This window comes from Oncorhynchus tshawytscha, linkage group LG22, assembly GCF_018296145.1.
Source record: "Oncorhynchus tshawytscha isolate Ot180627B linkage group LG22, Otsh_v2.0, whole genome shotgun sequence".
Taxonomy (NCBI): domain Eukaryota; kingdom Metazoa; phylum Chordata; class Actinopteri; order Salmoniformes; family Salmonidae; genus Oncorhynchus; species Oncorhynchus tshawytscha.
In genome coordinates, this window is record NC_056450.1 from 39756698 (window position 1) to 39878803 (window position 122106).

At 41.5% G+C, this 122106-nt stretch overlaps 5 protein-coding genes and 1 non-coding gene across 14 annotated transcripts in view; 4 read left to right on the forward strand and 2 right to left on the reverse strand.

Moving 5' to 3' along the window:
- Positions 1-16806, forward strand: part of LOC112221356 (zinc finger protein 335) — a 23532-nt gene extending 6726 nt beyond the window's left edge. Inside the window, exons 9-30 of the mRNA XM_042303587.1 lie at positions 1-137; positions 442-603; positions 818-1073; positions 1306-1480; positions 1700-1812; positions 2069-2087; positions 2354-2473; positions 2600-2676; positions 2907-3067; positions 5407-5627; positions 5813-5912; positions 6295-6383; positions 6538-6624; positions 7440-7618; positions 7846-7972; positions 8591-8800; positions 9263-9405; positions 9570-9715; positions 9909-10081; positions 11562-11705; positions 11901-12006; positions 16154-16806. The exon at positions 1-137 is cut by the window's left edge and continues 7 nt beyond it. Coding sequence (XP_042159521.1) covers positions 1-137; positions 442-603; positions 818-1073; positions 1306-1480; positions 1700-1812; positions 2069-2087; positions 2354-2473; positions 2600-2676; positions 2907-3067; positions 5407-5627; positions 5813-5912; positions 6295-6383; positions 6538-6624; positions 7440-7618; positions 7846-7972; positions 8591-8800; positions 9263-9405; positions 9570-9715; positions 9909-10081; positions 11562-11705; positions 11901-12006; positions 16154-16281 — 3073 coding nt within the window. The 3' untranslated portion in view covers positions 16282-16806. The remainder of the gene's footprint in view (positions 138-441; positions 604-817; positions 1074-1305; positions 1481-1699; positions 1813-2068; positions 2088-2353; positions 2474-2599; positions 2677-2906; positions 3068-5406; positions 5628-5812; positions 5913-6294; positions 6384-6537; positions 6625-7439; positions 7619-7845; positions 7973-8590; positions 8801-9262; positions 9406-9569; positions 9716-9908; positions 10082-11561; positions 11706-11900; positions 12007-16153) is intronic.
- Positions 16807-18050: 1244 nt separating this feature from the next.
- LOC112222404 lies at positions 18051-21061 on the forward strand. Of its 6 annotated transcripts, none has more exons than XR_002949143.2 (6): positions 18051-18853; positions 18975-19289; positions 19592-19696; positions 19812-19921; positions 20101-20147; positions 20400-21061. XR_002949143.2 is itself a non-coding variant. In XM_024385199.2 (6 exons), exons 1-6 carry the CDS (start codon positions 18793-18795, stop codon positions 20583-20585), a joined length of 828 nt encoding a protein of 275 aa, XP_024240967.1. In that variant the 5' UTR covers positions 18051-18792; the 3' UTR covers positions 20586-21061. The 6 variants fall into 6 exon arrangements, 4 of the variants coding, with proteins under 4 accessions (XP_024240967.1, XP_024240968.1, XP_024240969.1 ...); XR_002949144.2 differs by having other exon boundaries at positions 18975-19181; XM_024385199.2 differs by having other exon boundaries at positions 19588-19696.
- Positions 21062-21671: 610 nt separating this feature from the next.
- LOC112221357 (pepsin A-like) lies at positions 21672-30831 on the reverse strand. The gene is made up of 9 exons (XM_042304239.1): positions 30701-30831; positions 30415-30559; positions 26823-26940; positions 26295-26413; positions 25714-25910; positions 25375-25491; positions 24029-24173; positions 23644-23742; positions 21672-22346 (listed from the first exon to the last, which is right to left on the reverse strand). The coding sequence occupies exons 1-9, from the start codon at positions 30757-30759 to the stop codon at positions 22209-22211; spliced, it is 1137 nt and encodes a 378-aa protein (XP_042160173.1). The 5' UTR covers positions 30760-30831; the 3' UTR covers positions 21672-22208.
- A 23996-nt stretch (positions 30832-54827) lies between these two features.
- On the forward strand, positions 54828-64530 carry LOC112222408 (ragulator complex protein LAMTOR5). 2 transcript variants are annotated; one of them, XM_024385205.1, is made up of 5 exons: positions 54828-54889; positions 56278-56476; positions 56568-56629; positions 57431-57548; positions 64111-64530. In XM_024385205.1, the coding sequence occupies exons 2-5, from the start codon at positions 56403-56405 to the stop codon at positions 64169-64171; spliced, it is 315 nt and encodes a 104-aa protein (XP_024240973.1). In that variant the 5' UTR covers positions 54828-54889; positions 56278-56402; the 3' UTR covers positions 64172-64530. The 2 variants fall into 2 exon arrangements, with proteins under 2 accessions (XP_024240973.1, XP_024240972.1); XM_024385204.2 differs by lacking the exon at positions 54828-54889 and having other exon boundaries at positions 56147-56476.
- Positions 64531-64669: 139 nt separating this feature from the next.
- Positions 64670-110312, forward strand: LOC112222406 (solute carrier family 16 member 4). 3 transcript variants are annotated; one of them, XM_042304224.1, is made up of 11 exons: positions 64670-66456; positions 67062-67155; positions 69960-70099; positions 78658-78808; positions 79144-79276; positions 79747-79890; positions 81724-81885; positions 82030-82725; positions 97511-97722; positions 105259-105352; positions 109543-110312. In XM_042304224.1, the coding sequence occupies exons 3-11, from the start codon at positions 70077-70079 to the stop codon at positions 109767-109769; spliced, it is 1842 nt and encodes a 613-aa protein (XP_042160158.1). In that variant the 5' UTR covers positions 64670-66456; positions 67062-67155; positions 69960-70076; the 3' UTR covers positions 109770-110312. The 3 variants fall into 3 exon arrangements, with proteins under 3 accessions (XP_042160158.1, XP_042160159.1, XP_042160157.1); XM_042304225.1 differs by lacking the exon at positions 67062-67155 and having other exon boundaries at positions 64670-66468; XM_042304223.1 differs by lacking the exon at positions 67062-67155.
- LOC121840509 lies at positions 91035-91089 on the reverse strand. Its single transcript, XR_006079682.1, has one exon. It is a non-coding gene; the product is annotated as a U7 small nuclear RNA (small nuclear RNA).
- Positions 110313-122106: the final 11794 nt, after the last annotated feature.

Genomic DNA, 122106 nt, shown 5'->3' on the forward strand with positions numbered 1-122106 from the left:
CCCTCCTAAGAAGCGTGGTCGGCCCAGGCGTAGTGATACGTTGGCCCGTCAGCAGGCTGAGGTGAAACCAGAGCCACAGCCTGAGGAGCCAGAGGACGAAGACATCGTAGACGCTGGGGCCATCCATGACTCTGAAGGTACGTTGAGATCCATGTCAAGTTTTTTTTTTATATAAGCACTTGTCACATGAAGCCTATAGCCGGTCAGCCAGCCAGTTGGTCGGTCAGTTAGCCCATTAGCCGGTCGGTTAGCCGGTCAATCGGCCGGTCAGCTGGACGGTTAGCCGGTCGATCAGTTGGTCGGTCAGTTAGCCCATTAGCCGGTCGGTTAGCCGGTCAATCGGCCGGTCAGCTGGTCAGTCAGTCGGTTGGTTACTTGGGTGTAGCGGCTAGTGGTCGATTTGGGATTCACACACTCACTCTCTCCCTCTTTTCTCTCCAGAGGACAGTGACTATAACCCAGCAGATGTGGATTGTAGGGACAGACAGCCTCCCCTGCTGAGACAACCTGCCCCTCCTCCCTGCTCCTCCACAGACCGCCCCCGACGCAGGGTGGGTCGCCCCAGGAAGTTCACCTACACAGAGGACAGCTACAACTGCAAGGGTGGGTACTACTGTAGGAACAATACACTCACCATGCTCACATTCACTGAACAAATACACTCGGCTGTTTCTGCACATCTTCTCAATTTTTAAGTGAAGGCCTTTTTCAAAGATCACCGCAAGAAGACAATTGTGTGCTGATTTCATTCACTAAGCTGTTATTGAATAGGTTTCTTATCCCTGCTCTGCATTTTCCTTGTTTCGGCTGAGTGCAGAAGCTGAGGGTGCATTCAAGCAGCGTATCGAGAGTGTGGACCCTCAAGGCTCCGAGGAAGCCAGTTCCTCAGGCCTGGGAAACGGACCAGATTCCTTGGCCAATGGAAAAGCAGTGGAAGCCGGCATCAGCCAGTCAGACTCTGAGAACAAAGACCCGTCACCCAATGGGAGGCCGGAGGAGGCAGAGTTTTTCCCTAGGAAACGAGGTCGACCCTCCAAGAGGTTTCTCCGCAAGAAATGCAAGAAGTACATGAAGTAAGACTCATTGTTACTGACACCTGAAACGAACTACTGTATCTCTGAATACCTGTATCGTCCTGTCCTGGGATAGCCTGGATTTTAACATTTTACATTGTCCCTTCCAGCAACTATGGTGATTGCGTACGGCACAGATCTGTACTGTTGGAAAGGATATTACATGATGTAGCCGCATACCGCGATCTTCTAACTAAATACCTTCACTCCCCCTACCGGTGTGTATCGCCAGATATTACACGTCTCTGAAGCCCCTCCTGAGGCCTCACAACTGTTGGATTTGTGGCTCTCGCTTCCTGTCCCAGGATGACTTGAGGTTCCATGTAGACTCTCACCAAGGAAACGACCCAGAGTGCTTCAAGTGCCTGCAGTGTAACTACCGTTGCAAACGCTGGTCCTCGCTCAAGGTGAGTGGGGCCCAGGGCATACAGTCCGATCAGTCAGTCAAATGTATGTAGCCTTCATTACAGCATCATCTTTATTGCAAATGAATTACACTGCTTTTTTTAATCATTGAATCAGTCTTCAGTTTTTCTCTTGTATCTCAGGCCTGGTCTGTTCCCTGTACTGTCTGTAATAACCACAGTGGAATGGTAAGTGCCTGTTTTCTCTGCTGTGTTAAACAGGAACACATGTTTAACCACCAGGGGAACAAGCCCTTTAAGTGTGAGGAGTGTGACTACAGCAGTGTGTATAAGAAGGACGTCATTAGACACTCTGCAATACACAACAAGGACAAGTATGTACACACACACACACACAGGACGTTATCATACACTCAGCAGTATGTAACCAGGAGCAGTATGTTCTCTCTGACACCATGCGTGGGACATTCACATGTGAGCGTCATACAACTCACATCACCAGACCAAAATGGCACATTAACCTTTATTGTTTGGGTTTGTTTTAAGCTGGAGACCGATCGAAGCCTAATCGATTTTTAATTAATCAATCAAATCATTCGATCCAGTAACTTATTTTTCATCCTTTCACAGGAAAACAAAGTCCGAGTCTGTAAGTATTTTCACCTTTTTAAATCTATAAAATGTTGAGTTACTATAGTTGGCCACCCTAGATAGACTTTTTCTATCCAGGTCATCCCATGTAAAAACATGTTATAAACCTAGTGCCATATCTTGTTTTTATGCCACAGCAGGTTTATGAAATATGTATTGAAGGTTTTAAACCCAGTAAGATATCTTGGTTTTTTTATCCCATAGAAGTCGTATGGTCTGTCTGTACAAGCCAGATGTGTTTGCACAGGTCTGTCTGACTCTCAGCAGGTATCTAAGGTGTTGTCGTTCCCGTGTCCAGTGTGCCATAGAGTCTACCCCATGCAGAAGAGACTCACTCAGCACATGAAGACACACAGTGCTGAGAAACCACACATGTGTGACAAGGTAACACATCATCTGACCTTGATTAAAAATTCCAATAATCCACTCAAATCAATCAGGGTTCAAGTTTTAATCTCCTGATTTTCTTTGAAATCTTTATAAATATCTGTTTGTGTTTTGACTTCCCAGTGTGGGAAGTCCTTCAAGAAGAGATATACGTTCAAGATGCATCTCCTCACACACATCCAGAGTGTTGACAACAGCAGGTCAGTACAGGAAGTAGCGCAATTTTCATTGGGCCTCTCAGCAGAACATAGCATCTCAGCAGAACATACACATAGTCAGTCCTGTGAAACCAGGGTGGTATTCATTACACACTGTAGCAATTTGCACTGTGAAGTTCAGTTAGTACCTCCCTGTTTCAAAATGTTTTCCCCTTATCATACACTACACAGTGTTAATATCCTCTAACTTGTCTAATGTGTCTGTCTACCAGGTTCAAGTGTGAGTTCTGTGACTATGACTGTGAGAACAAGAAGCTCCTGCTCAACCACCAGCTGTCCCACGCCAACGACCGGCCCTTTAAATGTGACTACTGTAAATACTCAACCTCTAAAGAGGACTTCCTGGTCTCTCACCTGGCCATCAAACACACAGGTGAGTTCTACACCTAATCCCGACTCTTAAAACCCTGTCAATCCCAAGACCCCAAGTCATTTATGACTTCCATTGATCTGCATGTCCAGCCCTTATATTTATCCTCACAATGATGTGTTTTACCATGTTCTGTTCAGGACAACCAGAGCTAGCTACAAAACAATTTGACATAAACAGTAGGGCTGACCCCAATTAGTCCACTGGTCGATTGTTTGATCGATAAGTTGTTTTGTCTGTCTTTTATCGTTCTCATTGTCAGAGATGACACGTTTTTCACAGAGCCCACAACTTCTGCGACACTTGTTGAGTAAGGACGCACACCTGATTACGCATAGGTTAGCCTATAGGCCTACTGCTAGCCTGCGTGCAAAGCTTGGCATATAAATGTGCCCTGATAGTATTTCTGATTGGTCTAACGTATCTCCACTAATGAGCTGTGGAGCTTCTCAAAAGTAATGTTTTCTTCATTTTTAAACACCAAGCAAACAAAGTCTGTTTTTACATCCATTGAGAATGACAATAGTTCCTCAAATGTATTCAAAAAATCTCTCCAGCTCTCTCTCCCCCTGTCGATAACCACTCGGCGTGAAAGGGGAACATGTTGTGCTCTGATCCAGTCGATACGTCATAAAATAGACCTACCTGATTACTTCTTATCTTTTGCTCAAATAGCCTACAGCTGTGTCTGTCCTGAGCTCAATAGCACAGGAAATGCTTAAGGCCCAGAATATTTTATACAATGTTGTAAGTTTGCTAGTGAGAGCTTTGAGCCAGACCCTAAGAGTTGATACAATGTTTTAAGTTCATTGCAGACAGGCCATGCGCAGCCAATGTGATTTATAGGATATTTATTTTCATCAGGGTGTTTTCTACCTGCAGGCTGCACTGTTTTACATTATATATTTTTTGGGGGCTTTATAAGGCTATTTTTTTACATAGTTGGCAATGCAATAAAAGTTACTTTTCTAGGTTCATCATTTTCATTTAGATTTGGATATATATTTTGATTGACCACCCAACAATGATTTTCAGATACGAAGATGTTATTATAAATGACATGAAACTGTTCCAGGAAAATGTGCGTATGAAAACCATAAATGGTCATTCCACATGAAAGGTTGCAGACTCCTCATGTAGCCTATTACCTGCAACTTCAGGAGAGAGTAACGGCAGAATCTGCCAAAGCCAGTAGGAGCAGGAGGGTGACAACCGGGTCAGGTTAAATTGTTTTTCTTCTGATTATCTAGATGTCTGGCTCCCTCTTGAGTCATGTGTCTTATTTCATCGAACAGTGTGCTTAAAGCATCAGACAAGCTCAATGCATACATGGTTTATTTTCTTAACACATAGACATACCCTATGTATGGAAAAATACACGTTTTCAATTTCTACCAGTCGGTTGGCTCGAAAGAACAGACTACTTTGGATCGACCAAGTCATTTTTAGTCATGGACAGCCCTAATAAACAGTTGCATTCAAATGTCAATTTATTTATTTTTTTAAATGCTAAATGGAAAAACCTATTTATATGAATGCTGTAAGTACAGAAATTGTTTGCTCAGTAGGATATTAAATCTTAACTAGTCAGTGACAACAACTGTGTGGAGTTTGTGACAGCAACTATGTGAGTTTATTATAGACACTATGTCCATGAGATTTCTTATGATCTTCTATGTAGAAGAACCCCTTTACCGTCTAACAGCTCGGTAGCTTGTGAGCGTCATGTTACATGTGCGTGTTTGACTCTCGGCCATTTTTGTTTAAAAAAAAACACGGCGCCGGGCCCCTTCGGGTTCTGCCCTTGGGTCTCACAAACACCTCTCTAGCTCATCCTCTGTTTAAATCGCACAGATTAATGGTACAAACGGATGTGGAAGCCACACTGTTTAAAAGGGGTTAGAAGTCCAAATTACACCTGCGTTGCAGTGGGACTCATTTGGGTTAAACCCTTTTAAATGTGAGTACTGTAAATACTCCACTTCTAAAGAGGACTTCCAGGTCTCTCACCTGGCCTTCAAACACATACGTGAGTTACTGTAATGTCACTATGATCTTCTCCATCCCAATCAGTTTAGTTCACTAGCTATTGCAAGTGTTTACCACTCAACCCCTGGAGACAAACACACCCTTGAGGGGTTGGTAGCATAAGGCCAGGTTCACTCTCCACCAGTCCCCCCCCCCCCAAAAAAAAAACCTGGGATTTGAACCAGTGACCCTTCGGTCAATGGCTCTCTTCTCTAACCTCTCTAGGATATCTGCCGCCCCTATTCAGCTCATCAAGGTGTTGAGTAACTAGGAGCAGAAGCATTTAGGAACACTGCTTTCCTTTCACCCTCTAGGAGAAAAGCCGTTCTCCTGTGAGATGTGCCACTTCATGACGAAGCACCGTAAGAACCTGGGTCTGCACGTCCAGTGTCGCCACCCGGAGGCGTTTGAGGAGTGGAGCGCTACGCACCCTGAGGAGCCCGTCAGGCGGAGGAGGAGACCCTTCTTCACCCAGAAACAGATAGAGGAACTCAAACAGCAACACGACGACACAGCGGGCCTACAGAACACTATAGTACGCCTGGGGAAGAGATATATTGTACTTTAAATATCTATATGCCTCTAAATACAGAGATGAACAGGAGTTTGTGTGGGTCTTCTAAGGGAAGAAGAGTAGAAGCAAGTACCTTGGAATGAATAATATCTAATGGATAGTTTTTGGATAGAGAATGTTTGACTGTTTTTCCCCCCACGTGATAGGTAGCAGTGGATTCTGACACACTACAAGCCATGCAGACAATGCAGAACGCCTCAGTCTCCCAAGATGCAATGGGAAACACCACCATCACTTACGAACAGGGTCAGTTATTTTTCGTCTTCACTCCTCCAATATTCTTTCTTCCTTCTTCAGTAACCAACTGCCCCACCAAGGACAGATTAACAGACTCTTTCGTATGGCCTAAGAGCTCTACCAAGCCCAATGGTAACGTTTTATAATGCATTGAGAAGCATGACACAAGCATGCTCACATTGTATATAGACTTGTTTATACTGTATTATTGACTGTATGTTTGTTTTACTCCATGTGTAACTCTGTGTCGTTGTATCTGTCAAACTGCTTTGCTTTATCTTGGCCAGGTCGCAATTGTAAATGAGAACTTGTTCTCAACTTGCCTACCTGGTTAAATAAAGGTAAAATAAATAAAAAACAATAATGTCTTCATCTCTTTCCATCTTCACAGCCGGGAATTCGGACCTGTCAGCCCAGAATGCTCTGGATCTGCTGTTGAATATGAGCAACGCCAGACAGTTGGTGGAAAACTCACTACAGGTACTGGCTGGTTCACACATTGGCTCATTGAGTAGACCTCTGGTGTTTTACTGACCTATGTAATGATTCCTACAGGACTGCTACACAGCTCTGCGTGATTGGGACAGACTAGGTTGTGTATTGGATGAGCAGTCTGTCTGTGTGTACTCCTCAGGTACAGATGTTGAAATCATCGGACTCCGAGGTTCTAAAAGCGGGCTCCTGGACAGCGGTTACCTCGGCGACCGGGGGAGCCCAAAAGGTTTATTTGATTTTTATTTATTTGAGGCTGGTGTAGTGTAATGTTTCTTTTTAAAGGATAATTTTTGGCAATCTGTATGTAAATTGCATGTTATAGAAGGGTCCAGACACAATTTCGTACGCACACTTAGGAGATTAGTACTGTATATATGTGCTTTAGGAAGCGTCATTACCCGGTAGATCAGAATTTCTTAATCCTGGTCCTGGGTAACCAAAGGGATGCAAGTTTTAGTCGTTGCCTTAGCACTCACACACCTGATTGGAATCAAAGGCTTGGTGATGAGTTGATTATTTGAATCAAGTGTCTGAGTAGAAGGGCAAAAGCAAAAAAGTTGACCCCTTTGGATCTCCAGGGTTAAAGGAGAAATGTGTTTCTTTTTTTTCTCTTTTTTTAAACCAAATTACACTTTGCATTTGAAGGCTCCAGACACTTATTTTTTTTGTGCGATTTCAATTGTTTTTTTTAATCAATTTACCCCAGCCAGCGATTTAATTTCCTCATCCTTGTTGTGCAGTATGGGGTCTCTGAAAAAACACTATCGAGAGCTTTTCCTTTTCTAAAAAGGATGTGTTTCAGAGTCTCCCCCCGTACTGCACAACGAGGATAATAACGCACATACAGTACCAACCCCTAGTGTGAGCACTAATCCCAATCACACCACTGTCCTGCATTTCTTTTTCTCTCCGTCTCCCCGCTTATTTTTAATAATATCCCTGGCTAAATTAAAATGTAAGAGTACCCCCCCACCCCCATTTTTTTTCTTTTTTTTAAAGTAAAAAGTATAGTCCTTTTTAATTTCTGCTGTGGTCCTTTAGGTTGTGACGTTCCACATGTCTGAGAATGGGGAGACCCTGGTGCAAGAGGTCCAGGAGGTCTATGAGGCTGGGACCAATGAGAATGGAGAGATTACTCAGATAGCCATCCAGGCCTATGAGGGGGCAGAGGGCTTCAGTGTGGTGGAACAGATGGAACAAAGCACTGGCCCTGGATACAGGTACTGTAGAACCTGGCCTCACCTGGCCAACACGGCACTGGCCATTAGCTAATGAGCGACATTTCTGTCTGATCTGCTATACAATTTGCATTTCTTGATGATATTTTAACATGATTTTTGAAGTGCTGAAATAAGCTTCTCCCATTACAAAAAAATATCAAACATTTTTGGAGATAAATCAACTTAGTTGACTTCCACTTCAGTGTTCCAATGTGTTGTGTTTTCAGTAGTGACGTGGGCAGTCCCCAGCCCATGGAGGAAGAGCAGGAGGGAACAAAAACACTCAAAGAGAACAGAGACACCCAGTACTACCTGACCTCTGGTGTGGGGGATGGAGTTCTACAGCAGGTAGAGGTAAACCAGCCACAGGAATACCAAATACAGTAGCAGGGGGTGTTGGAGAACAGTTTCTACAGGAATACCACATACTGTAGCAGGGGGTGTTGGAGAACAGTTTCTACAGGAATACCACATACTGTAGCAGGGGGTGTTGGAGAACAGTTTCTACAGGAATACCACATACAGTAGCAGGGGGTGTTACAGAACAGTTTCTACAGGAATACCACATACAGTAGCAGGGGTGTTACAGAACAGTTTCTACAGGAATACCACATACTGTAGCAGGGGGTGTTACAGAACAGTTTCTACAGGAATACCACATACTGTAGCAGGGGTGTTACAGAACAGTTTCTACAGGAATACCACATACTGTATCAGGGGTGTTACAGAACAGTTTCTACAGGAATACCACATACTGTAGCAGGGGGTGTTGGAGAACAGTTTCTACAGGAATACCACATACTGTAGCAGGGGGTGTTGGAGAACAGTTTCCACAGGAATACAATTCCTGTATCTAAGATGATGTTAATGCTCTGAAACTCTCGGGAAACTCATCCCTGTTCTGTTGAACTGTAGATGTCTGAGAAGGTAATCTGCTGTCTCTTCCTCCATCTCTCTCTCTCCCTCTTTCAGCTAAGCAGTGAGGTCCCTGGTTCCCCCTCCATGGTGGCATCCCCCCAGGACCAGAACCAGCTCAACCCAAAGAGGTTCTCCTGTCGTATCTGCTTAGAGTCGTTCCAGGGCCGCAGTGACATGGAGAACCACAAGAGGGCCCATATTGACCCCTCCACCTTCAAGTGTCCTGACTGTGACTTCACTGCCTCCTCCTGGCCAGACGTCAAGGTGGGTCTTTTATCATTTCTCAGTCAGGTTGTAAATCCCAAAACAATATTTCCTTGATTCTTTGTGCCCTCTCTAGAGGAGGGCGGCTTTGGAAGCGTAGAGGACCTTCCCCTCAGATCTCTGGTCTTCTATACCTGCATTGCTTGCTGTTTGGGGTTTTAGGCTGGGTTTCTGTACAGCCCTTTGCAACATCAGCTGATGTAAGAAGGACTTTATAAATCAATTTGATTGATTTGATTCTCTACCGTCTGATGTTTTCAGAAGGTGGTGAGGAGAGCACACCCAATAAATTGAGGAAAGAGTTTGAGATGAACACTTTTAATAAATATGAAGGGACTTTTTTCTTTGCCCCCAAAAAATGTTTTGGTATTGAAAGGCAGCATTGACCCCTAGTAGCGAATTACAGTTTCTCTATCTAAAGCATGCTATCATTTGGTTATCACTGTACCATTCCTTTCCCAGACCCACATGGGCATGCATACCTATCTGCGGCCTCACAAGTGCCCCAGCTGCAGCTTTGCCTCGAAAAACAGGAAGGACCTGAGGAGACACATGATGACGCATACCAACGAGAAGCCCTTCACCTGCAAGATCTGTGGACAGAGGTAATTCAACCAATTGGGGCATCTTGAGGCTGTGAGAATAAACTTTGTTATGAAGTGTTGGATTGGTGACGCCAGATTAGAAGGTTTTTTGTTTGTTTTTTTGTTGTACAGAATATGTTTTGAATGCACCTTAGGTAACCATTCTGGTCTGTCCCACCCACCAGGTTTAATCGTAACGGCCACCTCAAGTTCCATTTGGAGCGACTCCACAGCCAGGACCCTCCGACAAAGAAGATCCAATCTGGAGGAGGCTCCCAGCAGCAGGCCTTTATAGTCAGCAATGACGAGGAGGCTCTCGCCATGCTACAGTGTAAGGAACACACACACGTTTACACCAACTTGTAGGTTATTTCACTTGGGTGAATAAATCACTGATGTCCTCTATTTCCATCCATACCATTTGGAGGACATTTTTGTTTCAGCTACAGTTTGTTTGAAATGTTAACCACTTGTGTTGTTATTGGCCATTGTCTGTTATACTGTTGTTTCTCTCTTTGTTACAGCCCTGCAGGCAGGACAAACCATCAGTCCGGAGCAGCTACAGAAGGCCCTGGGTCAGGACCACATTATAGTGTCCCAGGAACAGGGCCTGGAAGACGAGGAGGAGGCCACGTACATCCAGCAGATCACCACAGCGGACGGACAGACGTTACAGTACATAACAGGAGACAACCAGGTGACGTTACAGAAGATAACCAGGTTACTGAGATACATGACCGGGGACAACCAGGCGACGTTGCGGTACATGACAGGAGACAACCAGGTGACGTTACAGAAGATAACCAGGTTACGGTACACGACGAGACAACCAGGCGACTGAGATACATGACAGGAGACAACCAGGTGACGTTACAGAAGATAACCAGGTGACTGAGGTACATGACCGGGGACAACCAGGCGACGTTGCGGTACATGACAGGAGACAACCAGGCGACTGAGGTACATGACAGGGGACAACCAGGTGACTGAGGTACATGACAGGAGACAACCAGGTGACGTTACAGAAGATAACCAGGTGACTGAGGTACATGACCGGGGACAACCAGGCGACGTTGCGGTACATGACAGGAGACAACCAGGCGACTGAGGTACATGACAGGGGACAACCAGGTGACTGAGGTACATGACAGGAGACAACCAGGCGACGTTGCGGTACATGACAGGAGACAACCAGACTGAGGACATGACAGGAGACAACCAGGCGACGTTGCGGTACATGACAGGAGACAACCAGGCACTGAGGTACATGACAGGGGACAACCAGGTGACTGAGGTACATGACAGGAGACAACCAGGCGACTGAGGTACATGACAGGAGACAACCAGGCGACGTTGCGGTACATGACAGGAGACAACCAGGCGACTGAGGTACATGACAGGAGACAACCAGGTGACTGAGGTACATGACCGGGGACAACCAGGCGACTGAGGTACATGACAGGAGACAACCAGGCGACGTTGCGGTACATGACAGGGGACAACCAGGTGACTGAGGTACATGACAGGGGACAACCAGGTGACTGAGGTACATGACAGGGGACAACCAGGCGGCGTTGCGGTACATGACAGGAGACAACCAGGCGACTGAGGTACATGACAGGGACAACCAGGTGACTGAGGTACATGACAGGAGACAACCAGGCGACGTTGCGGTACATGACAGGAGACAACCAGGCGACTGAGGTACATGACAGGGGACAACCAGGTGACTGAGGTACACGGGGAGCCAGAGATGTACAGATACTTATAGACTTTTAATATGGATACATGTAGGTAAACAATGAAGATCTCATCCCCGTCCTCTAACCCCCGTCAATCCCCCTCACATTTCCAATTAGCAACATAAAGATACTTATAGATAAAAAAATCTACTTGAAAGTAATTTTATTTTTATAAAAATTTAAATAAGTTTTACTTTGACTATAAAGAAGCGGGACAGACAGTGAAGATATTGTGGTAATTCTCATCCTTCACCCTCCCGGGGTCTAATTCTCCTCCTTCACCCTCCCGGGGTCTAATTCTCATCCTTCACCCTCCCGGGGTCTAATTCTCCTCCTTCACCCTCCCGGGGTCTAATTCTCATCCTTCACCCTCCCGGGGTCTAATTCTCCTCCTTCACCCTCCTGGGGTCTAATTCTCCTCCTTCGCCCTCCCAGGTCCAGTATGTCATCTCTCAGGATGGAGTCCAACACTTCCTACCCCAGGAGTACGTGGTGCTAGCAGACGGGAACCACATCCAGATGTCAGATGGACAGATCATCCAATATGAGAATGATGGGGCCTTCCTACAGGAGCAACAGGTGAGCGAGAGGATCCCCAAAACACTCCCATCACAAAACAATCAAGCTCCAAAAGAATCACTCCTAGAAATATTCAACCCCCAAAACAGTCAAACCAGAATACTGCTGTGTTTTGGGATAAGGAATTTAAATGTTCCCTGTGACACAGAGTAAGATGGAAGGTTAAGTGTTTAACTTCCTTGGCTCTCTTTTCAGATTTCCCTGAGTCATGACAGCCAGATCCATTATCTTCCCGTCAGTTCAGAACAACAGATAGTCAGACCTGAAGACTTGGAGGTTGCTGAACACTCTGCTGTCACCGGTATGATAACACACCGTCTGCTTCAGTCGAGGGCCTGGAGGACAGTAGCATAAAGTATTCCCTGGGAGGTTTCTTTCTGCTTCATACATTACAGCAGTGTTTCCCAAAGCTCTACTCTACTGTCTTCAACCATTCCACTTACACTATGTGATCTATGACAGTGGTAGGACACCTGGCTCACCTTATCAGGGGACTGCAGATGGAAATTAGCTGTTACATTAAACCAGATTTAGCTATCATTTCTCAATTGTACTGAGACTTGTTTTTGTTGTACACCGAGTATACAAAACATTATGAACACCTTCTCTTTCCATGACATAGACTGACCAGGTGAATCCAGATGAAAGCTATAATCCCTTATTGATGTCACTTGTTATATCCACTTCAGTCAGTGTAGATGAAGGGGAGGAGACAGGTAAAATAAGGATGTTTTTTAAAGCCTTGAAACAATTGAGACATGAATTGTGTATGTGTGCTATTCAGAGGGTGAATGGGCAAGACAAATGATTTTAAGTGGCTTTGAACGGGGTATGGTAGTAGGTGACCGGCGTACCGGTTTAAGTGTGTCAAGAACTGCAAAGCTGCTGGGTTTTTCACGCTCAACCGTTTCCTGTGTGTATTAAGAATGGTCCACCACCCAAAGGACATCCAGCTAACTTGACACAACTGTGGGAAGCATTGGAGTCAACATGGGCCAGCATCCCTGTGGAACACTTTCAACACCTTATAAACAATGTTCCCTCAATTGTTTTTTAGTCACTGAGCAAATTTCAAGTCTGCTGTGCGCTAACTTGAATGGTGTGAAAATTCTGTGCAACTTCCAGTATGCGTTTACTTTGAACACTGAGGCTGTACCCGCTTTACATTAGTAAAGTAGGCTAATGTGGCTATTTGATCATAATGTAGGCCTACCAGAGTGGCCTACCATCAAAAACAATGGAGAAAATGCATCCCATAATATTTTAACATAGAACAGCTATTTCTATCATTCAGCCTACAGTAGCAGCCAATGTGTGGTGTTCAATGTAGGCCTACATTCCATGAGACTTTTGAAATAAACATGCAGGGCTTGACATTAACCTGTCGATCCACTTGTCCTCCAGACAAGGAAGTGACTGAAAATGTTGTTGTTTGACGTAAGAAACCACTTTACAAAATAAAATGCATTGTTATTCCCATACCATAATTACAGAGAATCAGATAAAGGATGCTACCCTCTGCCTATTGGCTACTTGGCTTATTCAAGCCTGGGAATTAACGGAAATATATGCATATTAAAACCATTTAAATGTAGACGCTTTTTGCATTGGATATATTTACCATATCATATGGAGACAGAAACATAAACCTTCTCATAAGTAGACATAATTGATTAAATCCTTCCAATAGAAAAAATAAAATTAGTTACATTTGTAACTTTAATTAAATGATTTGACTCTTCACATGGGATGATTTCACTAAACAACAAAAGAAAGGGAATATTTAATGATCCCAATGAACCAATCTCCCAAAAACATTTTCAAAATGCATCTGTAAAATGATAGTCTAGAAATTAAAGCTTTGGTTGTCTTCCTCTCAGGCTTCCATGTCTTCTCCCTGGACCTCCTCAATGTCCACCTCTTGAATATCAGACTCTGAGGCCCCATCTTCACTGTCACTTTCCAACCTTGTTGAGGATGGCTCGTTGTCAGGCTCAAAAATACCCAATTTTTTCAACTTTCCTATTGCATAGCCTGTTGTGTGTGTGTGTGTGTGTGTGTGTGTGTGTGTGTGTTCCCAAACAAGGACCAATTGCACTCTGAGGCGGCTGATGTTGGTGGGATTTGGCAACAGAGGAAAGAGCCTCAGATCCACAAAGTCCCTTCCACCAGGTGGCTGATGAGATATTTTGGCACGACTGCCATATTGCATCTCCATCCCAAGGCACTTGCTTGGAAGTGTACTTCGCCAGACAGCCAATAACCTTGCCCTGATCCAGGCCAATGTGGCGAGACATGGTAGTGATAACACCATAGGCCTTGTTGATATCTGCACCAGACAGGATGCTCTTGCCAGCATACTGGGGGTCCAACATGTACGCTGCAGCGTGTATGGGCTTCAGGCAGAAGTCTTCACACTTTCTGATATATTTCAGAACTGCAGTTACCTCTGCCTTGAGCAACAGTGAAGTGGGCAGGGCAGTACGGATTTCTTATCTTACATCTGCAAGCAGAGTGAACATCAGACAGGATGGCATTGTCTCCCTCAATCCGTGCAATGGCTACTGCTATAGGCTTCAGGAGTTTCAGGCTGGTTACCACTCTCTCCCAAAATGCATCACCCAGGAACATCCTCTTGATGGGGCTGTCCATATTGGCAGACTGTGATAAGACCATTTCTTGGAGAGACTCCTTCCCCTCCAGGAGACTGTCAAACATGATGACAACACCAACCCAATGGGTGTTGCTGGGCAGCTTCAATGTAGTGTTCTTATTCTTCTCACTTTGCTTGGTGAGGTAGATCGCTACTATAACTTGATGACCCTTCACATACCTAACCATTTCCTTGGCTCTCTTGTAGAGTGTATCCATTGTTTTCAGTGCCATGATGTCCTTGAGAAGCAGATTCCATGCATTAGCAGCACAGACAATGGGTGTATTGTGAGGGTAGGAGGACTCCGCTTTGGACCAAGCAACCTTCATGTTCACAGCATTGTCTGTCACTAGTGCAAATACCTTCTGTGGTCTAAGGTCAATGATGACTGCCTTCAGCTCGTCTGCAATGTAGAGACCGGTGTCTCTGTTGTCCCTTGTGTCTGTCCTCTTGTAGAATACTGGTTGAGGGGTGGAGATGTAGTTAATTATTCCTTGCCCAGGAACATTCGACCATCCATCAGAGATGATTGCAATGCAGTCTGCTTTCTCTATGATTTGCTTGACCTTCAATTGAACTCTGTTGAACTCTGCATCCAGCAAATGAGTAGATAAAGCATCTCTTGTTGGATGTGAGCATCAGAGGTGAACCAGTTGCATACACAGCTCGAGCAAGACATTCATCAGCATTTCTCTGACTACGTTCCTCCATTGAGTCAAAAAAAACTTCTGATTCCAGAAGGGCCATGAGCTGTTGGTATCGATAAGGTGTCTGATTCATCTTTTCACCTTGAATAGAAGTAGAGGTACTTTGGTCAGAGGTTGCTTGTTGTAAGCGCTGAGGGAACTTTATGCACTTGGCCAGATGATTCTGCATCTTTGTTGCATTCTTCACATATGATTTTTGGCACAGTATTTTCAAAAGTACACAGCTTTTCCTTCTACATTAGCTGCAGTGAAATGTCTCCATACGTCAGATGGTACCTGTGGCATTTTCTTGTAAAGATTTGAGAAAAATGAGTAAAAAACAAAACAAATACAATTCCATGTACAAGATAAATAGTTAAGCAGTTAAATTAAACAACTTCTTTGTAAGATAATTGTTTTAAAATGAAATGTATGGAAACAGGTGAATTAACACTCCTCCATTAGCAGGCTCAAACAAGATCAAACCCACATTGTAGCAAAAACTAACTAGCAGAAATTAAGTTAGAAATGATTTAAACACATTTTGCTATAGGCTACTATTTACCAACAAAAAAATCATGTATGTCACATAAAATATATTCACCCCACACAGTATTGTAATCAAAACTTCCCAGAAAGCATGTAGTCCTTTGCTCAGACAGTGTAGTAGTGTGGGTTCAATAGCATCTCATTAGTGTCAGAGGGTTGCAATTCCATTGAATTGGGGATAGTTTAACCAAAATATGCCACAAGACCTAGAATTACCTTGTGTATCCCAAAAAAAAGTTTGCTGTTAAAAGCTAACTTTTTTTAATTATTTTTTTATTATGATTTTAAGCAAAATTCCCACAATTCCCAGGCTTAACGCCCCATGGAATATTTCCAGAAATTTACCGGAATGTTTGCAACCCTAGTTGCAGTTCCAAATGAGAACTTGTTCTCAACTTTAACTTTCTAAAATTAAGATCATGATTAGGTGATTATTGGAGTCAGGTGTGTTTTCTGGGGCAAAACTGTGACACCAATCAGGCCCTCGAGGACAGGAGTTGTCCACTCCTGGACTAGATGATAAGTTGAATCAGTACTTACTCTCTCTATCTGTGTTCTAGTCATAGCAGATGCCGCCATGCAGCAGACACAGACCGTCTACACTGAGGCCACACAAGAACAGCTGGAGCTGCTACAACAGCAGGGCATCCAGTATGATGTCGTCACCTTCACCGACGAGCAGAGATGACATCTTCACCTTCAGACACTGATGTTGGATGTGATGTCACTGCTTTAAAGGACAGAGAGATGGGCCTGCAGTGCAGGACCCAGTGTGATAGAACCATATGAGCTGACAGTGGGGCCAGTGACATGCATTGTTTTTTTTATTTGATTGATTTAACCTTTAACTAGGCAAGTCAGTTAAGAACAAATTCTTATTTACGATGTTGACCTAGGAACAGTGGGTTAACTGCTTTTTTTTACCCCTTATCAGCCTTTGGATTCGATCCAGCAACCTTTCGGGTTACTGGCCCAACGCTCTAACAACTAGGCTACCTGCTGCCCCCCCCTAGTAGCCATCGTTTAGGAAGCAAGGCTCTGCACCCAAGCTACAAATCATCTTGTATCCCAAACAACTACATTACATGATCAGGATTAGCAATTCTGGGCAGTGCCTTGCTCAACTGATCCCCCCCAAACACGGTGCTCTACTCTGATGTCTGTGATACTTTTGTGTATATATATAGTGTATGTGGCCACCCCTTCGAATTAGTGGATTCGGCTATTTCAGCCACACCCGTTGCTGACAGGTGTATAAAATCAAGCACACCGCCATGCAATCTCCATAGACAAACATTGGCAGTAGAATGGCCTTACTAAAGAGCTCAGTGACTTTCAACGTGGCACCATCACAGGATGCCACCTTTCCAACAAGTCAGTTCGTCAAATTTCTGCCCTGCTGGAGCTGCCCCAGTCAACTGTAAGTGGTGTTATTGTGAAGTGGAAATGTCTAGAAGCAACAACAGCTAAGCTGCGAAGTGGTAGGCTACTTAAGCTCACAGAACGGGACCGCCGAGTTCTGAAGTGCGTAAAAGTCGTCTGTCCTCAGTTGCAACACTCACTACCGAGTTCCAAACTGCCTCTGGAAGCAACATCAGCACAAGAACTGTTCGTTGGGAGCTTCATGAAAGGGGTTTTCATGGCTGTGCAGCCGCACACAAGCCTAACATCCAGCGTAGGCTGGAGTGGTGTAAAACTTGCGCTGCAGCATACAATTACATTCTAGATGATTCTGTTCTTCCAACTTTGTGAAAACTGTTTGGGGGAAGGCCCTTTCCTGTTTCAGCATGACTGTGCCCAGAGCGAGGTCGATACAGAAATGGTTTGGGGAGAGAGAGAGAGACCCATGATTTTTGGAATGAGATGTTTGACTAGCAGGTGTCCACATACTTTTTTGTCATGTGGTGTATCTTCAGATATGAGTTGATAGGAACTGTAGTAGGGAGGATTTAAGTGGCTGCTAGCTATCTCATCTTTTCAGTGTTCAAATAGATGAACTCTCACTGTTAAATACATTAAATACATACAAAAAGCTTCTGTAAATTCTAAAATGTTGCAATTTCTAAGTTGATCATAGGGGCTGCTGTACATTTTAAGGAACAAAGTTACATGAGAGGTTGGTTGGTCTAGGGTGAGTCCCAAATGACACCCTATTCCCCACATAGGGCACTACTTTTGACCAGAGCCCTGGTCAAAAGTAGTGCCCTAAATCAGTTATTGGTTGGCATTTGGTACGTAACCCCACTCTGTAATTATTTAAAATGATCTTTCTGCGTGTGCCTCAATACCTGCTTTGACTTGCAAGACGAAGAAGAGGGAATTAAATGGCTGATTTATATTTAAGCAATAAGGCCCGAGGAGGTGTGGTATTATGGCCAATATACAAAGGCTAAGGGCTGTTCTTAGGCACGACACAACACGCTAAGCCGTGGTATATTGGCCATACATCACAAACCCCTGAGGTGCATTATTGCTAATATAAATTGGTTACCAATGTAATTAGAGCACAAAAAATACATGTTTTGTCATACGAGTGGTATACGGTCTGATATACCACGGCTGTCAGCCAATCAGAATTCAGGGGGCTCAACCCACCTAGTTTATAATTCAGAATAGAGCACAGCATCCAATCGATGCCTATGGAGGATCGGATGACTGACTGTGTGACTACAGGGATTGATTGCGATTTGTGGATAAAGAGTGGTTAATCATTTGGTTATTTGTACATATATTTTTGCATATAAAGCATTTTGTCCCATGATCAAGGATATGCTTGAATGAAAATGTCTGAATAACTAAAAGCTGATACCAAATAAATCACTGATATATTGTGTAAGATCTTTCACTTCTCATTTTGTGATTTAGTTTTTTAATGTTTTTATTTTGGTCCAGATCATTTGTTTTTCTATGAACAAAACAGAGGTATTGTGATACTACTTGGACCCATGATGGCCGAGCTGGTACCGTGACAACCTGTCATCTTCATACTCTAAGCCGATAATGAGCGTGTCCTAAAACCTGTAAAAATCACATTTTATTTGTCACATACACATGGTTAGCAGATGTTAAAGCGAGTATAGCGAAATGCTTGTAATTGCAAGTTAGAGAGATCCCCTCCCCCAAATGAAGGAAGTTAATCACAAGGCTGGTGTCAGAACAGTGCAGTCAAACCGCTATCAACTTGGGGGGGGTGAGTAAGATGTATGGGGACAGCTGCCCAGCGATGAAAATGACTATCTTTCTCTTGCTTCTTCTATTAGGTGAGATTTTATCCAGGTTTGTCTGAGATAAAATAAAATTAAAATGTAGCAAGAGATTTCTTTGTGCCATATTTGGTCATTTCTAAGTGTGTGTGTGTGTGTCCGCTTGTTCGTTTGACAGATGACCCTGAGATAGAAGCACAACAGTGGACGGAGGTGAATGGACAAGTATACGGACACGTTCTGCTGAGATTTATCTTTCCTCCCTTCTACAATGGTTATGAGAAGTTATGTTCTAAACTATATCCTGGGCCATTTCCTGTTGTGAATACCAGAGGATATGTCAACAACTTCTACAAGGGACGAATATCGAGAACGGAATACAACGGTGAGATGTACGTTATGATATGGAATTTAAAACCTGTGGACGCTGGCGACTACAGGTGTGTTGTCAGCAGTGTGAATCATATCTACTCTGACTTTCACCTCCAGATTGGTAAGAACCCTCGTAGATAAATCAAACCATCTTTTTAAAATGAAGTAAAGAATATTTTTGTTCTATTCTAGGAACTGATATTAGAAACTGGAATGCATACTGTAGGTAAACCAATGTGTTGAGGCCAAGGAAATCTGTAAGCATGTACAGTAGGAGGAAGATAACATGTATTTAGTTTATTTAACAAGTCAGTTAAGAACAAATTCTTATTTACAATGACGGCCTACACTAAGTCAACTTGTAATATAACAGATCGCTGTGTTGAAATGAGTGCTTATTAAATTCGGTCTCTGTTTAGATAGTGGTCGACGTAGAGGTCCTGTACCCCCTCGACCTCGTGTCAGATCAACCATCAGACCCTCCATCTCCTCATCATCATCAGACACCTCTGTGCCTTTTTTCCCCAGGTGCAATCTCTCTCTCACACACACACGCACGGGTTAATTATTCCTTCTAGTTGATAATAGTTGTGGGAGTGGTGTAAATGCTTATGTCAATCTTTTGTCAATTTTAACCTGTTAGTATTTCCCGGAGTGTTGGTGTACCACTGGCTGCAGGTCTCTGCATCTCAATGGGGATCGTTATCTGTTCAATCATAGTTGCTGTGGTTCATCGCAAAGTCAGGGCAAAAAGTAAGAGGACCCGCTTTCAGTTACAGCTTTCAGTGTTTCATACATGACTTGGCTGTTCGTGTTAAATCGTCTTTCAAATACACAGGCTGCGACCTTTAGCCAGTAGACGTTCAATGATTTCTGACATTGTTGCACAGTGTCCTTTCTTTAAGTGGATGTCATTTTCACGTTCTTCACAGAGAAATGTGGAGCAACTTCCAGTGACTCAGCAGCCCACGTCCTCTCAGTAAGAGCTAAACTTGGACGTTGTCTCCGTGACTCAGTGTCAAATGTCCTGTTTTGTCCCAGAAACAACAAAGAGTAATACTAGTGTTTGAGTTTGACGTCCCTGTGATGTCTGTCGATATGTCTTCTGCAGTGGGCCCCGTAATAAACAGTTTATAAAAAAACATATACATGTGTATAAATACAAATTCTAATAGTTATATACCTTAATAAAGTGTTACCAAATAATATTTAATATGTATGTCTCCTGCAGCACGTCCCTCAAAAGGAGAGCAGTATTGTCTACGCCACAGTGGACTTCAAACCTCAGGAGAACCATACCACAGAGCTGTATGCTAACCTACAGACACTCAGCAGCCCCAGAGGTCATGACCCTGACACACACAGAGAGCCTGCTGGGACGGTGGTGTACTCCACGCTGGCTAGCAACCAACGCTGAACCAGAATGTTACGTATCTGTATCTTTCTTAGCCTGGTGGTCACAGATCTGTTTGTGCTGTCTTGATATGCTATCATGACCAGGCTATCTGTATAATCCTTAGTTGCTACATATTTTTTTTAAATTAATGATATATACTTAGAAATGCCTCATGAGCTTAGTTCATCTGTCGTACCCCCATCAGAACCCAAAATATAAGCTTGTTTTACTCCAATGTTTATAAACAAAGTAAATGTAATCAAACACATTATAGCCTCAACACATGGTTAAAACTATAGTGTTGATATCATGGATGGTCAGTTCTTTTATCCATAGCTCTGTCTAGGATTTAGACACGCCCATCCTTCCGCTTCTTACCAAAACAGAGGCGGGGTGCCACTTTGTTTCAACTTTGGTTTCTAGCTTTAAGATGATTGATTTGTTTATATTCTTTTGACTTATGAACTATACAAATAAAATAACTACCCATTCATATACGAGATTGTTGTCTCTGGGCCTACCTGCCTCCACCATGTTTGGGTCTATGTCTCTGGGTTCTACCTGCCTCCACCATGTTTGGGTCTATGTCTCTGGGCCTAACTGCCTCCACCATGTTTGGGTCTATGTCTCTGGGTTCTACCTGCCTCCACTATGTTCGGGTCTATGTCTCTGGGTTCTACCTGCCTCCACTATGTTTGAGTCTATGTCTCTGGGCCTACCTGCCTCCACCATGTTTGGGTCTATGTCTCTGGGTTCTACCTGCCTCCACCATGTTTGGGTCTATGTCTCTGGGCCTACCTGCCTCCTATGTTTGGGTCTATGTCTCTGGGCCTACCTGCCTCCACCATGTTTGGGTCTATGTCTCTGGGCCTACCTGCCTCCACTATGTTTGGGTCCACCATGTTTGGGTCTATGTCTCTGGGTTCTACTATGTCTCTGGGCCTGCCTCCACCATGTTTGGGTCTATGTCTCTGGGTTCTACCTGCCTCCACCATGTTTGGGTCTATGTCTCTGGGCCTCCACCACCTGCCAGCCTCCACCATGTTTGGGTCTGGGCCTACCAGCCTCCATGTCTCTGGGCCTCCACCATGTTTACCTGTCCTCCACCATGTTTGGGTCTATGTCTCTGGGCCTACCAGCCTCCACCATGTTTGGGTCTATGTCTCTGGGCCTACCTGCCTCCACTATGTTTGGGTCTATGTCTCTGGGCCTACCTGCCTCCTATGTTCTGGTCAATATTCTATCCCTATTCTTTTCTTACATGAAGAGGCTCCACAAGAGGATAGTTTCACTTCAGGGAAGAAAAGCTACTGACAACGAAACAACGGCTTTATTTGCAATGCTAAAATACATTAGAACTTGGATTACATTTAACTTTAATCTGCAACATTTCCCCAACCAGTTAAGAGCGTAAATCACATATACAACATATTAGTCATTACCTGGAAAACTAGGGTCTCGATTCAATCCAGACTGTGGAAAACCTATAAATTTAAAAGGTGATGTTCCCACATTGGCCAGAGACTTCATTCATGGTATACGCTGCATTTGTCGGCTCAATCGCACTATTACGCAGATTTTCCCGCTGTCAGGATTTCAAGGATCTTTTAATATCTCTGGGAGAAGTGGACCTCTGTGGATCTCTTACACAGCATTAGCCAGACCAACCCTGTTGTTGTCCCTGTCGAAGATTGCATAGTACTGCCTGATGAAGACATCTCCAAGAATCCAAAGCTGCTGATATCCACCGTTACTAAAACCAGTCCTGCAGCCGTAAGAGTCCTAGAGAGAGAGAAGAGGGGGGGGGGAGTACTTTTGGGTGTCAGGGAAAATGTATGGAGTAAAAAGTACATTATTTTCTTTAGGAACATAGTGAAGTCAAAGTTGCCATGAATATAAATAGTAAAGTAGTCTCTGATGTGATCTTCCTGTCCGGGTTGGTGCCCCCCTCGGGTTCGTGCCGTGGGGGAGATCTTCGTGGGCTATACTCGGCCTTGTCTCAGGGTAGTAAGTTGGTGGTTGAAGATATCACTCTAGTTGTGTGGGGGCTTTGGCAAAGTGGATGGGGTTATATCCTGCCTGGTTGGCCCTGTCCAGGGGTATAGTCGGACGGGGCCACAGTGTCTCCCAACCCCTCCTGTCTCAGCCTACAGTATTTATGCTGCAATAGTTTGTCAGGGGGCTAGGGTCAGTCTGTTATATCTGGAGTATTTATCCTGTCTTATCCAGTGTCCTGTGTGAATTTAAGTATGCTTCATCTAATTCTCTTTCTTTCTTTCATTCTTTCTCTCGGAGGACCTGAGCCCTAGGACCATGCCCCAGGACTACCTGGCCTCATGACTCCTTGCTCTCCCCAGTCCACCTGGTCGTGCTGCTGCTCCAGTTTCAACTGTTCTGCCTGCGGCTATGGAACCCTGACCTGTTCACCGGACGTGCTACCTTGTCCCGGACCTGCTGTTTTCAACTCTCTCCTCTCTACCGCACCTGCTGTCTCTAACTCTGAATGATCGGCTATGAAAAGCCAACTGACATTTACTCCTGAGGTGCTGACCTGTTGCACCCTCTACAAACCACTGTGACTTTTATTATTTGACCCTGCAGGTCATCTATGAACGTTTGAACATCTTGGTCATGTTCTGTTATAATCTCCGGCCGGCACAGCCAGAAGAGGACTGGCCACCCCACATAGCCTGGTTTCTCTCTAGGTTTCTTTCTAGGTTTTGGCCTTTCTAGGGAGTTTTGCCTAGCCACTGTGCATCTATATCTGCATTGCTTGGGGTTTTAGGCTGGGTTTCTGTATAGCACTTTGTGACATCGGCTGATGTAAAAAGGGCTTTATAAATACATTTGATTGATGTAGCAACATGTCTTTCAGTAGACTCTACCTGAGAGGTGATAGGTTGTCTGTAACATGTCTTTCAGTAGACTCTACCTGGGATGTAATAGATTGTATGTAACAACATGTCTTTCAGTAGACTCTACCTGAGAGGTGATAGGTTGTCTGTAACATGTCTTTCAGTAGACTCTACCTGGGATGTAATAGATTGTATGTAACAACATGTCTTTCAGTAGACTCTACCTGGATGGTATAGGCAGAGGCAGGGATGGTGAAGGTGTTTCCGTTGAGGGTGAAGGTCACCTTGGGCATGTTGGGGATGTTGTTGCAGTTCACGGTGGTCTAGGAGAGAAATAATAACGTTACCCTTTATTCTGTGGTTAATGAAAGGGGAGCCAGTGATTTGAGCAAAACAACAACACTTTTACCATGCCGGCTCCAACCTAAATATGCTTGCGCAGATATTTTCTGTTCACACTTGTTCAACACGTTCCAACAACACAGTTAGTTCCAACAGTTAACAAGGCCAGGCAGTTTGGCTCGGCTTGGCTTGGCTCAGTAGTTTGAAAAGCCCTATAATTGGACTCACATCTCTGTACCGGTCGGTGTGTGCGTGCGTGTCACTCACATATCCGTACTGGTTGATGGTGGCTCCGGCCCAGTAGTTCATGTTTTTGATGTCATCGGTTGGACCGACGATCATGGAGGTGCCAGTATCTATGATAGCCTGACAACCACCATTGCAAGCCACGGTGTTGCCGTTGATGGTAACACTGGAAGGACAAATATTAGCTGGATTTAACTGTTGTTGTATGCATTTCTTGCTGTTATTGTGTTTTTTAAATGAGCAAATAAACTTGAACTTGGTAAGTAAGATTCAGTCATAGGCTCCAGACTGGAAGTACCTAGAGACACTCCATTTAGTATGATATGTTACGTTTCGTATCGTATGATATGTTACGAATTACAATTTGTATGATATGTTACGAATTACAATTTGTATTATATGTTACGAATTTGCCGTTTGTACCATATGTAAAAATAAAAAAAATTGCTAAACATACTACATGTTACAAATTTGCAAACGTATTATATGTTATGAATTCTAGCTAGGTGGCTAATGTTAGCTAGGTGGCTAATGTTAGCTAGGTGGCTAATGTTAGCTAGGTGGCTAATGTTAGCTAGGTGGCTAATGTTAGCTAGGTGGCTAATGTTAGCTAGGTGGCTAATGTTAGCTAGGTGGCTAATGTTAGCTAGGTGGCTAACGTTAGCTAGGCTAGGGGTTAGGGGTTAAGGTTAAGTTTACGAGTTAGGTCAAATGGTTGAGGTTAGGGAAAGGGTTAGCTAACATGCTAAGTAGTAGCGAAGTAGTAAGTAGTTGAAAAGTTAATAATTAGCTAAAATGATAAAGTTGTCCATGATGAGATTCCAACTCATTATACGCCAACCCACCCACCCCAACCAACCATTCTAATTTTTTTTTTTTTTCATTAAGTAACCATCTGTCTTATGTACCATATACTAATTTTATTGTCCTGGATTTATATCTAGTTTATGAGACCAGGCTGGTCTGTAGGAATGTTCATTTTATGTACTGCTACATACAATGTGTATGTGGTTAAAGATTCTATGGCAAGCGTCCAACTCATTCCACGGAGGGGCCGAGTGTCTGCGGGTTTTCGATCTTCCCTTGTACTTGATTGATGAACTAAGGTCACTAATTAGTAAAGAACTCCCCTCACTCTGGTTGTCTAGGTCGTAATTGAAAGGGGGAAAAAAAATTAAAAATACCCGCAGACACTAGGCCCTCCATGGAATGAGTTTGACACCCCTGGTCTATAGGTTATGGGAGGTGGCATGAAGGGATGATCCAAAAGTTGATAACATGTTGAACTGGGACTTAATGCTCTGTGTAGAGACTAAAGGCGATATATAGGACAGGGATATAGGCTCTGTGTGGACTAGTGTACCTACCTGTCCATGGTGATCTGCCAGAAGGTCATAACGGACAGGGGGATCCAGGTGATCTGTCCAGTGTAGTAGGAAGGCTCGATGACACCGAAGGACACCACGCTACCCTCTGCGGAGTTTCTATTGGTCGAGGAGAAATGGTCAAAAAAGTTTGTTTAATCATCAACACATTTTTTAAATGGAGGCCACCTCTCCTTCAAAGGCATTAAAGTAATTGTTTAATTGTATTTACTATCAATGCACTGGTACTTAGATATTTATATCACAACTAAGACAAAATGCCACTCTCGCCATCCAAATGCCACCTCCCGTCCAGTTGTATTTGTACAGTAACTATGTTACCTGCTCAGGTAGACAGAGAAGAGGGACTGGGACAGGAGACCCTGGGTCATCATGCTGTCAAAGATGGGTGTGGCCCCAGAGGCCGCCAGGTTGGGGAAAGCCAGGCCCAGGATACCGTCGGCAACCATGTAGGACATGAAGGGAGACTCGGTCTCACTGGCACCAAAGATCTGATGGGTGACAGAGATACCTCCCACCTGGAAACACACAACAACAGCACCGTAGAAATAGAATTACAGAGAAGAAGGACTATGTTATCATTAACATTTTAGTCATTTAGCAGACACTCTTATCCAAAGTGACTTGCAGTTTGTGCATTCAGCTTCAGATAGCTAAATGGAACAACCACTTCTCATTCAAGGGAAGTCATTTTTTCCTCAATAAAGTACCTATCAGCAAAGTCAGTGCTAGTACGGGGGGTGCGATTATAAAAAAATAATATTAATATTAAATATTCAATATTCAAAAAATAATATTCAATATTAAATATTGAATCAGGACAAATCTGAGAGGGCACGTGCCCCCTATGGGCATGACGTTTCTGACAATAATAGGTAGCTAGCTTCATTCACAATACTTACCGAAATAGTGTCGTATGCCAGCTTTCCAGTCATGCTGCCAGATCCATACTGAATGGAAACAGTCTTGCTACCCAACTTGAAGGTGCTGGACAATCCAGGATTGAATTTGTCATGATTCTCTATTCAAATTATGAACATGTTTATTACAGATCAAGCACATACCATACCATTGCAAAACTGAACAGTCATTAATTGATTCATTGGTATTTCAAACATTGAGTTATTCTCTGCAATACACACTATAAAAGGGGAAAAAAATGTAAATACCTTTGTCCAATTTCATGTTTTATTGTGTCGAGCCAACCCCCTTATGCAGTAAACCTCAAGGTACTCCCCTCAGACACAAACCTCAACCCATAACCAAGTCTCCCATTCTCTGGCTAGGTACTTAAATATGAAACTGTTTGTGCAACACTGTCACAAGAGATGACTCAGAGAGAGAACTCAGAGACTACACTGTGAGACTACCTAGAGAGACTATCCAGAGAGACTACCCAGAGACTACTCAGACCCCTGGAGTATACTCACGGCAGGCCTGACTGGAGCAGTAGACAGAGGGAACCCACAGGTTGGAGGAGCCAGTGTCAAAGATGACCTTGAAGGACTGGGGAGGTGTTCCAATGGAAATCACTCCATAGTAGGACAACTGCAGGGAGACGGTGAAACAGAGATGTACTGTAAATCAGAGTACTGCAGTATGAACTGAACAGTCGTTTGTCTGGTATGTTGATATACTGAACAGTCTTCTATACACATGTGAGCCGATGTGAACAAGACGTTTACAGGTCAACATTCACAAGGCCGCGGGGCGGATTACCAGGATGGGTACTCAGACACGGGGTGACCAACTGGCAAGTGTCTTCACTGACATTTTCAACCTCTCCCTGACCGAGTCTGTAATACATACATGTTTCAATCAGACCCCCCTCCCTCTGTTTTTACACTGCTGCTGCTCGCTGTTTATTATCTATGCAGTCACTTTACCCCTACCTACATGTGTCAAGGCTCAGGGGAAGACCCACATGCAGACAGTTTCAATGTAACAAAAGTTTATTGCAAAAAAAATGGGAGGCAAACAACAGGTCAAAGGCAAGCAGAGGTCAGTAGTCCAGAGCAGAGTCCTAAAGATACAGAACGAAAGGCAGGCTCGGGGTCAAGGCAGGCGGAATGGTCGAAAACCAGGAAAGCTAGAACACAGGAACTAGAGAGAGACAGGAGCACGGGGGGAAAACGCTGGTAGGCTTGACGAAACAAAATGAACTGGCAACAGGGGGGTGGAGACGAGCACAAAGACAGGTGAAACAGATCAGGATGTGACAACATGTACAAATTACCTCGACGAACCTGTACCCCCACACATTCACTTGGTACCGGTACCCACTGTATATTGCATCGTTATTGTTATTTCATTGTTACTTTTTAAAATGTTCTATATTTATTTTATTTTGACAATATTTTCTCAACTCTATTTTCTTTAAACTGCATTGTTGGTTAAGGGCTTGTAAGTGAGCACTTCACAGAAAGGTCTACACCTGTTGTATTCGGTGCATGTGACAAATTACATTTGATTTGAAAATATAAACGCAATGTAAAGAGTTGGTCCCATGTTTTATGAGCTGAAATAACAGATCCCTGAAATGTTGTTTCATGAGCTGAAATAACAGATCCCTGAAATGTTCCAAACGCATAAAAAAGCTTATTTCTCTCACATTCTGGGCACAAATTGGTTTACATCCCTGTTAGTGAGCGTTTCTCTTTTGCCAAGATAATCCATCCATCTGACAGGTGTGACATATCAAGAAGCTGATTAAACAGCATGGTCATTACACAGGTTCACCTTGTGCTGGGGACAATAAAGGCCACTCTAACATGTGCAGTTTTGTCACACAACACAATGCCACAGATATCTCAAGTTGAGGGAGCATCAAATCATATGAAATGTTATTTGTCATATGCACCAAATACAACAGGTAGACCTTACAGTGAAATGTTTACTTATATCCCCTTAACCAACAATACAGTTTTAAGAAAACACCTAAAAAAGTCAGAAATAAGAATAACAAATCATTAAAGAGCAGCAGTAAATAACAATAACGGGGCTATATACAGGGTGTACCGGTACAGAGTCAATGTGGAGGCTATATACAGGGTGTACCGGTACAGAGTCAATGTGGAGGCTATATACAGGGGGTACCGGTACAGAGTCAATGTGTGGGGGGCATCGGTGTTGAGGTAATTATGTACATGTAGGTAGAGTTATTAAAGTGGCTATGCATAGATAATAACAGAGTAGTAGCAGCAGCATGGGGGTTGGGCAATGCAACGGTCTGGGTAGCCATTTGATTAGCTGTTCAGGAGTCTTATGGCTTGGGGGTAGAAGCTGTTGAGAAACCTCTTGGACCTAGACTTGGCGTTCCGGTACCGTTTGCCGTGCGGTAGCAGAGAGGACAGTCTATGCCTCGGGTGGCTAGAGTCTTTGACCATTTTTAGGGCCTTCCTCTGGCCCGGTGATGTACTGGGCCGTACACAATACCCTCTGTAGCGCCTTGCGGTCGGAGACCGAGCAGTTGTCATACCAGGCAGTGGTGCAACCCGTCAGGATGCCCTCGATGGTGCAGCTGTAAAACCTTTTGAGGATCTGAGGACCCATGCCAAATCTTTTCATTCTCCTGAGGGGGAATAGGTTTTGTTGTGCCCTCTTCACAACTGTCTTGATGTGCTTGGACCATGTTAGTTTGTTGGTGAAGTGGACACCAAGGAACTTGAAGCTCTCAACCTGCTCCACTACAGCCCCGTCGATGAGAATGGGGGCGTGCTCGGTCCTCCTTTTCCTGTATTCCACAATCATCTCCTTTGTCTTTATCACGTTGAGGGAGAGGTTGTTGTCCTTGCACCACACTGTCAGGTCTCTGACCTCCTCCCTGTAGGCTCTCATAATTTTCGGTGATCAGGCCTACCACTGTTGTGTCATCAGCAAACTTAATGGTGGTGTTGGAGTTGTACCTGGCTGTGCAGTCATGAGTGAACAGGGAGTACATGAGGGGACTGAGCAGGCACCCCTGAGGGGCCACCTTGTTGTGGATCAGCATGCATTTGGCATGCTGATTGCAGGAATGTCAACCAGAGCTGTTGCAAGAGAATTTAATGTTAATTTCTCTACCAAATGTCTCCTTCAACATCGTTTTAGAGAATTTGGCAGTACATCCAACCGGCCTCACAACTATAGACCACCTGTATTGCGTCATATGAGTGAGCGGTTTACTGATGCCAACGTTGTGAACAGACTGCCCCATGGTGGAAGTGGAGCTATGGTATGGGCAGGCATAAGCTACGAACAACGAACACAATTGCATTTTATGGATGGCAATTTGAATGCACAGAGATACCGTGAAGAGATTCTAAGGCCCATTGTTGTGCCATTCATCCGCCGCCATCACCTCATGTTTCAGCATGATAATGCACAGCCCCATGTCACAAGGATCTGTACACAATTCCTGGAAGCTGAAAAATGTCCCTGTTCTTCAATGGCCTGCATACTCACCGAACATGTCACCAATTGAGCATGTTTGGGATGCTCTGGATCGATGTGTACGACAGCGCATTCCAGTTCCCATCAATATCCAGCAACTTCACACAGCCAATGAATAGGAGTGGGACAACAACCTTCCACAGGCCACAATCAACAGCCTGATCATCTCTATGCAAAGGAGATGAGTCGCGCTGCATTAGGAAAATGGTGGTCACACCAGATACTGACTGGTTCCCTGATACACGCACATACCTTTAAAAAAAAAGATATCTGTGACTAACAGACGCTTATCTGTATTCCCAGTCATGTGAAATTCATAGATTAAAGCCTAATGCATTTATTTCAATTGACAGATTTCCTTATATGAACTGTAACTCAGTAAAATCTTTGAAGTTGTTGCATGACGCATTTACATTTTTGTTCAGTATAAATCAGAAGAATCCTACAATATAGCCTTTGTGACTAGCCTGGTACCACATCTGTTTGTATATAATGGTATATAACTCCCATGGTCGTTGGCTATATAGCACAAACAGATCAGTCACCAGGCTAATGCAGAATATGACCATACTGCTCCTGACTCTGCCTTACATCAGCATCGTTAGTCATTGCCTCATCTGCACCAGTCTGGATGAACTTCGCCATAGGGTTGTAGGGGTACTTCTGCCTAGTCTCCTCCCATATACCTTTCTCCATCAGGGTCTCTCTGGCAGTCTTCCCCTTGATCAGAGAAATCCTGAAAACACACAATCAAAATCTGAATCACTGTTATTCTACAGTTACATGTACTAGGAATTTGACCTGGACTTACCTGGTATGACACTCGGAGAGGAACAGGACTTACTTGGTATGACACTCGGAAAGGAAAAGGACTTACCTGGTATGACACTCTGAGAGGGCCACTATGGCACACAGGACGATAGCCCACTTCATCATGGGTGCTTCTAGTTCTTCTTGGATTCAGGGAGCGAAGTTAGAGTAGGAGAACCAAGGCCTTATATACAGTTATCCTGTACACCAGGACCCAATCCACTGCCAGTAAAGACTCAAATCCACAGCCAATTGACCATGCCATTACTTCCCTTAGCAAACAATATCACGCAATGGATACGTTCCAAAATGGCACACTATCACCAACTTACTCCACTACTTTTTGAACAGGACCCATATGCCTCTGGTCAAAAGTTGTGCACTATATAGGGAATAGGGTGCCATAGGACTCTGGTCTAAAGTAGTGCACTATATACTCCTGCATTGCTTGCTGTTTGGGGTTTTAGGCTGGGTTTCTGTACAGCACTTTGAGATATCAGCTGATGTACGAAGGCCTATATAAATACATTTGATTTGATATAGGGAATAGGGTGCCATAGGGCTATGGTCTAAAGGGGTGCACTGTATAGGGAATAGGGTGCCATTTGGAACACAGAGGATAACAGAACTTCAGATAAGAAAAGTGTGCAATGGTTACAAACATAAAACACCTTAGTAGCAAAAAGTAAATATGCTTTGGAACAATGTTAATGAACAATGTTAATGAACAGTCATTGTCATTGTCTAATCTTGGGAAATAGCTGATACAAGTCTGAGTCACCATCACCCTTGTTTCGTAATTGAACAAAAAGTAACATTTGTATATCATCAAATAGTCTTAGGGACAAATGAACAAAAACATAAACAGTGGAATAATATTCCAAAGTGTGTTCCATGTTTGGTTTTTTTTCACATGTAAATATAACTTCATTTTCTATACATACTGTATATGTAGGGGAGAGTAAGGTAAGTTGTGCCAATGGGTTAACAAGTCACAGAATACGTTTCATGGATTCACTCTGTGTGCAATAATAGTGGTTAACATGATTTGTGAATGACTACTCCATCTCTGTACCACACATACGGTAAGGTCCATCAGTCGAGGTCTGTAAGGACCTCAGTCGAGTGATAAATTTCAAGCACAGTCAAAGACCAGAGAGGTTTCTCAATGCCTCACGAAGAAGGGCACCTATTGGTAGATGGGTAAAACAAAAGAAGCAGATACTGAATATCCCTTTGAGCATGGTGAAGTTATTAATTACACATTGGATGGTAAATCAATACACCCAGTTACTACAAAGATACAGGCGTCCTTCCTAACTCAGTTGCCGGAGAGGAAGGAAACCACTTAAGAATTTCACCATGGAGCCAATGATGATTTTAAAACAGTTAGAGTTTAATGGCTGTGATGGGAAAAAACTGAGGATGGATCAACAACATTGTAGTTACTCCACAATGCTAACCTGCATGACAGTGTGAAATAAGGAAGCCTGTACAGAATAAACATATTACAAAACATGTATCCTGTTTGCAATTAGGCACTAAAGTAATGCAGAAAATGTGGCAAAGAAATGCATGTTCTGTCCTGAATACAAAGTGGTATGTTTGGGGCAAATCCAACAGAACACATCACTGAGAACTCTTCAAATTTTCAAGCATGATGGTGGCTGCATCATGTTATGGGTATGCTTGTCATTGGCAAGGACTAGGACGTTTTTTAGGATAAAAAGGAAAATAGAGCTAAGCACAGGCAAAATCCTAGAGGAAAACCTGGTTCAGCTTTCCAACAGACACTGGGAGAGGAATTCACCTTTCAGCAGGACAACAACCTAAAACACGAGGCCAAATATACACTGGCGTTACTTACCAAGAAGACATTGAATGTTCCTGAGTGGCCTAGTTACCGTTTCGACTTAAATCAGCTTGAAAATAGATGGCAAGACTTGAAAATGGCTGTCTAGCAATGATCAACAATCAACTTGACAGAGCTTGAAGTATTTTAAAAATAATAATGGGCAAATATTGTACAATCCAGTTGTGCAAAGCTCTTAGAGACTTACCCAGAAAGACTCACAGCTGTCATCGCTGCCAAAGGTGATTCTAACATGTATTGACTCAGGGGGTTGAATCTTGTCAAGATAGTGTTTTAATTTCCATACAAAAACATAAAAATATTTTCTCAGACTTTGACATTATAGATTATTTTGTGTAGATCTTTGACAAAAAAAATGATAATTAAATACATTTTAATCCCACTTTGTAACACAACAAAATGTGGAAAAAGTCAACAGGTGTGAATACTTTATGAAGGCATTGTAGTTTCAAGATTGTTTTATACATCAGTTAGGGTCTCTATAAGATACAATATGAGGTCCTAAACCTAGCATGAAAGTGCATCCTTGTAGCTGTTTGGCAAGTTGAGCCAATGGCTAATCAATATACCGCATACAAATGATGATCACATTTTGACAATTTTATATATAATATGCATACTATTTTGAAGACACCTCCCATTCGTGTGATTAGCCAGGTTCAAATTATGAAAAGCCAAGTGTTTTCTTCCAGGCGTAATGCAAGGCATTTTTCGCTGGGATATGAGGTAACAACAGGGCCTGAGATGATGTTGTGTTTTAAAAAAGTACTAAGTGTTAGAAATGTGGCCCTATGCTCATTGATGCTGAATGTTAAGAATAGCTCAACATACCCTAGCCTAGTACTCAACGAATGACATCGCTTGTCAGAGCAACACGTTATTATAAAGGTGGACCGTTTGCATTATCTTATCAAAATGTCCCATGTTTCCATTTGGAAAGTATGTAGACTAGCTTGCCAATCGCCAACATTATTTCATAACAGCATTCCACAAGAACATGGCAATCAACATATGAAAAAAAAAAGTTAGGGCTCTATTCAGTCAGATCCGCTGTAGCGGATAGCGTTTGTGTCGGTGGTGTCGGAGGTGGAACTGCATTAGAGCCGTCAAATCCACAAGAGGCTCCTGACACTATACCTAAAGCGGACATTGCCATTGGCTGCACGGAACATTAAGCTAAACCCCCTTGCAGAATGTGAGATGTAACCTGCACCTTGATTAGGCTGACAGAAATCTTCATTGTTTTGTTTAATGATTTTCAATCTTAGTGTCAATATTTCTATAGGTCTAAAGCCCTCAAATTCAATTCTGGACATTGAAGTCAGTTCCACTGCTTTTTTTTCATTGTTCTCCTCTAATCAGGGAATGATTCAGACCTAGAACACCAGGTGTATGCAAAGCAGGTAGAACAAAAAAACAGCATAGTAAGAGTTGTATACCCCTGGCCTGTAGCCCACACTTGCTCATTCTAAACTTATGTGAGTTGGACGGGTGTGGCTTCCTAACAATGATCAAGCACAGCTGCTTAACGATTTGACAGATCCAAGCAGATACACCTCCAAAACATTAGCTACGTGAACTGAGGTCAAATTTGTTTTATATTGGATATTCAGTTCTCTTGTCAATAGCTATTGAAACCAGCCAGACTTGACTCTGAAAATGCTATATTCTGAATCAGGGGAGGATGGACAAAAATCCTCTTAATTTGTTAAAATGTCTTTTTATTAAAATTTTAAAAAGCTTTCATTCTTCAATAGCTCTTACACAAAGCGTGCCATAACTATGAAAATGATATATTCGGAATCAGGGGAGGATGTTGACATTTAGATTATTTATTTTAGGGTGGTTTTCCCTCTTCAAAAGCTCCTACACTTAAGCATGCTGTCTATGAAAATGATACATTTTATAAAAATAAGTGGATTTTGTCCAGCCTTATCCTTCATTTTCATAGCCATGGCAAGATTATAAGATTGTATGCCGAAAAAATGTTGTTTTTGATATAAAAGTGGATTTCTGTCATTTTCATAGTCATGGCACACTTGTCAAAGAGCTATTGAAGAATGAATATGCAGAAATGCTATTATGTGTTATGGTTTTGTTATGTGTGTGTTTCAGGATGGATTCCTGAAATTCCCTCAAGCAGCTGATTGCTAATTGGAGCTGACCCCCGCACTCTCCTCAATGGATACAGCTGTCTGTAATTACAGACTCATTCAGAAGCTAGAAAAGCCAGTATTCCTTTGTTAGGAGAGAGCTGAGGCATTGGTTGTTTCTCAGATAGAGCTGAGGATGATAGCCTGTGTTGGTTGTTTCTCAGAAAGAGATTTGGTATGTACTATGCTGGTTATTGCTGAGAAGAGCTGATGGTTATGTTCTTTGTTAGTTTGCTGCTCAGTCAGAGCTTATTTCATGACCTGTGTTGTTTCTCAGAGTTTTTTTGTTAAATTGTTTGGAAAATTCTGTTTCATTTGTTCCTGGGCGTGAAGGCACCTAGGGAGTGCTTAGGGAAGAGGCCCGCGGGCATACATAACCTGTAGTAGTCACTGTCTATGCACACTAGGTAAGACCTGGGCAAACCACCCCCTGTATTTTGGTTAGCGCACCAGGTGGTGCTAAGTTAGGTAAGTAGTGGGTAGGCAGGTAAAGTAGGAGAGGGGGCTTTGATATTTATTTTCTTTGCTTGTTCCGTTCAGCCCCCTTCCCCCAAATTTACCATGTGCTGGAATAAATTCCCAGTAAACGGTAATTCTCTGCTTTTGTCATCCTTACTCTCACCTACAATCCCACACCTCTTTCACTCCACGGGGAGTTGAGTTGTAGCAGGGTGTTGCGTTCCCTCTTCCTAGAGGCGTACGTAACAAGTATATTGACCAATCAAATATAACACAAAGTTATCTACAAGTCATTAATGAACAATTGGTCTGTAATCAGGCGTTGGTTATCAGTTCATTAAACAAATAGGCTGGCAGTGTAGAGGTAGTCCCTGACAATATGTTTTAAAGATACCATTTTAAAGATGAAAATGCCCCCCCCCCAATAACATAGATGACCTGCAGGACACAATTTGAACTATTGAAAGGAGATCTACTGCTTCAGTATGTCACCCTCCGCAATATAAATAAAATGCTATTATAACTGGGAATCATTTTTTTATCTCAATTAGAAAATGAGTGTATATATATTATTTCTAAATAGAGTTTACAGTGCTATATAATTAAATTATTTTTAAGTATGTTGTGTCTTTGGCATCATTAAAGTGAAGGCTGTTATTTTATCAAATCAATTCTCTGTAATTCATATTACGTCATTAAACTAAACACGTAAATGTAATTAACTAGGAAGTCGAGGCACCAAGGAAAATCTTCAGATTAAAGTTATAATTTTCGTAATATAACTATTCAGATATTTTAATATCTGATCAATTATTCTTATTAATGAATTATTCTTTACCTCTCGTTAGTCTCATTCCAAACGTTGTAAATTGTTGGTTATCTGCACGAACCCAGCCTTTACTATGAATCATTCATACATCAATTGTGTTAATAATTTATTTACTAACTAAATAATCACAGAAATGCATAAACAAACAGTAGATATGGTTACAAGGAAATGATAGGGGAGGTTCCCTAGTGGGCTAAGCCGATAGGACGACTTGGTTGACAAAGGTAAGTGGGTGTGGACTGAAAAGGCAGGAAAGAACAGAAGGAGTCACTACACAGTTGATAATTCTATTAATTGAAATGCTAATCCTTTGCACATGAACACTCACTAATTTGAGTATAATTGCAATCAATATATATATATTTATGCCCAGTGTGTCGTCATGATCTCTGTTGGAGAGTCAGTTCATGGTCTCTCTCTCTGCCTCCCTGAAGATCAAAAGTATTTCCGTGGTTAGAATGGATACTTCAGAGTACCATTCAGAAATGTTCTCATAGTATAGATGTTTCGGCGGTTGTCGGTCTTCGCATCCCAGGTTGACATCATTTCTAGCTGCAGACTTTTAATTAGTATCTAAGATTTGCTCTTATTCTGTCGGGATTGATAGTCTCAGACTTGAACCATTTCCACCTGTGTAGCCAATGTTCCACGTGGTATGGTTAGGAATTCAACTACCATTGTAACCTTAGCGGACATTGATTTTTTTGTGGTCTGAACTCAACCTGCGCCCCATCGGTGTCCATCGAGGTGCGCGTGGTTTAAACTCAACCTGTTCCCCCTCGGTGTCCATCGAGGTACGCGTGGTCTGAAGAGGATTTCTTCGGGAGGGTTTTTTATTAGTAACAGTAGAAAAGGCTTGTTCCATGACGCCAGATCATGTCTGTTGCTCACGGGGGCGGGCCAATGACTAGGTTCAACTTTAAAGGGAATACAATTCTCTTTCATCAAAGGTTTAACATCGCCTTACATCATTTCACAAATAGTTTCATCATTACTCATTCATTTTATACAAGAATTAGATGCAAACCTCATAACGGAGGCACCTGTATAAACAGAGTTATGGTAATGTGGCTGTATTGTCTTTCATGAGGTCACAAACATGAAACAAAATGGACCGGGTCGTAGCTGGCTTCTCCACCGACCGTTTACATATTCTCCAAAACATGGATATTGTTCAGTTCTCAAGTTCTGTGATGTAGAAGAAGTTCCTTTGTTCTACTGTGAAACTCTCTCTCTCTATACTGCATGGCCAGGAGGAGAGGGTCTCCTCCAGGAATTTACGACCTGAGATAACAGAACCTGGGTGTAGGAGAGAGAGAAGGGGATGCCACCATCTATACCCAGAAAGGGCCACGTCATGACAGTTGGTATACACTGTATTGTAATCCGTCACAAAATCCTCTTCCCTATTGCAGGAGACTGACAGGTTTTGAGTTTCATTATATTAGTGGCAGTGGCGGTCAGTGCCGTTTATGATGAGGGAGGACAACAACAAAAAAATTCACATGCATGGCCTTATTTCTATTACAGCATATTGGACGGCTGTCATTCATATTCCATTCACCCAGTTCAATGTAACATTGATAGGTTTAGGCTACTACATGATACTCATACTCATGTAGTAGTATTTTCCCAATACCAATCATGAGGTTGCTTCAACCTAGCCTATGAATAAAAGTTTACAACGTACACACAAGTCAAGAGAAAAATTTGAGATTACAGACAGTGACACATGGACAGAAAGTGACACATTCAATACCGCCTTGCACACTCTTGCCTGCATCTAGCTGATTTGTGTGTAATCATTAATCCAACAAACGAGAGTTTCTATTAGACAAATTCCGGTATTTTTTTAATCCCCGTTTCATTTGCTTCTGTTTAAGAAATGTTTTTCAACAGAATTGGTGAAATGACCCCTGATCACGTGTAAACACATTTCACTTTCTTAGCAGCCACGTTGTATTCCTTCTCTCACCTTTTCACTCCGTCGCTTGTGGGCTTCAATGCACAATATCAGCTGTATGTGACCAGGAGAAAGAAACCTGCTTCGTTGTCACCATATTAGCTAAAGTAACGTCCTAGTCAACATAGCTAATAGAACTAATGTGTTAGTAAACCCGCTACAATCATGCAGCAATGTTACAGTGTATAGTCAGTAAGCAGTTTAACATTTACACCACTGGTCCCCGGTGGCAATAAATTAATAAAACCAAAAGTACTGCATCTTTATGTAATACATGTATCACTAGCCACTTTAAACTATGCCACTTTGTTTACATACCCTACATTACTCATCTCATATGTATATACTGTACTCGATACCATCTACTGCATCTTGCCTATGCCGTTCTGTACCATCACTCATTCATATATCTTTATGTACATATTCTTTATCCCCTTACACTTGTGTCTATAAGGTAGTAGTTTTGGAATTGTTAGGTTAGATTACTTGTTGGTTATTACTGCATTGTCGGAACTGGAAGCACAAGCATTTCACTACACTCGCACTAACATCTGCTAACCATGTATGTGACAAATAAAATGTGATTTGATTTGAGTGATTGCTTCCCCCATAAGAGCACAAAACGTGTACATTTCTCAACATCTTTGGAAAGCGAAGAGCTTTTTTTTGTCTTAAAGGGGCGTTGTTGTATTTTCAGACAGGCTTGCATAAGCTAAGTAGCCAATAGGCAGAGGGTAGCATCATTTGTCTGATTCTTTGTTATATTGGTATGGGAATCATAATGCATTTTATTTTGTAGTAGTTTTTTGCATCAAACAACACAATATTTAAAGCCTTCTCCTTGTCTGAAGGACACATGGATAAACAGATGAATGCCAAGCCCTGCATGTTTTTTTCAGACGTCTCATGGAATGTAGGCCTACATTGAACACCACACATTGGCTGCTACTGTAGGCTGAATGATAGAACAGCTATTTCCATGTTAAAATGTTATGGGATGCATTTTCTCCAATGTTTTTGATGGTGTGCCACTCTGGTAAGCCTACATTATGACCAAATGGCCACAGTAGCCTACTTGGCCACTGTTAAAACTGTAACTTAAAGCGGGTACAGCCTCAGTGTTCACAGTAAAACTGTAACTTAGAGCAGGTACAGCCTCAGTATTCACAGTAAAACTGTAACTTAAAGCAGGTACAGCCTCAGTGTTCACAGTAAACGTGCGCTGGAAGTTGCACAGAATTTTCACAACATTCAAGTTTGACATTTGATAAGTGCTGAAAATAAGGAGGGGGAACTTCACTTGTAACTGCGTATGCATGTCGCACGTGGCTAGTCGAACGCCAAACTTTTCATTGAGACAATGCTGAAACATCAATCCCTGGGTAAGTCAGTGCCACATTTTCATTGATAGGAGAAATCAAAATGAAAGAAAAGTTATCTGGCTAGTTCAGCAGGCTTTATTTGACGACTTATCGTTAATTCAGTCTCTGGTATGCTTGTCAAAGCATGAGCACCTTTCACCCCCCCCCCTCTCGTCATTTTAAAATAATTTTATCATAATAATTGTATTTGTCATACAAATGTTTTACTGTGCATGAAGTTTCAAATGTATTCTGTCATTAAATAATGTAATAGGTATGTTAACATTATACAATTTTTTAACACACAAAAAAAACATTTGATTAATACAAATTGTAAAGTCCCAATGGAGTCAAAAACCAAATTTGCCTGTGTTTTATATATACTGAGTGTACAAATCATTAGAAACACCTGCTCTTTCCATGACATAGCTTTCATCTGGATTCAGCTGGTCAGTCTATGATCCCTTATTGATGTCACTTGTTAAATCCACTTCAATCAGTGTAGATGAAGGGGAGAAGACAGGTTAAAGAAGGATTTTTAAGACTTGAGACAATTGAAACATGCATTGTGTATGTGTGCCATTCAGAGGGTGAATGGGCAAGACAAAATCTGTAAGTGCCTTTGAATGGGGTAGGGTAGTAGGTGCCAGGCGCACCGGTTTGAGTGTGTCAGGAACTGCAACGCTGCTGGGTTTTTCACACGATGGTTTCCTGTGTGTATCAACAATGGTCCATAAAGCCAACTTGATACAACTGTGGGAAGCATTGGAGTCAACATGGGCCAGCATCCCTGTGGAATGCTTTCAACTCCTTGTATTTATTTAACCTTTACCTAATTAGGCAAGTCAGTTATGAACAAATTCTTATTTACAATGACGGCCTACCATGCCCCGACGAAACTGAGGCTGTTCTGAGGCCAAAAGGGGGTGTAACTGAATATTAGGACGGTGTTCCTAATGTTTTGTACACTCAATGAATATTTCCACTACGAGGATGGAATAATCCTGTGATATTGTGAAAATAATGACTATGATAATGGCCTTTTTAGTGTATGCTGTTCGAGAAGACGGCTGAAATTACAGTCTGTTGTGGTGGGATGGAGTTTTGGCCTGCCTGGTGACATCACCAGGTGGTAAATTGTTTAATAGACAAAAAATAAAAAGTTCCAAACCTCTCTGCCAACAGCTAGTTTTCAGTTTTTCCCTCCCTACTCAGACAGTTCTTGTTTGAGAAATTGTTCTTTGCTAAGAAGATATGTTTCTTTTGACCATTTTAATTGAAAACAATCAACAGCAAAGTACTTAACCTTTCATGGCTGCAATCCCGATACCAGGATCGATATGACAACTGCCAGTGAAAATAGAGGGCGCCAAATTCAAACCACAGAAATCGCATAATTACAATTCCTAAAACGTACATGTGTCTCATATCATTTTAAAGCTATTCTCGTTGTTAATCCCACCAAAGTGTCCGATTTCAAATAGGCTTTTCAGCGAAAGCACTACAACGATTATGTTAGGTCTCCACCAAATCACAATAAGCACAGCCATTTTCCAGCAAAATGTAGCATTCACAAAAACCAGAAATAAAGATGAAAATGTATCCCTAACCTTAAATTATCTTCATCAGATGACACTCATAGGACTTCACCACAGCCGCAAAGATGGCGTCAACATAAACAAGAAATTACATGATAAATATTCCCTTACCTTTGATGATCTACATCAGAAAGCACTCCAGGAATCACAGGTCCACAATAAATGTTTGTTTTGTTTGAAAATTTCCGCTATTTATGTCCAAATACCTTCTTTTGTTAGCGCGTTTGGTATACATATCCAAACGCTAACTCTGGTCAGCGTTATATCGGACAAAAACTTCAAAAAGTTATATTACAGGTCGAAGAAACATTTCAAACTAAGTACAGAATCAATCATTAGGATGTTTTTAACATATAGCTTCAATAAAGTTCCAACCAGAGTATTCCTTCTTGTCTTCGTGAGCCATGAGGAAAAAGTGCAATCACAAAATGGCTGCTTGATGTATATCTGATATATTCTGCTCTCATTCACTCCCACAACAACATAGAAGCCTCATTATAATTTCTATTGATGGTTGACCCCTAGGCAGTGCAACATCATTCATATCTCAAGGGGATTTCATTGGTGACTCTGGTGAATACATACAAGCTCAGATTTCTGACTTCCTGTTTTGATTTCAACTCAGGATTTTGCCTGCCAATATCAAATCAAATCAAATTTATTTATATAGCCCTTCGTACATCAGCTGATATCTCAAAGTGCTATACAGAAACCCTACAGAAATATGAAATATGAGTTCTGTTATACTCACAGACATAATTCAAACAGTTTTAGAAACGTCAGAGTGTTTTCTATCAAATACTACTAATATTATGCAAATATTAGCAACTATGACTGAGGAGCAGGCCGTTTGATATGGGCACCTTTCATCCAAGCTACTCAATACTGCCCCTGCAGCCATAAAAAGTTAATCAAAACTGATTCGTAGGAGACCCCTCTGACTTCTAGGTAAAAGGATACTCTCTGTCTATCTTTAGGAAAAACGCAGCACTAACAGAAATCATCCAGAGACGTGAACCCTGTCGTCCTGGTTACTGGGTAAAGGTAAACACGTGCAATATGAGCAGAGGTCGAATAACACGAAGGATAGGGATCACCATAACAAATCATTGCCTAAAGGCTAATGGCTACCTCAATAGCAAAAACACAGTGATATGATTAGACAAAAACAAAATGTTTACACACTGAGTCATGAGGCATAGACTGCTGTAGGCTATACACCAGTGGCGGTTGGTGCCATTTAAGATGAGGGAGGAAGATGTTACTGACATTTGTTTTTTAAATTATGACCCTGGCTTTATTTCTATTACAACATATTGGATGACTGTAATTCATATTCCATTCACCCAGTTCAATGTAACAACAATAGATTTAGGCTACTACATGACACTCAAGCCTACGAATGAAAGTCTACAACATACAGTAGGTGCACAGGTCGAGAGAAAATGGAGTAATCAAGGTGCCTGTGCATGTATTGAATTTGATCTTGGTTGTAATCATTAGTCCAACTGTTGCAAACTACAGTTTCTATTGGACAAATGCAGGTATGTTTATCAAATCTAATTTTATTTGTCACGTGCGCCGAATACAACAGGTGTAGGTAGACCTTACCATGAAATGCTTACTAACAAGCTCTGAACCAACAATGCAGTTTTAAGAAAACAACAATAATGAGGGAGTCAATGTGCAGTGGTAAATGTTAGTCGAGGTAATTTGTATATGTAGGTAGGGGTAAAGTGACTTTGCATAGATAATAAACAGCGAGTGACAACAGTGTAAAAACAAAGGGGCTGGGGGTGTTAGATGAATTTATTTCTTATGTGTTCATTAAACAATTCAATTAAAACACTGTCTGTTTCTAAGAATTTGTAAGGTTCTTATTTGCATAAAATGGACAGAGACCAGCCACCAAAAATTTGCCGTGCGGTAGAAGAGAGAACAGTCTATGAGATGGGTGACTGGAGTCTGACATTTTTTGGGGCCTTCCTCGGACACCACCTAGTTTAAAGGTCCTGGATGGCAGGAAGCTTGGCCCCAGTGATATACTGGGCCATATGCACTACCCTCTGTAGTGCCTTACGGTCGGATGCCGAGCAGTTGCCATACCCAGGGGGTGATGCAACTGGTCAATATGCTCTCAATGGTGCAGCTGTAAAACTTGGGGACCCATGCCAAATTTTTTCAGTCTCCTGAGGGGGTAAAGGCATTGTTGTGTCCTCTTCACAACTTTCTTGGTGTGTTTGGACCATGATAGTTTGTGAGTGATGACGACACCAAGAAAATTGAAACTCTCGACCTGCTCCACTACAGCCCAGTCGATGTGAATGGGGGGTGTGTTCAGCCCTCCTTTTCCTGTAGTCCACAATCATCTCCTTTGTCTTGCTCACATTGAGGGAAAAATTGTTGTCCTGGCACCACACTGCCAGGTCTCTCACCTCCCTATAGGCTACCTCATCGTTGTCGGTGATCAGGCCTACCATCGTTGTGCCATCAGCAAACTTAATGATGATGGAGTTGTGCTTGGCCGTGCAGTCGTGGGTGAATAGGGAGTACAGGAGGGGACTAAGCACGCACCACTGAGGGGCCCCCGTGTTGAGGATCAGTGAGGCAGATGTGTAGTTCAGAATTCAGTTGCAGAGGGAGGTGTTTAGTCCCAGGGTCCGTAGCTTAATAATGAGCATTGTGGGCATTATGTTGTTGAACACTATGCTGTCGTCAATGAACAGCATTCTCACATAGGTGTTTCTTTTGTTCAGGTGGGAAAGGGCAGTGTGGAGTGTGATTGAGATGGCATCATCTGTGGATCTGTTGGGTCAGTATGCAAATTGGAGTGGGTGTAGGGTTTCTGGGATGATGGTGTTGATGTGAACCATGACCAGCCTTTCAAAGCACTTCATGGCTACCGACATGAGTGCTACAGGGCAGTAGACATTTAGGCAGGTTACCAGACTGGCACAGCAGTCTAAGGCACTGCATCCCAGTGCTAGAGGTGTCACTACAGACCCTGGTTCGGTTCCAGGCTGTATCACACCCGGCCGTGATTGGGAGTACCATAGGGCAGCGCACAATTGGCCCAGCGTCGTCTGGGTTAGGGTTTGGCTGGGGTAGGCCGTCATTGTAAATAGGAATTTGTTCTTAACTGGCCTGCTTAGTTAAATAAAGGTTAAATAATTTAAAAAAAAAAACTTTGCTTTCTTGGCCACATGGACAATGGTGGTCTGCTTGAAACATGTAGGTATTACAGATTTCCTCGGGGAGAGGTTCAACATGTCAGTGAAGACACTTGCCAGTTGGTGTGCGCATGCACTGACTACATGTCCTGGTAATCTATCTGGCCCCGCAGCCTTGTGAATGTTGACCTGTTTAAAGGTCTTGCTCATATCAGCTAACGGAGAGTGTGATCACAGTTACACCAGCTCTGTCAAGAAGACTGGGACAAAAATTCCCCCAATTTATTGTGGGAAGCTTGTGGAAGGCTACCCAAAACGTTTGACCCAAGTTAAACAATTTAAAGGCAATGCTACCAAATACTAATTGAGTTTATGTAAACTTGTGACCCACTGGGAATGTGATGAAAGCAATAAAATATGAAATAAATCATTCTCTCTACAATTATTCTGACATTTCACATTCTTAAAATAAAGTGGTGATCCTAACTGACTTAAGACAGGGAATTTTTACTCTGATTAAATGTCAGGAATTGTGAAAAACTGAGTTTAAATGTATTTGGCTAAGGTGTATGTAAATTACCGACTTCAACTGTATATATACAGTAATGCAAAATATAGCTAGTTCTCCCTCTCACCCTCTCTTCTCCTTAATTTTGGAAGAAATGAATTTGTTATAAACTGTGCGACTAATTGTCATTCTCTCTCTCTCGAGTCAACTACTCACCACATTTTAATTACTACAGTAGGATGTAATTTTAAATAAGAATTTGATCTTAACTGACTTGCCTAGTTAAATAAAAAAATAAAAAAATAAAAATGTAAAAAATACATGTATGCACTGCTAGCTTGCCGTAGCTTATGCTTTCAGTACTAGATTCATTCTCTGATCCTTTGATTGGGTGGACAACATGTCAGTTCATGCTGCAAGAGCTCTGATAGGTTGGAGGACTTCCTCCAACCTATCATAACTACTATGGAAGTCTATGGAAGGGGATGAGAACCATGAGCCTCCTAGGTTTTGTACAGAAGTCAATATACCCAGAGGAGGACAGAAGCTAGCTGTCCTCCAGCTACACAATGGTGCTACCCTACAGACTGCTGTTGAAGCTCCTGTAGAACCTTCATTGCAAAACAGTGTGTTTTAATACATTATTTGGTGATGTGTAAATATTAAGCATAGTTTTATCTAAAAAAGGATAACTTTAATGTTTCACTATTTTTATTTTTATGAAATTCACAGAGGTGGATGGTCCTCCCCCTCTTCCTCTGAAGAGCCTCCACTGCTATTCACTATAGACTGCTCTAGCCTACACAGTATAGACTGCTCTAGGCTATACACTATAGACTGCTGTAGGCTATACACTATAGGCCAAACACATGCATTTGGGAGATAGGGAATAGTTAGATAAAACTTGTAGATAGGAAAATGTTCACCATTGTTATGAGACTTTATGTGCGGAGTCGGGATATACTCCAGTGACTGTTATGACATGTTATAAGTGTTTTAGCTTCAAGTCCTACATTTTCTTTCAATCTTGAGTGGATGGACACACCAGCTATCTGACCATCCAACATAACTGATATCTGATGGGGGAGCGTGTGACATATCTGCTGGAGGTCAAAGTGTATTTTCATGTGTTGTATTTTTTTCAATCACCATTCACTCCAGCCGCTAATCATCAGTCTCTGTTTCCCTGCACGTTGACATCTGTCTGCCTGAAAGCATCTGGTTCAACTTGGGTAACGGTGACTTTTCACAGAATGTGTCTACGTGACATAATGAGTGATCTCTAACAAACAAGGTGAAGAACCAACCAACCAACCAATGGATAGGCATGCATGAACAAAGACTTGGTGATGAATTTATTATTTTCAAAGATGAGGCTTCTATGGGTTAATGTTTAGTAATACTCTCACAGGAAACAGGAGAAAAATATATTATCATTGCTTATTAAAGTTATACATCAATCGGAAGGAGATATATAAGATATATACGGGTCAACTCAATGAAATGACACATTAAATCACATGTTATGTGTCACATGAGCCGAATACAACGAGTGTAGACGTTAAGGTAAAATGCTTGCTTACGATCCCTACCCAATGATACAGAGTTTAAAAAATTATAATAAAAAGAAAAAGGGTGAATACAAGAGGAATAAAATGAAATACACACAAATGGAGCTATGTACACAGAGTACCAGTTCCAGGTATTTGTTATTTTTATTTAACTAGGCAAGTCAGTTAAGAACAAATTCTTATTTTCAATGATGGCCTAGGAACAGTCGGTTCAGGGGTAGAACAACAGATTTGTACCTTGTCAGCTCAGGGGTTTGAACTTGCAACCTTCCTGTCCAACGCCCTAGTCCAAGGCTCTAACCACTAGGCTACCCTGCTACCCCATTAGGTATTAGGTAATTGAGGTAGATATGTAAATGAAGACATGTTAAAGTGACTAGGTATCAGGATACAGTGCCTTCAGAAAGTTTTCACACCCCTTTACTTTTTCCACATTTTGTTGTTGTTACAGCCTGAATTTAAAATGGATTAAATGTATATTTTGTGTCACTGACCTACACACAATACCCCATGATGTCAAAGTGGAATTATGTTTTTTAAATGTTTTGAAATTAATTCAAAATGAAAAGCTGAAATGTCTTGTGTCAATACGCTTTCAACCCCTTTGTTATGGCAAGTCTAAATAAGAATTTTAAACACAGATCCAACTACAAGGACCATGGAGGTTTTTCAATGTCTCGCAAAGAAGGGCACCTATTGGTAGATGTATAATAAAAATAATACAGACATTGAATATCCCTTTGAGCACGGTGAAGTTATTAATTACACTTTGGATGGAGAACTCTATGTCCTCAATACAAAGCTTTATGTTTGGGGCAAATCTAACATAACACATTACTTAGTACCACTCTTCATATTTTCAAGCATGATGTGGCTGCTTCATGTTGTGGGTATGCTTGCCAACGATAAGGAGTTTTTTGTTGTTGTAAAAAATCATCTGAATAGAGCTAAGCACATGCAAAATCCTAGAGGAGAACCAGGTTCAGTATGCTTTCAAACAGATACTGGGAGACAAATTCACCTTTCAGCAGGACAATAACCTAAATCACAAGGCCAAATATACACTGGAGATGCTTACCAAGATGACATTCAAATGTTCCTGAGGGGCCTAGTTACAGTTTTGACTCAAATCTGCTTGAAAATCAATGGAAAGACATGAAAATGGCTGTGTAGCAATGATCAACATCTAACTTGACAGCGTTCTAAAAATAAATCAAATCAAATGTATTTATATAGCCCTTCGTACATCAGCTGATATCTCAAAGTGCTGTACAGAAACCCAGCCTAAAACCCCAAACAGCAAGCAATGCAGGTGTAGAAGCACGGTGGCTAGGAAAAACTCCCTAGAAAGGCCAAAACCTAGGAAGAAACCTAGAGAGGAACCAGGCTATGTGGGGTGGCCAGTCCTCTTCTGGCTGTGCCGGGTGGAGATTATAACAGAACATGGCCAAGATGTTCAAATGTTCATAAATGACCAGCATGGTCGAATAATAATAAGGCAGAACAGTTGAAACTGGAGCAGCAGCACAGTCAGGTGGAAGTTGAAACTGGAGCAGCAGCATGGCCAGGTGGACTGGGGACAGCAAGGAGTCATCATGTCAGGTAGTCCTGGGGCATGGTCCTAGGGCTCAGGTCAGTTGAAACTGGAACAGCAGCATGGCCAGGTGGACTGGGGACAGCAAGGAGTCATCATGTCAGGTAGTCCTGGAGCTCAGGTCCTAGGGCTCAGGTCCTCCGAGAGAGAGAAAGAAAGAGAGAAGGAGAGAATTAGAGAACGCACACTTAGATTCACACAGGACACCGAATAGGACAGGAGAAGTACTCCAGATATAACAAACTGACCCCAGCCCCCCGACACATAAACTACTGCAGCATAAATACTGGAGGCTGAGACAGGAGGGGTCAGGAGACACTGTGGCCCCATCCGAGGTCACCCCCGGACAGGGCCAAACAGGAAGGATATAACCCCACCCACTTTGCCAAAGCATAGCCCCCACACCACTAAAAATAATAATAGATCAAATATTTTACAATACAGGTGTGCAAAGAGCTTAGTGACTTACCCAAAAACACAGCTGTAAACGCTGCCAAAGATGATTAATGTATCACATGTATTAACTCAGGAGGTTAAATATGTAATCAATATATATTAGTGTTTATTTTTGTAAAACTTTTTTTTTTACAAATGTTATTTTTCTTACATTTTGACAGAGCATTTTGTATATTGTTTACAGAAAATGACAATTAAATACATTTTACTCCCACCTTTTTACACATCAAAATGTGGTCAAAGTCAAGTGGTGTGAAAACTTCTGAAGGCACTGTAAATATATACAGTGGGGCAAAAAAGTATTTAGTCAGCCACCAATTGTGCAAGTTCTCCCACTTAAAAATATAAGAGAGGCCTGTAATTTTCATCATAGGTACACTTCAACTATGACAGACAAAAAAATTTAAAAATCCAGAAAATCACATTGTACGATTTTTTATGAATTTATTTGCAAATTATGGGGGAAAATAAGTATTTGGTCACCTACAAACAAGCAAGATTTCTGCCTCTCACAGACCTGTAACTTCTTCTTTAAGAGGCTCCTCTGTCCTCCACTCGTTACCTGTATTAATGGCACCTGTTTGAACTTGTTATCAGTATAAAAGACACCTGTCCACAACCTCAAACAGTCACACTCCAAACTCCACTGTGGCCAAAACCAAAGAGCTGTCAAAGGACACCAGAAACAAAATTGTAGACCTGCACCAGGCTGGGAAGACTGAATCTGCAATAGGTAAGCAGCTTGGTTTGAAGAAATCAACTGTGGGAGCAATTATTAGGAAATGGAAGACATACAAGACCACTGATAATCTCCCTCGATCTGGGGCTCCACGCAAGACCTCACCCCATGGGGTCAAAATGATCACAAGAATGGTGAGAAAAAATCCCAGAACCACACGGGGGGACCTAGTGAATGACCTGCAGAGAGCTGGGACCAAAGTAACAAAGTCTACCATAAGTAACACACTACGCCGCCAGGGACTCAAATCCTGCAGTGCCAGACGTGTCCCCCTGCTTAAGCCAGTACATGTCCAGGCCCGTCTGAAGTTTGCTAGAGAGCATTTGGATGATCCAGAAGAAGATTGGGAGAATGTCATATGGTCAGATGAAACCAAAATAGAACTTTTTGGTAAAAACTCAACTCGTTGTGTTTGGAGGATAAAGAATGCTGAGTTGCATCCAAAGAACACCATACCTACTGTGAAGCATGGGGGTGGAAACGTCATGCTTTGTGGCTGTTTTTCTGCAAAGGGACCAGGACGACTGATCCGTGTAAAGGAAAGAATGAATGGGGCCATGTATTGTGAGATTTTGAGTGAAAACCTCCTTCCATCAGCAAGGGCATTGAAGATGAAACGTGGCTGGGTCTTTCAGCATGACAATGATCCCAAACACACCGCCCAGGCAACGAAGGAGTGGCTTCGTAAGAAGCATTTCAAGGTCCTGGAGTGGCCTAGCCAGTCTCCAGATCTCAACCCCATAGAAAATCTTTGGAGGGAGTTGAAAGTCCGTGTTGCCCAGCAACAGCCCCAAAACATCACTGCTCTAGAGGAGATCTGCATGGAGGAATGTGCCAAAATACCAGCAACAGTGTGTGAAAACCTTGTGAAGACTTACAGAAAACGTTTGACCTCTGTCATTGCCAACAAAGGGTATATAACAAAGTATTGAGAAACTTTTGTTATTGACCAAATACTTATTTTCCACCATAATTTGCAAATAAATTCATTAAAAATCGTACAATATGATTTTCTGAATTTTTTTTCTCATTTTGTCTGTCATAGTTGAAGTGTACCTATGACTAAAATTACAGGCCTCTCTCATCTTTTTAAGTGGGAGAACTTGCACAATTGGTGGCTGACTAAATACTTTTTTGCCCCACTGTATGATGAGTGTAAAAGTGTGTGTGTGTGTGTGTGTGTTTGTTTTGTATGTGTGTGCAAATGTAGTGTTTTGTGTGAGAGTGTAGTGTGTGTGTGAGTGACTGTGAATGTAGTGTTTATATATAGTCTTGTGAGTGTGCATAGAGTCTTTGCAAAGATAGGATCAGTGCAGATAGTCCGGTTAATCATTTAATTAACTATTTAGCAGTCGTATTGCTATTTAGAAGTCTTATTGCTTGGTGGCAGAAGCTGTCTCGGAGCCTGTTGGTCCGAGAGCCGATGCTCCGGTATCATTTGCCCGACTGTAGCAGAGTGAACAGTCTATGGTTTGGGTGGCTGGAGTCTTTGTCAATTTTTCAGCACGCGTGATATAAAGGTCCTGGCTGGCAGCGAGGTCGGCCCCAGTGATGTACTGGGCTGCCACATCACCCTCTAACTCTTTGTGGTCGAGGGTGGTGCCTTTTCCATACCAAGCGGTGATGCAGCCAGTCAAGATGCTCTCGATGGTGCAGCTGTATAATTGTGTTTTTTTTGGGGGGTGAATCCAAGGACCCATGCCAAATCACTAAAGCCCTGTCTATGTGGATGGGGGCGTGCTATCCCCTCTTTCTCCTGTAGTCCACAATCAGCTCCTTGATCTTGCTGACATTGAGGGAGAGGTTGTTGTCCTGGCACCACACTACTAAGTCTATGCTTTCCTCTCTGTAGGCTGTCTCATCATTGTCGGAGATCAAGCCTACCACAGTTGTGGTGTCAGCAAACTAGATGATGTGCGTGGCCACACAGTCGTGGCTGAACAGGTAGTATAGGAGTGGACTGAAAATACATTCGATGGGCCCTCGTGTTAATATTGCAGCTTTTCAATTCTTTCAATTCAATTCTGTCTGATAGATGAGATTTGTTCAAAAGTCTCCTATCTTTCTGGACAACTTTCTGTAAAAAGTAAAGATAAACATGAAAAAAAAGTAACTAACTAGCCCAAGCTTGGTTGAAATGTTGCTCTTCTCCGTCAACGCAATCTTTACAGGAAGAATGATTTGATTTGAAACCCTGCATAGCAGTACTGTTGCGTATTTATAGGCTACTCATGAATGCATGAATCAATTTGCAAAGCCTATATGGATATTGACTTCATAAATAGCAATATATTTATATTATTTCATGTAGATCCCATTATCTGAGGGAGGCTGAATCCTGAATCCTGAGATGAGAGTTCTTCAGTGTGAGCTTATTTATACTGTAAGTGAACACAAAGAGAGAGACATTGTTGACGTAGCAGGCTGTGTCACAGCAGTTGGCTAGCTTGGCCAGCCGGCTTTGTCCAGATTGCAGATAAGAATCAACATCCCTTTTCAAATATTTACCAGACACTTCTGTTGAGTTGAATAGAATATGTGTTTTTATAGCACCATGATAAGGACAGAGATTGGTGGTGGCTCAGATATGATCCTATCATAGAAGATAACTGCCAAAATAAAGGAAACACCGACATAAAGTGTCTTAATTAACTCAGGAACAACACCCGTGTGGAAGCATCTACTTTTAATATACTTTGTATTCCTCATTTACTCAAGTGTTTCCATTATTTTGGGAGTTACCTGTACCTAAAAGCCCTGTCGAGCATCAGTTGAAGATAATTCCTCCCTCACCAAACATAGATGATATTTTTCCTCCCTCGCCTATCATAGGTGATATTTTTCCTCCCTCACCAAACACAGGTGATATTTTTCCTCCCTCACCAAACACAGGTGATATTTTTACACCCTCACCAAACATAGGCTAAATAATTATGCACATGTCATGTTGAAAGATTGATTTGTTGAGAGAAGACTTTAAAACATTAAATAAGTGTAAATTAAATATGTTATGTCGGGGAGAGTGGGGTAAGTTGAACCAAAGGCATATGTTGAGCCACCCTTGTTTGATTTGACCAAATATTTAGGAAGAGGCCATCATTTCATGGAGTCTGTGAAGGAAGAAAACACATGGAAAAAGTGGTAAGCAAGTTAAGTCCCCAAAAAGTATTTTCGCCAAGTCAAATGTATTTGTGTTCGAGGTTTCATGATTGCATCTAAACCAAAGTAGATATTTTTAAGATTGTTCTATACATCAGTTGGGGTCTCTATAAGCTTCATTATAAGGTCATAAACCTAGCATGAAAGTGCATCCTTGTAGCTGTGTGGGCTAATATAGTAAAAATGTTTGCCTTGGGGTAAGTTGAGCCAATGGTTGAGCCAATGGTTGAGCAAACGGCAAGTTGAGCAAATGTAAGTGTTTTCTTCCCAGGCGTAATGCAATGCATTATTGCTGGGATATGGGTTAGCAATAGGGCCTATGTTAAACATATTTTTTTAAGTACAAAGTGTTTGTTAGGTGTTATACAATGGGTGGGTCTAGTCCTGAATGCTGATTGGTTAAAACCGCATTCCAGCCGTTGTCTATTCCACAAGTTACCACCGACTAAATCTATTACGTTAAAATACCTATTTGCTCTGTTCCATTTGACTGCGCAATACACTGTCTCATCAGCTGCAATTTATAAACTTGATCTCCACTATAAAAACATTTGGACAGTATCTCATATTTATTTTAGACTAACATTTCATTTTCAACAGCAGAGATTTGTATAAACCTTGCTGTCTGTTGCTCCAACATTTGCAACATTGTTTAAATTTTCAAATTCGATCTCTAGCTGTCCCATAGTAACGAGCGTGTCGGGAGTCTGGACGAGACAGACAGGCAGGCAGCTTTTCTCAGCCGGTTGAAATCATGAATCAGCAGGCATCATTTTTATGGATACATACAAAGAAATGTCTATTGGAAAAAAGGTCAAATGAAACGAAGTGCAGATAGTTTGCAGTCTTTCCAGCTTCAGTTTGAAGTGATTGTGTTTTCTGTGTTGTTTGCATCCAAATAAATGTCACTAGAAAACAGCTTAAACAAATGAAGCTACTGTTGTTATTGTCTGCACTGTTTGATGTGACTGTAAGCTAGCTGTAATTGGCTAGCAAGCAAGGGATAAGAATGTTGCCTGCCAGTATGGCAATGGAACATTTTGTCCATAGATACGGAACAAAAAGACTTAGCGACTGGGTCACGTCTCTGGCAACCAAACCGATAGAACGAACAGCCAGCCGGCTTGGGTAGCAAACCTAGATTTGTGTCGGGATTATATATTGTGTAAATGTAGCCGATGTGAAATGGCTAGCTAGTTAGCGCGAGTGGCGTTTCAATCGGTGACGTCACTTGCTCTGAGACCTTGAAGTAGTGGTTCCCCTTGCTCTGCACGGGCCGCGGCTTTTGTGGAGCGATGGGTAACGATGCTTCGAGGGTGACTGTCGACGTGTGCAGAGCGTCCCTGGTTCGCGCCCAGGTCAGGGCGAGGGAACGGACGTAAAGTGTATACTGTTACATAAGAATAAAATAGCATGAATATATTAATCAAAATTCAAAATAACATTTTTAATGAAGATATGTCAATCATTATTTGAATATGTTGGTAACCCATTGTATAAAAGTGATAATGCCCTTGAAGCCGGTGTTTGGAGTATATATTGACACAGTTTGCCGACCCTCGACTTCGTCTCTGGCCCAATAACACCCGTGCCAATATATCCTACAAACACCGGCTTCTCGGGCGTTATCACCTAATTAAACCCGTGTTAAAAGATGCTTACGATGATTAACAGTTTTTAAAAAGCCATTGTTATTGTGTTGAATTGTGTTTGGGAAATAAAGATAAACATGGTTTCAAAAACGTAGTGGTAATATTCCCTTCTGTGCAGAAAATTGTAGTTGGCATAACTTACCCTGTAAGGAAAGCAGAGGAGAGGAGAGGAGAACAGAACAGAACAGACAATAGGAGAACAGAGGAGAGGAGAGGAGAAGAGAAGAGAAGAGAAGAGAAGAGAAGAGAAGAGAAGAGAAGAGAAGAGAAGAGAAGAGAGGAGAGGAGAAATGGGGTAAGTTTTTGCTTACGATGATTAACAGTTTTTAAAAAGCCATTGTTATTGTGTTGAATTGTGTTTGGGAAATAAAGATAAACATGGTTTTAAAAACGTAGTGGTAATATTCCCTTCTGTGCAGAAAATTGTAGTTGGCATAACTTACCCTGTCCCATGGCTCAACTTACCCCATTTCCCCATAAGTTGTGCCAAGAGACAACTTTTTTTGGACAAGCTATATTTTCGAAACTGTAATGTTTACATGAATTCTCATTATTTCCCGGGATACACAACATCCTGAAATATTTATAGATATATATTTTTTGAGAGAATACTATATTTCCCATGATGGTGTGATGCTGAAAATTTTGCTCATCTTACCCCACTCTCCCCTAGGCTAAAGTCGATACATCAGGGTGGCTGATGGCACTGCAGTTCCAGAGTGCTCTTCTCGTTTTGCTTACTGTAGCTAAATGCACAGTGTCAACGAGGCTGTAACTCAGCGTGGGATATACACAGTATGCTTATCTATTTTTATAAAAAGGGTCAAATTTGAGTTTGGAATCATTTTCACTCGGTGAATCACTCTGGGATGTATGCAAATTTTGTTTATTTATCAATCACTTATGGCCTAGTTGGTAAAGGATATCAATCTTCACTGGTTCTCAAACCTCTCCTCCGGGAGCCTCAGACTTTTCACAATTTTGTTGTAGCCCTGAACAAGCTCAGTAGATTCACCAATTCAAGGGCTTGATGATTAGGTAACAAGTTGAATCAGGTGTGCTAGCTCTGGAATAGATCAAATACATGGAACGGCTGGGGGATCCTGACTGAGGAGAGTGAGATTGAAAAAGATGACAGAAGTGGATGTTGATGTGGAGCGTGAATATAATGGTGGGGTAATCAAGGAGAATTGGAATATTGTCCAAAAGAATAGAAAACTGAGCAATTAGCATACAGTGATGAGAATGTCCCGTAGGAATCCATTTTCTTAATGAGGAGCAGCTGATTGGATTACCAATTTTGAAGAATCTATTTTGATATACCCAAACTGGTGGAGAGAGTTTTGGGTAAAGTGAAGGCTGTGAGGATCACGAGAGGCAGGCTTGTTTAGATTTTTTTTTGTTCATCTGAGGAGCAGAAGATGCTTGTGTTGCGTCTCACCAGATTTGAAAAGTTTGATGTCCTGTGCGTCTCTTCGGAACAGGGCACGTCTACAGGGGGTAATATCTGGCGTCTTTTGGGAAGTCGACGTTACAGAGATGGAAAATATTCCTGGAGTGATTTGATGTTTGTCAGATGAATCGTATGGTCAATGAGGAGAAAGTGAAGAGTATCTGTTCTTCTGTTTTTTTTATTTAAATGGAGTCTCCCTACTCAAGTGCAGTTTGGCTATATAAACTACAGAGTCAGAGCATGTATCCCAAGGCCAATGCAGTGTGATCACTGTAAAGCTTTTGGACATGTTTTAAGTGTTTGCAGAAGGGAGAGCCAAGCTGTGGAAAAGATAATATCCTGTGTTTTAAAAGTAATGAAAATGTGACATGTTGCCACTGTGGCGGGAACCATGAAGCCACATCTTTGGAATGACCAAGTGTGAAAGAGAATGAGATGGCCAAAGACAGGGCTGTCCAGAGCATTTCATATGCAGCGGCTGTTAAAAGGGTTGAGGTTTTGAATGGTGCTCCTGAAGAATCCATGATGGCGGACAGACCTTCACTGAAGGCTGCAGGTGTTGTCATTCAGCAGCAGGACCCAGATATGTTCAAGGTTAAGTAGATGGCCTTTTATAGCTATGGGGATTAATGGCACTGCCATGGTGGCGAGGGAGTTCAGGAAAATGCATATCATTGTGGATGCGACGGAACGGTTCCAAGGACTGAAAGAACTTCTCAGTGGAGGAGTTGCATGGAGTATTGTCACAAGCCGTACCACCTTGTCAGGTCATAGAGCCTGAAAAGGGAGATAAGTGGGGGTTTTGTTAATGTGTTTTATTTTATTTTGGGTGGATTAAGTTTTCCCTATCACGTATGGGTTTTATTTTTTGCCTTGGTTTTCTCAACCCTGTCCAGTTGGTGGCGCTAACGCACCTTTTTGGGTTGTAGTCTGCCATAAAAACTACAGAAGAAGGGTCCTGAGGAGAGGTTTGAGAACCACTAATGTAAAGTGGGGGTAGCTTACCAACAAGAGTATATTGTTGTATGTCTATTGCTTTTGGGAGAGAAGCAACTGTTCTTATTTTGTAAAGTTGTGTTCTTTCTCCACCCTCCTTTCCATTCCAGAAAAAAAATCAAATGGAATCGCCTTTGGTGTAATTTAGCCTTCGATGGTTTCCGTAGGAATGCGCATCAGCTGACTGACTCGAGAAAAGTCAGAAAGGAGACAATCACAAACAAATTATCGGCAGATGTCCCAGTTATTAATTGCAGCTAACGCTATCATAACCATGGAGTCGACTCTCGAGCAACATCTGGATGATACGTAAGTGATTATTTGATCGAAACTTATTTGATTTTACCAAATCGTTAAATTATGATGAAAATATTCCTCAAATGCTGTTTTGATGTGATAGCATGAAGAATCCAGCCATTGTCGGAGTTCTCTGCACGGACCAACAAGGACATATTCTAGGCTGTAAGTAAAGTCCTCATTTCTTGTTGCTGTCTTTTTATGTATCTGATTATTCAGCAGACAAAATGTTTAACTGACGACCACACGCAGTCGTCGTCAAATCAATAACATTTATTTCACAATGCCCTGTATCAGCAGTTGTCACTGTACTTATACAGATCCCTAGAGAACCATAGCGACTATGGACAAACTCGCTATTAAGGCAGGAACCTAGGAAGCAACCTAGAGGAACCAGGCCCCGAGGAGTGGCCAATCGTTTTCAGGCTATGGCGATAGAGTATATGGCCATTAAGGCCAGATCGTTCTTCAAGATGTTCATTGGTGACCAGCAGGATCAAATAATAAACCGTGGTTATAGAGGCTGCGACACATCAGCACCTCGGGAGTAACTGTCAGTCGGCTTCCAGGACAAGGTACTAGGTAGCACATCCGGTGAACAGGTCAGGGTTCCATAGCTAGTAGTCCATCATTCGTCAATGGGGGGCGAATGCTGCTAGCTAGCTAAACTGTTTTGCAGCCTATGTCTGGTAACTGCCTCCAACATTTAACACTTCAACAAAAGACTGAGTGTTTGAAAACTATGAAAATATATCCTTGAAATGGCAACAGTAACAAATATTAGACAATGTAATACATCAAATAATAGTAGCCTAGCTAGAGCTAAATCATGTTATCTATGGTGATGCCTAGCAAATGTATCAGGTCCACTTCTGAGACTAGGTAACTTATCACAAGATCAGCCTACATTTTGACATTCCATATGACTGAATCGGAGTCTACTTTGTCTCCTTGTGTTTATTTCAGGTCGTGGCTCTCTGTCTGATGAGCATGGGGGAGTGGTATCTGTACTGGCCAGACAGGCAGCCTCTCTCACCAGAGACCCTACAGACAGTCCCACAGTGTGCCTGGAGTCAGATTCAGGGTGAGGAATCACATCCAGTTAATATTAGGGTGAGTTTGTTTTGCATCGCTTGGTGTCCCGGGTGGGTGGGATTTCACTTTAGGAACAATGAAAGGGTTTAAAATGTGCAAACCCAGGACACCCGGCATTGCAAAACACTCTCCTTCGGATAGTTATATGACCAGTTACTATTTACAAATAAGGTTTGTAGCCCCTGTTTCTTTGGCAGAGGATCTGAAAGCATTGAATAGATAATAGTGCAGTCTTCCCAGCCTGTCAGAGGGCAATGCCAAGCTATTATAATGTTGCTAATACCTTTGCAAGTTTTTCACATCTACATGACAGGCATAGGCAGGATCTAGGGGTGGATTTGGGACTCGACTGGGAGCTTATCTGCAAAGTGCATGTCTTGTGAAACTGAAATCCGTTTTACCCAATGTTTACCAGCATCTCACCCGTGCACCTTTACTCCACACACAGTAATGCATACAAAGCTTTCCTTGCCCTCCCTTCGGCAAATCTATCCTCCTGCTTACAAGCAAAAACTCCAAAACAGGAAGTACCAGTGACTCTCTCAATATGGAAGTGGTCGGATGAAGCGGATGCTAGCACAGATCAATATGTTCCGGGATTCATCCGATAACATTGAAGAGTTTACCACATCAATCACCAGCTTCATTAATAAGTGCATTGACGACGTCGTCCCCACAGTGACCATGCGTACATATACCAACCAGAAGTCATGGATTACAGGCAACATCCGCACTGAGCTAAAGGTTAGCGCTGCAGCTTTCAAAGAGCGGGACACTAATCCGGATGCTTATAGATAAGAAAACAATGTGCGTGCTGCAATGGGGCAGAAGTTAGCCTGTTGTGATTCTGGATGGCCATATTGCTAGCAATAATGACTTGAAACTGCCATGTGGGGAATCGTAAGTGGCTCATTTCAGCTTATATCATCTTGTTGATACCATGTTTTGATTGATTTCATGTTAATGCTAATATGGCTCAAATTCGCTAGCTAACCAACAACTGTAACAATGTATTTGAGAGACAAGGTGTAAATGCATGTTTTCAATAAACCTTGGAGACTAAATATAGCTTACATGTTGCCAACAATCTAAGCCAACCTATGGTTTGCCTCATGGTTGTGTCGTTTTTGTTGCTAAAGCACCAATCAGTCTAAGAAATCCTGCTACGACATCCGACAAACCACCAGCGTCAATACAGGACTAAGATCGAATCCTACTATTCCGGCTCTGACGCTTATCGATTGTGGTGGGGCTTGCAAACTGTCACGGATTACAAACGGAAACCCAGCCTGCCATCTGCCCAGTGACGCAAGCCTACCAGAGGAGTTAAATCACTTCTATACTCGCTTCGAGGCTTGCAACACTGAACCATGCATGAAAGCACCAGCTGTTCCGGACAACTGATCTTGCGCTCCGTAGCCAATGTGAGAAGCTCTTTAAACGGGACACGTACTTAGAGCATGCGCTGATCAACCTCTCGCTGACCTTGTCTATAATACCTACAGTACCAGTCAAAAGTTTGGACACACCTACTCATTCAAGGGTTTTTCTTTTCTTTTTTACCACTTTCTACATTGTAGAATAATAGTGAAGACATCAACACTATGAAATAACACATGGAATCATGTAGTAACCAAAAGTGTTAAATATATATATATTTTTTTATATTCTTCAAAGTAGCCACCCTTTGCCTTGACAGCTTTGCACACTTGGCATTCTCTCAACCAGCTTCACCTGGAATGATTTTCCAACTGTCTTGAATGAGTTCCCACATATGCTCAACACTTGTTGGCTGCTTTTCCTTCAATCTGCGGCCCAACTCATCCCAAACCATCTCAATTGGGTTGAGGTCGGGTGACTGTGGAGGCCAGGTCATCTGATGCAGCACTCCTTCACTCTCCTCCTTGGTCAAATAGCCCTTACACAGCCTGGAGGTGTGTTGGGTCATTCTATTAAAAGATAAATGATAGTCCCACTAAGCGCAAACCAGATGGGATGGCGTATCTCTGCAGAATGCTTTGGTAGCCATGCTGGTTAAGTGTGCTTTGAATTATAAATAAATCACTGACAGTGTCACCAGAAAACCACCACCTCCATGCTTCACGGTGGGAACCACACATGCAGAAATCATCCATTCACCTGCTCTGCATCTGACAAAGACACGGCGGATGGAACCAAAAATCTGAAATACATATTTCCACTGATCTAATGTCCAATGCTCGTGTTTCTTGGCACAAGCCAGTCTCTTTTTGGTGTCCTCTAGTAGTGGTGTCTTTGCAGCAATTTGAACATGAAGGCCTGATTCACACGGTCTCCTCTGAACAGTTGATTTGTCTGTTACTTGAGGTGCTATTAACTCTAATGAACTTATCCTCTGCAGCAGAGGTAACTGTGGGTCTTCCTTTCCTGTGGCGGCCCTCATGAGAGCTAGCTTCATCATAGCGCTTGATGGTTTTGCAACTGCACTTGAAGAAACTTTCAAAGTTCTTGACGTTTTCCGCATTGGCTGACCATGTCTTAAAGTAATGGACTGTCGTTTCTCTGCTTATTTGAGCTGTTCTTGCCCTGATATGGACTTGATCTTTTACCAAATAGCCCTGTCTTCTGTATACCAACCCTACCTTGTCACAATGGATTGACTCAAACGCATTAAGGAAATAAATTCCACAAATGAACTTTTACAAGGCGCACCTGTTAATTGAAATGCATTCCAGGTGACTACCTCATGAAGCTGGATGAGAGAATGCCTAGTGTGCAAAGATGTCAAAGGCAAAGGGTGGCTACTTTGAAGAATCTCAAATATAAGATATGTTGATTTTTAACTTTTTTTTTTTTGGTTATATGATTTCATAGTTTTGATGTTTTCACTATTCTACAATGTAGAAAATAGTAAAACATAAAGAAGAACCCTTGAATGAGTAGGCGTGTCCAAACCTTTTGACTGGTACTGTACATGTTTCAAGTAGGGCTGGGAATTGCCAGGGACCTGACAATACAATATTATCAAGATGCTTAGGTGCCATTATGAAATGTACTGAGCCCCACCGTGGATGTCATAATACCCATAACCTAGCGGTCAAACAGGGAAATGTTTCCAATTGTTTTGCCTCATTCATTTTTCCCATGGAGGACTTTAAAAACACTTCAAATAAGGGCTGTGTTTTGTGTAGGCTTACCCTGGCGTGATGTTTTGATCACCAAAATCCCAGACAAGATGACCTTCATCAATATTCAGCTCTATTTACACTCCGATTAGAAAAAGCTAATTAGCGTCAAAGTAGACATCATGCAACGCTGCAAGCTCCTGCCCATCTTTTAACTAATAGGTATTGTGTCAATTTTAAACTTCCCCAAGACCGTTCACAGCATTGTCAATTTAAGGTAATGTTGCCAATTTATTCATTACTAAATTTAGTCAGTTAATCCAGAGATTCTTACCTTTGCCTCGATTTTCAGATTGCATCTCATCCAGATCATTTATTTTATTTTACCTTTATTTTACTAGGCAAGTCAGTTAAGAACAAATTCTTATTTTCAATGATGGCCTAGGAACAGTGGGTTAACTGCCTGTTCAGGGGCAGAATGACAGATTTGTACCTTGTCAGCTCAGGGATTTGAACTGGGATTGATTTAAAAACTAATAGTTTTGAATTAAGATTCTTCTAACAGGCAGCCAGTCCAGAGACCTTAAAACCGGTGTACTGTGTGCTCTCCGTCCGGTCTTTGTCAGTACCCGTGCTGCAGCATTCTGTGTTTTGCAGTTGACCAATTGCTTTCTTTGGTAGACCAGACAGGAGAGCATTACAGTAGTTTAATGCTGCACCTTGGCAATGTTAAAAGCTATTTTGGTCACATTCCTAATGTGGTGTTTGAAATTTGAGTTCAGGATATAAAATGACACCTAGGTTTTTTTTAGCTGGTGTTTTATCTTTATTGCCTGTGAATGTACGGCCAGATTCTCTGTGCTTTGGCTCAGACTTTTTTATTTTATATATATATATATTTTTTTTTTGCTGTGGTGGTTACGAGAAACAAACTGTTTGAAACAATTTCTCCAGAATTTTTTGCTAAATAGTGGAAGGTTGGAGATTGGCCGACCAATTGCTAAGAGCTGAAGAACAATACTTGCGCTTCTTCTGATATGCAAATAAAAACTGTTTTGAATATGGTGGTGGGGATAGTATAGAGAAGGCAGTTGAAGGCTTAAGTTGTGATATAACTTTCGTGAGCATGTCTGTGTCAACCAGGGGGGAAGAATCCATAGTGCCCTTGCGTGGTAGGCTAGGACACATCATTAAACCTCTCAAAAGGTCTTGTTTGACTGATACCCAGCCTAATGTTTGTTGTCTTATTAGTTTGCGGTGGTAGGATTTTATCTGGCTATCCATGGTCGAGAAGCACACTCTCAAATTATTGTGATTATTAGTGATCAAGTTCGATATGCCAGACAGGCTGATCTTTCTAATTGACTTGTTATATATGCCAAGTTGCTCACTCAGAATATCATAATGGACCTGCACATTTTACTTTCTCCACTTCCGCTCTGCCTTTCTACAATTTCCCTCTTAATTTATTTGTTTCCTCACTCATCCAAGGGCCTCTCTGTTTGGATGTGGACTTGTTCAACCTTACTGGAGCTATGCCATTAATGGTTGCCTTTCATTTGCTATTAAAAGTTATCAAATAAATCATCACAAGAGGAAAGTAGAATGGGTGATGGAGTATTGTTCATACTCAAGTCTGTAGCAACTTCAGAGGTAAGCTGCCGTTTCTTAACGTGTTCAGTATTACCCTGTGCTATTGGCAAACAAGGTAGTAAAAAAAATCCACAATGGTGATCAGATAAAGCAACATCAACAATAGAAGCTATGTCAATAGAAAGCCCCTTGGTAGGGTGGGCCCAGTAACATGTTGGATAAATCTATAGAGCTGAAAATATTCATAAACTCAATGTCCTTGGGAGTCCGTCTCTTTGTCAAAATGAATATTAAGGGGCAGCAGGTTGCCTAGTTGTTAGAGCGTTGAGACAGTAACCGAAAGGTTGCAAGATACATACACTTGTTTGCAAAGCATGTGACAAATAAAATGTAGATTTGTCTAGTTCATTGACTGTGCTGCCACCTTGTGGATATCAGAAGTATGTGCACCGCTTCATATTAATTTAACTAGGCAAGTCAGTTAACAAATTATTTACAATGGCGGCTTAGGAAAAGTGGGTTTTCCCTGTAAAACATTTTAAAAATCGGACATGATTGGTAGATGAACAAGATGTTTATTTTTTTTTTAAATTCTCTGTGCCACCTTTTCAGCTGAATGGGGGGGGTGGAGTTCCCCTCGGATCGCCTTGCCATAACAGGTTATTGAGAACAAATGATTATTTACAATGGCGGCTTAGGAAAAGTGGGTTAACTGCCTTGTCAGGGGGGGGCCTCGCCCAAATGTATACCCCCATTGGAAAATATAAATGTACTGTTTGAAAATGTGAAGAAAGAAAATATGACATTGCACGTACCCCCAGTTTGGGAATACCTGCTCAACATGTAAAGAATTTATGGAAATATATTCATAGTGTAATCATTGTTAATATTCTTGACTGTTCTACATTCTTCTAATAAGAGAGCTGTTGAAACCAATCAGTGTTCAGCATCTTTTAAGGTCTTTGTTTATAATCAGTCATTTGTACCCCCCCTAGCATTTTGTCTAGTTCTTGTATGTATACTTTGTTTTCTGCAATTAAAAAAAGAGCTAAAAACAAAGGAATCTAGTGGAAACCAGACGCGAGGCAAAGGAAAACCAAGTGAAGCAGTTTTTGGTGACAGTCAGGTTTGAAATCAGCGTATTATATGCGCTATGGTTTGCATATTATCACAAAGTATTACTAGGTAGTGACTTCAACTGTAAGCTAGCAAGGAAAGTTAGCCTACAATTTTAAAGCTGGAAGCTTAGCTACCGGTATTGTCTTGCATTTATATGAGTGTTCTAGCCTGTCTGTTTTTGCGAACAGTTTCAACATTTCATGTTGCTTTATTCGTTTGTGTTCGATGCTGTGAAGCAGGAGTAGACTGGAGAGCTAATGCAGCGCCGACAACTCTAGCAATAAATTAGTACTTGGAGCAGGCACTTTGCTCTTCACGCTATAAAGAGGCTGAGAGACATTTGACAGCAATACCGACCGTAAAACAAATTCCAGTTTTTAAAGTACCTACGTTTCGGTATACCGTGCAACACTAATGGACAGGTGGGAGCTGCTATTCTACTTTAAGACTCTTCATTAATATGGGCCCTGGTCTTTCAATACCATAGGCAGGTCACATGACAAGTTTGCTGTGGCAACTGTTTCCTCATCTCTAAAACAATGCGAACAGTAGTAATACTATACAGCTTTTAATAGTGATGTTTATTTGCATACTGTTGAGTATTTTTGTTGGTTAGTGATTTTGAATATTGCGTTATTTTATTTAGGCATGTCTTGATTTGAAATGCAATTGATTGGCCATAGGCTTTTTACTATGGTAAACCTTTTTCATTGATCGTTTATCCCCCCCCCCCAGGAATATTCTAGTGAGAACACATGGAGCCATCACCGTAGCTGTTCACAAGATGGCGTCATGAGGTCACCTAATGAAGATAGATGAGGCTGTTTTGTAAATCTGTTTGTTCACTAATGCTAAATAATCATACCCAATATAAAGTCTGGATCTGGGAGGTCACATTGAAGTTGCAGAAGATTGTTTTTTTGTTTTTTTCACTGTGTTTGGCCAAGAGTCATATTTAAAAGTCAAGTACATGCATACTATTTGAGTTGTGTTTTGTATATGTTTTAATAGGGTCTGATCTGTTTTTGGGGCGACTTATTTCTTATTCATTAACTGGCTAATACTTTTTTTGGACATTCATCTGAAATCAGGTCTGATTTTTCAAATCCATGTAGAAATATTGTATATGTTCATATTAAAAGCAATGTCACAGTTTGTAATGGTGTCTATGATTTCTGCAAAGTCAGGGGGACTTGGTTGTAAGTCCAGACACGCACAGTACAAACAATCTTTTTAGTGTGGTATGTTTTCAAGTATAATGTCAAATGTCACTCTCGTGGGATACTGCAGTAAACTTTGCCTAGAGGAGCTGAATGTGGTAGTTGGTACTCTGTACTTCTATATTGTACTGCAGTATCTGGTTTTTAAATGTGGCATGTCAAATGGGGGGGACTTGTGTCGTACAGTATGTCTGAACTGAGTCTTCTAGGATTTTAACTGTAGGGATAAGTTGCCCCCCCCCCAGATGCTGGTCTTGTCAGTTTTCCATTTCCCCACTAAAGGGTTGACATTAAGGGTTGCAGCTATTGCCTGGGGCAAGTGAGCTGAGTGGTCATACAAGTTGAACCTGCTCTGTGATTGGCCCATTAGGCAGGTGATCTACCAAAATGCAAAGAATTCCAGTAAGTAAACATGACCTACAAACCTACAGGAGTTGAACATGGATTCCGGGCCAAGCCTCACAGTCCCCATTACAGCCAGAAGACTTACACCCCCCCAATCTAAAGGCCACCCCAGACTCGGAACACACTGACCTTTTTAATGTCAGAGGTCATTGTCAGTGATTCATTGTCTCTGTACCAAATAGCACTCTATTCCCTATATAATGGGCCCTGGTCAAAAGTTGTTCACTATATAGTGACTGGGGTGCTATTTGGAACACAACGTGTTCTTGACTAGCACACTGAATTAACTTAGGTGTGTGTGTGTGTGATGCATCACATTCCCTGTAGTTTTATATATTCAAATACTGGAAAAATAAAGAAAATATTTACCCCGAGTTAATTAACAGATGGAATTTGGTCACAAGTGCTCCCTTCATAAAATGAGTTGCATGATGCATCTGTGTGTGAGATGTTTATAGATGGGTCTGCTTTATCATTTAGCTCTCTCGCATTAGCTCTTTTTATCTCCCTCGTTTTAACTCGATCTATGTTTACTACAGTGAGCAGACATGTGAACTGTGTATCTCTTCACTGTCCCAGCAGGTGCACATGCTTTCAGTGAACGCATTTCCAGTTCAATGCATTTCTAGGGCATCTCAGGTCGATAAACTTTAACTGGGATCCGGTCAGTTTAATCTTCTGACCTTCGTGTCATGGGTCCATTATTTTCTCCTTTAGATGGTTCAGCATTTCTCGTGGCATCCTGCTGAGGTAATTCTGTGCAAATAATAGGCCTAAGTGTGGATGGAATTTATTAGTTTCAAAACCTAGTCGTTATATGGTTTTATACCATTTTAATCTCTCATTATTACACAATTGGAGTTCAGGTCATACAGACCTTGCGCCAAAGTTCCTCTGCAGTGGATGGGATGTCCCGTTACATGCGGCGAGAACACTGCAGTCAGCGATAACGCCTAGGTTGGCTGTCAACCTGTAGAAAGACCCTCTATCTCCGATCATCTCTATAATCTCTAACTCTTAACATTGTTCGTGCTCATTCTCCATTTTTAGCCTATTAACATGCTGTTTTGACAGTGCAGTGAGACGTTTTTATACCCCTTTGGGAGGTTTTCAGAGCGATCGTTACGTGCCAGTCACGTGTCAGCCCCTGTGAGAGCGACTTTGGTTCACGCGACCCTTCTCAATAAATCGCAAATGTTCTGTTGAACTCTGAGGGGGGAACACACAGTTAAATAAAGTTATGGCTCATTCATCCTCAAAGGAACGGGTCCTGCTATGTCGATGTATATGTCAAGGAACCTTCAAGTAGAAGCAGTCTAAGTGCACTATCAAAAGGACAGTGTGCACCTAAAATGTAGGAATCTCCCATCTAGCTCTTCGAGCGCAGAACACCATCGATATTTCTTGCTATTGGAGATCAAGAGGAAAATACTTCAAAATCTGATGGAAGATTAAGGTATGCATATAAGTATGTTAAATACTGTAATTTCAGTTTTCATGAATCAATAGCTAAGTGTTCTATACTTAAGTGTTTTTGCATTTCTGTATTTATTTTTATAGGGCTTTGGGGATATGGTTTTATTGTTTAAAAAAAAGTCACGAATACATAATCATTTATATTAGCCTATTTTGTTTTCTTGTTGGCTGTAGCCTACTATTAATGATTGCTGCTACACACTACGTTTAATTTGTTGTAATTTCAATTTTGTGCGATTTGGAGTGCACGGGCACTGCACCGATGTAGTTTGATCGAATCTAAGTCCTTTATTAAATTAATTAGCGGTGACAATTTGTCGTGATTATCCATCTTGTGTGAAATACTTTGGGGGGGAAATATATGTTCATATGGTCTTACATAGTAACTTAATGAAGAAATCTGGGATCTGGCTAAATGTCATTAATTTAAAAATCCCAAAAGTGATGTGCCAATCCCAGATTGCCCATTTAATGTTCAGTTAATTTCTGTGTTCTTGACCTGGTCACCTGGTTGTTATAAGGTTACTGTAACTGAATTCAAACAGCTAGTGGGTAGTAATTTATCAATTGTTTTTCCCCAAACAGAGTTGTGACTGTAGGTAGGGTGAGTGAGGGGCCACAATGCAACAATAAAACTCTGATCTAAAAGAGAGCAACTGGTCCAGCAGATTTGTATATGGTAAGAGACCTCTCTATGAGTTTTTATATTTACAATACTGCGGTGGTGTATGGTCCAGACCTCGGTTCAAATAGTATTTTAACAGTTTTTGAAACTCTCCCAGTTCAAGTTTATTTAATTATTTTACCAGGCAAGTCAGTTAGGAACAAATTCTTATTTTCAATGACAGCCTTTTTTAAAATACTAACTGCCTTGTTCAGAAGGACAGTTTTTCTTTTACCTTGTCAGCTCGGGGATTTGATCTTGCTAGTCCAACGCTCTAACCACTAGGCTACCTGCCGCCAAAACCAATATAAAACCCTGACCACCTGGCACTCCCGGTGAGGACATGCAAACACAATGTATTTTAAAGATTTCAAAAAGTACTTGTGAACTCATACGCCAAAGTATTCAATACTGTGGTGTGTGGTCGTTCCATTCTCCTTTTCAGGGATAATAAACTAAGCCAAAATCTTTTTCACCTAATCACCAAGCAACGTCTTAGCAACTTAATCTCACCATTCCTCATGACTAATGCGGATTCAAGAATGTGAGAGTTTGCTATTAGTATTGTGTTGTATTACTATAATATGGAGTCATATGGGGAGGCAAAGCTACAGTAGTTGTGGCTACAGATCTGTGGTCACAGAGCTTGTTCGTACAGTAAATCCTTAAAAAGGAAACTGATACATTATCTCAAACTAATTGTATTCAAAACATACAATCATCAAATATCTTAATTTGAGTTGTTTACTCTCAAATATTGGAAAAACCTTGAGATGAGAACAATTACTCTGAAATGAGAGAATCTTTCATTTTCCAACGAAACAATGAGTTCAACAGGTTTTGTTCTTTTAATTGAACTTTTATGGTCGCCTGACCAATATCCTGTTTCAACCTGATCTACTCCAGGACAAAGCAATCAACATGCCTAGTTTATTGTAATTAATTGCCTGTTAAACCATTGTTGACGCAACACTCCAAAGGGAGTTGGATGCTGTAACTGAACCCACTGGGCATAGCCAATGTCAATTCGACGTCTATGTGATAACAAAGTGAAGGCAATAAAAACGTCAATCATATCATTGGACTTCGGTTAAAAGTTGGGTGATTAAAAAAAAAAAAAAAAAAAATGGTTTTTAACAATTCTTGAAATGAGTTTACTTTGATGACTTTTTGGTATATCCAATTTATTTTTCAGGAAAAAAACATAGAATTTAAGTTGAAACAACAACGTGGAAACAACAGCGATTCATCCAGTTTCTCCCCAGCGAGAAAGCTTCTAACTAACATTTTGGCTGACCTAAAGGTTTCCATCATAGGGTTCTTATATAGATAGACAGATGAGACCAGAGCCCCTTGGTCTTAATATAGGAAATGAATATGCTAACTTAGCTATCCAGACATGCTAGCTCTTCACACAGAAGATGGATATGGTAGCTGTCCAGACATAGCACACAGCTAGCTATGTGGCGTATAATGTGACATACTATAGTATGTGTCAATAACTAGCCCGCCTCCACCCCAGGGGCCCTAGCACTGCTCAGAGACAGAGATACTAGCAGCCTCAACCCCAAAGCCCTTAGTACTGCTCAGAGACAGAGATACTAGCAGTCTCAACCTCAGGGCCCTTAGCACTGCTCAGGGCCAGAGAAACTAGCAGCCTCCACATCAGGGCCCTTAGCACTGCTCGGGGCCAGAGATACTAGCAGCCTCCACATCAGGGCCCTTAGCACTGCTCAGGGCCAGAGATACTAGCAGCCTCCACATCAGGGCCCTTAGCACTGCATAGAAAGTCAGAGATAATAATAAGGGCTGGAAACCCCTGACACACACCCTACAGTCCCACCCCCACAATAGCTCATCCTCCTGCTTCTGAGCTCCTCCCTGGTATAACCCGACAGACAGCCCCTCCCTGGTATAACCCGACAGACTGAGCACCAGGTCTGTGGTGGTTCAATACATGTCATGCATGCCAGAGGTGACATTTAGCTTACTTCAGCCCTGGCTTGCAGGAAGGAAATCCAATCCGGCATGATCTAGTTTGAACCTGCTCGCGCTCTTAAAGTAAAATGTAGAGTAATATTAAGATGCACTGTAATGACATGACAGTTTTTGTAGGACAGCTTCAACTGACTCTCCAATTTGATTTGAATAATATAACAAAACACAATCTATAGATTTTCATCATTTAATCTATAGATAATCATAATTTTTCAACCTTTTTGGCTGATGAAAGAGTGCTAAGGTCAGACTATTGCTTTAGATCTGTCTGTCCCCCTCGCCTACCTTATGTCTGTCTCTCTGTCTGTTTGTCCAGAGATGTCTCTGCTTTTTCAGAGTTTCTCAAAGAAAGATGGTCATTGTGCTAGTGGTCATCGTTGACATCCAGCCGAGTGTTTTTGAAAACGGGGTTCTTGCCCCGTTCATTATCTCAAGACTAGTTCGTCCTGATCCCTGTCTCCTCCTTCGTGATCTTTTAGATCTATTTGATCTCCCTGAAAGGAATCTGGAAAGGCAAGAAGAAAGTTGCATTTTTCTGCAAAGGTGGTCATTGTGAGAACTCAATCAAATGGATCTCATTTAAATATTTATTATATATATTTATATATATTTTAAAGTGTCTTCGTGCTTTGATGGGTGGTTATCTGTGTACAACGCTTGCTAACTTCAACTTCAGGGAAAGTTTGTCTCTCAAGACAAGTCACACGGTTGCCATGAATTTCATTTCATTTAGCTTTTATCGAACCATAAAAGACCTTGAGGTTAAACATTTTCTAGGGTGATTTTCAAGTTATTTCTAACTTGTGTGTATGTTGTTACAGGTGCAAGGCTAACCTTGACACAGCTGTAGATGGATCTCCCTATCCAGACACACCAGAGGATGATGCTACAGTAGACAACAGATCATTTGAATTCTCTCTGCTGCTGCTGCTTTCACCATGCTACCTAAAGAACACAACAGGTAAATGACACCTCCGCCTGTATCTGTACCCACTAATGACTGTAGAGATCCTATGGCTGCTTTTAATGAATCTAATTACCAATAATAACATGTATAAAACAGTATAAATCAGGTCCTTAGGAAACTATGCAGTTATTTTTTATTTTTTTTGTATTATTTCTTACATTGTTGGCCCAGAAAATCTCAAATGTTTTTACATACAGCCGGGAAGAACTATTGGATATAAAAGTGATGTCAACTTACCAACCAGGAACTGGTCTTTCCCAAAGCAGATCCCTTGTTTTTTAACCGTTATTTAACTAGGCAGGTCAGTTAAGAACAAATTCTTATTTTCAATGACAGCCTAGGAACAGTGGGATAACTGCCTTGTTCAAGGACAGAATGACAGATTTTGTCAGCTCGGGGATTTGAACTTGCAACCTTTCAATCACTAGTCCAACGCTCTAACCACTAGGCTACCCTACCGCCCCATCTGACCTTCACCCTGGACATGGGATCTTATCTCAGAGGCTGACCCAAAAAAACGTGGTCGCCGCAAGAGAGGCAGACGGAGCGGCCTACTGGTCAGACTCAGAAGGCGAGCGCAGCATCCACCGCTTCCGAGCATATTACTCGCCAATGTCCAATCTCTAGATAACAAGGTGGATGAAATTAGGGCACGAGTTGCATTCCAGAGAGACATCAGAGATTGTAACATTCTCTGTTTCACGGAAACATGGCTCACTCGGGATATGTTGTCAGAGTCGGTACAGCCGTCCGGTTTCTTCATGCATCGCGCCGACAGAAACCAACATCTTCCTGTTAAGAAGAAGGGCGGGGGTGTATGCCTTATGATTAACGATTCATGGTGTAATCACAACAACATACAGGAACTCAAGTCCCTTTGTTCACTTGACCTAGAATTCCTTACAGTCAAATGCCGACGCATTATCTTCCAAGAGAATTCTCTTTGGTTAGTCACAGCCGTGTAACCCCCCTAAGCAGATACCTAGTCGGCCCTGAAAGGACTTCACTGGACTCTATGTAAACTGGAAACCATACATCCTGATGCTGCATTTATTGAAGCTGGGGATTTTAACAAAGCTAACCTGAGAACAATACTTCCTAAATTCTATCAGCATATCGACTGCGTGACACAAGCCTCTAGCATTCTGGATCATTGCTACTCTAACTTCTGTGATGCATACAAAGCCCTCCCCGCACTGCCTTCGGCAAATTTGAACATGACTCCATTTTGTTGCTCCCAGCCTATAGACAGGAAACGCCCGTGCTCAACCAGCGTCATGTTCTGATCAGCTTGATCGACCTGTTTGCGCTCTCTTTTTCTCTGTCTTTCTCCTCTGTTTCTCTTTCTCTCCCTCTCTCTCTCTTTTTTTCTCTGTTTCTCTCTCTCTCTCACTAAAGGGTTCTATTTTCAGCTGGTGCTCAGGCGCTAGTGTCAAACGCACATTAGTTTGAAGTTCCGTCATGTAAAAACTGGCACACCCTGGATAGTTTCGTCAATTTACATCAGCTCGCTTGTACTGAGATGGGAGGGGCGGTAATATTTGAGGTTTGTCCTTAAAAACAATCGCAAAAGTGACAATTTTAAGACTCACAAAAAGCAGGTTTTAACGGTAACACAGTTGAGAGTGAAAGTGCAGCCAATCCAGCAGTGACACACAGGGCCCATGGAAGTGCAGCCAATCCAGCAGTGACACACAGGGCCCATGGAAGTGCAGCCAATCCAGCAGTGACACACAGGGCCCATGGAAGTGCAGCCAATCCAGCAGTGACACACAGGGCCCATGGAAGTGCAGCCAATCCAGCAGTGACACACAGGGCCCATGGAAGTGCAGCCAATCCAGCAGTGACACACAGGGCCCATGGAAGTGCAGCCAATCCAGCAGTGACACACAGGGCCCATGGAAGTGGATGTTGTATTTCAAAAACATCAAAAATAGGAAAGTAGGCTATGAATAAAGGGGTTTTAAATGGTCTACTGAAAGTGCTTTGAGTTTTTTTTTGCCTTCATGCTTTTTCATGATTCACAATTCACCTGCATACTTCATTTTGCTTGTTCAAGTAGGTTATCCATCCCCATTTTCAAAGAGCGCCCCTCGTCCGATTACCATAGATACGCTCCTTAAAACTATTCAGTCCTCCTATAATGCCATATTAATGGGGGGAAAAAAATAGGCAACGATACAGGAGCCTAGTATTTTGTATACAGTGCATTCGGAAAGTATTCAAACCCCTTGACTTTTTTCCACATTTTGTTACGTTACAGCATTATTCTAAAATGTATTTAAAAAAAAAAAAATCCTTATCAATCTACACACAGTACCCCATAATGACAGAGAAAAAAACTGGTTATTGTACATTTTTACACATTTATAAAAATAAGGAAATATGACATTTATTGAAGTACCCTTTACTCAGTAAAGGCATACACAGTGTTGCAGAGATGGTTGTGGAGATGGGAGAACCTTCCAGAAGGACAACCATCTCTGCTGCACTCTATCAGAGTGACCATCGGGTTCTTGGTCACCTCCCTGACCAAGGCCCTTCTCTCCCGATTGCTCAGTTTAGCCGGGCGGCCAGTTCTAGGAAGAGTCTTGGTAGTTTCAAAATTCTTTCATTTAAGAAACAAAAGGGTATATCTAGTCAGTTGTACAGCTGAATGCATTCAACTGAAATGTGTCTTCTGCATTTAACCCAACCCTGCTGAATCAGAGAGGTGTGGAGGCCTGCCTTAATCAACATCCACAGCGACCAGGGAACAGTGGGTTAGCTGCCTTGCTCAGGGACAGAATGACAGATTTTTACCTTGTCACCTTTCGGTTACTGGTCCAACACTCCTACCCGCCAGGCCACTTGTCACCCCCTTCCCCAGACCTGTGCCTCGACACAATCCTGTCTTGAAGCTCTACGGACAATCCCTTCAACCTCATGGCTTAGTTTTTTTGCTGACATGCACTGTCAACTGTGGGACCTTATGTAGACAGGTGGGTGCCTTTCCAAATCATGTCCAATCAATTTGATTTACCACAGGTGGACTCCAATCAAGTTGTAGAAACATCTCATGGATGATCAATGGAAACAGGATGCACCCGAGCTAAATTTCGAGTCTCATAGCAAAGGGTCTGAATACTTATGTATGTTTAATACATGTTTTGTTTTTTTATTATCTAAAAACCTGTTTTTGTTTTGTTATTATGACTTATTATGTGTAGATTGATGAGGGGAAAAAATATTTAGTCAATTTTAGAATAAGGCTGTAAAGGTAACAAAATGTGGAAAAAGTCAAGGGGTCTGAATACTTTCCAAATGTATTGTAAGTAATAGTAAAATGTGTTTCTTTGGAGAAGCGCATCTTTGGTAACCAATTTTGAGAGGTTCTCTTTGATGGGGATGGATACTTGACCAAGCCAAATGAAGTATGCGAGTATGGATGGATACTTGACCAAGCCAAATGAATTATACGAGTAGGGATGGATACTTGACCAAGCCAAATGAAGCATGCAAGTAGGGATGGATACTTGACCAAGCCAAATGAACTATGCAAGTAGGTATGGATACTTGACCAAGCCAAATGAAGCAAGCAAGTAGGGCTGGATACTTGACCAAGCCAAATGAAGCATGCAAGTAGGGCTGCATACTTGACCAAGCCAAATGAAGCATGCAAGTAGGGATGTGTGTGTGTATGTTTTAGGATGTGCAGTATATTTTCAATTCAAGGCACTCTGACGAATAGCACAACATACAAAAAAATATATATATATTTTTCCCTTTCATGTGATTAAAAACCAAGCCCTCCATAGGATATCTTAACCCTAGGCCTAACTACTGTAATGCGTCAGGTCGTGTTTATCCTGGCCTTTCCATAAAATGTGTTTAAATGGTCTATTCATCAAAGTGCCTTGAATTATATAAGGGTCGCATGAGGCAAAGTACCAACCGAGATCAACAGACACCAAAAGGAAGTGTGGTCAGGGGTCAGACAGTATCCATCACTTACAATGGGGCAAAAAATGATTTAGTCAGCCACCAATTGTGCAAGTTCTCCCACTTAAAAAGATGAGAGAGGCCTGTAATTTTCATCATAGGTACACTTCAACTATGACAGACAAAATGAGAAAAAAAATCCATAAAATCACATTGTAGGATTTTTAATGAATTTATTTGCAAATTATGGTGGAAAATAAGTATTTGATCATTTACAAACAAGCAAGATTTCTGGCTCTCACAGACCTGTAACTTCTTCTTTAAGAGGCTCTTCTGTCCTCCACTCGTTACCTGTATTAATGGCAGTAAGTAAATGTTTTCCTTAATAAAGCAGCAGTCAGTGCTAGTGCTACTCATCTCATATGTATATACTGTATTCTATACCATCTACTGCATCTTTGCCTATGCCGCACGGCCATCGCTCATCCATATATATATATATATATATATAAATATATTCTTATTCATCCCTTTACATTTGTGTGTATAAGGTAGTTGTTGTGAATTTATTTGATTATTTGTTAGATATTACTGCATTGTCGGAACCCAAAGCACAAGCATTTTGCTACACTTGCATTAACATCTGCTAACCATGTGTATGTGACCAATAAAATTTTATTTGATTTAGTGAGAAAATACAAGTGCAAACTGCTAGGTGCTATTGGGGACTTGTTTTCTAACTGGGATATACAGTGCCTTGCGAAAGTATTCGGCCCCCTTGAACTTTGCGACCTTTTGCCACATTTCAGGCTTCAAACATAAAGATATAAAACTGTATTTTTTTGTGAAGAATCAACAACAAGTGGGACACAATCATGAAGTGGAACGACATTTCTTGGATATTTCAAACTTTTTTAACAAATCAAAAACTGAAAAATTGGGCGTGCAAAATTATTCAGCCCCCTTAAGTTAATACTTTGTAGCGCCACCTTTTGCTGCGATTACAGCTGTAAGTCGCTTGGGGTATGTCTCTATCAGTTTTGCACATCGAGAGACTGAAATGTTTTCCCATTCCTCCTTGCAAAACAGCTCGAGCTCAGTGAGGTTGGATGGAGAGCATTTGTGAACAGCAGTTTTCAGTTCTTTCCACAGATTCTCGATTGGATTCAGGTCTGGACTTTGACTTGGCCATTCTAACACCTGGATATGTTTATTTTTGAACCATTCCATTGCAGATTTTGCTTTATGTTTTGGATCATTGTCTTGTTGGAAGACAAATCTCCGTCCCAGTCTCAGGTCTTTTGCAGACTCCATCAGGGTTTCTTCCAGAATGGTCCTGTATTTGGCTCCATCCATCTTCCCATCAATTTTAACCATCTTCCCTGTCCCTGCTGAAGAAAAGCAGGCCCAAACCATGATGCTGCCACCACCATGTTTGACAGTGGGGATGGTGTGTACAGGGTGATGAGCTGTGTTGCTTTTACGCCAAACATAACGTTTTGCATTGTTGCCAAAAAGTTCAATTTTGGTTTCATCTGACCAGAGCACCTTCTTCCACATGTTTGGTGTGTCTCCCAGGTGGCTTGTGGCAAACTTTAAACAACACTTTTTATGGATATCTTTAAGAAATGGCTTTCTTCTTGCCACTCTTCCATAAAGGCCAGATTTGTGCAATATACGACTGATTGTTGTCCTATGGACAGAGTCTCCCACCTCAGCTGTAGATCTCTGCAGTTCATCCAGAGTGATCATGGGCCTCTTGGCTGCATCTCTGATCAGTCTTCTCCTTGTATGAGCTGAAAGTTTAGAGGGACGGCCAGGTCTTGGTAGATTTGCAGTGGTCTGATACTCCTTCCATTTCAATATTATCGCTTGCACAGTGCTCCTTGGGATGTTTAAAGCTTGGGAAATCTTTTGGTATCCAAATCCGGCTTTAAACTTCTTCACAACAGTATCTCGGACCTGCCTGGTGTGTTCCTTGTTCTTCATGATGCTCTCTGCACTTTTAACGGACCTCTGAGACTATCACAGTGCAGGTGCATTTATACGGAGACTTGATTACACACAGGTGGATTGTATTTATCATCATTAGTCATTTAGGTCAACATTGGATCATTCAGAGATCCTCACTGAACTTCTGGAGAGAGTTTGCTGCACTGAAAGTAAAGGGGCTGAATAATTTTGCACGCCCAATTTTTCAGTTTTTGATTTGTTAAAAAAGTTTGAAATATCCAATAAATGTTGTTCCACTTCATGATTGTGTCCCACTTGTTGTTGATTCTTCACGAAAAAATACAGTTTTATATCTTTATGTTTGAAGCCTGAAATGTGGCAAAAGGTCGCAAAGTTCAAGGGGGGCGAATACTTTCGCAAGGCACTGTATGTTCCTGAGGAAGGACGTTGTTAGCAGCTGGGTTGGGCTGGCAGGAATCTTGGAAATGTGGAGGTGTTTCTTGGAATGCTTTTGTGATTAATCTACAGAGCTTCATCAACACAACCAAACATTGGCCAGGCTGACCTACATTGCAGACTGACATACCAGCTAACCACATCATATGATATACAGATGTAGGATCTGAATTTGAGCCAGGTTGCTACAGCAAGAAAATAGTCATGCAGCAACAGAAAATGTGGATTATAATTTAATTAAGCAACATTTTTGTAGGGGTTGATATGTTCTTCGTACGGGAAAATCAAGTCTGAAATTTCATAGGTAAAATGTCATAGTTCAAAGCCTTTTTAAACCTCAGGTAAGCTCTCCTGAAACAGGGTGATCAAATTAAGATCCTATATCTGTAGCAATCGGATGTCCAACAATGCAGCGTCTGCAAAGTAGTTGGAAGGTACTGGTTTCAGGTCAAGTTTGTTCGCATGTTAAAGTGTTTTTTGTCTGGTTTATGGAGCGACCAAGTCCCGGCTTGGGCGTTTGTCCCAAATGTCAGCCTATTCTCTTTATAGTACACTGGTCCAAAGGGAATAGGGCTCCATTTGGGACGCACTGCTAGTCATTATCACCACACAGTTGGCTGGCAGTCATTATCACCCCACAGCTGGCTTAGACAGATTTAAAGAGTCATGAACAAGTCAATCTCCTTAACCACTCCTAATTCCAGGGAGAACCTCACGACACAAGGCTACGGATTCATGTTAGCAAAGCTGGGGTTTTACACACACACACACACACACACACACACACACACACACACACACACACACACACACACACACACACACACACACACAAAGCTGGGACCTTGTCCTTGTTGGTGATCCATGACACACACACAAAATCATGTGTAGCTAGATGGGTGATAAATGATAATTTACAGTCTCTAAGAAGAACTCCCAACCTCTCAGTATCCTTAACTCTCTATCTATAGAGTCCCTTGAGTAAAGCGCTGTCAGTAGCATTGCACTTGGCCAGTGTCTATAGGAAATGTACAATATCCTGGGACAAGTATAGTGTTGCTGACAGCGCTTTTACTCAAGGGACTCTATAGATGGTGCGTGTTGAAATATTAACGTGTGCTGCGACATACAGGCCGAGTTCCCTGGGTGGGAGGAGTTTACACATTTTAATTTAGACCATTCTATAGGTCCGAGTGTGAAATCTTCAAATTCACCCACAGACAGTCGGACCAAGGAGATCTACTGTACTTCAGACACGTATTGTAAACACACCTAAAACAATAAAGTGCTTGTTAACCTGTTAACCAGGGCCGGGACGATACCAGTATCGCGATACTCGTTAGTATCTTAGCAAAGAAATAAAACACGAAGCGGACTTAACTTCTAAAAGAAACATCCCTATTGTTGGCAAACAAACATCATTATGATGTCATCCAGAGTCACCTGTATTTATTTTCCAGGTTATAGAACACAATATGTTACATACAGAAGTTTTTTTTTTTTTAAAGGACCAAAGAGTTTGGTCTGCTTCGTGTTTTTCCATTTTTGCCATGGAACAAAAATAATATGGTACTGGTATCGTCACATGCCTTAATGTTAAAAACCCTGAAATAATCTGCCCAGGGGCTCTGTCTGCACTAACCAATAGGAGTTAGTAACCTGTCCTTATCAATCACTATTACCAACCGGAGTGGGGGAAAAAATGAAATAGTAGCCACGGTTGATTACTTTAAACCTATTCTTTAACATATGAAGACATTGCAGTGTCTCTGGTAGCTACTGTACATCTTAAGCTTTGTCAGTAGAGGTCAAATTAGATCAAATGAGCCACTACTTTGAGGTTTTTGTATTGATTACATACAGTACATTTGGAGTATGACTTATTTCATGAAATAAATAAAGTACTTTTCTGACCACAGCTTTTCATGTACAATATATACCAGTACAGTATACAGTAGATTATATAATTCTATACCGAACATTTTTCTTATGTTCTCATTAAGCGTTTAGCTGAGATTTACTGTATGGCTCATGATTAGGATTATTATCAGAATACGCTGTGGCTGAGTAACTAAGCCCATAGATGTGGTGGTTTACAGTCCTTTGAAAGTGTTCCATTCTGTTTTTTTTTGTAAGCATTACATTGTAACATTTTACTTTGAAAGTGTTCCATAGCTATTGTTTACTTTGAAAAGTGTTGTATTGTTGTGGTATGTTTGCAGCGAGCCCAAGGCTGCCAAGCTCAGCCTGTTCAACAGAAATAACGCCCTGAATGCCTGTATGAAGAAAGAGGAGAAGAAAGAGAAGGATATTCATTATGAGGATTCCCCAGATGGTGGCTGGGGCTGGATGGTTGTACTTCACTGCTTCCTGGTACGACTTCTTCTTTCCTCATCTTTGAGTGTTTCGAGGTTCACCAAATGTTTATCTATTGGACATGTTTCTAGATTATTATTTTTTTATATATAATTGTTCATATGTTATACAATTATGCAGAGTTAGGGTCAATTTAATTTAGATTCCAGTCGATTCGTAAAAGTAAACCCAATTTGCAATTTGCAATTTGCAGTCAATCAGTAATTGACTGCAATAGAAAGGGAATTGACCCGAACCCTGACCCCCCCAACCCTGCATTTTGTAGTGTGGCAGATCATGTGTGTGTGTGTGTACGTCTGCCTACCTGCCTCCCTCTTTCTGTCTGACTCCAGGTGAATGTGCTGGTGATGGGGACCCTGAAGACGTTTGGGATCTTCTTCGTGACATTCCAGGATGAGTTCGGAGGGTCGGCAGAGAGTATCAGCTGGATCGGCTCCATCATGTCTAGCCTGCGGCTCTCTGGAGGTCAGCGTTCACATGACATGAAAACACTCAGACTACTACTGTATCACAGGAGGTTGGTGGCACCTTAATTGGGGAGGACGGGTTTGTGATAACGGCTGGAGAGGAATGATTGGAACGGTATCTAATACATCAAACGCATGGTGTCCAGGTGTTTGATGCCATTCCATTTACTTACTCCATTCCAGACCTTATTGTGAGCCGTCCTCCCCTCAGCAGCCCCCACTGTACTGTATCTGTGTGTGTGCGCGTGTTTAATTCAGATGTGTGCAGTGTGTGTGTGTGTGAGGTCAGAGTTCACATAAAACCAAAGTCTGACCACATCACTCTTCCCTCTGGGTCTGGGGTATGGGGGTCTGGCTCTTGTGTTGCATCACTGACAACATCTGACACCGGTCTGTCCTACTAAGAGCTTTGTGAATGGATGAATTATGGGATACATTTTCATGTTTTTCTGTTTGTTCCTGTGTTAGGTCCCCTGGCCGCTGTATCGTGTGCGAAGCTGGGGAACAGAGTGACCTCTATAGCTGGGGCTGTGCTGGTCAGTGTTGGCTTCCTCATGAGTGTCTTTGCCACCAGTGTGGTATTCCTATACATCAGCATGGGGCTGATTGTGGGTAAGTTATCAGAGGTTATCAGAGGTTAAAAAAGAGGTTAAAAGAGCTTCAGAGCAGACAAGGCCGGAGTCCAATATATGTGTAAAATACTTGAAAGTACTTGTCTTTAGGTATCTGATATACTTGAACTGTGTTTTTTTTCTGTCTTGCATTTTTATTTTGGTATTTGGTGACAAATCCTGTTTTTAATGAAAAAAAAAAAGGAATCTGTGTCTGAATCTGTGATGATCATAAAATACATTATCATAAATACACTGTATGACCAAAAGTATGTGGACATGTGCTTTTGGAACATCTAATTCCAAAATCATAAGCATTAATATGGAGTTGGTCCCTCCTTTGCTGCAATAACAGCCTGCACTCTTCTGGGAAGGCTTTCCACTAGATTGTGGAACATTGCTGCGGGGACTTGATTCCATTCAGCCACAAGAGCATTAGTGAGGTCGGGCACTGATGTTGGGCGATTATGCCTGGCTCATAGTCGGTGTTCCAATTCATCCCAAAGGTGTTTGATGAGGTTGAGGTCAAGGCTCTGTGCAGACCAGTCAAGTTCTTCCACACCGATCTCGACTAACCATTTCTATATGGACCTCACTTTGAGCACAGTGGGATTGTAATGCTGAAACAGGAAAGGGCCTTCCCCAAACTGTTACCACAAAGTTGGAAGCACAGAATCATCTAGCATGTAATTGTATGCTGTAGAGTTAAGATATCCCTGCACTGGAACTAAGGGTCCTAGCCAAGACCATGAAAAACAGCCCCAGACCATTATTCCTCCTCCACCAAACTTTACAGTTTGGTCTATGCATTCAAGCAGGTAGAGTTCTCCTGGCATCCGCCAAACCCAGATTTGTCTGTCAGACTGCCAGATGGTGAAGTTGAGTGGCTGCTGCCAACATACTGCCTCAAATCTCGGATGTAATAAATGTATCACTAGTCACTTTAAACAATGCCACTTTATATCATGTTTACATACCCTACATTACTCATCTCATATGTATGTACTGTACTCTATACCATCTACTGCATCTTGCCTTTGCCATTCGGCCATTGCTCATCCATTTATTTATATGTACATATTCATTCCTTTACACTTGTGTGTAAAAGGTAGTTGTGAAATTGTTAGATTACTTGTTAGATATTACTGCACGGTCGGAACTAGAAGCACAAGCTTTTCGCTACACTCGCGCTAACATCTGCTAACCATGTGTATGTGACCAATAAAATTTGATTTGAAGTGTGAATTGTGACTCCAGAGAATGCGTTTCCACTGCTCCAGAGTCCGATGGCGTTGAGCTTTATACCAATGCAGCCGACGCCTGGCATGGTGATCTTAGGTTTGTGCGCAGCTGCTCGGCCAAGGAAACCCATTTCAGGAAGCTCCCGACGAACAGTTCTTGTGCTGACATTGCTTCCAGAGGCAGTTTGTAACTCTGTAGTGTGTGTTGCAACTGAGGACAGACGATTTTTACTCGCTACAGCACTTGTCATTCCAGTTCTGTGAGCATGTGTGGCCTACCACTTTTTGGCTGAGCTCCTCGACGTTTCCACTTCACAATAACAGCACTTACAGCACTTACAGTTGGGGCAGCTCTAGCAGGGCAGAAATTTGACAAACTGACTTGTTGGAAACTATGACAGTGCCCAAGTCACTGAGCTCTTCAGTACCGGCCATTCTACTGCCAATGTTTGTCTATGGAGATTGCATGGCGGTGTGCTCAGTTTTATACTCCTGCTAGCAACGGGTGTGGCTAAAATAGCCCAAATCCACTCATTTGAAGGGGTGTCAACATACTGCTGTCTATATACTGTATGTCATGTAACCCCTCTCAGGCCTTGGTTTTGCACTCCTGTACCAAGCCACCTCTGTTGTCACGGCAACATATTTCCGTAAGAGGTTAGCGACGGCATACTCCATCGGGCGGTCTGGGATGGGCTTGACCTTCGCCCTCGCCCCTTTCACTCAGCTGCTGCTGGATCAGTATGCCTGGCAAGGTACTGACAGACACACACACACAGATATACACACACATATACACACACATCTGTTATTGGGATGTGAAAATGATTTAATTATTATGGGAATATCATAATGCTCTTCTGGAATGACCCCGTAACACCCCTATGCTCCTCCCATAGGAGCTCTGCTGATCCTAGGAGGCCTGATGTTAAACCTGGTGGCCTCTGGGATGCTGCTAAGACCCATCCACATTAAGCCTGCACCACCCCCTTCCTCATCCTCATCTTCATCCATCCAAAAAAGCCCTCTTATAGATCCAGAGAAGGAGAAGGACCGCCCTCAGAATGGATGCTGCTTTAACAGATCCACAATGTTAACCAATGGCATCACCAAATCAGACTCTTCTCCTTCCACTCCACAACCCCTGCATTGGGACACTGAGACCTCAGAGAAGGTCTCCACACATGGGATGGGAAAGAACAACTACATCCCCCCACCTCCACCAAACCCTGAACTGACCAAGCTGGTACAAAACAGCGTGAACAGGCATGTTCAGGAGGCATCCCCTCCCACAGCCACCATAGACAGCCCCAGCCTCATGGAACAGAACGGTACCATTAGCCTAAACGGTTCCTCTGTGTTTGGGTTCTCCTCAACTAATGGTTCTACCACTGTGGATGATCACATCCCACCGGCTGTGAAAAATAACAGAGTCCTAGACTTCTCCCTGTTGAAGAACCCCTTCTTCTGCATCTACACTTGGTCCGTGGTATTCAGCCAGCTGGCTTACTTCATCCCCTACTTCCACTTGTCTGCCCGGGCCAGGAACCTGGGTATAGATGCCATGGATGCTTCCTTCATCATCTCTGTGGCAGGTGAGTCTCAGACAGTCGATCAACCTTCCCCTGAGGCAAGGCTGTAGACATTCGGTCACCCTACAAGGCAAGTAGGCTGTGGGCATTAGGACACCATACCGGGCAAGTAGGTTGTAGGCATTAGAACACCATACTGGGCAAGTAGGCTGTAGGGTCTACAGACATGTCTCAGGTCTTTATCAACCCACAGAACCTCTTTTTCACAACATTTCCACAGTGCAAACAAGCAAGGATGGTGACCAAAGACAATAATCTCTCAGGATACTCATACGTGTACCCTTGATGATTAAACAGTTGAATTTGAATATACCTTGTTGAATATAGGGTAGTAATAACACCTTCCCTAGTAAAGGGAAAGACCTAGTCAGATGAAAATTACAGGCATCTCTCATCTTTTTAAGTGGGAGAACTTGCACAATTGGTGGCTGACTAAATACTTTTTTTGCCCCACTGTATATGGAGGTGTATATATGGAGGCGTGTATATATGGAGGTGTATATATGGAGGTGTACATATGGAGGTGTACATATGGAGGTGTACATATGGGGGTGTACATATGGAGGTGTACATATGGAGGTGTACATATGGAGGTGTACATATGGAGGTGTACATATGGAGGTGTACATATGGAGGTGTGTATATGGAGGTGTACATATGGAGTGTACATATGGAGGTGTGCATATGGAGGTGTACATATGGAGTTGTATATATGGAGGTGTATATATGGAGGTGTATATATGGAGGTGTACATATGGGGGTGTACATATGGAGGTGTACATATGGGGGTGTACATATGGAGGTGTACATATGGAGGTGTACATATGGAGTGTACATATGGAGGTGTACATATGGAGGTGTACATATGGAGGTGTACATATGGAGGTGTACATATGGAGGTGTGTATATGGAGGTGTACATATGGAGGTGTACATATGGAGGTGTACATATGGAGGTGTATATATGGAGGTGTATATATGGAGGTGTATATATGGAGGTGTATATATGGAGGTGTGTATATGGAGGTGTGTATATGGAGGTGTGTATATGGAGGTGTGTATATGGAGGTGTGTATATGGAGGTGTATATATGGAGGTGTATATATGGAGGGGTATACATGGAGGTGTATACATGGAGGGGTATACATGAAGGTGTATACATGGAGGGGTATATATGAAGGTGTATATATGAAGGTGTATATATGAAGGTGTATATATGGAGTGTATATATGGAGTGTGTATATGGAGTGTATATATGGAGTGTATATATGGAGTGTATATATGGAGTGTATATATGGAGTGTATATATGGAGTGTATATATGGAGTGTATATATGGAGTGTATATATGGAGTGTATATATGGAGTGTATATATGGAGTGTATATATGGAGTGTATATATGGAGTGTATATATGGAGTGTATATATGGAGTGTATATATGGAGTGTATATATGGAGTGTATATATGGAGTGTATATATGGAGGGTATATATGGAGGGGTATATATGGAGGGGTATATATGGAGGTGTATATATGGAGGGTATATATGGAGGGTATATATATGGAGAGTATATATGGAGGTGTATATATGGAGTGTGTATATGGAGGTGTGTATATGGAGGTGTATATATGGAGGTGTATATGGAGAGTATATGGAGAGTATATATGGAGGTGTATATGGAGAGTATATGGAGGTGTATATATGGAGGTGTATATATGGAGAGTATATGGAGTGTATATATGGAGGTGTATATATGGAGGTGTATATATGGAGGTGTATATGGAGGTGTATATATGGAAGTGTATATGGAGGTGTATATATGGAGGTGTATATGGAGAGTATATGGAGAGTATATATGGAGGTGTATATATGGAGGTGTATACAGTGCTTTATTCAGACTCTTTTTCCACATTGTTTCTATACAGCCTTCCTCTAAAATGGATTTAAAAAACAACAACAATTTCCTCAATCTACACACAATACCCCGTAGTGAAAAAGGCAAAAACAGGCTTTTAGAAAATCTTTGGTATTCAGACCCTTCACTATGAAATTTGAAATTGAGCTCACGTGCATCCTATTTCCATTGATCATCCTTGAGATGTTTCTACAACTTGACTGGAGTCCACCTATGGTACATTCATTTGATTGGACATGATTTGGAAAGCCACACCTGTCTATATAAGGTCCCACAGTTGACAGTGCATGTCAGAGCAAACACCAAGCCATGAGGTCGAAGGAATTGTCCGTAGAGCTCCGAGACAGGATTGTGTCGAGGCACAGGTCTGGGGAAGGGTATAAAAACATGCCTGCAGCATTGATGGTCCCCAAGAACACAGTGGCCTCCATCATTCTTAAATGGAAGAAGTTTGAAACCACCAAGACTTTTCCTAGAGCTTTCCGTGCGGCCAAACTGAGCAATTGGGGGAGAAGGGCCTTGGTCAGGGAGGTAACCAAGAACCTGATGGTCACTGTGACAGAGCTTCAGAATTCCTCTGTGGAGATGGGAGAACCTGCCAGAAGGACAACCATCTTTGCAGCACTCCACCAATTAGGACTTTATGGTCAAGTGGTCAGGCGGAAACCACTCCTCAGTAAAAGGCACATGACAGACCGCTTTAAGTTTTCCAAAAGGCACCTAAAGTACTTTCAGAACATGAGAAACAAGATTCTCTGGTCTGATGAAACCAAGATTGAACTCTTTGGCCTGAATGCCAAGCATCACATCTGGAGGAAACCTGGCACCATCCCTATGGTGAAGCATGGAGGTGGCAGCATCATGCTGTGGGAATGTTTTTCAGCGGCAGGGTCTAGGAGACTAGTCAGGATTGAGGGAAAGATTAACAGAGCAAATTACAGAGAGATCCTTGATGAAAACCTGCTCCAGAGCGCGCAGGACCTCAGACCGGGGCGAAGGTTCACCTTCCACCAGGACAACAACCCGAAGCATACAGTCAAGACAATGCAAGAGTGGCATTGGGACAAGTCTCTGAATGGCCCTGTGTGGCCCAGCCAGAGACGGACTTGAACCAAATCGAACATCTCTGGAGAGACTTGAGAATAGCTGTGCAGCAACACTCCCCGTCCAACCTGACAGAGCTTGAGAGAAGAATTGGAGAAATTCCCCACATACAGGTGTGCCAAGCTTGTAGCATCATGTCCAAGAAGACTCAAGGCTGTAATCACTGTCAAAGGAGCTTCAACAAAGTACTGAGTAAAGGGTCTGAATACATATATATTTGAGAAATATCACACATATATATATATATATATATATATATATATATATATATATATATATATATATATATATATATATATATATATAATTCTAAAATCCTGTTTTTGCTTTGTCATTATGGGGTATTTTGTTTAGGTTGATGAGATTATTATTACTTAGATTTTTTAAACATTTTGGAATAAGGCTGTAACGTATCAAAATGTGGAAAAAGTGAAGGGGTCTGAAAACTTCCCAAATGGATTGTATGGATGGGGTATTTTGAGGCCTATATGAAAGGGTATTTTGGGGCCTATATGAAAGGGTATTTTGAGGCCTATATGAAAGGGTATTTTGTAAACCCAGTGCAAATGGAAGGATAAGTCGCCATCATCATTAATGAAGGTATTTGAAGGCAAATATAACAAATTCACAAAATATGAACACTGAGTTGCATTATAATGATGCACACATACATATTTATTTATATTATGAAGACACAAAAGATGAAGACTGAGTTTTATTATAAGTGGAGTTCTCCTTACCTTATGCCCATTCCATGTTTCTTTTTAAATATAATAATTGACTGAACATACCATGGACAAAAACTGACATTTGTGTCGTTGAATGTTGATCCCGACTCCCTAGTCTGTCTCCCGACCGTATTCTGTCAATATTCACTAGGTCATTCGGGAAACTTTTCCTTCTAATGACAGAAGCGCAGAAGACGATGCGGTACTGTTTTGGTGCGTTTGTTTTAGCCTGCCAGAGGTGCCGGGTCAGCGCCAGAAGACGACGCGGTACTGTTTTGGTGCGTTTGTTTTAGCCTGCCAGAGGTGCCGGGTCAGTGCCAGAAGACGACGCGGTACTGTTTTGGTGCGTTCGTTTTAGCCTGCCAGAGGTGCCGGGTCAGTTTTCATCTCATACAAAGGGAAAACCAGAACGAGCTTTCCGTCTTTGTGCTCTTCCAGTCTGCCGAGTTTGACTGCGCTCTGACCCAATGAGAATGGGGGGGGGGGGATCACCAAGGGTGACCAATCATATTTCAGGGGAGGCTGGTGCCACCTCGGGCCCTCCCCCTCGTCTCGCCCCTGACTGAAATGAGTGAGGGAGAAGTGCGAATAGGCTGTGCGAATGTCTATAGACCGCATCGCTGAGCAGAGAACATGCAGTGCGTCCGAGCAGGGCCGGACTAACGCATTTGGGGCTCCGGGGGACCTACTCCCCAACCCCCCAAAAATAATAACAATATTGTTTTGGGGAAAGCAGATTGTTTTTGTAAAACAGCTAGATTCCTGCATTTCAACACATTTTGCCATGTCCCCCGTGGCAATTTTGCCTATGTGACCAATAGAACATGACTGGCAAAGTAATTGATCCAAACGACCTCAAGCTGTTGGCAATCAATCTGGAAAGCCAGTACAGTAATTGAATGAGCCGAGTGTTCCACAAATCTTTCTATGAACATATGCAAGATTCAAAATGTCCAGTTTTCCGTGTGCCTAGTCATGTAGAACGAGCCCAGCCGACTACCTAGTTTTCTTTGCAGTGGTTATGAGACGAGATTCTATTTTAGAAAAGGATGCAAACATACTATATCTTCAAATGTGTAGTTTTCAGGGCACTGTGTTTAGAGGTAGAACCAGCTTTATGTGAAGTTGTGGTTGAATAGATTATTAGAAATTGTTTTGTTTTTTTTTAGAAGTGAGGCAAAAAAAAAATAGACCTCAGCTATAGTTATCTTGTTCCTCTTACACTATTTATGAATTATTTGTGAGTACTGTAGCAGCGCAGACTCAGACCCTAGCTGCAGTAGTCTTATGTAAAACGTTCTTATATAAAACCTGAACTTTGGCCCAGTGGCCCAAGCCGTCGAGTTCAGCTCAGTAGTATCCCCATTGATGAGGCTGGGACCACTCTGTATGAAAACCAGGCTTGCGTCCTAAATGGTTCTCCATTATCTATATAGGACCCTGGTGAAATGTAGTGCAGTATATAGGGGCACACCCCAGTATAAACATTTTTCTCCTCTGACCAGACCGCTAGCCTAGCTGTACACACCACGTGCATACTGTAGCTAAAGCCAGATGGCTGAATGTGCTTTTTAACAATTTCAAGTACGCACACACACTTACATTTGCATTAGAATAATTTAGCAGACGCTCTTGGAGTACCATGTTAGTAGTTGGTATGGATCTGTGCAACACCGCTTGGTATGGCAACTGCACCGCCCTCGATCGCATGGCGCTACAGAGGGGGGTATGGACTCCCAGTACAATCACTGGTGCCGAGACCCCCATGCCATCCAAGACCACTATATCAGGCAGTGTGAAAGGGAGGCAGGGAAAATTGTTAGACTCCAGCTACCCAAGTCATAGACTCTTCTCGCTGCTTCCGCATGGCAAGCTGTACCGGAGCCACATCTCTGACACCAACAGGCTCTTGAACAAGTTCTATCTCTTTATCATAAAACTGATAAATAGCTAACAAAATGGCCACACGGACTATCTGACTTGATGCTTACTTACAAACCCTTAACCAACAATGCACTTTTAATAAAATAAGTATTAATAAAATATTTACTAAATAAACTAAAGCAGAAAAAAAAAAAAAAAAAAAAGTAACAGCAAAATAACAATAACGAGGCTATATACAGGTAGTACTGGTACTGAGTGAATGCTGGGGTACAGGTTAGTCGAGGTAATTTGTACATGTAGGTCAGGGGTAAAGTGACTATGCATAGATAGTTAGACTCAATGTAGAACTGAATATAACATAAGGTCGAACAAAAATACACACACACTAGGGCCGGGACCATACCAGTATCGCGATAGTTGTTCGTATTGTGGCAAGGAAAGAAAACACAAAGCGGATTTAACGTCATTAGGAAAACATCCCTGGTGTTGGAAACAAAACATCATTATGATGTCATCCAGACATAATGACATTATGATGTCATCCAGACATTATGATGTCATCCAGAGTCACATGTATTTATTTTCCAGGTTATAGAACACTATGTTACGTACAGAAGGTTTTTAAAAGGACCAAAGAGTTTGGTCAGCTTCGTGTTTTTCATTTTTGCCATGGAAAAAAATATTGCAATACTTGTATCGTCCCAGCTCTAACACACACACACACACACACACACACACACACACAATATAAGCTGCTTCTACTCCGTTTACTCATGTATCCTGATGCCTAGTCGCCTTACCCCTATACATACTGTATCTGCCTCTATCACTCCAGTATCCCTGCACATTGTAATATGGTGTTGGCCCTGACCCTGGAACTGTCCCTGTATATAGTTACCTTACCTCTATACATATCTAACCCTCCCACTCCAGCATTCCTGCACATTGTAATATGGTGTTGGCCCTGACCCTGGAACTGTCCCTGTATATAGTTACCTTACCCCTATACATATCTAACCCTCCCACTCCAGTATCCCTGCACATTGTAATATGGTGTTGGCACTGACCCTGGAACTGTCCCTGTATATAGCTTACCAGTATTGCATTGTTGGGAAAGAGCAAGAAAGGTCTTTCAATACTATTAAAGGGAATATGGTGCCTTTTTGGGTCTAAACCCCATGTGTCTTCAGTTGGCGTGATGAATGTGCTATATTGGTGAGTTATGATTGATGGGTAACTAGTTCAGCCAAACGTTTTCCCAAAAGAATGTCTGTTACAACAGTCCTTTGCTCTGTGTGTTGTAATGACTGTTGTTCCCGGCCCACATGTGACAGACTGTCATATTGAGTAGATAGCTAGCTAGTGCACACAATTTGGTTCTGGCTTCTGAGAGGGAATGGGAGTGGTATGTGAATGAATGTAGGTCTAACACAGAGGTTCGTCCATGTGGGCCGGGAACCAGTCAGTGAATGCCGACCCCAGACAAAATCAACAGTGGGTATGGATGTCTCTATTTCCGTCTTGAACCCAAAGTACCTCTAAACGAGCAGAGGGTGTCCTGGAGAACATAAATGGATGGCCTATGCTCCTGACGGACTTTGTGTATTAAAGTAAGTGAGTCTGAGCCTGTCTGTGAGAGGAGCAGGGATGATAGCATTGAGTTATTCTCAGCACACATGCTTTCTGTCTCACATTCTGCTGCCATGTCATGTTCCATGCTCCCAGAAAGCACACACACACACAGACAGAGAGAGAGAGAGAGACAGAGAGAGAGAGAGAGACAGAGAGACAGAGACCCACACACACCACAACAAACCCAATATGTCCCCCAGCCTCCCTCCCCACCTCCATAGAAAGAGGTCATTTCAGCTAGCTGAGCTCAGACAGAGAGGAGGGCCACCATAGTCCAGACCATAGAAATATAATTAATGGAATGCACATTCCCATACCAGTCCATGTTTCTGCGTTCTATTATTTACATTTCTATGCTCCAGACCAGGCCTCATGTCAGGCCACCATCGGCCAATCCACTGGGGTCACTAGGCAACGGCTTAGTGTGTAAAAGCGGTTGCCGTGGCGACAGGAGGGCATTATGATTTATGCATTTTTTTTGTCCAATGTTGAAGTGCCTGGTTGATATTGTTCCCTCATAATCATTGAGGTGGTGATGTTTACAAAAGAGATGGGGAGATGAGCCAACAGAGATTGTTTAGTAATGAGAAAGACTGGGGGAAGAGGACTGACTAACGTGGTTTAAAACCCTCCAACATTTAAAAAATACTATAGTGTACTATGGTATAAAAACTAGACTATTCACTGTAGTGTTTTTGCGGACTTTACTGTAGTATTCACTGTAGTGTTTTTGTGGACTAAAGACCTCACTGTGTTAAACCCTTTAACTCAGAGCATAGGCCATCCACTAAGGTTCTCCATGCCTGGATACAGCCCTTAGCCGTGGTATATTGGCAATATACCACAAACCCCTGAGGTGCCTTATTGCTATTATAAACTGGCTAGCAACGTAATTAGAGCAGTAAAAATATGTCATCCCAATCAGCATTCGGGGCTTGAACCACCCAGTTTATAATGTAGTATTTGCCGACTTCAGTATACTGTAGTATTTACTGTAGTGTTTTTATGGATATTACTGTAGTATTTACTTTTTTTTTTTGACATAGAAGTGGAGGGTTTCTCTTTTCAGGAAACCTACTGGTGAAACTCTCAAAGAGCTAATTTTCCAGAATCGGTATGTATGACTGGGGTTTGAACAGATAGTACAATGCTTCTGTTTTTTTTATAACCTGTAGGGAACACAACACAATATATATATTTATTTATATATATTTATTTATTTATATATTTATTTATTTATATTTATTTATTTATTTATATATATTTATATATTTATATATATTTATATATAAATATAAATATAAATATATATAAATAATATAAATAAATATATAAATAAATAAATATATATATAAATAAATAAATATATATATATAAATATAAATATATAAATAAATAAATAAATAAATATAAATATAAATATATATATATATATATATATATATATATATATATAAATATAAATATATATATATATATATATATATATATATATATATAAATATATATATATATATATATATATATATATATATATATATATATATTTATATATATATATATATATATATATATATATATATATATATATATATATATATATATATATATTATATTGAATATCCCTTTGAGGATAGTGAAGTTATTATATAATACTTTGCAGGGCCGTGAAAAAAAGTTTCTCCCTTTCTAATTGTCTCTACTTTTGTATATTTTTTGATACTGAATGTTATCTGATCTTCAACCAAAACCTATTAGATAAAGGGAACCCGAGGGAACAAATAACACAACTATTACATACTTATTTCATTTATTTTATGGACAAAGTTATCCAACATCCGATGCCCCTGTATGAAAAAGTAATGGCCCCCTTACACTCAATAGCTGGCTGTGACACCTTTAGCTGCAATGACTGCAACCAAACGCTTCCTGTAGTTGTTGATCAGTCTCTCACGTCGCTGTAGACGAATTGTGGCCCTCTCTTGCATGCAGAACTGCTTTAACTCAGCGACTTTTCTGGGTTTTCAAGCAAGAACTGCTCGTTTCAAGTCTTGCCACAACATCTCAATTGGTATTGGGTCTGGACTTTGACTAGGCCATTCCAAAACTTCGATTTTTGTTGCTTTCTATCAATTTTCATGAAGACTTGATTGTGTGTTCTGTATCATTGTCTTGCTGCACATCAGCTTCAGCTCACAGACTGTTGGCCTGACATTCTCCTGTAGAACTCTCTGATACAGAGCAGAATTCATGGTTCCTTCTATTAAGGCAAGTTGTCCCGGTCCTGAGGCAGCAAAGCAACCCCAAACCATCACACTACCACCATGCTTGACCGTTCTTATGACGCTCTTACTATGGAATGCCGTGTTTGGTTTTCGCCAGACATAACGGGACCCATGTCTTCTAAAAAGTTATACTGTCCATAGAACATTCTTCCAAGAGTTTTGATAATCATCCAGGTGCTTCCAGGTGCTTTTTTGGCTAAATGTATTACATTTTTTGGATGACATGTGAGAGACTGATCAACAACTACAGGAAGCGTTTGGTTGCAGTCATTTCAGCTAAAGGTGACACAACAATTGAGTGTAAGTGGGCAATTACTTTTTCCACACAGGGGACATTGGGTGTTTCTTAACTCCATTTAATTAAATAAATAAATACACTTTTTTTTGTTTTGTTGTTATTTGTAAACTCAGGATCCCTTGATTTAATACCAAGTTTTGGTTGAAGATCTAATAACAGTCCGTTTCTATGCAAAAATAGGGAAAATCAGAAAGGGGGCCAAATACTTTTCACGGAACTGTATATGGTCTATACTTGGCATATAGGTTTATAACTTATGGGTGGCACAACTTGTGATATGGGGGAGAGGAATGGGTGGGGTGTATGCTAATTAAATACTGTAGTATTTACTATAGTTTCAAAAAGTGTTGTGTTTTTGCACACTGTAGTGTTTTTGCATATATTACTGTAGTATTTACTACAGTGCTTTTTTTGCTGATAATACTGTAGTATTTACTATAGTATTCTACAGTATACTACCACATACTATAGTAAGTACTACATGTGATTGAGGGATACTACAGTAGTGTAGTATTCTACAGTATAATAAAGTTTAGTATAGAATTCTATAGTAAGTAGTGTAGTATTCTATAGTAAACTGTAGCATTTTTTTCATGTGGGGTCTTGAGTTGTCATAAGTTGGCAAGATGGCACAAACTGATCTGGGACCAGGCTAGAGAGCGAGAGGCAGCTCTATTGAAACCCATTGTCCTGCGTTTCTTCAGAAACAGCTGTAAAAAAAATATTAAAAAAATAAACTTCCACCAACCTGCTGTGAGTAAAACAGACAAAAAACAGCAGGGCTAGTCTGTTCTCCGGAGGGGGAAGAACCTCAGGGCTAGTCTGTTCTCTGGAGGGGGAAGAACATCAGGGCTAGTCTGTTCTCCGGAGGGGGAAGAACCTCAGGGCTAGTCTGTTCTCCGGAGGGGGAAGAACCTCAGGGCTAGTCTGTTCTCCGGAGGGAGAACAACGTCAGGGCTAGTCTGTTCTCCGGAGGGGGAACAACCTCGGGGCTAGTCTGTTCTCCGGAGGGGGAAGAACCTCAGGGCTAGTCTGTTCTCCGGAGGGAGAACAACCTCGGGGCTAGTCTGTTCTCCGGAGGGGGGGAAATGAAATGAGTTACCCATGGCTCATTGGTCAAAGCCTATGGGGAAATGAATGGGGTCTTAGGAGGGTTGTGGGATAAATGCTGAAAATTAACATAGAAGAAAACATATCAGATCTCCTAAGCCTATGTGACACTATTAGTCAGTTAACATGACCTTTATGAATTATGAGGGCGTCATGTTTTGTTCTATGATATACTAAACTCAGCAAAAAAAGAAACGTCCTCTCACTGTCAACTGCGTTTATTTTCAGCAAACAAAATGTGTAAATATTTGTATGAATATAACAAGATTCAACAACTCAAAAGTCAAAAAATCAAAAAATCTAAAGTACATTCAGTATCTGGTGAGGCCACCAACTGCATTAAGTACTGCAGTGCACCTCCCCCTCATGGACTGAACCAGATTTGCCAGTTCTTGTTGTGAGATGTTACCCCACCCTTATCCACCAAGGCACCTGCAAGTTCCCGGACATTTCTGGGGGGAATGGCTCTAGCCCTCACCCTCCGATCCAACAGGTCCCAGATGTGCTCAATGGGATTGAGATCCGGGCTCTTTGCTGGCCATGGCAGAACACTGACATTCCTGTCTTGCAGGAAATCACGCACAGAACGAGCAGTATAGCTGGTGGCATTGTCATGCTGGAGGGTCATGTCAGGATGAGCCTGCAGGAAGGGTTCCACATGAGGGAAGAGGAGGATGTCTTCCCTGTAACGCACAGCATTGAGATTGCCTGCAATGACAACAAGCTCAGTCCGATGATGCTGTGACACACTGCCCCAGACCATGATGGACCCTCCACCTCCAAATCGGTCCCGCTCCAGAGTACAGGCCTCGGTGTAACGCTCATTCCTTCGACGATAAACTCGAATCTTACCATCACCCCTGGTGAGACAAAACCGCGACTCGTCAGTGAAGAGCACTTTTTGCCAGTCCTGTCTGGTCCAGCGACGGTGGGTTTGTGCCCATAGGCGACGTTGTTGCCAGTAATGTCTGGTGAGGACCTGCCTTACATCAGGCCTTCAAGCCCTCAGTCCAGACTCTCTCAGCATATTGAGGACATTCTGAGCACTAATGGAGGGATTGTGTGTTTTTGGTGTAACTCGGGCAGTTGTTGTTGCCATCCTGTACCTGTCCCACAGGTGTGATGTTCGGATGTACCGATCCTGTGCAGGTGTTGTGCCACTGCGATGATGATCAGCTGTCCGTCCTGTCTCCCTGTAGCGCTGCCTTAAGGGTCTCACAGTACGAACATTGCAATTTATTGCCCTGGCCACATCTGCCGTCCTCATGCCTCCTTGCAGCATGCCTAAGGCACGTTCAGGGACCCAGGGACCCTGGGCATCTTTCTTTTGGTGTTTTTGAGAGTCAGTAGAAAGACCTCTTTAGTGTCCTAAGTTTTCATAACTGTGACCTTAATTGCCTACCGTCTGTAAGCTGTTAGTGTCTTAATGATCGTTCCACAAGTGCATGTTCATTAATAATTTATGGTTATTGAACAAGCATGGGAACCAGTGTTTAAACCCTATACAATGAAGATCTGTTAGATATTTAGATTTTTACGAATTATCTTTGAAAGACAGGGTCCTGAAAAAGGGCTGTTTCTTTTTTTTGCTGAGTTTATTAGTCAGTTAACATGACCTTTATGAATTATGACACCGTCGTGTGCTTCAAAACTCACAAAAAGTGACTTTAGCTGATGAAGAAGATCTCCTAAGCCTGTGTTTACCTCAGACATTATTTTTTGTCATTTATCTATAAAACCCTATTAATTTCCACATAGGCTTTGACCAATGAGCTATGGCAAAGTGAACCTCTGTTGGCGCCTCTCTATTAAGTCATGTTTTTGATGGCCTTTCTTGAGACCATGAGCCAACTACACTCTCATTCTGATAAAGGCTGTTGACGTTGTCAATCAATAAGACTAGAAAAGATTACCAGCTTAAAAAAAGCTATCACTCAACTTTTTCTTCCTAGAACCTCACACTGTGATAACCCTATAATGCTGCTGGGTAGCCTAGTGGTTTGAGCGTTGGGCTAATAACCGGAAGGTTGCAAGTTCAAGTCCCTGAGCTGACAAGGTACAAATCTGTCGTTCTGCCCCTGAACAGGCAGGTAACCCACTGTTCCTAGGCCTTCATTGAAAATAAGAATTTGTTCTTTTAACTGACTTGCTTAGTTAAATAAAGATAAAATTAAAAAAATAAGTCCACTGTAGATTCAAGTCCACTCACTGCAGTACTCCATCAATAGTGGAAATCACTGTGGTTTGTGTCCCAAATGGCATCCCATTCCCTACAACAGTAGTGCACTATATAGTCAATAGGCTGCCATTTGGACTGTAGACTAGCACTGGTCTGACTGTGTGGGATGGGGGACCTGTTTACTTTATTTAATTGATCAATGGGATGATGCTGCCTGCCTGTCCAGAGCTATTTCTGAACCCAGGGACAATACAGCCACTGCAGCAGCTATCACATTCACATTGACTCCAGAAAAGACAGGAGAGAGAGAGGCCACAATCCTGAATGGCACCCTTTTTCCTATATATATATATATATTGCACTATTTTTAACAAGGGCACCATAGATCTGTGTTCACAAAGTTCTGTACTTTATAGGGAATAGGCTGCCATTTGGTATTAACCCATTCTAGATGCATAGTTATTATCAGCCACTAGAACTAATGAATTCAAAACATAATCAATAGCTGTGATGTGACAGATGATCACGAATACAGTAGTTGATGCAGATCTTATCTACTCATTAGATATTTGTTTTGCTGTTACCTATTGATTTGTCTACCACATTCAGCCGTTGGCGTAAGCTGTTGTCAGCTGTTGTTGTTGTAAGTTGTTGTTGTCGTCAGCGGTTGGAGTAAGTGGTTGTAAGGGCATTACGAAGGAACACTTGGTTGCTTATGATAAGCCACTGCACTTATTAACCTCTGTATCTTGCTTTACCTTGAGTAGGAAAACAGTATAGAACCCTGCAGATAAAAACATCACAAATAGAAATTATGTGACTGTCATTCTGTATTCTACACGTAAGAGAAGTTTGTTTACTCCATTGCTGTCATAGTCAAGCCAAACATCACCATGAGTGACAAGGAGTTGTAATAATAGCACAACCAGACTGGCACTCAGGCTAGATAGCTCTCTGTCGGAGTGTTCCACTACGTGGTGTCCTGCTAAATGGAACGTGTTCCTGGACATTCTCTCCAACACGAGACGGAACACGGGACTCCAGATGGGAACTCTGTGGGAGACTGAGTGGGAGGAGACTGAGATGGAGGATGTCACAGATGTCACACATCATGTTTGAAGACTGCTGCTGTACTCTCTCGCTCTCTCTCTCTCACTCTCACTCTCTGTCACTCTCCCTCTCTCTCTCTAATAGAGGTTGGTCTCTCGCTTTCTTTCTCTCAAAAAGCTGATTGATTTACTGATTGATTGAAACCTGGACAAAGGCACTACTCACTCAACAGCCCACCCACCTTTAAATAGGACAGGTACATGAGTAATGAAAGGATCTGTTGACGACAAAGAACATAATATAAAATCATCATTAAAGTCATCAATAGTCTTGATACAGACTAATACAGAGGTTTCTCCTCTCCCTCTCTTTCTCCTTCCCCCTCTTATTCTCTGTCCCCTCCCTCCCCTTCTCCCTCCCTCCCCCCTCTCCCTCCCTCCCTCCCTCCCTCCCTCCCTCCCTCTCCTTCTCCCTCCCTCCCTCCCCTTCTCCCTCCCCCTCCCTCCCTCCCTCCCTCCCCCTCCCCCTCCCTCTCCTCTCTCCCTCCCCCTCTCCCTCCCCCTCTCTCCTTCTCCCTCCCCTTCTCCTTCTCCTTCTCCCTCCAGGTATCACAGAGACTATAGCCCAGCTAGGCTCTGGTTGGCTAGCGGATAAGAACCCGTTCCATAAGTACCACTACCACAAGACCTACCTGATCCTGTGTGGAGTGGTCAACCTGTTTGCCCCGCTGGCTAACACCTACATCCTGCTCATGGTTTACGCTGTCTTCTTTGCCATCTTCTGTGGCGGTTACATGGCACTGCTACTGCCTGTCCTGGTAAGGAAACAACACACACACACACAAGCCTAATCATACAATATATCAATATCAGTGTTTGGGTCCATGTTCTGCGGGAGCTACATGGTACTGCCCGTCCTGGTAAGAAACCAGTCCGTCAGGGTTGGTGTCGATTTGAAGAACTTAAGTCAATTCACGGAAATTCCAATTTAATAATATTTAAAAAATTGCATCTTTTCTATGACTTCTCACTGGGTAATTAGATGATATAATTTAAGAAAATAACTTGCACACTGCTGTGAACTTACTTACGCAGTGTCTCAGCTGAGAGACAATTCAAGGTCAATACTTAATAATCTACTGTTGATACTGGCAAAGCGTGCAAGCTCTTAGTTTCTTTCAAGGTGACCTAGATACCACCCACCAATCAATGAAGATAAAGAAATAACCATACAGGGGAGATGAGCGATTTCTTGAGAAATTGCTAGTGCCATTTGTTCCATAGCGATAATGTTTTCTGATTCTGATTTAGAATGCAGCCCGAGTGATATCTATTGAGAGAGAGAGAGAGAGAGAGAGAGAGAAGTTTTTTTTTAAAAGTGCTGACCAACCATTCTTAACAGGATCTTTGAAGGATCTGTTCACTGTTTGCTGATCTATGCCTTCCCAGTCTGAGAATGTAATGTCATGAATATAACTATTGTTTCTTGAAGGAGGGAAATGAGGTACAAAATACTATGGGAAGACTAGCTGGAAGCCCCGCCTTCTACAGGCGTGAAGCTCGGATTCATTCCCTCAATTTAATACCACTTCACTGAGCCCAGGAACTGCCGGTGCGGGGCCAAACACAAACATTGTGTTTTACCTTGTTTCAGAGAACGTTAAGAAACAACGTTCTTCCTTCGAGGGAATTTTACATCTTATACTGGACCATGACCTCAGTGTGCATAAATTATAATAATTTGCTGATGTCAAACTTTATATGAAAACATGATACATATTTTAAAAGCTGAGAAACAGTGCTTTCAAATGATATGACATACAATCAAATTATAATCAGTCAAGAATTTTTTTTTTTGAAAATGTGTAACTTAAATGAAAATCAATGTTTTTCTCCCAAACAACTTGCCATTTACAAAACTTTCTCATGACAATAGAGAAAAACTTGTAACATATTGAGTCTTCTTTATTTTGTAAGAATTGATCATCTGAAATCAGAATATAAATACCTTTTACTGTGAATGAGTTACAGATGTTTTAGTGACCGGTGGTATTTTTCTGGAATCCTATGTAATGTTCTGTGAACTTCTGGGTCTCCTGCAAAGCATTGTAGGAGTTGATCACCTGGATCAGACTTGTCAACCCCACCCATCTGGGGCGGCAGGGTAGCCTAGTGGTTAGACTTGTCAACCCCACCCATCTGTCGATTGTAATTGTGGATTCCAGCAGACTGGTGGACCATTTCCCTATTCCGGACACCATCTTGTTGGACTAGCCTTGTTACTGGAGTGGAATCATTTGCATTGTGAAAATTGAAATGGCAAGCAACAGTATGTGTGTCTCTCCACTGTATGGCCGATACATTGCCCACTATCCGACACCAACACATATCTCCACCACTCGGTTTGACGCTCCCACTTTTTAAAGTACTTAAATGCATCAGGCAACTGTTTCCAGTTTACCGTACAAGTCCCAAATGAATAGAACCCCTGTTCTCTAACAACTTACTGCATAAAATTTGTCGAACCAAACTTTTTAACCTTGGTTTTCATATGTCTAATTCCTCAACCACACGACCATCCCGACTGCTGGTGTAAACTTTGACGTCTAAGTGTAGCCTGTGTCAGATGAAGCAAAACATCATTTTAATCCCCACCTAGTTGTCTTCGGTTTCATATACTGCTTGAATCCTGAATTGCCCCTTTGGATTTGACCATGTGTTCATCAATGGCTATGTGTTGGTTTGGCTGATACAGCTTTTTACAAGTCTGTTATTAACCCTATCTGTATTATCCTCAGTGGCAGGATCCACAACGTGTAAAGCAGCCAACAGAGCTTTGAAGTGATTAAGCAACATGAAAGATCTAGCCCAAGATCCCTGAGAAGACTTTGTACCCCAGTATCAATGAAGGTCAGGCAGTTCGGTAAATCCCGTGTAAATGACTAGTCCAAGAAACAGGTCGAATTCTGTAGGTGTAACCTCTAGCCACGCTCAGAGGGAATCACCATAGGACGGGCACTCCAAAACAATACCCCAATCCGGACTATTTGTGAACCCACAAACCTCTCCCTCCAATGCCTGCGTGACAAACAAGAAGAAGTCTATCTCCCTTAAGTCTTTCCTGAGTGGTCGACAGGATTGCCTGACGTACCCTGCCAAGATCTAAACCAACTGGACATTCAGGCCTGAAAGGGATGGATTCCAGTGCCGGTGTAGTCAACATCATACGACTGAAACGTGCTATCAGGCAAGACAGAGCGTTTACGCTTACAGGGACGTGGAGCACGAACAGAAAGACTTAGATTTAAGGCGAGAGATATCTAAGTACACAGTACCAGTCAAGAGTTTGGACACACCTACTCATTCAAGGGGTTTTCTTTATTTTTACTATTTTCTACATTGTTGAATAATAGTGAAGACATCAAAACTATGAAATAACTCATATGGAATCACGTAGTAACCAAAAAAGTGTTAAACAAATCAAAATATATTTTATATTTGAGATTCTTCAAAGTAGCCACCCTTTGCCTGGATGACAGTACACTCTTGGTATTTTCTCAACCAGCTTCATGAGGAATTCTTTAAAACTTTAAAAATATACTTGGCTTATATCTTAATCTGAATTTGGTACAGTTCATGTTGCTCTTCACATTACTGTATATGTTTATTTGTCACAGGATACAGAAGGGGTAAACAGTACAGTGAAATGGTCACTTCCAAAGTAGCAATATCAAAAACAGAAAGTGTCCAGATAAAAATTAGAATTATTAGATGACGCTTACCTTACACACTTGTCTAAATTGAAGGGTCATGTGAAGGAAATGCTATAACCACCCCACAGCCACATCTAGCTAAATAGATGGGTCACTATTGTCTAGGCATGTACACACGTCTGTGAAAATACAATAGATGGTCTTAATTACCCCCAGCTAACTCAACTCGCAAAGTGAAGTTTTTTGTTTGCATATGTAGCTAGCTAGATATCTAAACAACGAACCGGCATAATCCCAACTCATACCACTACCAATACAAACATTGTCATAGCTGTAGTATGAATCTCCAGGTAGCTAAAAAGCTAACCAACTAGGTCTAATGTTAGCTAGCTAACATTAGGCTATAACTAGCAATTCAAATGGATTTCTGATTCTAATAATATTACTTCACAGATTGTACACGTAACATTCGCTAGCAAGCTAAAGTTCGCTAGCTAGCGAACGTTATACTTTAGCTTGCAATGAAAATTACTTTCTGACCATTTTTAACGTATAATATGTGAAAATGTAACAGTTACCGGTATACATGGATGAATGCTTCACGGCAGACTGGGACCATTTAACTCCATTTGGTTTTGGCCAGCGTTGTGTCAAGTCACTCCGGTTTGCACTGACCATGGAATGTGCAGAAAGTAGCCCGCCACTTTCCCGCCACTTTTTCCAACTGATCTGTCGATACTTCCAGCTAAATTCAGGGCTTCAATGTTGTTGAGAAAAGTAGCCAAACTTTTGTGGTTCTCGATGCAGCTCACGTTATAGACAGAAGCATGCTACATGACAGACCAATCCAAACTCATCTCCCGGCATGTCCAGCCTATCCATTATCACAGCCAATCATGGCTAGCTGGAAGGTTCCTGGCTTTCTTTCATGGCTAAACCAACTAGGCTCGTAATTTAACAATTTAATAAGTATTTACGGATGGAATACACATTTGTTATTAAAGCACATGAAAGTTCACATGTTCCAGAAGGCATTTCGGACAAAAAACACATTTTAATAAAACATTTATTTTACGTTCAAGTCCTGTGAAGTAGTGACTTGCGACATACACCTAGTTTTCTGAAATGAGTCACATTTGAGAAATGCAATTATATGTTATCTGATAGTCCATAACTGAAATATTATGACCAATTTATGCCTTTAAGTAGCAAACCAGCTAGACCAGGAACATTTAGTTACCAAGCTGACCACCACAATGTCATTATTTATAAGCTATTATCATAAGGTTTAATATATAAAATATAGCCATCCAATTTTCCTTCACAGCACCCCTCTCTCTTTGGCTGGCTAGCCAGGGAAAAAATATAACCATTAGCCAGTCACTTTTTTTTAGCTCTAATATCTAAGGACAAATACATTTTATTTTGTACAGTTATCAAAGCAAACATTAACATCAAAAAGACAAGACGAGTTAAATGAAGTAGGCTACCTTTCTCCGTCTTGGGTGACTGACTTGATCAACACAGGCTAACTAGCCATCCTAGTTAGCAAGCAATCTTGCTAGATAGCTAACACTACATTTCCAATTCAAAGCTTTTTATGTACTTTAAAAAATATCCATGTCATTGATCAGATAATATACATTTTTACTTTAGAAATGGTCAACTCACTTTCAAGCTGATTCTACTTTTCAAGTTTACTCAGTGTGATAGCTAGTTAGGTCACCAGGCGTCAACATTTCGTTTCACAGAGGCATCTTGTCTTTCAGAACAAATACTCTAAGATGTAAATATTATCATTACCAACATAAAAATGTATTATACACAGTTTATTTACCTTATTGTTGTCCAAATCTAAATGATGGCCTTGCCACATTTTGTCACAACCTGTCAGATTGAGAAAGGGAGAGGTGCCTCCCTCTGGCAGCAGTATCAAATGAGCCATTTTCGTGTTGAGTTTTTCCTTTTGAGAGAGAGCCTAATTCCTGCCCCTTAACCCATAAACCAATCAAATATTATTAATGCAGATATCGTAACCTATCAAAAGGAGATTTTGGGAGAAAAAAAAAGTTTTTTTTTTATCACAGATATAATGACGTGACAACCATCAGAAACATATTTCCTATTCTTTTATGGACGGCTGGAAAGGGTTAAAGTCAGGTTCACAGAAGATTAAGAAAACTTTCCATTAAAACAACAAGAACACATTAGTAATGTTCAAAGAACGTTCTAAGAATGTTATTTTAAAACATAAATTCCGTTCTCAGCATCAACAAAGCTCTCTCTTTCCTCCATCTTGTTAAACAACAAGAACACATTAGTAATGTTCAAAGAACATTCTAAGAATGTTATTTTAAAACATAAATTCCGTTCTCAGCGTCAACAAAGCTCTCTCTTTCCTCCATCTTGTTAAGTGTGTTCAGGTGTGTTGGCGATGCCCACAAATTGGCCACACCTGATCTTAATGTTTGTTTCCTTTTAAATGGGGTCTGTTTGAGAATACTAAAATGAACAGCTTTGTTTGAGTTAAAAGAAACATGGTCTCCTAGCTTCATCCTGTTGGCGTGGTGGACTAATTCCATGGATAAAGAACAGAACATTATAGGTTCAAATCTCACTGATGCTGTGTCACAATACAATATACATGTGTTTGCATTATTAATGCCCAAGCAAGGTCATTTCCATGTGGCCTGTGCTTGGAGTCCAAAAGAATTAACCCAAACTAGCAGTGTTATTAAAAGTCTTATTGAAACATGTTATTTAATATCCTCCAAATAACCTAGAATTTCCATTCTCAGAACATTAATAAAACCTTGCAGGAAAACTTTCAGGGAACCACAGTAAAATGTTCTCAGAACCTCCCTGCAATTTTAAAACGTTCCTAGAACGGGCAAAATTTTCACATCCGTTCTAAGAACGTTTGAAAGACTTTCAGTTTTACCGATCAGGAAACTTATGGCTTCATTCCCAGAACCAATGGAACCAAGTGTGCTTGCTGGGAACCATGTTAAGTTTGGCATTGATATCTTAAAAATAAGCAAACTATTAACCATTAACTTTTTAAGACTATGTAACGCTAATGCTTAAAATAAGCATCAAAAATCTTCTTCTCGCGGACTAAAAGTCAGATTCAAGCCAAATGTGGTATTTGGACTCATCATAATAGTCCCTAAAGAGTTTGATAAAATAACATTGATGCTTTTGAAGAAGACCACGCTATACCTGTAGATACTAATGAGCACATACATGAGCACAAAAATGCTCAAAAATACTTAAAATACCTTCTTCTCATGAACCATAGGACCAAATGACACCAAATGTGGAAAGATATCAAAGATACCAAATGTGGAAAGACACCAAAGATACCATTGTACATGTCTCAACTTACTTTGAAAAAAGCTAAGGGATTTTTAAAAAGATGTCCGAGTTAAAATAAAAAATAAAAATATATTACATGTCCATTTAAACCACTGTAAATCCACTCCACAGTGGCTTATCAACTTGACATTTGTCGTCGCTATCATGGATGTCCCAAATATGACCCACACTGCATTTCGTAAAGATATCTCAAAAAACAAGGAAACTATTAACAACATTCGTGTAACGCTAACGCTCAAAATCATCTACAATCATCTCCTCCTCATGAACCATGTGTCAGATTCACTCCAAGTTTAGCATTTAGACTCTAATGGGAAAAATGGTTGCTGCATTAAAAAATGGCCGTTATTGTACATTTTAGATGCACATATGCTAATGCTAAAAATACTTTCAAAATGTTGTTCTCATGAACTATTAAAGCAGATTGATTCCAGATTTGTTATATAGACTCAATGGATTAGCCTCTAATGAATTTGAGAATGATTAGTCGCTGCACTCAAAGTCAGCCAAACTACACCACTAGGCGTCACCATAACACACCAGGGCTATAAGAACTGAACCCTTGGACCTGGGGCCATGAAATTTGGTTGTGTGAATTTCGAATTTACAGTATTCATACCTCTGAGTCAATACATGTTAGAATCACATTTTGGTAGTGATTACAGCTGTGAGTCTTTCTGGGTAAGTCTCTAAGAGCTTTGCACACCTGAATTGTACAATATTTGCCCTTTTTTTTTTTTTAAATGTTCAAGCTCTGTAAAGTTGATTGTTGATCATTGCTAGACAGCCATTTCTTGCCATAGATTTTCAAGCTGATTTAAGTCACAATTGTAACTATTGCCACTCAGTAACACTATTATTGCATACAGAGTGAGTCCATGCCACTTATTATGTGACTTGTCTTTACCATTGTTTTACCTGCTGAACTTATTTAGGCCATAACAAAGGTGCTGAATACTTATTGACTCAAGACATTTCAGCTTTTCATTGAAAAAAAAATTAAAATCTAAAAATGTCTATAAAAAGAATTCCACTTTGACATTATAGGGTATTGTGTGTAGACCAGTGAGACACAATTTCAAATGAATCCATTTTAAATCCAGTCTGTAACACAACAAAATGTGGATGATGTCAAGGAGTGTGAATACCTTCTGAAGGCACTGTACTAAACCTGGGTTTGTGTTCCTACCTAGATAGTTTGGTAACAAACACTAGTTTGTTTTTGACTGGTGTGTAATGTTTCTTTGTTAATTCTTTCCTCAGGTGGATCTGGTAGGGCAAGAGAAACTCAACAACTCCATGGGATTTTCTATGTTCTTCGTAGGCCTCGGCTGTCTGACAGGACCTCCTCTCGCAGGTGAGGGAGTGTTACACACAAGAAAGACACGTGTGCACGTGACAATAAAAACGTGGAACTTGAAACACACACACGCATTGCATGCATGCACATGCAGCACGTAACAGAACACACACACACACACACACACACAAAAATGACAGATGAGTGTTTTTTAACTCACCTGTGGTGTGTGTGTGTGTGTGTGTGTGTGTGTGTGTGTGTGTGTGTACGGTCATGTGTGTGACCACAGCTGTTCTTAACTAACTGGTGAAGTTTGAGTAGATTAGCTAACATGTGTGTTCATGTTTCGAAAACAGAAACAGCCAGGTGAAAATCAACCTATAGTTAGCCGTTTGTGGGTTGATTGACAGAAATGCATAGCAATGCATTTCATCAGCCCTTCTAGGCAAGCTAAGCCATAGAAAAACATTGTCGGGCCTCCCGAGTGGCGCAGTGGTCTAAGGCACTGCTTCGCAGTTGCTAGCTGTGTCACTAGAAATCCTGGTTCGAGTCCAGGTTCTGTCGCATCCGGCCATGACCGGGAGACCCATGAAGGCGGTGCACAATTGGCCCAGCATTGTCCGGGTTAAGGGAGTGTTTGGCCGGCAGGGATGTCTTTGTCCCATCGCGCTCTAGCGATTCCTGTGGCGGACCGGATGCATACCCGGTCGCCGGGTGTAGTGTTTACTCCGACACATTGGTGTTGTTGTCCTCTCCCGGGTTAAGCAGGGATTGTGTCAAGAAGCAGTGCGGCTTGGTTGGGTCGTGTTTCAGAGGACGCATGTCTCTCCATACAGGTAGTTACAAGACTGTAACTACAAATTGGGGAGAATTAGGGGTAAAAAGTTTAAAAAACAAAGTTGTGTTTATTTCATTTTTCACACATGAAAAAAATACTATAAAACACTGTCGTGTTTTTGCAGACTAAAGTCATATGTACTGTAGTATACTTAAGCAATACGTCCCAAGGGGGTGTGGTATATGGCCAATATACCACATCTAAGGACTGTTCTTAAGCACGACGCAACACAGAGTGCCTGGACCCAGCCCTTAGCCGTGGTATATTGTGCATATACCACACCCCCTCTTAGAAATTAGAAAGACTGGGGGGAAAGAAGACTGACTAACCTGGTTTAAAACCCTCCCACATTAAAAAAGAAGACCCAGACCCAGAGAAGACCCCTGTAGAATATTTTCATGTGGGTTGTAGGCCAGCTAAGCCTTACTTGATTTCAGTCCAGACTGTTTTAACTGTTGACATTGGCCATTTGTTTGGGTTTACAATCTGTTTTCAATCGCCAGAACAAGTTTGTGCTTCAAATGTTATAAAAAAAGGTCACGTTTACACCTAAGTATTCGTGAGTAGGAGTGTTGATCTAGGATCAGGTGGCTCTATCCATGTAATCTTATTGATTATGATCTAAATAAACTCAACTAGATCAGCACTCTTACTCTGAGATGCTTTGTGAATATGAGCCCAGGTTAGTAGGTTGTTCTGGGTTACGCAATGCCCACACCAGCCAAAACATTATCTAAGAAGGGCTTTCCTCTCTTTCGCTGCCATTGATAAACTGGTATTTCATAATCTAAACTAGTCTAAATGTACAATACCAAAAGTCAAAAGTTATTTTATTTTTACTATTTTCTACAATGTAGAATAATTGTGAAGACATCAAAACTATGAAATAACACATATGCAATCATGTAGTAAGCAAAAAAAGTGTTAACCAAATCATTATATTTGAGATTCTTCAAAGTAGCCACCCTTTGCCTTGATGACAGCTTTACACACTCTTGGCATTGTCTCAATAAGCTTCATGTTTACAATTAATTTAGTCTACTAGATATATATGGCAAACTAAAATAAGTTCAAAACACCTTCCCATCTTTGAACTGTGATCTACAAACACTGGTGTTCCTATTTCCAGAAGAAAAAACCCACTGCATTCCCCTAACTGCTGACTTTTGACTTCAATCTGTAGGAGAGGGGTAAGGGGCTTGTAAGCAAGCATTTCACGGTAAGGTCTACACTTGTTATATACGGCGCATGTGACAAATAATATTTGATTTGATTTGAGGTACTCTTTGAACTTCCAAGTTTCAAAATATATTCGCCATGTACACAGGATACAACTTGTGTAAAACAGTACAGTGAATTTCTTAACTCCAGAGCTTTTTCCCCAACAATGCAGTGTTAATAATATAGATAGTAATAGAAAGTATAATAACATATTAAAGTAATAATAAAAACTACACAGGAAGTTACGACGACACGATTGACACAGAGAGAAGGGGGTTGGTTTGGGGGGGTTGGGGGGGTCTCCCACTTTGTCAGGCTGTCCTGAGAACTGAGAGGGGATCTGTATTCCAGGGTCTGAGAGGAGATCTGCATTCCAGGGTCATTGGGGTCCGGAAATAGCATGCTGCTGTGTTTGCCATTCATGCTGCTAGTCCTGCAGGATGAACTCAACTCACCATGACCTGGCACCATGACCTGCCCCTTCCCTCCCCATGACCAGCTAGCTATACATGCTGTGTTAGCGTTCCCCCTCCCCCTCCAGATTTATATGACGTGGCGCAGTGGTCTAAGGCACTGTATCTCAATGCTAGATGTGTCACTACAGACCCTGGTTCGATCCTGGGATGTATCACAACCGGCCGTGATCGGGAGTCCCATAGGGCGGCACACAATTGGCCCAGCGTCGTCCGGATTAGGGGAGGGTTTGGCCGGGGTAGGCTGTCATTGTAAATAATAATTTGTTCTTAACAGACTTGCTTAGTTAAATAAAGGTAAACAAACATGTATACAGACTGTGTGTTAGCTATCCAATTCCTGCTGGAATGGGCTAGCCCTAGCTGTTCTCTTCCCTTCAGGCTGGTAACCTAAAGAGCCATAACGATGAACTACAGATCTAACATGACCAGAAATAGAGCTTACTTATTCAGGACGTGATGTACCATGTCTCCATCTGTTCCATTCAAATATTACCACCACTTTTAAATTATATCGTGGGTCCTTAAATTTAGAGTAGCCTCGTGTAGAATGTATTTCAGTTCTAAACCAGGAAATGGTTTAGAACCCCCCTCCCCCATGTATTGTTCAGTTGGCATTATGATTAAAAGAGTGCCGTTAACTCTGACATATATCGTCATGTGAGACGTATGCTGTTATTGAATGACGTTACTAACGGTCTCCCTTTGCTGTGGTGTCTTCTTTCATTATAACGTGTGGTGTCGGGGGATGTCAATTTCTCTCTGGTATTGCTGACGTTATTAATGTGTTTGTAAAAATAGAATCTAAAATGAGGAGCAGGCTGTGCATTTTATATTGAGGAGCAGGCCACAGTATATTGTATGTTGAGAAGCAGGCCACAGTATGTGTTGTATATTGAGGAGCAGGCCACAGTATGTGTTGTATATTGAGGAGCAGGCCACAGTATGTGTTGTATATTGAGGAGCAGGCCACAGTATGTGTTGTATATTGAGGAGCAGGCCACAGTATGTGTTGTATATTGAGGAGCAGGCCACAGTATGTGTTGTATATTGAGGAGCAGGCCACAGTATGTGTTGTATGTTGAGGAGCAGGCTGTATGTGTTGATTGAGGAGCAGGCTACAGTATGTGTTGTATATTGAGGAGCAGGCCACAGTATGTGTTGTATATTGAGGAGCAGGCCACAGTATGTTGTATATTGAGTAGCAGGCCACAGTATGTTGTATATTGGGGAGCAGGCCACAGTATGTGTTGTATATTGGGGAGCAGGCCACAGTATGTGTTGTATGTTGAGGAGCAGGCCACAGTATGTGTTGTATATTGAGGAGCAGGCCACAGTATGTTGTATATTGAGTAGCAGGCCACAGTATGTTGTATATTGAGGAGCAGGCCACAGTGTGTGTTGTATATTGAGGAGTAGGCCACAGTATGTGTTGTATATTGAAGAGCAGGCTGTTGTATATTGAGGAGCAGGCCACAGTATGTGTTGTATATTGAGGAGCAGGCCACAGTATGTGTTGTATATTGGGAAGCAGGCCACAGTATGTTGTTTATTGAGGAGTAATTATTTTTCTATGTGTCCGTTGTTTCTCTCATTGAGGAGTGATGTTATTGGCCTCTTCCCTTCGCGGTGGTGTCTTCTGTCCTTTTAATGTGGATGTCCATTTCTCTCTTTTCATTGAATGACTTGTCTTCCCTTTGTCTTCCATCCTCTAGGTTTCCTGTATGACTACACCCAGACCTACGACTGCTCCTTCTACCTAGCGGGGGTGTGTTACCTGCTCTCCTCTGTCTCTCTCTTCCTGGAGCCCGTGGCGAGGAGGTGGCAGAGCAGAAAGAGGAGATGCGAGGCCCGCGATGTAGACACCAGCTGGAAGACTAACGGCTGCTTCTGCCCTAAGCTTCCTGTCCTAAAGAACAGCAACAACAATGGCGTCGTCTAGAGGGTAGTTTCACCCCAGCTAGCACATTTGGTTCCTTGGAAGTTCATATGCAAAATAACCATAGGACAATCACTACGGGAGCAGTATGCTAGCTGGGGGACATTACCATACTCTCCTTCATTAAGCCTGGAATCATGTAGATGGAGGGAGGACAGGGTTGGCTTCCTGTTCCTAATATATGTAATTTAGCAGACACTTGATAATTATTCAAAGCGACTTACAGTAAAGTGAGTACAGACATTTTGGGGATTTGTGATCCCAGCGGGAATCGAACTTGCGACCTTGGCACTACTAGCACCATTGCTCTTACTGAGACACACGTAACCATGTAGAGGGAGGGAGAGCAGAGTTGGCTGCTTCCCCTTTCTCTCTCCTTCCTTAAAACAAGCATGTGCCAACTGTGCCAGTTACCCAGCTTTTGGGTGGACTGAAATGACCCTGCTGCTTTGGCGAAAGCCAAGGAATACCCAACTGACTGACTGACTGAGGAGAAAGCCAAGGAATACCCAACTGACTGTCTGACTGACTGAGGAGAAAGCCAAGGAATACCCAACTGACTGACTGTCTGACTGAGGAGAAAGCCAAGGAATACCCAACTGACTGACTGTCTGACTGAGGAGAAAGCCAAGGAATACCCAACTGACTGTCTGACTGACTGACTGTCTGGAGAAAGCCAAGGAATACCCTGAGGAGAAACTGACTGACTGTCTGACTCTGACTGACTGACTGTCTGACTGAGGAGAAAGCCAAGGAATACCCAACTGACTGTCTGACTGACTGACTGTCTGACTGAGGAGAAAGCCAAGGAATACCCAACTGACTGACTGTCTGACTGAGGAGAAAGCCAAGGAATACCCAACTGACTGACTGTCTGACTGAGGAGAAAGCCAAGGAATACCCAACTGACTGACTGTCTGACTGAGGAGAAAGCCAAGGAATACCCAACTGACTGACTGTCTGACTGAGGAGAAAGCCAAGGAATACCCAACTGACTGACTGAGGAGAAAGCCAAGGAATACCCAACTGACTGTCTGACTGACTGACTGAGGAGAAAACCAAGGAATACCCAACTGACTGTCTGACTGAGGAGAAAACCAAGGAATACCCAACTGACTGTCTGACTGAGGAGAAAGCCAAAGAATACCCAACTGACTGTCTGACTGAGGAGAAAGCCAAAGAATACCCAACTGACTGACTGTCTGACTGAGGAGTATAGCCAAGGAATACCCAACTGACTGACTGACTGACTGAGGAGGAAGCCAAGGAATACCCAATTGACTGTCTGACTGACTGACTGAGGAGAAAGCCAAGGAATACCCAACTGACTGTCTGACTGTCTGTCTGACTGAGGAGAAAACCAAGGAATACCCAACTGACTGTCTGACTGACTGTCTGACTGAGGAGAAAGCCAAGGAATACCCAACTGACTGTCTGACTGACTGTCTGACTGAGGAGAAAGCCAAGGAATACCCAACTGACTGTCTGACTGACTGTCTGACTGAGGAGAAAGCCAAGGAATACCCAACTGACTGTCTGACTGAGGAGAAAGCCAAGGAATACCCAACTGACTGACTGTCTGAGGAGAAATTATTATGACCACAGCAATGTTACTGTAATAGCTTAAAAATGGTTGTAGATATAACAAAGACTTTTCCTTCAGTCCATAAAGAGAGGCAGCAACCGGAGAATCCTGTTTTGTAACTTTTTGAATACGAGACAAATGTACACTTATTCTGCTGGGCCACATGTTATCTCTCATGTTCTCATGGCATCGCCTGACGCCTGCTACACAAATCTCATTGTAGTGTGGACTAATGTGGCTGGAACACTTGACGTCATTTTTCTGAGGAATTGAACAACACAACAAACTTCTGACACGACACAACCACCATTGTCTACACAATCACATCCTATATTCATCAGAAACGGTACACTTCTGTGTTAAATACAGTACAAAGTACAGTACAACGTACAGTACACCCACGAATGAGTCTTGGGTTCCGTCCCAAATGGCACCGTATTCCCTATATAGTGCACTACTTTTAACCAGGGCCCATAGGGGTCCCATAGGGGCTGGTCAAAAGTAGTGCACTATATAGGGAATATAGGGTGTATTTTATTTGGCATGCAGGGCCCTGTACACAGAAAAATGTTGAGATCATGTTATATATGATATGGGTTACTGTATGTACCATATAGATGATGCACCATATGTCTGGTATATACAGTTCATTCAGAAAGTATTCACACCCCTTTGACTTTTTGCACATTTTGTGGAATTAAAATTAATTTTATTGTCCCTTTTTTTTTGTCAATGATCAAATGTGAAAGTGGAAGAAAAAATAAATAAATAGATAAATATTCAACCCCCTTGAGTCAATACATGTTAGAATCACCTTTGGCAACGATTACAGCTGTGGGTGATTTCGGGTAAGTCTCTAAGAGCCTTTTTGCAAAACTTCAAGCTCTGGTTGTTGATCATTGCTAGACAGCCATTTTCAAGTCTTGCCATAGATTTTCAAGCTGATTTAAGTCAAAACTGTAACTTGGCCACTCAGAAATATTCAATGTTGTCTTGGTAAGTAACTACAAAGTATATTTGGCCTTGTGTTTTAGGTTATTGCCCTGCTGAAAGGTGAATTTGTCTCCCAATGTCTGGTGGAAAGCAGACTGAACCAGGTTTTTCTTTAGGATATTGCCTTTGCTTAGCTATATTAAATGTATTTTTATCCTAAAAAACTCCTTAGTCCTTGCCGATGACAAGCATACCCATAACATGATGCAACCACCACCATGCTTGAAAATATTTAGATTGTAACTCAGTGTTGTGTTGGTTTTGCCCCAAACATAACACTTTGTATTCAGGACAAAAAGTTCATTTCCTTTGCCACATTTCTTGCAGTTTTACTTTAGTACCTTATCGCAAACAGGATACATGTTTTGAAATATTTATATTCTGTACAGGCTTCCTTCTTTTCACTCTGTCATTAGGCTAGTATTGTCGAGTAACTAAAATGTTGTTGATCCATCCTCAGTTTTCTCCTATCCCAGCTATTAAACTCTTTAAAACTCTGTTTTAAAATGATCACCATTGACCTCATGGTGAAATCTCTGTTACCTTCCTACAGTATCCGGCAACTGAGTAAGGAAGGACGCCTGTGTCTTTGTAGTGACTGGGTGTATTGATACACCATCCAAAGCGCAATTGATAACTTCAGCATGCTTGAAGGGACATTCAGTGTTGGCTTTTTATTTTAATTATCTACCAATAGGTGCCCTTCTTTGCGACGAAATGGAAAACCTCCCTCGTCTTTGTGGTTCTGTGTTTGAAATTCCCTGCTTTGAATGAAGGACCTTACAGATAATTGTATGTGTGGGATACAGAGATGAGCTAGTCATCAAAAAAAATCACGTTAAAACACCATTATTGCACAGAGTAATTCCATGCAACTTATTATGTGACTTATTAAGCAAATCTTTACTCCTGAACTTATTTGGGCATGCCATAACGAAACGGGTTGAATACTTATTCTAAAAACGAAATTTCACTTTGACATTATGGGGTATTATGTGTAGATCAGTGACACAAAATCTCAATTTAACCCATTTTAAATTCAAGCTGTAACAACAACAAAATGTGGAAAAAGTCAAAGGGTGTGAATCCTTTCCAAAGGCATGTAAGTGTTCCCACCTAGACCCTTTTCTGCCACTGTACCAAACCATTTAGCCCATCCCACTAATCAAAGCCCAATTTCACAATACTACACAAATGTCTTAATGAACAATGTTCACATAATATCACCAAGGGTTGCAGTCAATCAGACCCAAAAATAATAGTTTGGGAATCGTACCGCTGCACCACGCAATACTCTGAACCGCTGCGCCACGCAATATACTGAACGGCTGCACCACGCAATATACTGAACCGCTGCGCCACGCGATACACTGAACCGCTGCACCATGCGATATACTGAACCGCTGCACCACGCGATATACTGAACGGATGCACCACGCGATATACTGAACGGATGCACCACGCGATATACTGAACGGATGCACCATGCGATATACTGAATGGATGCACCACGCGATATACTGAACGGATGCACCACGCGATATACTGAACGGATGCACCACGCGATATACTGAACCGCTGCACCACGCAATATACAACAATGGACTGCTAGATAAATCCACTCATAGCAGTGCATTTGGAAAGTATTCAGACCCCTTCACTTTTTCCACATTTTGTTTCATTGCAGCCTTATTATACAATTTATTATATTGTTTTTCCCCTCATAAATCTACACACACTATTGTATATACCATATTGACAAAGCAAAAACAGATTGAATTTACCACAGAATGCACCGGAGCTCAATTTTGATATCATATGGCTAAGGGTCTGAATACTTATGTCAAAATATATATATATATATATATATATATATATATATATATATATATTGCAAAAATGTCTAAACCTGTTTTATATATATATATATATATATTTGCAAAAATGTCTAAACCTGTTTTCGCTTTGTCATTATTGGGTATTGTGTGTAGATTGATGAAGAAGAAATGTAATTGAATCCATTTTAAAATACGGGTGTTTACGTAACAAAATGTGGAGAAAGTCAAAGGGTCTGAATACGTTCTGAAGACATTGTAGTTACCACAAAGCTGTTTTTGAGTCAGCAAATCTAGATCTGGGTTAGCGTTAGCAACTCTGATTCACAGGTGCTCAAACAACAGTTTTAATGTACAGTAGTATTTTCCAATACTACACACATTCAACATCATAAAGGTATCATATTACCATTCAACTGGATCTGGAGTTAGTTCAAAATAGTTCACTATTAGTGTAATCATGAGAGACCTATTTCGGTATGTATGGTATACCATTGAGGGGAGATTACTTTGTACACAGACCCTAATTTAGGTTAGCCTGGTCCCAGATCGGTTACTTTGTGCCGTCTTGCCAATGTTTGGCATGCCACATGACAATCACACATAGAAGTTGTCAAGGACCAAGCTGGGTGGAAGAGTATATCACATAGGGTGAAATACCTGGGTTTACTTGGTATGTAACATGGTGGACAGCCATGTTGGTTGGTGCTGTTTTACTGTGTAAACTACTGACCAAGTGCTTTTAAAAGACAGACAGTTTATTTGCTTCGCCTGAGTACCCGTCTGTTTTTGTTGTATTGCCAATGAAGGGATAGGAAAGGGGGGGGGATACCTAGTCAGTTGTACAAATGAATGCCTTCAACTGAAATGTGTCTTCCGCATTTAACCCAACCCCTCTGAATCAGAGAGGTGCGGGGGGCTGCCTTAATCGACATCCACATCTTTGGTGCCCGGGGTTAACCGAGTGACAAGGAGTTGGCAGATTGGCACTCAGGTTTTATTATTTGCTTATTATTGCCCAGATAATATATCTTCTTCAGATGGTACTACCCATATACCTTAGTAATGCTGGTACAATGAGGAAATGAAATGCTGTTGAAGGCTACTTCAGGCATATGACATGGGAGAGCTATGACATGGAGAGCTATGACATGGGAGAGCTATGACATGGGAGAGCTATGACATGGGAGAGCAATTCTGCCCTACCAAGCAAAAAGGCAGTAACTGCTCATAATGTGGAACTGAGAAACATGTGTTTCATTTACCTTGACCTTACCTGTTTTTATTTACTTTATGCAGTTACTGCTAACCATTTTCTCCAAAACACAATACGAGGCAGGATACTTGTCCATGTGATTAAGCATGTATTTAATGACATTAACTCATTTTCGACCAAATGAGCAGTCACTGTCTTTTTGCTCTTTAGGGCAGTGTTCTATGGGAGGTTTTATATGTTGTTCTTTTGTTACCATAGTGATTCCCCCATTCTTCACTAAATGTTCCTAAGTATATATTGTGTACTGTATGTACCTAGTTCAGTGTTTTTCCAACGAACAACAATGACACCACGAAACAGAATGTAAGCTTGTGAGATCAGGTGGTTCGTACGAGGCTATGTTCCTGAGAAACACTGACTTGGTCCTTTGAAAATTGAGTGATAAACATTTGTTTTTGTTTTCTACTGCCCTCTAGTGGCGCTAAAAAGCTTGAACTCAAAGAACACTTCATCAGTACCAAATCGCTCTTCCCCCTCAACTCACTCTCACAAAGCTCATCAGCCTGCCTGCACAACTCTGTGTGTATTGTCTCAGCACATTCTTCCATTTACCATTATTCACGTGCAGCAGCTCTGCTCGCTCAAACGTAGGAATATATATAAGGAATTGGGTTCCATTTGGGATGTGCAATCAGTGTGTTCAATTCCTGTGTGTTCACTTCCTGTGTGATTGAGGGCCACTGAATGTTATGTTAAAATGTATATTTCGATGATTTAAAAGTAGATCTCTTTATTTTGTTAGTCTATTCTTTACTGTCTGAGCCCAGTGTTTTTTAGGAAGTGTGGTTTAAAGCAATATCCTGAAAAAGCTATTTTGTCCAACAATTGTTTTCAAGAAAACAGGAACAAATGCAACCCTTAAACTCAACAAGTGCTTAAATGTAATTTTTGTAACACCTAGAAATATATTTGATATGGTATTCTGATTACAATAATTTCCTGTTGGACAAGACTTTACATTTGATAGATATTGGGTTTCAGGTGTCATTTGATTAAGGCTTACTACATGCTTAACCAATGATATTCCTAATAGTTACTATGACTATCATCTAAACGCGTTGTTGTTTTTGTATGCCTTTTAACTGACTGTACAATCAGCTGCAATAAAGTGACACGTTACATGGATGGTGAGGTTTGTTAAGATTCTTTTCTGCTTCTATTCAGGACACCTGGAGAAAAATAATTCTCACACACAAAGAAATTGCATAAAAAGTTACTTTTTATTAAGAATTAATGAATAATACAAAAACAAATGTATATCGGACCGATATGATAAGTAACATTTACATTCTCTTTCATCTCGTATGCTTTAAAATACAATAAATATTCTTTGGGAAATTTAAAAGAGAGGTAAACAGGATTTGAATTGTTCAAATCAACAGCATTGAGTTTGGAAAGATTACATTATATAGGGAGTAACACCTTGTCTGAATTGCAGTATAAAAATAACATGTTTTACTGTCACATACACCGGATCGGTGCAGTGAAATGTGTTGTTTTACAGGGTTAGTCATAGTAGCATGGCACCCCTGGAGCAAATTAGTGTTTAGTGCCTTGGTCAAGGGCACATCGACAGATTTTTCACCTCGTCCGCTCAGGTATTCAAACCAGCAATCTTTCGGTCATCGGCCCAACACTCTAACCACTAGGCTAACTGCCAACTCCCACTTTAAAGTATTTCATTAAGCCCAGTACTTACAGTCCGAGGTGTCTTGGATGGTCCAGCGGCAAGATACTCTATAGGGAACAAGCAGAGAATATAATACAACAGAATAGATGCTTTATTGTCCATTCACATCCCTGCCAGACACACATGTAAAGAGGCACAGAGTCAGCCAGAATGCAGCGCCTTGCACATGGGCACAACGGCAGATGGTCTCAGGTCTTTACCTGCAGACATTTTGTTTCCAGTTCAGCTCCTCATTTGTTTTTTACAATCCTGCCGCAGGATTTGAACCCGCAACCCCTCCATCTGCCTTTATACACGATATACTTTCATCTGGAACTTACCATCTCAGCCTTGGGGCAATCTGTTGTCACATCTGTTTTGATCTAGAACAGGAAGTCAAAAAACATGGTGGTTATCTCTGCAAGTGTAATGTTCAATTTGAGTAGTTTGAATGAGCCTGCCTGGAGAGTCAGATGGGTAGGTGACTATTCCATAGGTTCCAATGCACCAGGCTACATAAAGTATTACATAATAGGTTATCCTTTCAGCCACAGAGTACTACAACTACTACTGTTAGCAGGTCCTACTACAACACAGTTACTGTTAACAGGTGCTACTACAACACAGTTACTGTTAACAGGTAGTGGATTTACATGGGCCAGGAGAGAGAAGGTCCCAGAACTAGGATGTTTGGAGTGAATTTCTCCAGATTAAGGTTGTATGGTTAATTCAACATTTTCACCACCGCCTCTGTTTACAACGGTAGTGTAGGTAGTATATAGGGGACACCTTCTCTCATAATACCCAGAAGCGTAAGGGTTTACAAAAAGTGCGGAGAATAATAGTGCCGGAGATAGGTCACATGGTGCTGCTTGGATACGGTGGACATGTTTTGTTTTGGGAGTTTAAATTCAATACATACCTTTTTATTTAGTCTTACAGAGAAACCACTTAGTTGCTTCATAAGTGTTTATATTCATGACAGTGTGGAATTGGTGAATAGACCCAGTGCTTCCTGACACTACTGTAGACCTATGGCTGTGGCTGTAATGTAACAAGTAGTAATAAGTTGCTAGTGAATCAATTACAGCCAATGGAGGTGGAAAATCATGTTCGGTTTTATTTTAAGTTGCCTACCAGGCTAGACTGAATGGATTGTAGGTGCTAGGTAAAAAGAGAGGAACCACTTATATATGGTATCCTACTTACTGTAATATAATATTGGCATCACCAGCTCCTATTCCTGTCATTTGTGGGGGGCGAGTTAGAGGAATCTTAGCTGGGGCTAGGGTTGGGCTCCGGCTCGAAATGGACAACAGCCATCAACCATTATTTTGGGGACGCTCCATGGTTAGATTTGGCAGAAATCCAAAATACCCGAACACTTTGTTTTCCTGGAGCTAAGGGAATTTTTTATTTTACCTTTATTTAACTAGGCAAGTCAGTTAAGAACAAATTCTTATTTTCAATGACGGCCTAGGAACAGTGGGTTAACTGCCTGTTCAGGGGCAGAACGACAGATTTGTACCTTGTCAGCTCGGGGGTTTGAACTTGCAACCTTCCGGTTACTAGTCCAACCCTCTAACCACTAGGCTACCCTGCCGCCCCGAATAGGATTTATCAGAAGTCATCAAGAAACAGATTCCTGCTCTGAAAACAGTTGTGGGGCATATTGATCTAATGATATTATGCGTGTGAACTCTGTAAAGCTAAGAGACTATTTTCTTACAGCTCAGATATTAGCAAAACATTTCATTGTCTCGGGCTCAATTTCATGTTTTAGTCGTCTTTTGGTCTCGTCACCAGTGGTTAATGCGTCTGACTAAGGACTTGGGCATGTCCTTCGTCATCAATTAATGACTGCTTCTGGAATAGGCCTTGCTACTTTGTGGAAGACTGAATTCATCCGGGTGAAAATGGCTCTCGGCTGTTGTCATCAAACATTGGAAAGGTTGTCGGTCAACTAAATAGATGTGAAGACAATATTAGCATTACATGTCAGTACGTTTTTACCATCTCCTCTTTGGTCATTGTGAGAGTTCCACATGTTGTATCTGAAAGTGGTGACATGCCGAATGGTGCTTAGCGGAGAAATGTCATTGCTATTTTCCTAATAGGTATAATCCAATCTTTGTTCTATTTTCCTAATAGGTATAATGTTGTTCTGAAATCTCAAAGTAAATCTGACTTGTATTGAAACTACGTGTGATTTTAAATGCAGAAAAGGTATGACATTTTTTACATTTTAACATGTGTAGTTTATTACCTAAAAATGGATCATGGCAATTGATCTGGGTCTCTCAGGCAGACCCTGACATTTGTATTGTATATGAAACCTGGTTAACTGATAAAACCCTGGACTCTGAGGTTGCTATGGATGGTTACAATATGTTTAGGGCTGATAGGAAAGGCAAAGGGGGTGGCGTTGCTATTTACACAAATACTCTTCTTTCTGTGTCTCTGTTAAAGGCGACCTCCAGTCCTAAACAATTTGAATGGTTGGCTTTAAGTCTCCAGTTGGGTTCAAACTCAAAAATAACAGTTATAGGAATCTATCGTCAGCCCTCCGCCAAGAAGTGTGTACTAAACGAACTCACTGATTTTAATTGCCATTTTTACTACCACAGAGGTGTTGATCGCTGGAGATTTTAATCTTGCATGGGGAATGCAGGATGCTGACTGTTTAAAGGATTTTTGTACTAATCTAAATTTGACCCAGCTGATGACAAAGCCTATTCGTCCAAATTTAAAAGGAATCAACTTTGACTGACCTCATATTCACAAATACTCCAGAGAAATATAATGGGAGTGGGGTATTTGCTTTGGATATTAGTGACCACTGTCCCATTGTATGTGTCAGGGATATACGGATGCCTAGATCCAAACCTTGTTTAATCAACAAGAGGAATTTTAAACATTTTAATGAAGGCCTTTTATTGTGACCTTTATTTTGGTGACTTTGATTGTATTGCATCTATACCTGACACAGAATTGGCTCTGAACCACTTCTCAAAATGTATTGTAGATAAACATGCTCCCTTTAAAAAACGGATCATTAAAAATAGGTATTGCCCTTGGTTCAGTCCAGAGCTATCTGAAGTCATACAGAACTGAGATGCTGCCTGGGCCAAAGCTAGATTCACAGAGTCAGGCCCAGACTGGCACTTAACAAATCAGATAAATACTTAATTTCTCTTTCACAGTCTTTCAGGCGATTGAGAAATCTGTGTGTAAAACTAATTTAAAAAGCGAATTCAGATTATTATGTTAATACACTATCTGATGTACAGGGAACCCAGCTGGAAAGCTTTTAAATCACTGAAGGGTTGTGTCCCCTCTTCTCTCCCCCAATAAACTAATTCAGATTATGTCCCTATTACTGAAAAATGTATATCTTTAATGTATTTAATCACCATTTTATCTCTGCAGGCTTTTTATTTTAATGCATTTCAAAGCCAGCTCTTGAAAAGTGTAGTTTGGATGTTGAGTTTGGTGTAGTGTCGTTTGGAATGATACTGAAAATGCTGGTCAGCAGTTTTATTGTTGGAAATTCATTGTTAAGTCCTGGATAACATTAGACAACAACAACAAAAAATTCACCGGTGCTAATCATTTGCAGCCTGGTCTGCTTAAGTGTGCAGCACCCATTAATGCTGGCTCAGTAGCCCACATGTTTTATTTCACATTGTTATCAGGAAGTATTCCAAAAGCCTGGTAATCTGTGTATGTGCTGCCACTCCATAAGGGTGAGGATACAAATGATCTTGACAAATATCGCCCCATTTCAAGACTAGTATTGTTTAGCTAAGATTCATGAATCCTTGTTTAATGTACAACTTAGTTATTTTTATCTGATAATTGTATTTTCAATATAAACCAAATCAAGATTTAGGCCTGGGCATTGTACTACCACAGCAACTATGCTAGTTGGTAATGATCTTGTCAATGCCTTGGATGCTAAAAATCGCTGTGCTGCCTTGTTTATTGATCTGTCAAAGGCGTTCAACACTGTTGATCATTCTGTTTTGCTGAGGAAATTATCAAGAGTCGGCCTGAGCTATACAGCCTGTTTATGGTTTCAGAATTATCTTAGCGACAGAACTCAGCCCATCTTGATAGATGGGGTTAAATCTGAATTATCTTAGTGACAGAAGTTACCAAACCATTCTCAGGAATGGATAAAACTAGAGATCCCTCCAGTTTCCACAGATTTGTGAAAATCTGCATTTTGTTGCACTTAATTTGTGGAACAATCTGCAGAGTTCACTGCAGTTAGTTGTGCTGTGGCCACTCAAGTTTAAATTATTGATGTAGAACCTCTATGTAGTTGCTTGTGATTGCTTGTATTAAATATGTTTATTTTGTTATTGTGTACTGAATTAGGTTTTTATATACATATGTGTATGTTATGTTATCATTCTGTTTTTATTGTAATGTATACAGGACTCTCTTGTCAAATATATTTTTAATCTGTGTCTTCCTGTTTAAATAAAGGTGGAATAAATTAAATATACATACCTCTGCTTCTTCCAGACTTATAATAAAGGCCAGGCAGCAGACTCCCCTCTCCTTATTCCCCAACAGGGAGTGACAGCAACAAGCTGTCTCTCCATGCCATCAGTGTAGTGTAGTGGCTACCTATGGCTCTTACAGTAGTTACAGCAGCCTCCTCTGGTCCCGCAGTTCCTCCATGATCCTCTAGAGGTCATTTCTCCAGTGGCAATGTCTTTTTTCTCAGCAACAACGGCAGGTGGGATTTAATCTCTGCTATTATTGCACTTGTACTGAGGGGAGGCCGTGATGCACTCGTACTGGGTAGGAGCTATAGGGGATAAATATGAAATATTTCTTCATTTGGATAAGAGGCCTTTTGGTTGAACTGTCACAAAATAAAAACAAATTAAAAATATATATATATGGATCCTTTCACGACGTGGAAATGTTGAATCAAACTACTCACTTGATCTTTTCTGTTTTAAATT

What these genes read in the sequence shown, in the direction of transcription:
- LOC112222406 (XM_042304225.1), top strand. Translation starts at nt 70,077, where the DNA reads ATGCTACCTAAAGAACACAACAG. An exon ending in CACTGCTACTGCCTGTCCTG is followed by an intron (nt 97,723 to 105,258) that starts GTAAGGAAACAA and finishes TTCTTTCCTCAG; the next exon opens with GTGGATCTGGTAGGGCAAGA. An exon ending in GACAGGACCTCCTCTCGCAG is followed by an intron (nt 105,353 to 109,542) that starts GTGAGGGAGTGT and finishes TCCATCCTCTAG; the next exon opens with GTTTCCTGTATGACTACACC.
- LOC112222408 (XM_024385205.1), top strand. Translation starts at nt 56,403, where the DNA reads ATGTCCCAGTTATTAATTGCAGCTAACGCTATCATAACCATGGAGTCG. An exon ending in ACAAGGACATATTCTAGGCT is followed by an intron (nt 56,630 to 57,430) that starts GTAAGTAAAGTC and finishes TGTTTATTTCAG; the next exon opens with GTCGTGGCTCTCTGTCTGAT. An exon ending in TGCCTGGAGTCAGATTCAGG is followed by an intron (nt 57,549 to 64,110) that starts GTGAGGAATCAC and finishes CCCCCCCCCCAG; the next exon opens with GAATATTCTAGTGAGAACAC.
- LOC112222404 (XM_024385199.2), top strand. Translation starts at nt 18,793, where the DNA reads ATGTATGGGGACAGCTGCCCAGCGATGAAAATGACTATCTTTCTCTTG. An exon ending in TCTCTTGCTTCTTCTATTAG is followed by an intron (nt 18,854 to 18,974) that starts GTGAGATTTTAT and finishes TTCGTTTGACAG; the next exon opens with ATGACCCTGAGATAGAAGCA. An exon ending in TCGCAAAGTCAGGGCAAAAA is followed by an intron (nt 19,922 to 20,100) that starts GTAAGAGGACCC and finishes CGTTCTTCACAG; the next exon opens with AGAAATGTGGAGCAACTTCC.
- LOC112221357 (XM_042304239.1), bottom strand. Translation starts at nt 30,759, where the DNA reads ATGATGAAGTGGGCTATCGTCCTGTGTGCCATAGTGGCCCTCTCAGAG. An exon ending in CTGCTCCAGTCAGGCCTGCC is followed by an intron (nt 26,414 to 26,822) that starts GTGAGTATACTC and finishes TAATTTGAATAG; the next exon opens with AGAATCATGACAAATTCAAT. An exon ending in TGGCAGATCACCATGGACAG is followed by an intron (nt 24,174 to 25,374) that starts GTAGGTACACTA and finishes TTGTCCTTCCAG; the next exon opens with TGTTACCATCAACGGCAACA.